Source organism: Peromyscus maniculatus, chromosome 18 (assembly GCF_049852395.1).
Source record: "Peromyscus maniculatus bairdii isolate BWxNUB_F1_BW_parent chromosome 18, HU_Pman_BW_mat_3.1, whole genome shotgun sequence".
NCBI classification, from domain to species: Eukaryota; Metazoa; Chordata; class Mammalia; order Rodentia; family Cricetidae; genus Peromyscus; species Peromyscus maniculatus.
Genome location: NC_134869.1, coordinates 53,433,530 through 53,577,708, shown reverse-complemented (window position 1 = coordinate 53,577,708; position 144,179 = coordinate 53,433,530). Strand labels below are relative to the sequence as shown.

The 144,179-nt window shown below is 39.1% G+C and overlaps 10 protein-coding genes across 11 annotated transcripts; 8 read left to right on the top strand and 2 right to left on the bottom strand.

Moving 5' to 3' along the window:
• Positions 1–8,729: 8,729 nt before the first annotated feature.
• Positions 8,730–9,722, bottom strand: LOC102906382 (olfactory receptor 6C3-like). The gene has a single exon (XM_006996153.3). It carries the CDS (start codon positions 9,666–9,668, stop codon positions 8,730–8,732), a length of 939 nt encoding a protein of 312 aa, XP_006996215.2. The 5' UTR covers positions 9,669–9,722.
• Positions 9,723–21,087: 11,365 nt separating this feature from the next.
• LOC102910739 (olfactory receptor 6C3-like) lies at positions 21,088–22,026 on the bottom strand. The gene has a single exon (XM_006996164.3). The coding sequence runs from the start codon at positions 22,024–22,026 to the stop codon at positions 21,088–21,090; it is 939 nt and encodes a 312-aa protein (XP_006996226.1).
• A 12,867-nt stretch (positions 22,027–34,893) lies between these two features.
• Positions 34,894–35,839, top strand: LOC102906078 (olfactory receptor 6C2-like). Its single transcript, XM_006996152.3, has one exon. The coding sequence runs from the start codon at positions 34,901–34,903 to the stop codon at positions 35,837–35,839; it is 939 nt and encodes a 312-aa protein (XP_006996214.1). The 5' UTR covers positions 34,894–34,900.
• An 11,802-nt stretch (positions 35,840–47,641) lies between these two features.
• Positions 47,642–48,790, top strand: LOC102905770 (olfactory receptor 6C2-like). The gene has a single exon (XM_006996151.3). It carries the CDS (start codon positions 47,823–47,825, stop codon positions 48,774–48,776), a length of 954 nt encoding a protein of 317 aa, XP_006996213.1. The 5' UTR covers positions 47,642–47,822; the 3' UTR covers positions 48,777–48,790.
• A 17,419-nt stretch (positions 48,791–66,209) lies between these two features.
• LOC102905457 (olfactory receptor 6C2-like) lies at positions 66,210–67,145 on the top strand. Its single transcript, XM_006996150.1, has one exon. It carries the CDS (start codon positions 66,210–66,212, stop codon positions 67,143–67,145), a length of 936 nt encoding a protein of 311 aa, XP_006996212.1.
• A 16,091-nt stretch (positions 67,146–83,236) lies between these two features.
• LOC102905141 (olfactory receptor 6C2-like) lies at positions 83,237–84,175 on the top strand. Its single transcript, XM_006996149.2, has one exon. The coding sequence runs from the start codon at positions 83,237–83,239 to the stop codon at positions 84,173–84,175; it is 939 nt and encodes a 312-aa protein (XP_006996211.2).
• An 8,781-nt stretch (positions 84,176–92,956) lies between these two features.
• Positions 92,957–100,304, top strand: LOC102904835 (olfactory receptor 6C2-like). The gene is made up of 2 exons (XM_076554409.1): positions 92,957–93,310; positions 97,388–100,304. Exon 2 carries the CDS (start codon positions 97,413–97,415, stop codon positions 98,349–98,351), a length of 939 nt encoding a protein of 312 aa, XP_076410524.1. The 5' UTR covers positions 92,957–93,310; positions 97,388–97,412; the 3' UTR covers positions 98,352–100,304.
• A 12,701-nt stretch (positions 100,305–113,005) lies between these two features.
• On the top strand, positions 113,006–114,323 carry LOC102904534 (olfactory receptor 2AP1). 2 transcript variants are annotated; one of them, XM_076554408.1, is made up of 2 exons: positions 113,006–113,923; positions 114,285–114,323. In XM_076554408.1, exons 1-2 carry the CDS (start codon positions 113,006–113,008, stop codon positions 114,321–114,323), a joined length of 957 nt encoding a protein of 318 aa, XP_076410523.1. The 2 variants fall into 2 exon arrangements, with proteins under 2 accessions (XP_076410523.1, XP_006996209.2); XM_006996147.2 differs by lacking the exon at positions 114,285–114,323 and having other exon boundaries at positions 113,006–113,935.
• A 14,238-nt stretch (positions 114,324–128,561) lies between these two features.
• LOC143269312 (olfactory receptor 6C4-like) lies at positions 128,562–129,506 on the top strand. The gene has a single exon (XM_076554401.1). It carries the CDS (start codon positions 128,562–128,564, stop codon positions 129,504–129,506), a length of 945 nt encoding a protein of 314 aa, XP_076410516.1.
• Positions 129,507–140,512: 11,006 nt separating this feature from the next.
• On the top strand, positions 140,513–141,451 carry LOC143269311 (olfactory receptor 6C4-like). Its single transcript, XM_076554400.1, has one exon. The coding sequence runs from the start codon at positions 140,513–140,515 to the stop codon at positions 141,449–141,451; it is 939 nt and encodes a 312-aa protein (XP_076410515.1).
• Positions 141,452–144,179: the final 2,728 nt, after the last annotated feature.

Genomic DNA, 144,179 nt, shown 5'->3' with positions numbered 1-144,179 from the left:
GATTGTATGTTAATAAATAAAGTTGCCCAGGGGTGAGAGCTATTAGAGCCATAGCAAGAGTGTGGCAGTGGTGGCACATGCCTTTAATCCCAGCACTTGGTAGAAGAGCTAGGTAGATCTCTGTGTGTTCAGGGATACAGCCAGCATGGGAGACATATGCCTTTAAGACCTGGGGGGCTGTACATACAGGCAGTGATGAGGCAGTCACATGTTTGGGTTTACAACCAATGAGAAGGCAGAACAAAAAGACTATGAAAAGACATACACACAGAAAATAGGTTTTTTTTTTAGAGAGCTAGGACCACTGCAGGAGGAAGGGTGAGATTTTAGCTCTGAGCTATGACCTCTTGGCTTTCTCTTTTACATTGGTTCTGTGTTTCTTATTTAATAAGACGGTTGGTTACATCTACACTTCTCTCTCTCTCTCCCCAATTGGACTCCTGGAGCTCCACCTGGGGCCTGGCCACGGATCTCTGCGTCTGCTTCCACCAGTCACTGCATGGGAGTTCTATCATGACAGTTAGGGTGTTTGGCCATCCGATCACCAGAGCAGGTTAGCTCAGGCACCCTCTCGACCATTGCCAGTAGTCTATAGTGAAGTCATCACTGTGGATTTCTGGGAACCTCTCTAACACTCTGCTTCTTCCTAATCCCATGGGGTCTTCATTTATCATGGTGTCTCTTTCCTTGTTCTCCCCCTCCGTTCTTGATCCAGCTGGGACCTCCCACTCCCCTAAGTTCTCTTTCCCCTAATCCTTGCCCTTCATTACACCCCCTCACGGCCAGTTTGCTCAAGTAGATCTCATCCATTCAGAGACCTATTCTTAACCTACCCTACCAACCATGCATTTATTTCAAATCTTTTGATGTTTCAAAATAAAATATACTATATTATATCAAATTGGTTTTATGTATTTACAAACACAACCACACACTCACTTATGGTTTTATGTACTTTATTATATCATATACACTATGTAAGTACAGATATTTTGAAATTTCATTACACAAAATATTGTTCAACATTCCTATCTTGCTTTTCAGTTAACACTGAGTAATAGATGTCATTTCTGGTCGTGTTATCTAGAAAAAAAAAGTTTCCTTTTGTAACATTTACATGGATTATCCAAGGATATTTATTCATAATTTATTAATTTTATTGTTGGTTAAGGTTAGAGCTAGATCCACATTTCATTCGCTAGTAGCATTCATTCTCTGCTAGCACACAACAGCATAACTTTAAATCATTTAAATATCTTTAAAAATTAGGATTGTACTTTAGCTTTGCAAAAATGCGTTCATGAAATCACAGCAGCTGTGGTTGACTACTCAAGACATTCACATGATGATGTTTGGAAAGCCTTATTGTACCTGAAGAGCCACAGGCTGATAATTTTTCTGGTATTAACACTCTCACTACTCCATTTTATGGAAGAGGTACTCACATCATGAGGGGCAGGGTAAGGTGAGCGTTCCTAAGTATGGGAGCCAGCTCTCCTATTAGGGGTGAGGCCAGCTTTCTCATGCCAAAGTCATCAGGTTCTCTTATCCTAGGACTTGGGAGGCTCAGGGTCAGCTCTCCTGGGGTGGGAGGGTCGCTCTCCTTGGGGAAGGGGTTATTCCAGGACAGTGAGGGTTGGGGCCAACTCAGCAGGTCCCTCATATTCAATATATGGTTCAATACATGGTTTTCATGGGCTCCTGAGGTGACACAGGCAACTGACACACAGACCCCAGCTGCTTCAGGATCACTGTACCAGAAGTAGTCAGCAGCAGCAGCTTAGAGCCAGATGTCACCATGGCCTCTGGAGAGGGGAGAGCAGCATGGGAACTCTGGCTTAAAGGAAATACAGGTTTAAAGATCAAAGGCTATTTCTCTGAGACACTGAGACAAAAGACTTGACCATCTCAATTTTATTCTATCTCTCTCTCTCTCTCTCTCTCTCTCTCTCTCTCTCTCTCTCTCTCTCTCTCTCTGTGTGTGTGTGTGTGTGTGTGTGTGTGTGTGTGTGTGTGTGTGTGTTGTTTTTGTTAATGGTTTTTAATGTTTATTATTGAAATCTCTACAGTAATGCAATTACCTTTTTAAATATCTAGGGTTTTTTTTTTCAACTTTGCTTTTGTGTACTCAATTGTCTTGTATGCCATTAAACAAAACTCAAAGTCACAAAAAATATTCTATGTTCAAATATTTACTTTTTTATGATGTTATACTTTTCTATTTTAGAAACTTAAAGTTATTCTAAATTAAAGTTAATACATCAAAAATACTATTCATGGTATAGGTAATATCTATATCAGCTCATAATCAGTTTGAGACATCCCATAATACATAACTAACGTTCAGGATAAGCAGTTTGGGGGGGTGGCTTTTGTTTTTTGGAGACATGGTTTCTCTATGCAGCCCTGGTTGCCCTGAAACTTACTCTGTAGACCAGGCTGGCCTTGAACTCATAGAGATCTGTCTGCCTCTGCCTCCCAGTGCTGGGATTAAAGGTGAGTGCCAGTACTGCCAGGTCAGGATAGACAACTTTTGTTAAGGCCTCACATTTAACCCTAGATGGCCTAAAACTCACCAGGCTAGCCCCAAACAAGAAATACACATGCCTCTACCACCCAAGTAATGGGATCAAAATCATGTGCCAACATATCGTATACAGGAAAAATATTTTGTTCCTGCTTTAAGGAAATATATATACATATATATACATATATATGCATATTTATATATTTATATTCATATATATAATAAAGAAATCTGTAACTTTTTTAAATATAGCAATATTCAAGTATTCCAGAGTCTGGCTCATCATGCAATGGTTCTTTTCAGAATTTCTACTGACCAGATTGAAAGAAAGACTCCTCAGAAGCTAATGAATAATTAAAGGATTTATTTTATTAGAATTTCTTTTCCCTATTTTTCAGGATTACTTTTACAAAAATCTCCTTGCAAATGAGTGTTAATTAATTTTAATAATGGTAATAATAACAATAATACCAGTGTATATAGAAACAAATCTTAGAAGAGAGACTACTACATCCAATTTCCTAAAAAAAATAATAAATAGTAACAGTGAAGAAATATATGGGCTTTGCTATTGGTTGCTCTGCACAAATTGATTGTAAGGCCCTATTGCTGAAGAAAACACACAAATAACTCATTGAACACAGAGAAGTCGAACTGGTGCCTAACTAGAGCCTTCACCCCTACTGACTACTGCTCAAGGGACTGGAAAGTACTCTGCATGCAACCAGAAGAGAAACTTAACAGATATAAACCCTTTGACCTCCTGGATGATGAGCTGGTGCAATGGTGGTACAATAATGCCAGAGTAACCAACCACTACCTGATTGGATTTAAGGCCCAACAACAAAATGGAACTCATGACTGACAGTGTCCAGGTGGCCAATAACCTGGACTAGATAGGCCTTGGACCTAGGGAAAGCCAAATACTATTGCTCTGCTAAATGAATGCAGCAATGTAATGACTCCTAATAAAGTTCTATTCCCATAGATCAGTGACTTGTTCAGCCATCATCAAAGAAGTTTCCACCTTCAGTATATGAGAACAAATACAGAGACACAACTGGATGGGCAGAGAGTGAGAGACCTTGGGACATTCAATCCCAAATGAAATGTCTCAAACAAACTTCCTTCCTCTGGCTCAGAGAAGCCTGCAGAAGAGGGGGTGGAAGGATTATAAGAGCCAGTGAGGATGGAAGACACCTGGGGAACAATACCTTCCAGACACAACAGGACTGACACATAAACTCACAGAGACATTGGCAGCATGCACAGGGCCTGAACAAGGCTAAGCCAGATAGAGTCTCAGCACTGAGAGGGGAAAGTGAACACGACCTCTCATCCCTAACCAAGAAGCTATCGCTACTTGACAACCACACACATAAGAAAAGTTAATTTTTTTCCAGTGGAGTCTCTTTGGGAATACAAACCACACTTAAGAGGAAGCCACATGACCTGCAGTTAAGGACCAACACAAAATGAACTCCATGATATTTTTGGAGATCTTTTGTCTCCTAATGCTTTGTCTGTTCACCTTTTACCTCACTGCTCTTTTGTTGAAGTAGTATGGTTTCCAATTTTGTGTTGTTATGGGTGTGTATGTATGGGTGTGTGTGTCTCTGTGGGTGTTTGTGTATCTGTGTGTCTCTGTGTGTGCATATGTGTGTATCTTGTGCTATTTCTTTGGTTTTTTTTCTGTTTGTTTTTCTCTATTGGATTTTTTATTTACTTGCCTGCTTGCTTTCTAAACAGAGAAAAAGAAGACCTAACGTTAGATGGATGGGGGAGAGGAGATGATCTGGGAGGAGACAAGAGAGGAAAAACACTTATCAGAATATAATTTATTAATTAATCAATTTTCATTAAAAATAAATAAAATATGTATATGAGCTTTGAATTGGGAAGACCAAGAATAAAAGTACAAATAAACATTAATGTGATTTCTAGTGTTGGGTGACTCACTTAATTTTGTCAATCTTCAATTCCTTTGTTGAAAATAGAATTATTACTTGAGAGATTTTGAAAATTAAAGAAAATTATATAAAAACAATTGTGCTTTATAAGTATGTAGCATTGAGGCTCCAAAAATGGCTGAAGTATTCTGTCATTTTTCTTTCAAACAGAATTAATTTTTAACTTGGGGAAGGGTGTTCACAGTGGTTGTAATAATACCTTTATTAAAACTACCATTGTAATCACTGTATTTTTATTATTACATTTTTATTTTTAAAACATTTTTTATTTTGATCATATTCTTTCCTTCCTCCAAGTCCTTTCAGCTCCTCTCCCCCTCCATACCCACCCAACTTTAAGTTCTTTCTTAAAAACAAACAAAAACTCAGTTTAACAACAGAAAAAAACAAAGCCAATAAAACACACACACACACACACACACACACACACACACACACCAAAAATATCCACCAAACTCTAACCAAATAAAATCACACACAAAAAAAAATAATAATAATAAGGTGGAATCCATCATATGTTGGTCAACTACTCCTGAATACAAAGCCTGTTCTAGATTGGTTAAAATACCCAGGGTCACTATTGGAGAAAACTGATTTTCCCTATCCAGCAGGTATAAAGGACAGTGTAGTGGTTAACCTTTATCATAGTGGCAAGGTTTTCATTCATTCTATTTCTAATATAATAAGATAAAAACTATCACATTGAAGTTGAACAAGATAAACCAACAGAATGAAAATAGCCCAAGAGAAGGAATCAGAAGCCCACTCATTCACACACTCAGGAATCCCATAAAATCACTAAAGTGGAAGCCATAAAATGTACTCAGAGGATCTGGTGCAGACTGTGAAGGCCCTGTGTGTGGTGCTTCAGTCTCTGTGGGTTTGTAGGAGCTTTGTTTATGTTGATTTAGAGGGACTTTTTCTTGGCGTCCTCCATACCCCCTGGTTTGTACACTCTTTCCACTTCCTCTTCCTCCAGTTGCCTGTACTCTGAGGAAAGAGATTGATGGAGACATCCCATGTAGGGAATGCATGTTCCAAGGTCTCTCACTCTCTGGGAAAAGTCTGGCTGTGGATCTCTGTGTTTGTTCTCATCTGCTGTAGGAGGAGGTTTTCTGATGATAGCTGAACAAGACAGTATTAGTCTATAAGTACAGCTAAATAGCACATAAGTCATTTTATCATTTTTTTAATTTTTCAAACAAGGATCATAAACCTTTACCTTTATTCTCATTTGTCCTTAAAATTTTTATTATTATTTACAAATGAAACATTATGCTTCAGAGAGATTGTATAATATGCATTAAATCATATAGCTAACAAATGTTAAATATAATCTAATATCACCTACAAATAAGTGTTTTCCCTTAAAAAACAGTCCTATACAGCCTCTATTTAAATAAACACAAACACAGAAAGTGTAATTTCTAACTTTTAATCAGTACAAAATTAGTTTTGTGTAGTATAACAAAATACAGCATGTAATATTTTAATACCACACTTCAAACTATAGTCTGGAATAATCTACTTAGGTTGAGTAAGTTGAGCTGTTAACTTCAAAATATAACTTTAAATATAAGAACTAAAGTGAAATTACACTCCAAGGATGGACATTGTCACTCCAGAAGATGTTGGTTGTTCAATGAAAACTCCAGTACCAGGCATCAGATATTTCCCTGTGATTTGTTGGCAAGGGTAGGTCCCAAAGTCTCCAAAACTACAAATGGTATTACCATTTCCCTTAGTTATCATAATAAACATTAAAATTCCAGTCCTGAAGACACCACACACACACACCTTGGATGCAAGAAATAGAGAAATCAGTCTCAGACCACTCAGGAAACTTTCTCCTTGCTACAAGCTTTGATCCTGCTGAGAAGTTCTGTACAGGCTGCTTGGGGACAAAGACATCAGTGATCTGACCCAGCACTAGACACTGCATACTGCCATATTATCCTGCTAGACAAGATGTGACCGCTGGTGCAATAGACAAGATCATTCTGGAGAACTAACCATTTAATGACCAGATTTGAGGCCCGTTCCTCAGGACAGAACACCATATTTGTTGCTGTAATCCTGCTCAAACAACCATGGAGGATGAGGTCATTAGTTTAAGTTATTTTAGATGGTCATGCTGTCAAACACCTTTTAAACAGTTATGTTTATACTCAAAAATCCTTTCTCTTCTCAGTCTTGGTTGGAGAGCTTCTTTTGCAAGTGAGCAGCAGTCAGTAGAGGTGTGCATAAGTTGTCAAAGTGTACCGAGTGACTGAGTGCTCAGCCTGGATGAGACATCTTTTATAGTCACCCTACACAAATGGCTCTGAGACCATCAAGAGAGAGGAGGTGGAAAGAACATAAGAAGCAGAAGATGGGAAGGATTGTTATGAATTCCATCTTCTGGACATGACATGTCCACCACACTCATGGTGTCACAGCAGCTGTGGTTCCCTGCACAAGACCTGTACTAGATCAAGCCAATCAAAATCCAGCACAGAGAAGGCAGGTGATCTCCACACCCCACCGACTGGCAGTGTACAGTTGGTGGAAGACAGAGATTCATTCTTTTTTGAGTGTGTGGCCTCTGGTAGGTTCCTCCGCTCCAGAAGGTGGCCTCACATCCATAACTATATGGGCAGCACTAAGTAGCTTATGAATGAAGAAAGAAGAGGAAAAAAGCTTGAGGTTGGGAGGGAGTGAGCTGGAAGGGAGACACTAGGGATAGATATATTTCATTGTAAACATGTATGACATTCTAAAACATAAAAAAAATAAATTAAGCTATTAGCTAAAGAATCAATGCAAAATCAGAATCTTCCACCATCTTCTATATTGATACGAGAATATATATTACTGCCAATTTTCATAGAATTTTACAACATCCAGAATGGCTGGAATAGTGACAATATCAGCTTATGACCATGATCTGATTCACAGAAAGTATTAGCATTTATAAAACCATTCCCCTTCTCACTGAAATGACTTTGGGTCTTTGTTTTACCATTTTATTGATAGTGTATATAGTAGTTTGATTGAAGAGATGGAAAAGAACAGCTTGTAAAAGGAAGAGTATCAGGCAGAAGGCATTTTTTTAATTATTTGACATATTTTTACATACATTTCTGTAGCTTAATGTATGATCTCTTCTCTTCCACCAGCTCAAGGGACTAATTTATTGTAATGAATTGCAGGAGACTGGACAAGCAGAAATGGCTCAGTGGTTAAGAGTGCTCACTGCACAATCAGGAGGAGCAAAGTTTGGGTATCAGTAGCCACATAAAATCTGAGCACAATCCCATGAATGCTTGTAACCCAGGAACTGAAGAGAACAGAAACAAGTGGGTCACTGTGGCTTGTTTGTGGTGAGCCTAGCTGAACTCCAGGTACAGTGAGAGATTCTGCCTCAAAGGAACAAGGCAAGAGTGATAGATAGGGACAGTTAGTACTGTCCTCTGACCTCCACACACACAGGCATGCACATTCATGTACAGAAACTTCTACATATGCACACCACTCCAAATATAAGCACCAAAAGGAATAGCCATGATATTAGCATGTAGGAATAGCCTATAGGATAACCTACACATGCAATGTAAACAATATAAAATATAATACACATTTGTATCAAAGTTAGAAAAGGAAGATTGAGAGATAGTGCCAAATGAAATGAAGAAGAAAATATTAATAAGCAAATAATACTAATTGTAAATGCACTTTACCATTAGCATCATATTTTTGGAGACAAAGATCATAGCCAAACACAGGTTAATATTCCACAACATGGATATCTATTAAATGTTCCATAACACTTTACAGTGATGCCACCTCCTCCAGGCTAGAATATTTCAATACAGATGAAATGCTAAACAGTACCTACACAGGTTTAATGGAAGACATAACATAGTTACTTTAAAATTAAAGAAAGTTTAAGGCCTGAAGAGATGGATCAGCAGTTAAAAGGGCATGCTATTCTTCTTAACTTCAATGGGGCAATTCCCAGTACCCATATGGTGGCTCATAATCATCTATAACTCTACTTCCAGGGGACCCAATGACCTCTTCTGGTCTCTGTGGGAACCAGGCTTCAACTTGGTACACAGAAACACATGCAAGCAAAACATCAATACACACAAAATATTTTTTAAGAAAGCTGAAACCAAATGAGCTCATAATACAAAGTTTCATCCCTCCTTTTTGAAGGGGTATAATGACATTCAAGCTAACCTGTATTTTCATTTGTCTCTATGAAACATTACTTTATTAATCAAATCTTTGAAGGCTTGTTTTACTTGTTGATTTCTCAATGTGTAAATAAAAGGGTTCAACATGGGAGCAATTGAAGTGTTGAGAACAGCCACACCTTTGGTCAGTGATGCCCTTTCATTGGCAGAAGGTTTGACATACATGAAAATGCAGCTTCCATAAGAAATGGAGATGACAATCATGTGAGAGGAACAGGTGGAGAAAGCCTTTTTCCTCTGACTGGCAGATGGAGACCTCAGAATGGTGCTGATGATGCAGATGTATGACAGGATCACTAGTGCCAGTGTGAACAGCAGAGTGAAGGAGGCAACATAAAGGCCAAATGCCTCTAAAAGCCTTGTATCTGAGCAGGACAGTTGTAAGATGGGGAAGTAGTCACAGCAGAAATGATCAATGACATTTGAACCACAAAAATCTAACTTGAGGAATAGCATGATTAATGGAAAGATGGTCAGAAATCCTACTAACCATGAGGCAAGTACAAGAATGGTGCAAACTTTCTGGTTCATGATGATGGTGTAATGCAGTGGTTTGCAGATGGCGACATAGCGATCATAAGACATAGCAGTTAGAAGAAAGAACTCAGAAACACCCATGGAAATGAAGAAAAATAACTGAGCCAAACAATTATTATAGGAAATGGTCTTGACTTTAGTAATTATTGACCCCAAAAATCTAGGGACTGAAACACTGGTGAACATAATTTCTAAGAAGGAGAAATTCTGGAGGAAGAAATACATAGGAGTCTTTAATTGAGCATGTAGCAAAGTAAGTGTGATGATGCTTAGGTTTCCACAGACACTTAATATATAAGCAATGAATAAAAAGGAAAAAATTATAACCTGAAGTTCTGGTGTGTCTGATATGCCCAAGAGCACAAACTCAGTAATCATAGAGTGGTTTCTCATACTGATTTATTGTCCACAAAATCTATTGATTAAAAAAATGAAGCATAAATTTAATGTAAGAGAATTGAAGTTTAAATATTGATATTACTATGTTCAAATAAATGAAGCAATATCTGCTCATTTCTATTAAGTAGAAAACCTCTTGTTAAGAGGAAACATATAGGTAGGTGTATAAAGCCCCGTTCAACCATTTTATGCAAGGCTCTACATACAGTCATAATTTCTATATGTGTAGGATACCACTGAGATATAGATTTGTGTAACAATATTTTAATAGTATTTTCATTTTTAATATGAAATACTGTCTTCTAGTTTCACATATTGTATGCTTTCAGGACTGAATATATAACATTTAATTTCAATTCTAATATTGTTTTCAATCTCTATAGTGTGTTGGTAGAAACTGAGCACCAAATCATTTTTATTAAACCCAAATGGTATCAGGGTTATTTTCAATCTTAATATATGTGTTGTTTAAAATGGCCAGTGAAACAAATGTGCTTACAAACACAGAAATGCACCTATATTTTCTTTATTATAAAAACAAATAAATTCTTTATTTGTGAGAATTCAAACATGGGACAAATACACTTTTAATCCCAGTATTCAGGGAGCAGAGGCAGGTGAATCTCTGAGTTCCAGGCCAGCCAAAGCTATACGGAGAGACCTAGTCTCAACAAATCAAAAGCAAAAAAAAAAAATCATGGGCCAAGGAAAATAATTTAAATAGATACAGGGGTCAATAATTTATTTCAATAAATTCTGAGACACACCATGTTAACATTTTCTTTTTACTAAGTTCACTTTGTGATTTTATCTTTAAACTTTTTTGAGGACAAAAAGGAACTCATACAGAAGATTTTTTTATCTCAAAGTATAATAGTGTATTCCTTCTCAAATAATCAGCAGAATAAACAAAATTTTCTATAGGATTTACTTTATCAAATCACAGAGCTCTGCACTGTAATCTTCTATCAGTCCTATTCTCTCCTGATACTTATCAGACAGCATAGAGTTTGTATTTAAGTTATCACCAAATGTGATGTACTACTTTCTAGACAGGGCAGTTTAGCAAAAGATCAGTACCTAAGCTGATAATGGGCATTATCCACCCTTTTCTATTTTAATCTTCTGGGTCTCCGTTTTTTTCTCTTTAGGAATATATATACCTGTTTCATCATTGTGTCATCAAAACTGACAGATAACTGTCATGTGGCTTACATGATAGTTAAAATATACCAAAATAGAAAATTAATAGTAATAAATATATTTAATAATTTGGTGGCCTTGCTTTTTCCAGTCTAGTAAAGCTTTCAATAATAGGTGAAAACGCATTTGTTCACAAATGTGAAACACACTGTTTAGTGCTTATGGTAATACCAGTCAAATATAAAACCTCACAGTGGTCAGCCATGACTTAAATTCTGCCATTTAAAACACAAACTTAAACATATTAATAATATTCTTCAGAAGATGTTTTCTTCATTCCGTTCCCTATTACCTCTGTGTAATACACAGAAAACTGCCATGTAAAAAAACATATATACTGACTTGCTTGTGAGATTGCTAAAAGTCTCACTTAGAAATAAAAATAAAACTGTCATTAATTTCTTTTGTCATTCTACAGAAACTGAGTATGTGATGATCTATGTCCAAACATACTATGGTCATCCTTACAATTATTTAAGAACATGGCACAACTGATACTGTTTTAAGATACTAGAAGGTTAAATGTTTTGAAGGTCTCTGGATAAGATAAAGATTGAAATCTAAACAAACAAAATTAAACCTTACCTTCTCTGGCCAGTGTATAAATCCCTGATACACTCAACTAAAGAACAGAAGACGCAAACAGAAGTTCAAGACATGCGTGTGGTGATGTTGTGACTCATCTTCCTTGAAAACCAAACAATATAGAGACAGAGGAGGGAAAGTGTACCAATCAACTGGTAGCTGCAATTCAACCTGGCTTCCCTTTGGTCAAGCAATTTTCCTAATAAATGCATGGACTCAGTGTATGCTCAGGAGATAATTCATTCTCAATTCATTTGGGATTAGTTAAACACAGGACTGAACTATTCTACAATGGGCTCCTCTTTGACAGTCTTACTAATATTTTACTAATTAGTAAATTCTGCCAGTGCAGAGCAGAATAGACAACTAATAAATAAATAAATGAATAATAAATAAATAAATAAATAAATAAATAAAAATAAAATTTTAATATCCTCAAAAGTTAGGATTACATCTTGTTTTTGTTTTCTATTTTTTTAATTCTAAGATTAACATGTGCTCAACAGTATGAGATCCAGAGCCACAAAAATGTACAAAGACCTATCCTTACCCTATCCTTTCATTTCCTTCAAATCTTTTGATTAGTCAAAAGAAGATATATTATATTATAACAAATCAAATTGTTTCTACATATTACACAAACACAATCACAGACTCAGTTATTGTATTATATTTTACATATTCTACAAATACAGACAAGATTCTACTACATAAAATGTTCTACAGCTTTCCTATCTTGTTTTTTTTTCAGTTAACATTGAGAAATGGATGTTATTCCTTGTCAAATTATCTAGAAAAAAATTCATCCATCTGTAACAATTGCATTGGATATCAAGGAGACGTGTACATAATTTATTAGTTCAATCATTGGTTGAGATTAGAATTTGATCCACACTTCATCACTAGTAACTCAGCCCACACAGAATAGCAGGAATAACTTAAAATTACTTAAATATCTCTAAAAATTAGGATTGTCCTTTAGCTTAGCAAAGGGCATTCGTGAAATTACAGCAGCTGTGGTTGACTACTCAGGACATTCACAAGATCATGGCTTGGGAGGCCTAGCTGTACCTGAGGAGCCACAGGCTGTTAATGGCTATTGGAGGATAGGGAGTCATTTTCTTCAATGGTGTAGCCCCTAGCATGTTGCCCATATTCTAGTAAATAACCCTCCATCCATGTTTGTATGAGTAGCCCTAATTAAACTCAATAGGTTATAAAAGAAATATGAAAGTGGGGGACTTATACTGAAAAGAAGAAGTTTGTTGAAAGAATGAGGGGGATAAGCAAGAATAACAGGAAGAATATCATCAAAATATAAATTACATAAATATATTAAACAGTTGGATAATAAATTAAGGGAGTGCAAGTTCTTTTTCTGGCTTTAAATATTCTTGGTTTTAAATATTCTCACTACTCCATTTTATGGAAGAGGTGTTCTCATCTTGTAAAATTTCATCTTTAAAATTTGGTTGCATTCAACTATGACACTGAATTTAGAGTTGTACTTTTACAAAGTCTTATCTATTATCTACATGCTCTAATTCTTCATAGATGTAGTGATATGCAGATAATTGCTTTCATCAGTGAATTTTGGTGGATGTACCAAAGAAATTTGTTCATTTCACCAATGTTTCAAATTTTTAAAAAAATCTTAGCTTTTATTTATCATGTATAACTGACATACAATAGCACAAAGTTAATATTCTCGTTCAAATATGAAATATTTCACAATCAATGTATACATTGTATACAAATAAATGAAATGGAAGAATGAGCATAGAAAATAAGACTAAAACACAAAAGAACAAACATTTAATCTTGTATTTAATCTCAGTATCAAGAACATGTGGTAGCATGATGTAAGACCTAGAGATTTTAACAACTTCATCACTAGAGTTGACCCTCTGGATCCCACATAGACTTTCTCTTGGGCTGATACCACTCACTGCCTGCAAATTTCTTGGCAGACATCATATGTTCCTATCCTCTCTATGCTAAGGGACTCCAACACTACCACCAACTACCTGGTTATTGATGACTACTCTTAAACAGAGCTACAATGAGAAGGAAAAAATGGGGCAGAAGTAAACACAAATATACAGTTTAAAGAGAAAAGGAGCACCAGGAAACAATATGGCAGCCAAAGCTTGTGAGGAGAGAGATAAAGAGATTAAGGGGATGCTTCATCTGCACAGGAATAAAGACTCCACCCATCTAAGCCTCCAATTTGCATAAGAAAAATGCCTGACAATTTTCTGATCCTAGAAAGGGAAGAAAAACTATAATAAATATAAGTCAAGGGGCACACGCTCCATGCCAGGATAGCTGCCAAACAGAGCCAATGAGGCCAGGCTGTGTGTAGCAGCAGAGTTCCTAAATAAAGGCCCTGAGAGACCTCTGTGTGGACTGTGGAAATGAAACCTGCATTGCATTGCAGACCCTAAGATGTTGGAGAGACAAGAACCATGGGATATCTGCCGAGGAAAGCTGCATACCAGGAGTGGAACCAGCCTAACAGAGAAATGTATGTTGCAGGTTCCAAAGCTGAAAGGGAAGAACTACGGAAACCTTTTGGCATTGGAGGTCAAACTACAGAATTTGGCACTTGCCCTGCTGGGTTTTGGTATTGTTTAGGTCCAATATTTCCTCACTGTGCCCCATTGTTCCACTTTGCAATGATAATGTATATTCTGTGTTGTTGTAGGTTAAAAGAACATAGCTTACTTTTCTTTTTATTTTATATGAGTTACAGTTAGGGAATTCTCCTGAGTTTCAGAACAGACTTTGGACTTTGGGATGTTATCAAAAGCTTTTTAGGTGCCTGACTTCAAAAAAACTTTCTTCCAGAGTCCAGGGAAGGTGCTACAAGTGGCAGAAACTATTTATCTATGAGTAAATCTACTTATCTGGGGGTATATCAATAAATCTACGCACACCATGCTCTTTCAGTCCACTTTATTGTTCTAAGTAAGCTTCAACTCTGCCTCTGATCTCTGTACTGTTCTCTCTTTTTTCTACTGCTTCTCTAAACCTACAGCTTCTTTTCAGCTCTTATTCTTAGCTCCTCTCTTGTCTGACTCCTTACATTTCCCCCAGGAGACTTCCTGTAATACTGAGAAAAGTTTCAAAATCCTCAAGGTCATAGCACATTCCTAGAATTGACAATAAGGAGCAGAGCCATTACCCTGGTAACATAAGGTCCAATGTCTCAAGTGTGGGAGGCCAGCTCCCACCTTTTAAAGGGTTCCTATGAGGAGGAGAGAGGAATAAGAAACGTTTAGATAGAAAGATAGTAGAGAGGAGACAGACAGAAACACAGGATAGCTTCAGGAGGACCTGGATCAAAATCCACCAGCCCCTTCTGTCTCTTCAAAGGGGCTTTTTATAACAATGCCAAGGGGCAGGGCAAAAGACCTCCCCCTTGCTAGATCAAAGCATGCCGCACAGCCAAGTGGCAGACCCTTCCACACACCTGGTAACCAGATATGTGGTCAAGTCATCCCATTATGAAGCCCTGATGGGTAAAGAAAGCTCAGTTCTCACTAGGAAACCTCTGTGGGTCTCCACACTCAGGAACAAAGGCAGAAGGCGCAGTATCCAGTGCCAAAATCTCTGAGACATAGCTTTTTATCAGCAGACTTGGCAAGCGAAGAATTGGCAGGCTTTTCTTAGCTTGTGTTAGTAGCCTTGGTGAATACCTGCAACTCTGACCTTGTGCATACTCTAAAGTTTTACATTTATCATCTATATACAAAGACCTTTAGTCTAGTTTGAACTTGATCTGAGATAAAAATGAGATAAATGTGTGCAGTTTGTGTTAGACTGAGGAGAAATTATTTTCTGTTGCTAGTCTGAGCAAAAGGAACAAAGCATGCTTTAAGTGTCTACAGTATCATGAGAAAATGGATCTGACTATAAAGCATATCCTAGTATATTTTCTATATATCAAAATTATACAACTAATATGGAGCCCCCATGGGACTAGACTAGGCCCTCTGGATACAGAAGTATGGCTTGAACTGTTTGGGGGGCACCCAGGCAAGGGATCAAGATCTGTCCCTGGTCTATAGGCAGGCATCTGGAACCCGATGCCTGTGGTGTGACACCTTCCACAGCCTTGGTGCAGTGGGAAGGGGCTTGGACCTGCCTAGGCTCAGTGTGCTGGCCTCTGCTGACTCCCTATGGGAGACCTCAATTTGGTGGATGTGGGGATGTGAGGTGGCTTGGGAAAGAGGGCTGGGGGGTGGGAGGAAGGAGAAGAGGGATCTGTGGATAGTATGAGGAGTAGAAAATTTCTTAATAAAGAAAAATAAGAGAAAAAAATATAGGGCTAAATGAAAAGTCATCTTCCTGACCACCCACAGATATATGTGCCCATAAGATTGAGATGTAATCATGAAGTTACATATATACATTACATGAAGATGCATGGTAATAGGGAGATATCATAGTGTAATTGCATAAGAAGTTTACAAGAAACAGCCAATTCATTCAAAGGCAGTAATTCCAAAATGCCTTGCGTGAGGGTTTCTCCACCAGAACCTTTGGTTCTGATAGGTTGACCTTTTGAATACTAGTTGTCACCGGCTGTATATTCCCATGGCCTTTTGCTACCAGCAGCTCTCAATATGATGTTTAAGTAATGTTGAGACCTTGAGAAACTACAGTGACTTTTGAGTTGGACTAAATGCATTTTCCATCACAATATGGCCACAGGCTTATGGGTAACAGGGAGTAGACTGTGGTAGTTTGCATGATATGCTCCATACTATTGGGCATTTGAGTAGTTGCTTCCCTGTTGATTCACTGTTTAGGTAATATAGGAAGTATGGTCTTGCTGGAGGAAATGTGTTACTGGAGGCAGGTTTTGAGATTTCCAATTCCATGAGCTGTTCCTAGCTCACTTTCTGCATCTTGTGTCTGGTTTAAAATGTGTGTCCTCAGCTTGGTACTTTGTCATGCTTCCCCACTGTGATGGTCATGGACTCGTATCCCTCTGGAAACATGAGCCCAAATAAACGCTTCTTTCTTTAAGTTAGTTTCCTTGATCGTGGTGATTTATCACAGCAATAGAAAGTAACTAAGATAGCTTCCCCACCCTCCACGCGAAAACGTTGACTGAGTGATCTTGTACAAGTCTTGTGCAGGCATAGCGCAGGCCAACTCAGATGTTGTGAGTTCAGGAATGCAATGGTTCTAGCTTGCCGAAAAGACATCTTTTCAGTCTAGTCTTTCCTGACCGAGTTCTGGGTTCATGAATTAACCACAAAGAAACTAATCTGATGAAACTGAGAGCAGTTCTCATCTGGTGGTAGAGAGGTACAAATTTATAAGGCAGTTTACTAATGACCATTTAGCAGAATAGCAGGGCCTATGAGCTGTGCACCCATGGGCTCTTGGTTAGATATACAGCGTGAGACATGCATTTACTTCTGTGGAGTGGCCCATAAATCCAATAAGAAGTGCTTGTTTATCCCCAGACCATTCATGCCACTATTGCGTCTATGATCATATCTTGCAACACTGATCATTGTTGTGGTTTACATGGATTACAGCTTTTTAAAACTTGTTATGACTTTTCCCAAGCAAACTACATAGTACCTTCTAGTACAATGAAAGCTAATTTAACTTATTTTATTAATTTTTATTGAAAATAGATATTTTTCATACAATATATTTAGATTATAGTTTTCCCTCCCCCAACTCTTCTCAGATCCTCCCTACTTCCTCACCAACCCTAACCTACACCCTTTTTTTCTTTCGTTAACATACAAACATGAATCTAAAAAAATAAATAATAATAAAAATATAAGATAAAATAAAAACAAACAAGCCAGAATATGACAAAACAAACAAGCAAATAGAACAAAAAGCTAAAAATAAAAAACATAAGAAACACATATAGATGGAGGGAAACACATGTTCACACATAGAAAAATGTTTAACATTCCTGGTTCCCCTAGTACTTATCTGTGAGTACAAGGACCTCTACAGGGCCTACCTGGTAGTGTGGACAGTGTGAGATCCCAGGAAAGAACTAATGATCCTTGATGGGAACCTATTTTCTTATTACTTATTTCATATTACTTATTTTTTCTATGGGGCCTGGGCATCTGGAATTAAGTTATTGATTGTGTCTTTTGATAAGACAAATCAACTGTACTCCCAAGTTGAAGCAGCAAACTGGGAACTTTCAGAAAGTTCAAAGGGATTAAAGCTGAAGAGAGCAGGTCACCAGAACCATGTGAGCAGGTAGAGAAAGGCCAGAGGATATCTAGTGGTCTGGGAAGTTTGGATAAGTCGCAAGGGGATGGGGCAGGGTAAAGTAAGCCTCTTATCATTGACCACACATACAGCTGCAGATAGTTCCAAGGTAGAGTAGTGGGCTGAGTAGCTTGGGTAGGTTCCCCAGGGGAAATAGCTGTGGGGAGCAGTTCTCTCACTGGGGTGAGCTATGTGGACTGGGTGCACAGAAAATATCCTGAGTCAAAGAGGGGGTGCACAGAAAATATCCTGAGTCAAAGAGGGGGTGCACAGAAAATATCCTGAGTCAAAGAGGGGGTGCACAGAAAATATCCTGAGTCAAAGAGGGGGTGCACAGAAAATATCCTGAGTGAAAGAGGGGTGCACAGAAAATATCCTGAGTCAAAGAGGGGGTGCACAGAAAATATCCTGAGTGAAAGAGGGCTAGAGCTAAGAGTAAAGTCATGTCTAGCCTCTTCCTAGGAGGCAACTGTGAGAGCTGGGTACTGCCTAGAAAACCAACAGTATGATAAGCCTTGAGTCCTAGTGAAGAAAAATGGGGTCATGCACAGCCTAGGGAAAAGAAACGAGAGGACCCTAACCAGAAGTACATCATGTTCAGCACCAGATCTGGGAAAGGCAAGCAGAATCATCTGCAGCCTAGGGAGGAGAAAAGAGAGGGTCCTACCAGTCTTTAAATGATCACTGAAAGACAGGCTAGTTCTCAGTGGCCCAGGTAGGAGAATAAAGAGGGACCAACCTGATACTGTGGGTAGTGTGGGATCCCAGAAAATACGGGTGGGGTCTTAGGTAGATGAGGGAGAAAAAGGTGAGGACCCTACCTGAAAGCATGGTGAGTTAGCATGGTATAGTAATTTGAACAAGAACTGTCCAAAGGATTGGGTATTTAAACATGGGGTCTCTAGCTGGTAGCACTGTCTGGAAGGTTTTGGAGGTGCAGCCTTACTGGAGGAAGTATGTCACTGTGGGCAGGTTTTGAGAGTATATGGCTTTGTCCTGCTTCCAGTTTGTACCCTGCTTCATGCATCTGGTAGAACATGTGAGCTCTCAGCTAACTGCTTAGGCCACGATGCCTGCCTGCTGCCATGCCTCCCAGCCATGCTGTGCTCTTTACTATCTGGAGCTAAGTTACTTTGGGTCATGGTGGTTTATGACAGCAACAGGAAAAGAAATTAATATGCGTCAGTCTGAGGAAGGACACACAAGATGTAGGGAGGCCTGGGGAGAGGAAAGAAGAATCTCTAAACAGGTCAATATGGAGTCCTGTTAAGAGCAGATCTTGGAAATCTAAAGGGGAGAAAGATGATGACTCTACCCGGAAAAGAAGCACAGTAGGTACACAATCCTAGGAAAGTAAGATGGAATCCTGAGTATACCCTAGGGAGATTAGGAGATAGATTCCTATCCAGTAACGTTGTCTGCACACAGCTCTGGGGGTGCCAGGTCTAGTCTTGGGCAGCCTAGGGAGCAGAAAGGAAAGTCATTTCATCACTTTGTTGTTCTCCCAGGTAGAGGTAGCTATCTATAATGGCTTCCATTTAAACATTCTGATCTCAATAACACTCACTCTACAGGTCATGGAACGGAATGTGGTGATTCTTTCAACTTTTGAGTATAACTATCCCAGTATTCTAGGACTCAGAAAATAATCACAAGATGAGTTTGGGGAACCACTGCACTATCTGTATTTTGGTCCTTGGATTAAAAATCCAAATAGATTACCTGAGCTTCATAAGCACTTACTTAACTGAAGACCATGAGGCTGTCTGTGGTCTCCAAGAATCAATGTCACTCCAGAGACAGAAATGAGCCCTGAAGAGCCTGATTGCTCCCTTTTTCCCAGTATACAGTTACCTAGTAAATGTCTATTAAGAAAGATGGGAGAGCAATTAATAGAAATATACAAGGGAAAGTGCCATGACCTGAACAGCTTACTATTGACTGGTGGGAGAAGGATAATTAGGATTTTCCCAGGGATGCTCCCATATTGGTGGTCCAATGCAGTTGGTGGTCCAATGCAGATAGATCAGCATTGAACACATATACATATATACACATAAACAATAAAAAATAGACTCATCATGTTATATATATATGTGTGTGTGTGTGTGTGTGTGTGTGTGTGTGTGTGTGTATGTATGTAACAAATATAACCAAAGAAAATGAGGCTAAAACTTAAGAGCGGTCATTGGAGTGGTTAGAGATAGAATAAGTAAGAGTAGCTGGAGGGAAGAAGGTAAGGAGAAGTGATATAGTTCCATTTCAGTTAAAAACACTAAGACATATTATGTTACATGTGCAGGCAAACATCCTAGTTATTGCAAATTTGCAGTGGTGTGGGCATGGAGAGATTGCTCAGTGGTTATGAATGCTTGATGCACAATCAGGAGGAGAGAGATTGACTATAAGTAGCCACATAAAATCTGAGCATAATTCCAGAAATGCATATAACCCAAGAACTGAAGAGTACATTAACAAGTGGGTCATTGGAGTTTGTTGATGGCAAGCCTAGTTGAACTCCAGGTTCAGTGAGAGACTCTGCCTCAAAGGTACAAGGCAAGAGTGATAAGGGGACACCCAGTCCTGGCCTCTGGCCTCCATACACACAGGAATGCACATTCACACCCATGTACACAAACTCCCAAACATGCACACCACCGCAAATAGATACACAAAATGAATAGCCATAATAGAAGGCACGCTAAATCTAAAGGAATATAATATAATACACATTTGTATCAAGGTTAGAAAAGATAGATTGAGAAACTGTGCCCAATGAAATGGAAAAGAAAATAATAACAAATAAATAACAGGTGTAAATGCATTTTACCATTAACATCATATTTTTGTTGACAGAGACAGGAACAAAAAAACAAGTTCTTATTCCACAATATTGATATCTATCAAATGTTCCATAACATTTTACACTGATTTAAATTTAAATCCCCAACTCTTTTAGGGTGTAATGTTTCAATGCAGATGAAATGCTAAACAATACCTACACAGGTTTAAAAGAAAACATAACATAGTAACTTTCAAATTTAAAAGAAATTTGAGGGACTAGAGAGATGGCTCCGGGTTTAAAAGCTCTTGATGTCGTTTCCAAGGACACTGGTGCAATTCCAAGTACCCACATGGTGGCCACAACCATCTGAAAATCTACTTCCAAGGGACCCAATGACCTCTTCTGGTCTCTGTGGGAACCCGGCTTGCAAAAGGTACACAGGTATACATACAGGCAAAACACCCATACACACAAAATACTTTGTTAGAAAGCTGAAACCAATGAGCTCATAATACAAAGTTTCATTCCTCCTATTTTGAAGAGGTATAATGACATTTGTGTTAACAAGTACTTTTATTTGTTTCCATAAAACATTACTTTATTAATCAACTCTTTGAAGGCTTGTTTTACTTGTTGATTTCTCAAAGTGTAAATAAAAGGGTTCAACATGGGAGCAATTGAAGTATTGAGAAGAGCCACACCTTTGGTCAGTGATGCTCTTTCATTGGCAGAAGGTTTGACATACATGAAAATGCAGCTTCCATAAGAGATGGAGATGACAATCATGTGAGAGGAACAGGTGGAGAAAGCCTTTTTCCTCTGACTGGCAGATGGGAACCTCAGAATGGTACTGATGATGAAGATGTATGACAGAATCACTAGTGCCAGTGTGAACAGCAGAGTTATAAAGGCAAAATAAAAGCCAATTGTCTCTAAAAACCATGTATCTGAGCATGACAGTTGTAAAATGGGGAAGTAGTCACAGCAGAAATGATCAATGACATTCGAACCACAAAAATCTAACTTGAGGAATAACATAAGCAATGGGAAGATGGTCAGAAATCCTCCCAGCCATGCAGTGAGAACAAGAAGAGTGCAAACTTTCTGGTTCATGATGATGGTGTAATGCAGTGGTTTGCAGATGGCGACATAGCGATCATAAGACATAGCAGTTAGAAGAAAGAACTCAGACACACCCATGGAAATGAAGAAAAATAACTGAGCCAAACAGTTGTTATAAGAGATTGTCTTGACTTTAGTAATTATTGACTCCAAAAATCTGGGGATGGAAACACTGGTGAATATAATTTCTAAGAAGGAGAAATTCCGGAGGAAAAAATACATAGGAGTCTTTAACTGAGCATGTAGCAAGGTAAGTGTGATGATGCTTAGGTTTCCACAGACACTTAATATGTAAGCAATGAATAAAAAGAAAAAAATTACAACCTGAAACTCTGGTGTGTCTGATATGCCCAAGAGCACAAACTCAGTAATCATAGAGTGGTTTCTCATACTGATTTATAGTCCATAGAATCTATTGATAAAATCAAAGTACATTTATATTTAATATGAGAATTAAAGTTTAAATGTTGATATTACTATATGCAGTGAAATGAAACAATATCTGCTCATTCCTATTAAACAGAAAACATCTTGTTGAAAGAAAATATATTTTTAAGTGAGTGTATAAAGCCCCCTTCAACAATTATACACAAAAACTCGACATATAGTCATAATTTCTGTATGTGTAGGATACCATTGAATTATAGATTTATGCCACAACATTTTAATGGTGTCTTCATTTTCAATATGAAACGCTGGTTTCTGGTTTCACATATCATATGCTTTCAGGACTGAATATATAATGTTTAATTTCAGTTCTAGTACTATTTCCAAACTTCTTTATTGGTAGAAACTGAGCACCCAATCATATTTACTAAACCTAAATGCTGTCATGGTTATTTCAAACTTAAAATGTGTTGTTTTAAAATAGCCAGAGAAACAAATGTGTTTGTGAACACAGAAATGAGACTAGATTTTCTTTTACTAGAAAAACACATAATTCTTAATTTGTGAGAATTCTAACAGGAGCAAGGAAAATAATTTAATCATAGTCAGAAGTAAATAATTACTTTATATGAATTCTGAGCATTTTAATATTTTCTTTTTACTAAATTCACTTTGTGATTTTTACCTTTAAACTTTCTTGGGGACAAAAACTAACTCATACTGAAGATTTTTTTATCTCAAAGTATAATAGTGCTTCTCAAAGAATCAATAGAATAAAGAAGATTTTCTATAGGATTTACTTTATCAAACCACAGAGCTCTACACTGTAATCTTCTATCAGTCCTATTCTCTCCTGATACTTAACAGACAACACAGAGTCTGTGTATAAGTTATCACCAAATGTGATGCACTACTTTCTAGGCAGGGAGTTCTGCAAGGAATTAGTACTGAAACTGATAATGGGCATTATCCACCTTTTTCTTTCTAGTCTTCAGAGTCTCAGAGTGTTTTCTCTTTTAGGAATATACATATCTTTTTCATCAGTATCTCATCAAAACTGAAAAGTAACTGTGTAGTTTACATGATAGTTAAAATATACTAAAATGTAAAATTAATAGCAATAAATATATTTAAGTGATAATTTGGGGATCCTTGCATTTTCCCAGTAAAGTAAATCTTTCAATGTTAGATAAAATTTCATTCCCTCACAAATGTGAAACATATTGGTTGGTGTATATGGTAATACCAATCGGATATAAAACCCTACAGTATATAGCCATGACTTAAATTTTGCCACTTAAAATACAAAATTAAACATATTAATATTCTCCAGAAGTTTTCTCATTCAAGTCACTCTTGACTCTGTTTATTACACTGAAGCCTGTCACATTAAAAACTCCATGCTGGCCGGGCGGTGGTGGCGCATGCCTTTAATCCCAGCACTTGGGAGGCAGAGGCAGGCAGATCTATGTGAGTTCGAGGCCAGCCTGGGCTACCAAGTGAGTTCCAGGAAAGGCGCAAAGCTACACAGAGAAACCCTGTCTCGAAAAAAAAAAAAAAAAAAAAAAAACTCCATGCTGAATTTCTTGTAAGATTGCTGACAGCCTCACTTAGAAATGAAAATAAATGTATCTTTAGTCTCTTTTATTGCTTCATAGAAAATGAGTGTGCTATAAAGCATATTATTGTCATTCTTGCAATTCTTTAAGAAAATGAAGCAACTGATACACTCTGAAGATACTCAAAAGTGAAACCTTTTGCAGGTCTCTGTATACAGTAAAGATTGAAATCTGCACAAACATAAATAAAGCCTTACCTTCTCTGGACAGTGTACAAATCCCTGATACACTCAACTAAAGAACAGAAGGATACAAACAGAAGTTCAAGACATGTATCTGTTGTGACTCATCTTTCTTGAAAACCGAACAGTATAGAGAGACAAAGAAAATACGTGTACCAATCAACTGATAACATTCAACCTGGCTTCCCTTTGGTCAAGCAATTTTCCTAATAAATGCATGGACTCAGTCTATGCTCAAGGGATAATTCATTCTCAATTCATTTGGGATTAAATAAACACAGGACTAAACTGCCCTACAATGGGCTCCTCTTTGACAGTCTTATTGATATTTTACTAATTAGTAAATTCTGCTAGTGCAAAGCAGAATAGGAAACTAAAAAAAAAAATTAATATCTCCAAAAGTCAGGATTCTATCTTGTCTTTGTTTTCTATGTTTTTAATTTCAAGATTGGTGTGTGCTCCACAATATGAGACCCAGAACCACAACAGGATAGAGACCTATCTTTACCCTACTCTTGCGTTTCCTTCAAATCTTTTGATTAGTCAAAAGACGATACACTATATTATACCAAATCAAATCATTTTAATGTATTACACAAACACACACTCAGATATCATGTGTTTTCTTTATACCTTATTATATTTTCCACATTTTACAAATACAGACAATTATGAGATTCTACTACACAAAATGTTCTGCAGCTTTCCTATCTTGTTTTTTCAGTTAACACTGAGTAATGAATGTCATTTTTTGTCAAGTTTTCTAGAAAAAAAATCCATTCTTTTATAACAATTACATGAGATACCCAAGGAGACTTATGCATAATTTATTAATTTGATTGTTAGGTGAGATTATGGTTGGGGCCAGATGTTGGCAGTGCACGCCTTTAAACCCAGCACTTGGGAGGCAGAGGCAGATGGATCTCTGTGAGTTCAAGGCCAGCCTGGTTTAAAGAGCTAGTTCCAGGACAGCTAGGGCTACACAGAGAAACCCCCCTAAAAAAAAAAGATTAGGGTTGGATCCATACTTCGTTCACTAATAACTCTCTGCCAGCATGAATAACTTAAACATTTAAATATCTTTTAAAAATTAGGATTGCGACTGGACCTGCCTGGACTGAGTCTACCAGGTTGATCACAGTCCTCAGGGGAGGCTTTGCCCTGAAGGAGGTGGGAATGGGGGATGTGTTGGGGGTAAGGGGAGGGGGGGAGGGGCGAGAACAGGGGAACCCATGGCTGATATGTAGAAATGAATGGTATTGTAAAATAAAATAAAAGGAAAAAATTAGGATTGCATTGCTGGTGGGAGTGCAAACTTGTACAGCCACTTTGGAAATCAGTATGGTGGTTTCTTAGAAAATTGGGACTCCATCTATCTCAATACTCAGCTATACAACCCTTGGGCATATATTTAAAGGATACTCAATCATTCCAAAAGGACACTTGCTCAACTATGTTCATAGAAGCTTCATTTGTAATAACCAGCACCCGAGAACAACCTATATGTCCCTCAACTGAAAAATGGATAGAGAAAATGTGGTACATTTATACAATAGAGTATTACTCAGTTGCTAAAAACAATGACATCATGAAATTTTCAGGCAAATGGATGGAACTTAAAAAAAAAAGAACTCTCAGCCACCTCTCCAGCACCATGTCTGCCTGCATGCCACCATGCTTCTTTCCATGTTGACAATGAACTAACCCTCTGAACTAGTAGCATTTTTTTCAGAGGATAGAACTTAACTGATTTTGGGGAGGATGGGAAGACGATACTCAAGTGCATACCCCACCCCTGGCCAGATCTGGGGGAGCAGATGCCACTATGATGAACAAATACATAATGGCGAGATGGGAAAATAGGGTATGTGGTGGAGAGGTGGGAGAGAAAGAGCAGAACAGTTTGTGAGCTGTGGAGAGAGCTGGAACTGGAAATGCTGTGGCAATGAGGAACAGGCCAATATGAGGAGCCTATGCTGCCACCTGAAGCCATGTTGAAGTCCTGAAGCCCTGTTGCCATAGCGGGATGGAGCAACTGATCTGACTGTTCTGTGATGCCACCTAGAGCCATGGTGATGTCTGAAGACCATGCTGCTGCTGGGGGTCATGCTGATCTGAGTAGCCTCTAAGGCTATGGGGATGTCCAGGCCTGGGCTGCCACTGAGGGCCATGTCTGGATCCGTGATCCTGCTGTAGCTAGGGTCATCAGTATTAATGTCAAATGGCCTGTGTTACCACCAAAGGCCAAGTGGATGTCCATGGTCTGGGCTGCTGCCTGTTATGTCGCAGTGGTTAGCTGGTCTTGCCCCTCGCTGGCCACACGAGAGCTGCCCTGGCCCCTTACCTGGAAAGCATGGGAGAGCTGGCCCCAAGGGCTTAAGCTCAGGAGAGCTGGTTTTGCCTCTCGTCAGACATACAGTGGCTTGGGCATGGGAGGGATGTCCCCACTGCTCCTTGCTGCCTATGGCAGATGGGAGAGCTAGCCCTGAGAGCAAGAGATCTGGCCCTGCCCCTCACCTGGGCAGTGTGGGAGAGCTGGCCCACCAAAGGCAGGCGAGGATAGTGAGCGGTCCCACCCCTCACTGGCTGTAGCACCTCAGTAGCACAGTAGAACTGGCCCTGGTGGTGTGGGCACAGGATAGCTACCCAGAGGGCATGAATGCAGGAGAGTTGGTCCGTCCCTTGCCTGGGCAGCGTGGGAGAGCTGTCCTCGGAGGTGTGAAAGCAGGTGAGCCAGTCCCACCCCTTGCTGGCTGCAGCACTCCAAAGAGCAGCCAGTACCTCGCCTGGGCAGCACAAGAGAGCTCGCCCCAGTGATGTGAGCATGGGAGCTGGCCCTGCCCCTTGCCTGCTGCAGGACTCGGGTGAGCTGGTTCTGCCCATCCTTGGGGCAGTGCTGGACAGCTGGTCCTGGTGACATGGGTGAGGGAGGAGTGCACACAGGAGAGCTGATCCTGCCCCCTGCCTGGGCAAAGCGGGAGAGCAGGCGCTGTGGCACAGGTGCAGGAGAATGGGAGGGCTGACCACCCAGGCCCAGACCCAGGGCTTTGAGGTGGCCCACCCCAACAACTACCCCATCTAAGAACTACCGGAGCATGTGAAGTGGCTGGTCCTGCAGAACCAAAGCTGCAGGAGCTCCGTGACACAGGGCAACAACAGGATATCTGAGAAGAGCCCTGGTGAGGATCCAGTATTGATAGCGTATCAAAAGCCAGACGCCTCGGACCTGCCCAATGACTCATTGCAGTGAACATTTGCAAGTAAAGCTGCTTGGGCCAAAGGGTGGAGTGCAGGGCACAATGTGACACACCGCAGCTCCCGTGGTGAGACGTTCGTTTGTTTGTTTTCCTTTGAGGGGAGGTTGCAAGGCAGAGGGTGGATATGGAGGGATGGAAGACGAGTAGGACTGGGGTGCATGATGTGAAATTCACAAAGAATCACTAAAAAATTAAATATATATTATGAAAAAATTAATAAATATTCAAATAAAACAAATAATAACACCCACTGGAGTAGATGTAGTAAAATGGAAACCCTTATTCATTGTTCCTGAGAGTGTCAGCTGGTACAGACATTTTAGAAATCACTGTGGAAGTTTCTCAAAAAAAAAAAAAAAAAAAACTAAAAATATAGAAATAAAACAATAAGAAAAGGCCTAACCAAAGGACTCCATATCCTATGATAGATAAATCTGCACATTTATGTTCACTGATGCTCTGTTCATAATAGCTAAGAAATGTAGTGAGCCTAGATGTTATCAAATGATGAATGAATGATGAAAATGCAGTCCACATACACAATAAACTTCTATTAATTACTAAGAAAAATGAAATTTTCAGGAAAACAGATGGAACTAGAAATATAACTGAGTGAAGCAACCCAGGACCAAAAAGACACACATTATATATTTTTTCTCACATAAGGATCTTAGCTCTTAATTTTTAGATTTCTGTATTTAAACTGGAGTGAGGGTCTCTACCAGCCAGAAAACAAGAAAGGAGTCATAGGCTGGAAGGGGAGGGTCTTATGGGAGAGAACAGCAAAACACAAGTAACATGAAAGTGCATAGTCCAACTATGTTCCTCGAGACTTTATTCGTAATAGCCAGAAACTGGAAACAACCAAGATGTCCCTCAACAAAAGAATGGAAAAAGAAAATGTGGTGCATTTACACAATGAAATATTGCTCAGCTGTTTAAAAATGGCATCGTGAAATTTGCAGGCAAATAGATGTAACAAGAAAAAATCAACCTGAGTGAGGTAACCCAGACCCAGAAAGACAAACATGGTATGCACTCACTTAGAAGTAGATATTAGCTGTTAAGTAAACGATAATCAAGAAACGATCTAAAATCCACAGACTCAGAAAGGTTAGGTAAAGAGCAGGGCTCTATGGGGTTGGGGGGTGGAGGTGAGGGACTCATGGATCTCCCTGGGAACAGGAAATAGAATGTATTTTGCAACTGGACTAGGGGTGAGTGGGGACAGGAGCAGGAAGGATCAGACAGGAGATGAGGAAAGGATGGAGGGAGAGAGTGTGGGAAGAGACAGATGGAATTAGGGGGCAGTCAGGAGAGGGGTGTGGAAACCTAGTGCAGTGGAAACTTCCTGAAATCTACAAGGGTGACTCCAATGAGAACTAGTAATGGAGGATATGGAGTCAGAGCTAGCCATCTTTTGTAGCCAGGCAAGGCTTCCAGTGGTGGGACTGGGTTGTGTTCAGTTGAGTTGTTAGCTGAGGGGGTCTCATGGAGATCCCTAAACCACACAGGCTGATGTGATGACAGAAGGTTGATTTCTATAAACTGACAGCAGGGCTCCATTGCCAAGGACATCCACACGACTCATTGAACATAGAGAGGCTGAGCTGGTATCTGCATGGAGTCTTCACCCCAACGTTCTAGTCTCTTTGGCACGGAAGATACTCTGCAAGCTATGGAAAGAGAAACCTGAACACCAACTCAGCCACAAAGCCCTCCACCTACAATCTGTCCTGCCTGCAAGATATGCTGAGGCAATGGTGTCTCAGAACTTGTGGGTATGTCCAACCAATGTCTGGTTTAACTCGAGACCCCCACTACAAGAGGGGAGCATGGCAGCATACAGACAGACATGGTGCTGGAGGCATAGCTGAGAGTCCTACATCTTGCAGGTAATGGGAAGTCAACTGGGACACTGGGAGGTATCCTGAGCATAGGAAACCTCAAAGCCTACCCCAACAGTGAAACACTTCCTCCAACAAGGCCATACCCACTCCAACAATGCCACATCTCCTAATAGTGCTACTCCCTATAAGATTATAGGGGTCAATTACATTCAAACTACCACAGCACTTAATTGTCTTTCAGTAATAGAATGAATACATTGCTCAATATTCTCCTAGCTTTTACAGTTTCTGTTGAGAAATTTGCTTCTAATTGTGATGAGTTTGCCTTTATGTGTGACTTGGTTTTCTCTCTTGTAGCTTTCATTATTTTTTGCTTATTATCTGTGTTTAGTGTTTTGACTGTAATATGATAAGAAGTTCTTTTCTGACCTTGTCTGTTTGGTGTTTAAATGTTTCCTGATTGGTGTTTAAATGTTACATTTAGAGATGTTTCTGCTATGATATTTTTTCAAGTACATTGTTTATGCCTTTAGCATGTTCTCCTTCTATTCCCATTATTGATAATGTTGAACATTTCATGGTGTCCTATAGAATTCATATGTTCTATTTATATTTTCTTATTATTGTATTTTTTTTAATCCTGGTGGACCTTTTTAAGGTCTCCTAGGTATAAGATGATATCTTGACAGGCCCAGTCTTATGCAGGTCTGGTTCTTGTACCTTGGATGGGGTGAAATAGATATCCTATTTAGAGCTGAGAGTTCAATAATCACTCAGTCTCAATATTTTGATGGTTATAAGTCTCTGCATTAACTACTGTCCAATTCAAAAGGGATAAGTGTAGCTATTACTGCCCTTTGAAGAAGCCTCTCTTTATAGCAAATGGAGACCATCACAGAAAACTGCAACAGGACACAATGCAAAGATAACAGATTGTAGGAAGCCCATCTCCAATGGATACATCCACATCACAGCTCTTGCATCTTGGGAACATCAAGGAAGATGGAGCAGAAAGAGTGTAAAAGTCAGAACAGAAGGATGTAAGCTGTCAAACAGTCTCTCCTAAAAATGTCTGAATATCTGCCTACACAAGATTGGAAAAAATGGCACTATTAATGGACATGTTCATGTAGAAGGGGGAAATTTTCATGGGGTCCCACCCATAGAGAAAGAACTGTAGGCAGCTAATGACTGCTGCAAAGAGAATTAGCCTCTTCCAGGGATGAGCCCCCCTTATTGGTTGTCCAATGTAGAATGATCAGCACTCAAACCATAAACACAAAAAAGAGACTCAGGAGGTTTATTTATACATATTTGTGCATATACATGCATACATCTATACATACATAACAATTGTAGCTGGAAGTTTTTCTGTGTCCTGCCCAGCCATGCAGTCCCTCAGCTGCTTATAAAATAATCACTCAGAAGCTTATATTAATTATAACTGCTCTGCCATTAGCTCAGGCTTATTACTGACTAACTCTTACATTTAAATTAACCCATAATTCTTATTATGTTTAGCCATGTGGCTTGGTACCTTTTCTCAGTTCACATCTTGCTTCCTCTGTGTCTGGCTGGCAACTCCTGCCTCAGCCTTCCTCTTCCCAGAATTCTCCTTATCTGCTTACCCCACCTATACTTCCTGCCTGGCTACTGGCCAATCAGTGTTTTATTTATCAACCAATCAGAGAAACACACATTTACAGGGTACAGAAAGACATTCCCCCATCAAACAATAATCAAAGAAAATGAGGCTATCAACTTGAAGGGGGACATGGGAGGGGTTCAAATGAGGGTAGCTGGGATGGACTAGAGGCAAGAAAGGAAAGGGGGAAATTATATAATTCCATTTCATTTAAAACCTTATTAAAAATAATTTGAGCCGGGCGGTGGTGGCGCACGCCTGTAATCCCAGCACTCGGGAGGCAGAGGCAGGTGGATCTCTGTGAGTTCGAGGCCAGCCTGGGCTACCAAGTGAGTTCCAGGAAAAGGCGCAAAGCTACACAGAGAAACCCTGTCTCGGAAAAAAAAAAATTACAACCATAAAAAATTTTAATTTACAATAAACAAAAATGTAAAATGTAGTGAAAGTACATGAGATTTTTTTTCACTCACATCCATCAATATTTTTTTCTTGGTGGGATAGGTTTTGAACTCTTCCCTCTTTGTGACATTTCATGTAGAGAACTGCATTGGTGCGGACAGACACCATTTGCAGTTCTGGTTCAAACCTGTGAAAAAGCAAATCTGGAATGTGTATTGCGCCAGTGGAGTTTAGACCACCCTTGGGAGTGAGTTTCCCTGACACCTGCACTGAGTTGAGCTGTGCGATTCAATTTCCTCTTGGATCATCTGTCTGTGTGAGCAGCTTGGTATAAGGAAATAACAGGGTTGGATCCTTGCTGTAGTTTCCTCCTGACCTTATTAGAGAACTTTGAGGGCAAGGCTGTCTCAGCCCTCAGACTCAATTTCGGTTCCCTCAGTCTTCCCCCCAAGTATATACAGCCATTGGTTCTGCCCAGCTTCAGGCTCTGCAGAACCTTTCCCCATATGGTGTTCAACTGTGCAAGTTGTTGTTGGGGGAGAGGGGGAGAGCCCTTCCTGTGTGTCCTGCCAACCTCACCCATTGGCCTTACAAGGGTTTGCCACCATCTCCCTGTCTCACATATCAATTCCCTTTCTATCTGTCTGTGAGGGTGTATAGGGCCATTGATCCAGTGGGCTCCAAACTCTGCTCTAGCTCTTCTCTCAGTGTTGGTGTGAACAGGGAGGAGAAAATACAAGCCATTGTCAGACAGTTCCTCCTGACCTTAACAGACTGAGTTCTGCTACAAAGTCCTTAACTCCCAGGCATCCCCACCATTTATGTATCCAGTCATCCAGCTAACTGTTAAGGGAAGCATTTCCTGGAGTTTGCCCTAACCTCCACCAAGCCGCCACTGGTGGCAGCTGGGCACTGTCCGAACTCCCTCCCATCTGTTTTCTAAAATAAAAAAAATCTCATCTGAGCTTGATAAATTCACTTACAACTATTGTTTCTTTCAGGAATAAAAATTGCTGTGTATTGATCACCCTGCCTGTTTTTTTTTTTAACCAAGTCAAATATGGTTTCTAAATGCCATTTTACCCAGAAGTCTTTCAGTGTTTTTTTAAGCAGTACTTATAAGCATGTTGATACAATTGTAGAACAAAATCTGAAATTGTCACCAGTTCATGTATTATGCATTTATTTGTGTATTATGTCTAAGTCTATAGATTAGTGTATAATCAGATTCTTCTTATTGGACTTCATCTAATAATATATCCTTCTGTCTCCAAAGACACCATCTCTAAAGAAGCAGAACTCGGCATACTTTTTTAACCCTGAAATTAGGTCACTCAGAAGAGTCATTAGTGAACGTATACCACTAGGGATTGTGTTTAATTAGCTAGTTGCATTTTTATTAACTAAGCAAATAGGAAGCTAGATGCAGCAAATGCTCATTGATCTAAGAGTAACAACCATAGTAAGTGGAGATGATTGCTGACATCCCATAGCCTTCATATCATGCAGTTTGTTTCTTTGTTTTTACAGGAAGGAGGCTAAAATAGCACAATAGGGAAGTCTAAGAAACACAATAAAGATGAATTCTGCCGAGGTGTTTATACAGCCTCAAGTAGTTATGAACTTGACAGTGGCAAAAGTGGCTATTAGTTGATATGAGAATCTTCATCTCAATTATCATTTTAATTTAGGAATTTTAAGACTTCAAATTTCAACAACCAATAAAATCTATGATTGACAGTCACAATGGTAAGCACAATCAATTTTCTTGTTTTTATTATATTTATTTTGTTTAATCTCAGTTTTTTATACCCTGAAAGAAAAAAATAACTCTTAAAATGGGAAATAAAATATGTGATAATTTCTATATTTAAAACATTCTATTTATAGAATATGGTTTCTTTGCATACATAAACATAATCTGGAGAGATTTATATGTGCAAGAATATGTTTGCACTTAAGTGTTAAACTCAGCAGGTGACACATGTCTGTAATCTCAGTACTAGGACGGCTCAAAAGAAGAAATAAATAAATGTTAAAATTTGACGGCTGTTGAGAAATCTATTACCTATATTGAGAACCTCACATGAAAAAAAAATAAGATGTGTGTGCATATAATTAAGTAAATACCTGGTCCCTCAAAGAATGACAAATTGGTGAACATTGAATTACCTCATTAGAAATCTCCATCCTCGTTTCATTTTGAAAATAGAATAAACAAAAATCAGTTAGCTACATTGATAGCATGACTAACAGCCAATGGCAGTGATACTGATTAAGCTTACTCTGTGTCACCATCTCTGTAGCACCTCTGAGACTAGAGGTAGAGTTGGAAGAAGGAATTTTTTTAGAATATCTGGGGAAAGGAAGGCAATTTCTCTTTTGTGACCTATGAAGATAAACAGAGCAAAATGTTGGTCTCTTTTAAGAGCCAAAGTATCCATTTGTGGTGAAGCATGTCTGCAATCCCAATAGGAGGCTGGGACAGGAGGACTGGAGTTTGAAGTCACCCTGGATTATGTAACAAGATCCTGTCTAAAAGCAATTTTAACTAAAAAAATTATAATCAAAAAAATATCTTTAACCATCAGTTCAAATTCATATAAAATATAGACCAAGCCAATATGGAAATGCTTTGCATCAGAAGTCCAAGGAAAAAGGAAAATATCTTTGTAGACATCTGATTGGAAAACATACAATAAATAAATATATTCAGAAGCATTTGTTAAACAGCCAGTTGCATATGGGATTTTCTCAGTTGTGCCAAGTGGTATAGCGTAAAAAGGTCCACATTCCAAGGTTCTTGAATGAGTGTCCTTCCTTGTGTATTAATAGTAGGGGGTAGTGTTCCCACGGGATTGCAAAGATGGGGGTTATCAATACCATATTTTAACACACAGGAATTGATGAAAATACTATGATTTTCTTAAGTAGAGGAGGATAAAGAAAACACCAATTTTTATAATTTTGTTAGTGGTCAAAAACAAAAATTCAAAGTGACTCTCACAACCTCATAATTTGTAGAAGAGCCATTGTTTCTAACTGAATATGTAAATGCTCATTGAAATTTAGTTAACACTGTTTATTTATGTAAATGTCCTCCACCATGTCACAATCTTTATTTTCTCCTAAGTCAGAATGGTCATTTTCCTTATTCTTTTCTTCAATGTTTTATCTTAAGGTTAAAACTGGTCTTTGTAGGAAAAGTAAATTGAAATGTGATATACACAGGGTAGAGAATCATTACAGGCAGGATCTTTGAAATTTATTTATCAGTGTATTTCATGAAAGAATGTATGTGTTCTCTGCATAATTATTTCATGTTCTAAAGCCTTCTGTGTCATGTACCGCCCTGAGTTGTTAAGTGATCACTAAGGGACAGAGAAACCCAATAAGGAGGCAGTATCAAGGGAACAACTAGGGAACTGTCTGTGTGTGTGTGCATGTGGTATGTGTGTGTGTGTGTGTGTGTGTGTGTGTGTGTGTGTGTGTGTGTACGTACATAGCTGAGTTGATGTATGTGCATGCACTGTACATTCATGATTGCTAAGTCTGGAAGTCTTTGGTGTGAAAACACACACTGCAGTAGACAAAATTTAAACGTTTTAACTATAGAGTTGGAACAAAGATCTGAAGTGATTATACTGTGCACAATGATCCCAAGTTGACTGACTTGTCTCAGCACTTTACAAAAGAGCACACGCTTGGAAAATGCATCATAAAATTCCAGGTAATTCTGATCATTCTTGAGCCAAAAGATATCATTGCTTCCCATAAAATAACAGAACCACGGGAGTTAGAAGTCCTTATGCATTTAAAGGGTAATGGTTTTTAAAGCTATAATCTGGAAGATTCAAAACTGTGAATCTATAACAAAATGTCTCTGAATGTTCTGTGCAGATCTAAGAGAAACCAGGAATCAGTAATGAGGAACCACACTGTCACGACTTTCATTTTACTGGGACTGACAGATGACCAGCAACTGCAAGTTCTTATCTTTATCTTTCTCTTCTTTACCTACTCACTGAGCATAACTGGAAATCTGGCCATCATCTCCCTCATCTTAGTGGATCCCCACCTCAAAACAGCCATGTACTATTTCCTTAAAAACTTTGCCTTCTTGGAGATTTCATTCACCTCTGCAAGCATTCCCAGATACTTGTATAACATAGCAACAGGTGACAAAATTATTACCTATAATGCCTGTGTCGGCCAAGTATTTTTTACTGATCTCTTTGGCGTAACTGAATTTTTCCTTCTAGCTGCCATGTCCTACGACCGCTATGTGGCCATCTGCAGGCCACTGCACTATGTGACTATCATGAATACCACAGTCTGCAGAAGACTTGTCTTTTGTTGTTGGGTAGCTGGCTTATTCATTTTAATTCCCCCACTGAGCCTTGGCCTAAACCTGGAGTTCTGTGACTCTAATATCATTGATCATTTTATCTGTGATGCTTCCCCTCTCCTAAAAATCTCTTGTTCGGACACTTGGTTCATGGAGCAGACAGTCCTCATCTGTGCTGTATTGACGCTCATTATAACCCTGGTGTGTGTTGTTCTGTCCTACATTTATATCATTAAGACAGTTCTCAGATTTCCTTCTGCCCAGCAAAGGAAAAAAGCCTTCTCTACCTGTTCTTCCCACATGATTGTGGTTTCCATCAGCTACGGCAGCTGCATCTTCATCTATATCAAGCCTTCAGCTAAGGAGGAGGTGGCCATCAACAAGGGTGTGACAGTTCTCACCACTTCCATTGCCCCTATGCTGAACCCCTTCATCTACACACTTAGGAACAGGCAGGTCAAGCAAGCCTTCTGTGACTCAATAAAAAGGATTGTAGTAGTATTTTCTAAGAAATGAGACAGGCTGAAACCTAATAAACATGAGTGGTAAACTTCCCAAACTTCTGGGTCAGGTTAACATTTTCTGGACACTTTTGCTCATTGTGGTCAACTGATAGTCCAGCACCCACAAACCCCTCTTAAAATCACATCCTTCTAGGTGTGTTAATAGCTTTCAGAAATCATAACTCCTGTTTCACTTGAAAATTAAGAATACCCAAAAATAATAAAACAAAACAATAGAGAAGTAATTGCCGAAAGATCTTTACATCTTCAGAAAAAAAAAAGTCCCAATTGTTTCTTCTAATCCAAAATTTTCAATCGATTTATTCACTAATTAATTTAATGGATAATAGTGTGTACTCTCTTTAAAGCAGGCACTATTTAGACCCTAAAAACAGAAGACACAAACCAAAAAAAAAAATCTACACCACCCTACATGTACTCTCAGAGATAGAAATGGGAACAAGCTAATGAGGTGATAACCAAAATGTTGCACATGTATAGCAGGGAAGACTCTTGACCATACGATAGGATGAGGTTCTATCATTTGTAATATAGGTGTGATAGAAATAATTGTGCTAAAATAAATCAGGCACATAGAGGCAAGTATCTCCCGCCTGTGTGGATTATAGGAGGGCTGATCTAAGAGAAGTTGAGAATAGAATGGTGTTTATTAGGACCAGAGGAAGAAAAGAATGCTGGGGAAGTTTAACTAAATTACAGATAGGTAGAAGTCAGACGTTCCAGTAAGTTATTGCATATACAATGACTGTATAGATAATGGTAGCCCACAATATAATTCAGAAAGCTTGAAAATAAATTCTAAATGATTTTATCATACAGAAATTATTAATGTTTAAAGAAACTAAATTTGTATCCTGATTCGGCTGATACATAGTGTGTTCTTGTATCAAGATATCATGTGATACCTCATGAATATGCACAGTTGTTGTATTAACATGTTTTAAAAATTAATATGTAATAAAATAACTTTAAGAAGAAAAGGCTTATGCTGAAGTAAACGTTTACCATGAAAGAGAATAAGAAGCCTTTTGATTTCATTAAATCTATCAAAAATACCCATATTTTAAATCTATGAAAAATGATCATATTCAAATTAACAACCAAAATCCTAAATGTTATATTTTTTCAAAAAAAAATTTTGAAGTTAAAAATAATAAATTGAAAATGGTTATTCCGAGAAAATGTTTTCGTGTTTTGAGACAGGGTCTCTCTATATAGGCCTGACTGTCCTGGAGCTAGCCTCAAACTCACAGAGATCCTCCTGTCTCTGTCTCCTGAGTGCTGTAATTAAAAGAATACACCACCACACCCAGCTAATCTGAGACATTTTCTAATTTCAAACAACACTTCCATCTGTACATACATATATTGAATTATACAAATGCATGCCAAAAAAAAAGAAGCAAAGAGTAAAATAAAAATGAATATATGGATGCTAAAAACTTAAGAAAATATCTTAAAGGAATATGCAAAGCTACAAGCAATAACATTGCCTTTCTAATACTTAATCAGCTATATATGGTTAAAAGCACAAAGTGTTCACCACAACTCATCCAAAAACAAAAATGAAGAAAAAAGAAAAAGGCATGCATATGACTCATGAAACCATTTCTCCACCCCAGTGTGCTCCAGGAATTTCCCATTGGCTTGCATGCCTACATAACATGTCCTTGTTTTCTTTAATATTTTTAGTTTATAATTAATCTAATTTTACATATCAGCCACGGATTCCCCTGTCCTCCCTCCTCCCCCCAGACTTCCCCCCCATCCACACTCTCCCATTCCTCCTCCAAGGCAAGTTCTCCCCAGGGGGGGTCAGCCCAGCCTGGTAGATTCAGTTGAGGCAGGTCCAGTCCCCTCTTCCCTGCACCAAGGCTGAGCAAAGTGTCTCAGCATAGGCCCTAGGTTCCAAAAAGCCAGCTCATGTCCTTGTTTTCAATCTCACAGTTATTAAACTACAGGTCACTACTGCAATGGACTGTTAACCCTGAAGGGAAAAACTGGCAAAATCTCATTCCTTTGAGTTTGAATAGTACTTGAACTGTCAAGTATCTTGAAAGTATGACTTTTTCAAATATAAAAAAGTTCAAATGTTTCTGATTCATTATTTATAAAAGAAAATTAAGAAGATAAATGCTTTCTACAAAGATGAATATGTCCAAGAGTTTGAAATCAATGATGAATGCATTGTGTTTATTTTAATGTAAATGTTTTTTACACTGTCTACTGCTCTAGATGAAAACTTAGCTCAAATTATCATGTTTGCATGCATCTATTATTTTATGTGTCATTTTTATTGGTTTTAAAACATATATTTAAAGTAACAACACAATGTTTTATATACGTAATGAAACAGGTACAACAGTCAAGTAATTTAAACTACCTATAATCTTAAAAAAAAATCCCCTTTTTTCTTTCAAGTAAAACCACCTAGGAGCTCATAAATGTTTCTGTATAAAATACAATAATATAAACCAAGCATGGTGGTACATGCCTGTAGTCCCAGCACTCTAAGAAGACTGAAGTAGCAAGATCAGGAGTTTGAGGTTACCCGGGCTACAGGGCAAGAACCTGTCTCAAAACTCTAACTAAAACTTTCTTTTAAAAAATCATTATTACTCAATGGGCCATGGTGGCACACACCTTTAAGCCCAGCACTTGGAAGGCAGAGGAAGGCAGATCTGAGTTCAAGGCCAGCCAGGTCTACAGAGCAAGTTCCAAGGCAGCGAGGGCTACATAGAGAAACCATATCTTTTTTCCCCTCTTTTTTTATTATTAAGAAATTTTCTATTCATTTTACATACCAACCACAGATCCCACTCCTCCCTATTCCCAACCCCCCCTCAGCCTTCCCTCCCAACCCTCCCCCTATTCCCACGTCCTCCAAGTCAAGGTCTCCCATGGAGGGAGTCAGCAGAGACTGGTACATTCAGTTGAGGCAGGTCCAAGCCCCTACCCTCTGCACCAAGGCTGCCCAAGGTGTCACACCTTAGGCACTAGGCTTCAAAAAGCCCACTCATGCACCAGAGATGGATCCTGATCCCCCTGCCTGTGGGTTCCCCAAACAATTCAAGCTAAACAACTGTCTCGCATATCCAGAGGGCTAGTCTAGTCCCATGGGGACTCCACAGCTATTGGTCCACAGTTCATGGGGAGAAACCCTATCTTTATGAGAAAAAAAAATATTAACTACAGTCTTTGTGGGGGACAGTAAAACAGAACATTTGTTCATTTTTTTTCCTGGAACCTTATTGCTTCCCTTCTTTTTATATTTTCCCTTTATTGAAAATAGATTCTCCCCGGGTGGTGGTGGCGCACGCCTTTAATCCCAGCACTCGGGAGGCAGAGCCAGGCGGATCTCTGTGGGTTCGAGGCGAGCCTGGACTGCCAAGTGAGTTCCAGAAAAGGCGCAAAGCTACACAGAGAAACCCTGTCTCGAAAAAATAAATAAATAAATAAAATAGATTCTTTTCTCACATACTATATCCTGATAATAGTTTCCCTTTCTCTCTACTCCTCAAAATTTTTCTCCCCTCCAGATCCACTCCCTTTCAGTCTTTCATTAGAAAAGAACATGCTTCTAAGAGATAACAGCCAAATATGACAAAATCAAATATAATAAGACAAAGCAAAAACCATCATATCGAAGTTGGACAAGGCAACCCAAAAGAAGGAAAAGTGATCCCAAGAGCAGGTACAAGAATCAGAGACCCACTCATTCTCACACTCAGGAGTCCCACAAAAATACTAGCTAAAAGCTATAATATATATGCAGAGGACCTGGTACAGACCCATATTAGTCCTGTGCTGGCTTCTTTAGGCTCTGTGAGTTCATAGGAGCTTTACTCAGTTGATTTAGAAGGCCTTGTTCTCTCTCTGCGTAATACCTGGCTGTGGGTCTCTGTATTTATTCCCATCTGCTGCAAAAGGAAGCTTCTCTGATGATGAGCATGGGAAAATAGGATTAGGAGTCATTTTATCACTACTTTTCTTTATTTTTTAAGACCAGTAATATTTGGTTTTACCCTAGGACTCTGGACTATCCAGTCTCTAGTTCTTGGTCATCCAAGCAGTGTCAGATATGGGTTCTATCTCATGAAGCAGGTCTTAAGTCAAATCAGACATTGGGTGGTCACTCCCACAACCTTTGTTCTACCATTGCCCTACCATATTTGGCAGACAAGACAGATTATAAGTCAAAGATTTTGTGGCTTGGTTGATGTTTGCATTTCTTTTTTGGTAGCCTACAGAGTACCTTCCTGCAACAAAGAGACTAGAATGTAGAAGTGAAAGCTACATGTAGGCACCAGCTCAACTTATCCATGTTCAATGAGTTGTGTGAGTGTTGTCCTCTGCAATCCCCACCCTCTGTCCCCCTGCTGTCAGCTTGTGGAGAGCAACCATGGTCTGGATTTCCATATGACTCCCTTGGCCAACCACCCAATTGAATACAACCTAGGCCTACTACTGGAAGCTTCATTTGGTAACAAGGGATGGCCAGTTGAAACTCCATATCCCCATTTTTAGGAAGCCTCATTAGGATCACCTTCATATATTTTAGCAAGTTTCCACTGCAGTAGGCTTCCATATTATCCCTCAAATGCACCTCAGTTCCAGCTGTCTCTTCCAGAATTCCTTCCCTCAACCTTATCTTCCCTCCCCATCGCCAACTGATCCTTCTGTTCCCATCTCCACTCATCCCCAATCCACCCATAAAATATTCTGCTTCCCCCTCCCAGAGAGATTCATGTGTCCTCCACGGACACTTCCTTTATTCCTAACCTATCTGGGTCTTTGGATTATAGCTTGGTTATCATTGACTTAATGGCTAACATCCACATATAAACAAATACATACCATATTTGTCTTTCTGGGTCTAGGTTACCTCACTCAGGATGATTTTTTCTAGTCCCATCCATTTGCCTGCAAATTTCACAATGTCATCTTTTAACAGCTGAGTAATTTACGCAATTACTCTATTGTGTAAATATGCCACAATTTTCTTTATCCATTCTTCTGTTGGGAGACATCTAGGTTGTTTCCAGTTTCTGGCTATTATGAATAGAGCAAGAATGAACATGGCTGAGCAAGAGTCCTTGTGGTATGATGGAGCTCCTCTGGGCATATGCCCAAGAATGGTATAGTGGAATCTTGAGCTAGACCAATTCCCAACTTTCTGAGGAATCATCATATTGATTTCCACGGTGGCTTGTACAAGTTTGTACTCCTACCAGCAATAGACAAGCTGGATGGAGTTTTACACCTGTAATTCCAGTACTCAGGACATTAAGATAAGAGGGTCAGAAGTTCAGTGTTCTCTTTTGCTATATGGCCAGTTGAAGAACAAAATGAGACACATGTGACCCTATCTCAAAAACAGGCAGTCATGAATACAAAAGTAAGTGGGGGATATATGTTGAAGAGTGGTGTAGCTGGGTTATATGGTGGATTTATTTCTAGCTTTGGAGGGACATCCACACTGATTTCCATAATGGCAGCACCAGTCTGCATCCCCACTACCAGTGAATAAGCATTCCATTTTCACCACATGCATACCAGAATTTCATGAAGTAACCCAGTCCCAGAAAGATGAACTATGTTTTCTTCCATTTGTGGATAGAATCTTCAGATATTCATGTTCCCTTTGGAATACCCTAGAAATCTGGATATTAGTAAGGGGAATATCAAGAGAGAGGAGACATAATAAAATGGTATAAAGGATTAAAGGGGGCATAATGGTACAGGACAAGCTTAATGGAGAAGAGGTAAGGGGAGGGTAGATATATAGGAAAGGATAACTAATACTAAAGTCATTCAAAGAAAGTCATATGAAAACTTACTACTGTGGAACCTTCTTAAAATACACACACACACACACACACACACTCCTCTTTTCTTTCTCGTGTGTGTGTGTGTGTGTGTGTGTGTGTGTGTGTAATTACCCTACAATGACACCACAGGATAACAAATAAAAAGCCCAGTGCCAAGAATGTGTTATCCCTTTGGGGTTGTTGACAAGTGAGACCCCACAGATCCACAAATATTACAGGCTATTGCTCATGTTCTTGGTTACCCCAAAAAATGTGATGGTGAGATCCTGTTGCCGAAGAAACCACACATTTGACTTATAATAGAAAAATCAAGCTGCTATACCCATGCAAGCTTCATCTCTGCTGGTTAGATTTTATAGTACAGGAATGAGCCATGCACTCTACTAGAGGAGAAATAGAATCACCAATCTTATCAAGCTCTGAGCTTGGCAAGCTTCAACAATGGCCACCCTGTCGACACATGCACACTGGTACAATGGTGGCACAAATGTCAAGGTAGTAACCAACTATTTTCTGATTGGATTAAGGCCCACAAGTCAAACCTATACCTGCCACTGTTGTCAGGACCAAAAAACCGGTAGGTAGACAAGTCATGGGCCATAGAGATCAATCTAATGCTATTATTTTACTAAGTTATCTTTCTGGTTGTAACTCTATTATGGCCTATTCTTTTTTTTTTTTTTTTGGTGGTAGATAAGTACGTAAAAATATATTTGGTAATGAAGTATAGAGTCCAGTGTAAAGCTTTACAGCTTCAGGATGGCTACTCTGACTACTTAGGTGTTCATTGAGAGGTACAGGCTTTAGCTCTGGTTAATTTTGATGCACGACTTTCTTATTTAAAAGTTCTTTTAAATAAGGTTTTAATAAATAAGTAACAGAACATAGTATTATACTGACTCTTAACAACTTGTTGTGATACTCATAGATTAGTGCATCAGTTGATCCTCATTGCACATGGATGGAAATTAATACAGAGACCCACAACTGATCGAAGTGTACATGATAAGAGGCTATGGAATGCTCAGACCCAAACAGGACACCTGTATCATACCCCCATTTTCCCAAGGCTGGTGATCATTTTGGAGGTAGAGATGGAAAGATTATAAGAGCCTTAGAGAGTGGATGACTACAAGGAAATGGTGTTTCCTGATGTATGAATTCAAAGCAGCTGATAGAGCACAAGACTTAGGCAGGCTCAGGCAGATAGAATTCCAACATGGAAAGTTAGTTTCCTTTAAGGGTTCAGCCCGTAGTGGGTTTACCACCCACCAGTGGAGGCCACACATTCAAGAGTATATGGGCAGCCCAAGTTGTATTTGATGGGTTTCAAAAAAAAAAAAAGACACAGAGTTGGATTGTAGATGTATCCAACCATCTTATTAAATAAGAAACACAGAACCAATGTAAAAGAGAAAGCCGAGAGGTCAGAGCTCAGAGGTAAAATCTCACCCTTCCTCCTGTGGTGATTCCAGCTTCCTGAAAGAGAGCTATTTCCCTGTGTGTACGTCGTTTCATAGTCATTCTGCCTTCTCAATGGTTGTAAACCCGAACACGTGACTGCCTCATCACTGTCTGAATGTACAGCCCCCCAGGTCTTAAAGGCATATGTCTCCAATGCTGGCTGTATCCCTGAACACACAGAGATCTATGGGGTTAAAGGCATGCACCACCACCGCCACACTCTGTCTATGGCTTTAATCGCTCTGACCCCCGAGCAACTTTATTTATTAACATACAATCAAAATCACATTTCAGTACAATTAGAATACCACCACATTGGATGGGTATGGAAGGGGAAGGATAAGGGGTGAATACAGTTGAAATATATTGTACAAAATTCTCAGAGAACTAATAAAAAATGAGACAAACTAAGAGTGGTTTAAAATATAAATGGATGTTGAAAAGTACATAGTATGCATTATAATACATCTCCTTGCTCAGTTTTGATAATAGCTTATGCAATTAAGTGAAAAAGGAAGTCATAACTGTAAATAGCGGATGTAATATTTCTACTCTTTAAGTTTTCTCAGCCAGAATATTAAAAGGAAACTCCCTTCAAGTTTGCCAGCGTGTTTGTTTTATCGCCTTAATGCCTGAGAAAAATAGTAGTTGCATTAACTTTAAAATCTCTCACCTTTGTTCATGGCGAGGGGAAAACCACATGAGACGCAGGCTGGTTCTTGACCATCTGAATGCTGTCTCTTGTGTCTCGGGCGGTACCTGTTGCTATGGCTGCATCTTTGTGTCTCTAAGGACACTGCCCCCACTGCAGCGTCTTTCAGGATTTTTTGCTCAAGTTCATTACAGAGACTCATTAGTGATGTCTGAGCATAGGTCACTGAGGACTCAGACCTTTATTTAGTTAGTTTCAGGTTTAGGAAACAAACCAGATGCAAATTGTAACCGTGAAAACCTATCCAGATAAATCATCATGTTAATGCATTGAAAAAAAAAAAAAGAGGACAACATTTGTGGTTATATTTTATTTTCAACCAAAATAAATCCAGAATGTATGTCTAGGACAGGATAAAAGGGAACCAAAGTCCTGACTAGAAGGTCTGTCCAGTGTGTTGGAGATGAAAAAATCTGGAGTGACTGGAGAGCCAGGTCTTCCCATAGCACGAGAGAGAAAGTGGGGATCAGTTCACTGACACTGGAAAGCGACACGTGAGCCTTTGCTGTTAGGTTCTCTGCAGCAAAACAGACTTCTGGACTCTTGGTGAAGAATCAGCTAAACCTACTGTTAGCTCTCAGAAGAGTAAGCACAGTGGCTACTTCATTCACCTTCATATTTGGTGATGATTTTCTCTGGTAAGCATATTCAAGCTGGCATACCAACTGTAATTATTTATATAAATTGTTACATAAAGATGCACAGATAGTTCTGGGTTGTGTTTTCAGGGTGCTGCTTTTCATCAGAACATAAATACATGTGAATTTACAGATGGCCAGTGCTGTGATTCACAGCCTCATTCTCCTGTTTAAAGGGAAAATATGCATGCATTAAAAATCACCCAGCATAGTAACTTATCCTGGTGTGAACAAAATTGGTTCTCTGGAAATTAAAAAAAAAAAATCTTTGGAAGATGCAATAGTTTTTTTTAAACTCTACCTCTTAAAAACTAGACTTGTTGCCTTAATGGAATAAATGAAGGTTATTTTGTAACCAGGGCCCTCACACAGCAGTACAGGAATATGCAAATCACCACAAACTGACTCCAGGAGTAAACACTAGGAGATATGGTTTGGCAACAGAAGAGAGGCTGAAAAGAGTGCATTCCCTTGATTAAAATCATTCAGTCTCTATAGTTCCTGGGAATGTCATAGATCTTCAAAAACCACCGTTGGCTCTCCTTCCCGTTGGTGACAGTAAACCTGCTCTCATCTCCTCCTGAGGGGATGTAGCCCTCATCTCTTGAGGCAGTGACTATTTCAAAGGCAAAAATGGCAATTGTTCACATAACATGCTATTTCGTTGGGAAAATGGAAACAAAATTGTTTTCTCTTAAGAGTAACTCAAACACTGGAGATGATCATTCAAAACTAAACTACACTTCGTTCAATGTGCTGATGAAACGAAGTGTCACTTGAGAAAAGTAATAGAGCAACTATTACTTTAAATCAAAAATTAGGAAGCCCTTAACTCTTATTTTCATATATCATTAAAATACCCATTGAAGAAGCATAAATGGAAAACAAGGGAAAATATTCATGTGTAGAAAATGGTAGTGAAAGCCTTAAGTAGAAACTAAAACGCTGACTCTTCCATGATGTAATTTTATGAATGGAAATCTGATAGGCTGTCAAGACAAGAAAAAAAACAGGCATGGTGGTGTACACCATTCATCACAGCACTAGGGAGACAGAAGCAGGGAGATCTCTGTGAGTTCAAGGCCAGCCTGGTCTATTGTATAGTGAGTTCCAGGCCAGTCAGGCATACATAATGAGACTCTGTGCTAAAATAGTTAATCGTGAAAAAAGGTATATTGAACATATTGAACTGTGGTGATTTGAGTGCTATTACTGTGACAAGGCCACACTGTACAGTTCAAGGAAAAGTTATGTAAAGTTCATTCATAGACAACATCCTGGTACACAAAGGTTCCAAATAAATGAAGCTTTTGTTCTTGAAGGTTACATATGTAAGAATTATGAAACTGTGCAAAAATGAAAACACACTTTACAGACATTTTAACAGTCTTAGAAAATAAAGAGATACATAACAGCACATAGGAAATTGTTTTAAAGTTTAGCATACGTTCGTGTTGTTTTTAACATAGGTGAAACTTAAATGATAACAGTTTACAAAACTAGAGAGTTCTTAACTGTTAACATAAGTGTAGTGTGGTCAGTTAAATGGACTTAAGTGCATTTATGGAGATGCAAAAGTATTTACTATATGTCACCATGTAGATATCATGTGAAAATTACATATTAAGGTATGTGAATTCCTTGACTTCTGACATGAATGTATTACTGACAGATGTCTCAAAAAAGCTAAAAAAAAAATGCCAGTAACAAAGTTATCATCACAGCTAATGCAGGGAGGAGATGCTACTCAGCATTTTGAACAGCATGGAAAGTAGTAATGATTTTATTCACTAGTAACTCTCTTGTTTCAAATACAAAAAGAAAATCTCAAAATCGAATAAAGAAAAATACAAAATTTTAAAAGTTACGATCAATGACAGGGCAAGTTAATGGCTCCCTCAGTAAAGTGCTTGCTATGAAAGCATAAGGACTCAAGAGCAGATTCCCAGAAACTACATAAAAAGCTGGTACTGTGGTGTATGCCCGTAATTCTTAGGAAGATCCCTGGAGTCCACTGGCCAGCTAGACTTGCCAAATCAGCAAGCCCCAGGTTCAATGAAAGACCTGGTCTCAGAAAATAAGATGGAGAGCAGTAGAAGAGGCTACCTGATGTGGACCTCTGGCCTCCAAATACATATGCATACAAAAAAACACATGAACACCTGCAAATGCACACACCTGTACACATGCACACACCATACGCACAAAAAAAGTTCAAATCAGTCACAAAACTGTTGGAAGATGAAGCCCAAAAAGAATATAATGCCCCTTTCAGTGTGTAAATCAGTGGTGTAGGTATGTATATACTGCTAACGTATTTCTTATACATTGATTACCAATCTAGAGCTGTGTTGGTTTGGGTTGCTATCATGGCTAAGAAAAATAGGACCATCCCTGATTTCAATAAGCTTGCTTTCTCAGAGAAAGTGTCCAAGTAGAATAATAGACATGGGAGTACAAATGAGCAATGTAGAAAATGGAGCATTACGTAACTTTCAGCAAAGCAACATTCAAACTAAACATCAAAAATAAGTAGTTACTCAGAACCAGTACATAGAAAGCACATGTAGTATTTTGAACTTGATGGTAGTGATAAGTTGTTAAAGTATTTTCCATACTTGATACACTGAAAGCATAAAGGACATATGTTTTCTTTTCTCAGCTTGGATCAAACATTTTTAATATGTAGTCAATTGTGTATCCTACTAAACAATGAGTATGGATTGCATGCTAATGGAAGAATATAAAAATGATCAGAGACATTATAGAGGAATGTAGAAATTTCAACTTAAAACAGAAAACATACATCATAAGTTCACAGTTAGTCATCACGACAAAAGAAAAGTTACAGTTAAAGCAACAGAGGCTGTTTGTGGAATCCAGATGAGCTGTTACATGTGTACATTTTATCAAGGACCAAACATTCTAGGAAAGGCATGATTGCATTTGAATGTGCACCTTTCAAACGCAGAAGAAATAGACATCTGAAGACAATAATTTTATTGAATCAGAACACATTGTGATTCAAATACAGGAAAATCCAATTAGATATATAGACTACAAACATAAAAATGAAGAATATGAATGCCATAACAGTCATTTAAGTTTATCTTTAAAATATAGCACAAACTGCCAAACCAATTGACTAAAGCAAATTATTGAATAGCTAAGCTCACGATAATATCAACAGTATCAGCTACCACTTGCAAAGAAACTACAGGTGAACAGGTTTACTATAAAAGTCTCTGTTTGCTGATATCTGGCTTTGCTACTTTTCAAGTAAGACATCTCTAAATTCTACATGAAGACTGAATGATTCAGTAGTCAGTGATGAAAAACAACACGATAACCACCTTCATTCTGTTGGGACTGACCGATGACCCTCAACTTCAGATTCCAATTTTTGTGCTTCTATTTTTTGCCTACATGTTGAGTATAACTGGGAATCTGACCATCATATGCCTCACTATATTGGATTCCCACCTTAAAACACCCATGTACTTTTTTCTTCAAAATTTCTCCATATTAGAAATTTCATTTACATCTGCTTGTATCCCTAGATATTTGTATAACATAGCAACAGGAGACAGGTCAATTACTTATAATATTTGTATCGTTCAAGTGTTTTTTACTGATGTTTTTGGAGTAATTGAATTTTTTCTTCTGGCCATTATGTCCTATGATCGCTATGTGGCCATCTGCAAACCCCTGCATTATGTAACCATCATGAGCAGCAAGGTGTGTCAGAAGCTTGTTCTCTGCTGCTGGATGACTGGCTTGTTAATCATACTCCCACCACTCACCCTGTTCCTAAATTTGAGATTCTGTGACTCAAATGTGATTGATTATTTCTTCTGTGATGCATCTCCTATCTTGAAGATTTCATGCTCAGACACTTGGCTCATGGAGCAGCTGGTGATTGTCTGTGCAGTGCTCACCTTCATTCTGACCCTCGTGTGTGTTGCTGTGTCCTACATACACATCATCAAGACCATTCTAAGATTCCCCTCTGCCCAGCAAAGGAAAAAGGCCTTTTCCACTTGTTCCTCTCACATGATTGTAGTTTCAATCACCTATGGAAGCTGTATTTTCATTTACATCAACCCTTCAGCAAAGGAATCTGTGGCTATCAGTAAAGGTGTGGCAGTTTTAATGACATCAGTTGCTCCCATGTTGAACCCATTCATTTATACTCTGAGAAATAAGCAAGTGAGACAAGCCTTCAGTGATTCCTTCAAAAAAATTGCCATGGTCTCAATGAAGAAAGAGAAAGTTCAAATATAGAAGTAAAATATTAATTAAGCATAAACCATTAAAGTCTTCATATGTTTTTCTCTTCTTGATTACATCTGTATTTGGGTGAGCCTTTTCAAGAAATGTTGAGAAAGGACCAGCAGAACACATGTGATATGAAAATAGGTGATGAGTGGTGTGAAGGAGGCTTAAGTGGGAATAGGGACTGGGGGTCAGAGGAGAGGAACTCTTGAGAGAATGGTTAATGACATTAATGATATGTAGAAAGCATTATGGAAACCCACTACTTAGTAGGCTAATTAAGAAATATTTTAAAGAAGTTTGAACACATGTACTCTGAGTGGATTATGCTGTTCCCAGAAGCTACAGGTTATGAAATGAAAATCCCAGTGCCAGGTATGGGATACCTCCCTATGTCTTTTTTATTTGGGAAACCCTAAAGATCTCCAAAACAGTATGGGCTATTGCCACTGCTCTTGATTACCCAACATAACTAGATGATATAATCTTATTTAAGACACCACACACTTTGGTTATAAGACACAGGATAAATCAACCTGGAACTAAGTTGGAAGCTTCATCCCTGCTGGCTAGCTTTCATTGTACCAGAAGATGCCATGCAGGGAACTAGGGAAGGAGGAAGCTAGCAATTTATTAACCAGTGAGCTTTCCAAGCTATAATAATATTGATATCCATACAAGATGTACTGGCTGATGCAACAGTGCCGTATATGCTACAGGGGTGGCCAATCACTTTCTAATTGAACTTGAGACCCTCCCTACTAGAAGAAATGCATTCCTAGTAATGTAAATGTGATAAGATTATGGCTGAAGAGATCATGGACCCTAGGTGGGGAACCTACTACTATCATTTTGCTAAATGGGCATGTCAAACTGGCTTCTAAATATTTGTGGTTTTCCCCATAAATGGTGCTATCTTCAAAACTGGTCAGAGTAGCTTTTCAAAGAGTCAAAGATTCATAATTGGTAAAAGTGTTGAAAATAAGTATCTGTTCAGTGATCGATCCTAAAGAAGACATTTATCACCACTATATGAGGCTCAGAAAACATCAAAGAAAAGATAATAGAAAAAAATCAAGGCTAGAATGAAGAGAGTTGTGAAATACTGTCTTCTGGGCATGACATAGTGGTTGCAACTCATGAACTCACAGCAGCTGTGGTTACCTACACCCAATAGAGATCATCAGCATTCCAGCAGGGATGTGGGAAGAATATATGATAACCCACCCTTTATTATTGAAGAGTTATTGATAGCTACTGGTTATTGAGGCAGGAGGAATCATTTTTGTTCAGGGGTTAAGCCACTAGTAAATTGTCCATTACCCAGAAAATAATCCCACACCCATGAACATGTAAGTTACCTTAATTAAACTCAGTGAGTTATGAAGAACTAGAAGGAGGGGAAGGAGGAAAAAGAAGGGGGAAAGAAAGGAAAGTGAGAAAGACATGAAAGAAGGAGGAGAACGTGTTGGGAAGAAGAAGTGTTCCAGAAGAGTGGAGAGCAGAGAAGAATTGGAAGCTGGGAAGGCCACTCATTGGTAAAATGCTTATGAGTATCAGAGTTTAGGCCCCAGAACCCACATAAATGCAGGGTGGGCATGGAGGCTTACTTGCAATTCCAGCCTCACAGGGTGAAGACAGAGGGTTCCCCAGAGCTAGCTGCTATGGAGACTATCACATCAATGAGCTTCTGGCTTTGACTGAGAGACCTAGACTCAATGAATAAGGTAGAGGAACAAACAAGAATGATTTCTAACACTAACCTCTGGCCTAAACACACACACACACACACACACACACACACACACACACACACACACGAGAAAGAAAAGAGGAGATTTCAACATGAATATGTCCAAAATACATTATATACATACATCAACTTGCCAATAAAATTTTACTTTTAAAAAAGCTTTTTGTGCCCAAACACACTCTGCCACATTAATTTATTCTTTTAATCTCCCTGCAACATTTTTCAGAACAAATTCCCAATCAGAACAATCATATTTTTCTAGTTAATCAAATCCTGATTTTATTTCTAATTTACCAATCTAAAGTTAAAAACAAAGTAAGAAATAAGACAAATTTAATCACAATAATGAAACAAAATAACTTATGCTAAATTTCTTGGATTTCTGAGAAAATAAATTGGAACTCTCAATATATCTCCCAGCTCAAATGATGCTGGATAGTTTAATGGATTAAGTTTAAAATGTTTTGAGTAACTAGGTCATGACAGTCAAACCGAAACAAAATTATAATATCCATAATATCAATACCTAGATTATGATCATCCCAAACCCAGATGCCTAGATGCCAGCATAAAAATACAATCAATAACAGCCAGGACAATATCTCTCCACTAGAGCCCAGCAACCCTACTGTTCCTGAGAATTGAAATATAGCTGAAGTACAAGAAAAGGACTTCAAAATAGCTATTATGAATAAATTCAAGGACATTAAAAAGAATTATCAGTGAATCCATTAATGAAACCTATGAAAACAAACAGTGGGATTAAATTAAGAAAACAGGTCAGGACACAAAAGTAGAAATGGGATAACTAAAGAAAACCCAAAGTGAGGTAAAAATTGAAATGAAAAATTTGGGGAGTGAAACGGGAATCTCAGAGGCAAACCTCACCAACAGAATAGAAGAGTTGGAAGAGAGAATCTCAAGCATTGATGATAAGATAGAAGAAACAGGTACCTCAGCCAAAGAAAAGGTTAAATTTCAGAAAATCCAGGCAAAAATTTCCAAGAAATCTGAGGCACTATAAAAAGACCAGAGGAGGCTGGAGAGATGGCTCAGCGTTTAAGAGCACTGACTGCTCTTCCAAAGGTCCTGAGTTCAATTCCCAGCAACCACATGGTGGCTCACAACCATCTCAAAGGGGATCTGATGCCCTCTTTTGGCATATAAGTATACATGCAAATAGAGCACTATATACATAAAATACATACATAAATAAATCTTAAAAAAAAAAAAAAAAGACCAGAGGAATAGAGGAAGAAAAAAAACCCAGGTTAAAGGCACAGAAAATATTTTCAACAGAACAATAGAAGAAAATGTCCCTAACCTAAAAAAGAAGATGCCTATCAAGGTACAAGAAGCATACAGAACACCAAATAAACTAGACCAGAAAAGAAATTTCCCATAACATATAATAATCCAAACACTAAACATACAAAACAAAAAAAGATGAAAAAAGCTAAAAGGGAAAAACATCAAGTAACATATGAACAGACTTATTAGACTAACACCTGGTTTCTCAATGGTGACTCTAAAAGCCAGAAGGGCCTGAATGGATGTTCTTCAAACTCTGCAGCCACAGACACCAGCCCAAACTACTATGCCCAGTAAAACATAGAGTCACAACAGATGGAGGAGGACATTCCACAATAAAACCAGATTTCAGCAGTATTTATCTACAAGTACAGCTCCACAGAGGGCATAGAAGGAAGTTTTCTTCAATGGAGTCCCACTGAGGACACAATCCACTCTTCAAGGCAAACCCCATACCCAGCAGCAGATGGCCAACACAAAATGAACTCAATGGTATTTTTGGAAGTTCCTTTGTTTCATAATGCTTTGTCAGGGCTATCTCATACTAGAAGACCATACATTCCATCCCTAGGGCATCTGAGATTCATCTGAGAGGGAATGAGTCACTCTAACCTCTGGCCTTCCTGTTGAACAAGAATAACAATCATTTAATATGCTGACAGAATATTTGATCCATTCCATTCATTTCCCCATATCCAGTTTCAACCTCAATAATCAGTGATATGCCTGGGTCACACAGAAGATGAATGGCTTAGATTGTGAGAAATCTCCATGCTGGCTAGAATACTTTGCATTTGTATACAGGTTCCCTTTTGTCTACATTCTCGTCAGCATTCATTATTTCTTTTCTTAATAGTTGCCATTCTGTCTGGGGTCAGATGAAATCTGAATATTTCTAATTTACACTTCTGTAGAAGCTAGTCAGGCTGAGTATTTTTTCACATGTTTATTTTCTATTTGTATTTTATCTTTTGAGAACCACCTTCTAATGGACTTGCATTAGTCCATTTATTGGTTGGAGTGGATATTTTTATTTAATTTTTTAATGTTTGTATACTGCAGAAACACATCATCTGTAAACTATATAGCTAGCAAAGACTTTCTCCCAATTCATAGGATCTCTCTTTTAGCAATTGTTTTCTTTGTTGTGCAAAAAGCCCTTTAACTTCAAAAAACCCCGTTTGTAAATTGTTGACATTATTTCCTGGATGACTGGAGTCCCATTCAGAAAGTCCTTGCCTGTGCCTCTATCTTCGGGTGTTTTGCTGAGGACCACAAAGCTGAGTTTGATAACCTGACTGGAGATACAGGAGATTAAGAAAGACAAACTCAAATCAGAAGTGTAGTTGGGAACAGGTGAGCTGTGTGCTCAGGTGAAGGCTTAGCGCCCCTCAAATACTCAGTGTGTCTCTTACATATAGGGAAAACCAGGGGATAGCCAGCCAATCCTAGTCAAGGATCTCAGCATGGCAGCATGTGACCCTGCATTCCGGCTGAGGAAACTGCTGGGAGCCTTCTGCAAGGCCTGCTCTCTTGTTAAAGTCAGCTGTTTCCAGGAATCCAAACAATGAGAGAGAAAAGGAATTCTGCGGGGGGTGGGGCGTGGGGGGGGGCATTGAGACCATAATGGGAAGAGGTGCAGAGATGACGGTTGGGAGCCCATGAACTAAAGACTAGTGGCTGTGGAGCCCCATGGGACTGGACTAGGCCCTCTGGATATGGAAGATGGTTGTTTGGGGGGGGGGGGGCACCCAGGCAGGGGGATCGGGATCTGTCCCTGGTGCACGGACAGGATGTTGGGAGCCTGGTGTCTGTGGTGTGAGGCCTTGCACAGCCTTGGTGCAGTGGGGAGGGGCTTGGACCTGCCTAGGCTCAGTGTGAGGGGCTCTGCTGACTCCCCATGGGAGACCTTAATTTGGGGGATGTGGGGATGTGGGGTGGCTTGGGAGGGAGTGTTGGAGGAGTGGGAGGGGGAAGAGGGGGATCTAAAGTGAGTATATGTCGAGTGAGAAGAAAATTTCTTAATAAAGAAAAAAATAAAGTCAGCTCTTACTCAATGCCCTGCTTCAGCAAACATCCCAGTCTCGGGCATGAAGAAAGCCATGGAGAAGGCAGTGGCATTCATTCCCTTGGCCCTGAGCCCTCTTTGATATGACTTCACTCATGTAGAGAATGTGCAGTCACATGGGGCGTGCATTTGCTCCCTACAGTATTTTCAGCTTTCTTTTTTTTTTTTTTTTTTTTTTTGTCTAAAAGTTTCAGAAGTCTTCCATTAATAAGGTCCATTTAGAATTGACTTTTGTGCAGAGTGAGAGGTATAGGAACCTTATATCATTCTTGTACATGTGTGTCATGAGTATCCTATTCCAGAAACATGGGTGAGTATATATATATGTGTCAGTTCACAAAGCACAATTATTTAAATGGCAGCAATTTGCCAGATAATTACCCCCTGCCTACCTTGATCAAATTGAACAAGGGTTCTTTTGTTCCAATCACACAGTAAATATGTGTGTGTGACTGTGTGTGTGTGTGTGTGTGTGTGTGTGTGTGTGTGTGGCATTTACAGAATGCATACAAGTTAAAGAGACGGGGGTACGTTCAAACACTTTCAGACTTGGGTTGGGATAAAGTGTTGATGATGAGCAAGTAGGAGTCAGACAAATCCCTAGGAAAACAGAGAAGAAAAAGATGCTCTAAGTGGGTCAATGTACTGTTCACTTAAACATGCAAGGTAACCAACTTACTAGTTCTTCTCCCTAAGACAATTTTTTTTTATTTTTTTTTACTTATAAACTGTATGGCCATGGCAGGCTGCTTGCTATCTGTTCTTATATCATTTTTATTATTATTTTATTTTATTTTACAATATAATTCAGTTCTACATATCAGCCATGGATTCCCTTGTTCTCCCCCCTTCTGCTCCCCTCCCCTTCCCCCCAGCCCACCTCCCATTTCCACCTCCTCCAGGGCAAAGCCTCCCCCAAGGACTGAGATCAACCTGGTAGACTCAGTCCAGGCAGGTCCAGTCCCCTCCTCCCAGACTGAGCCAAATGTCCCTGCATAAGTCCAAGGTTTCAAACAGCCAACTCATGCACTGAGCCCAGGACCCGGTACCACTGCCTGGATGCCTCCCAAACAGATCAAGCCAATCAACTGTCTCACCTATTCAGAGGGCCTGATCCATTTGGGGGCCCCTCAGCCTTTGGTTCATAGTTCACGTGTTTCCATTCGTTTGGCTATTTGTCCCTGTGCTTTATCCAACCTTGGTCTCAACAATTCTCACTCATATAAACCCTCCTCTTTCTCGATAATTGGACTCTCAGAGCTCCACCCGAGGCCTAGCCGTGGATCTCTGCATCCAGATCCCTCAGTCATTGGATGGGATTTCTAGCATGACAATTAGGGTGTTTGGCCATCCCATCACCAGAGTAGGTCAGTTCAGGCTGTCTCTCAACCATTGTCAGTAGTCTATTGTGGGGGTATCTTTGTGGATTTCTGTGGGCCTCTCTAGCACTTTGCTTCTTCCTATTCTCATGTGGTCTTCATTTACCATGATCTCCTATTCCTTGTTCTCCCTCTCTGTTCTTGATTCAGCTGGGATCTCCTGCTCCCGCAAGCTCTCTTTCCCTAGACCCTCGCCCTTCATTGCTCCCACTCATGTCCTGGCTGTTCATGTAGATCTCATCCATTTCTCCATCATTGGGCGATCCCCATGTCCTACTTGGGGTCCTGTTTTCCAGGTAGCCTCCCTGGTGATGTGAGTAGCAGTCCAGTCATCCTTGTTCCTCATCTAGTATCCTCCTATGAGTAAGTACATACCATGTTTGTCTTCTGAGTCTGGGTTACCTCACTCAGAATGATTTTTTTCTGGATCCATCCATTTGTCTGCAAACCTCATGATGTCATTGTTTTTCTCTGCTGAGTAGTATTCCATTGTGTATGTGTACCACATTTTATTTACCCATTCTTCAGTTGAAGGGCATCTAGGTTGTTTCCAGGTTCTGGCTATTACAAACAATGCTACTATGAACATAGCTGAGCAAGTGCCCTTGTGGTATGATTGAGCATTCCTTGGGTATATGCCCAAGAGTGGATCTTGGGGGAGATTGATTCCCAATTTTCTAAGAAAGTGTCATATTGATTTCCAAAGTGGTTGTACAAGCTTGCATTCCCACAGCAGTGGAGGCGAGTTCCCCTAGCTCCACATCCTCTCCAGCATAAGCTGTTTTCAGTGTTTTTGATCTTAGCCATTCTGACAGGCGTAAGGTGGTATCTCAGAGTTGTTTTGATTTGCATTTCCCTGATAATTAGGGATATCTTAAATTAACCCATTTCTATAAATCTATACCTTACCAAGTTGCTGGTGGCTTACTGGTATCTTACATCATGCTTCTCCTCGTGGTGGCTGGCAGCATCTCCCTTGTTGCTGGAAGTGTTTCTCTCCAGGCTCCACCAAGGCCCGCAATCCCACAATCCACGTATAAAATAATCACTCAGACGCTTATATCACTTATAAACTGTATGGCCGTGGCAGGCTTCTTGCTAACTGTTCTTTTATCTTAAATTAACCCATTTTTATAAATCTATACCTTGCCACGTGGCTGGTGGCTTACCAGCGTCTTCACATGCTGCTTCTCTTGGTGGTGGCTGCAGTGTCTCTCCCCTCAGCCTTCTGCTTCCCCCAATTCTCCTCTCTCCTTGTCCCACCTACTTCCTGCCTGGCAACCTACTTCCTGCCTGGTCACTGGCCATCAGTGTTTTATTTATATATAGAGCAATATCCACAGCACTCCCTGCCTCAGTCTTCCACCTCCCAGAATTCTCCTCCTCCTTGTCCTTCCTACACTATCCTTCCTACCTGGCTACTGGCCAATCAGTGTTTTATTTATCAATCAATCATAGCAACATATATTTACAGCATATAGGACATCCCACAGCATTTCCCCTTTTCTGTTTTTTCAGAAAGGAAGATTTTAACTTTAACATAATAAAATTACATACAACAAAATTTTTGGTGATTTTTTTTCTTGATGGAGGAAACCGTTAGGGTGGAGCTTTCAAAGCACCCACAGAGGACTATTGTGGTAGGAATAAATTAGCTTCCCTGGCTTTGTCTGAATTATCCAGTTTCCTGCTATAGCCCAAGCCAACCAATTCCAAGAGAGAAAAAAATTCATCTCATTTTTCAAACATATAAAAACCCTGACCCTCCAAGCAGACTTGGACACCATCTTTGGGTCCCCTTTTCCAACCTGGGAAGTCAATTTTTCTTTTGGCTTTGCTCTGTCTTTGTCTGTTGGCCTGTCTGTCTGTCCTTCCATCCACACCTCACCTGTCCCCATGTATATATGTTTGTGTCTGTGTGTGTATGTCTGTGTGTGTATATATCTGTCTGTGTGTGTGTGAGTGAGTGAGTGTGAGTGAGTGTGTGTGTGTGTGTGTGTGTGTGTTCAATAAAATCTGATTGAGTGCTGTGACCTTGCTTTTCTTGACTTTTGTTTTCTATAAATCAATAGCAGAGGGTGGAATAGTGGCTCAGCAGTTAAGAACACTCTCTGTTCTTGAAGAGGATGCAGGTTTTGTTCCCAGCACCCGCATGGTGGCTGACAGCTGTCTGAAGTTCCAATTCCAGGGGACCAGGAGCCCGCTTCTAATCTCAAAGGGCACTAGGTATGTGTGTGTGTGTGTTACTCACACACATAAGCAAGTAGAACACTCGTACACATAAAATAAAAATAAAATTTGCCTGCAAACCTCATGCTTTCATTGTTTTTCTCTGCTGAGTAGTATTCCATTGTGTATATGTGCCACAATTTATTTATCCATTCTTCAGTTGAAGGGCATCTAGGTTGTTTCCATGTTCTGGCTGTTACAAACAATGCTGATACAAACATAGCTAGGAACAAATAGCCAAACGAATGGAAACACATGAACTATGAACCAAAGGCTGAGGGGCCCCCAACTGGATGGATCAGGCCCTCTGAATAGGTGAGACAGTTGATTGGCTTGATCTATTTGGGAGGCATCTAGGCAGTGGTCCCAGGTCCTGGGCTCGTTGCATGAGTTAGCTGTTTGAAACCTGGGACTTATGCAGGGATGCTTGGCTCACTCTGGGAGGAGGGGACTGGACCTGCCTGGACTGAGTCTACCAGGTTGATCTCGGTCCTCGGGGGAGGCTTTGCTCTGGAGGAGGTGGAAATGGGGGGGTGGGCTGGGGGGAAGGGGAGGGGGGCAGGAAGGGAGAGAACAAGGGAATATGTGGCTGTTATGTAGAACTGAATAGTATTGTAAAATAAAATAAAATAAAAAGTAAAAAAAAAAAAGTAAAATTTATATTGACCTCCATGAAGAATGACAGAAGAGGGACAAATAACACTAAGGTTGTTGAATAAAGCCTCAAAAAATTATATTATTTTATATTTGCCCAAAATTATACACAATACATATAAATGTACATATATGCACACGTATATAAATACATGCATATATGCATGCATATATATTTTGTGTGTGTGTGTGTATATATATATATATATATACATACTTAACTTTGTGTATATATAGATATGCCACTTGAGCTAACAATTCTCCCCGCAAGAACTGTACACTATACACTAACAGAAAACCCAGTACCAGTCATAAACTTTTCAAGGGATTGGTCAGAGTCAGCCAAGTGACTCTCAAAACAATATAAGCTATTGCTGTTGTTATTGGTTGCCTCTCAGATTGTGGAATTCTTTGTTGCTGAAGATACCTCACACTTAGGACACAGGACTTGGATTATTTGAGCTGGGTCTAACATAAAAATCTCCTTTAGTTTCCATAGTACCAGAAAGCACCTCATAAGATTCCAAGGGAGAGAAGCAATTAATAGTCTTACCCTACTGTGACATCTAGGAGCCACAACAATGACCAGCATGACAAAACAGAATTAAAGGCGCAATAGTGGCACTCACATTTGGTGGTGAGCAACACCTGTTGTATAAATGGACCTAAGGCACATCCAACAGAGGGAAATCATGCCTGTTACTAGAAACATATCAACTTATATGGGCTAGTGACATCTTAGAAGAGCTTAGAAGTGACTCTATACCACAACTTTGCTAGAAAGCAGAAGCCCTAACTGCATACTAAATCTTATCTTTATTCCCACAGATAAGTGTAGCTCTCACCCTTCATCAAAAAAGCTTCTCTCTACAGCAAACGGAAACTGTTATTACACACACACACACACACACACACACACACACACACACCTGGACACAGTGTGGAGAGACCTCAGCCCCAATGGATACATTTGCAGCACAGCTCTTGCACCTATGGCTTAGGGAGCATTGTGGAAGAGAGAACAGAAAGATTTTTAGAGCCAGAATACCAGGAGGTTGGCTGTGAGACTGTCTCTCCTAGAAATGGCCAAATACCTAACCAATGATGATATCAAAAGACATGCCAATGCAGAAGCAGGAAAAAAAACTCACAGGGTCTCACCCCTACACAAAGAACTGCAGGCAACTAATGACTGCTGAGAGAGAAAAAAATAACTTCTTCCAGGGATGAGCCCCATAACTGGTTATCCATTGCAAACTTGTCAGCCCTGAAACCATATACACACAAACAACAAAAATGTACTCAACATACTGTATTTATATATTTGAGCATACATACATATGTATGTATGTGTGTGTGTGTGTGTGTGTGTGTGTGTGTGGTGTATAACAATAATAATCAAAGAAAAAACATCTTTCAATTTTAGAGTGATGGGGAACATGAGAGGGATTGGAGAGATAGGACATGGGAGGAACTAGAGGGAGAAAAGGGAAAGTGATGAAATTATATTTTAATTAAAAATATATTTTAAAATTATGCTTTAATAATATATTTAATATACAAAAAATAAAATTAAGGAAAACAACTTAAGAAATAAAATATAAAAAAAAAAGTCAGCAGAGAAAAAGAATCCATTCTGAAAACCTTAGGTGACATCACACTAAAGTTATCAATAAGAGAAGGAACCAGGCAAGTGCTAGGATGGAGCTGCTACTGTAGTTGCTGGAGTCAAGGATTGACAGCGCAGCTGCAGCATCCAGCCATGAGGCTGAACTGCAGTCCAGGAGCAGCAAACAGCCAGCTCAAAGCACAGGTCCCCACAAGGCCACAGCCGCCGATGCCAGCAGTCAAGCAGGCCACATCAGCAGCAGGGTACAGAGCCCAGGCAGAGCTCCAGGGACAATCATGGGGTCCTCTGTTATTCTTGACCTAGACACCAGGTGTCAGGTAATAGGTTGGTACGAGCCCATGCCTCTGCAGTGTTAGGTGTCTGTCACTTTATTGCATCCAGGCAAGAGAGTTATGCTACTTCCCCAGTCTGGTATGTCTGGTAATCTCTTGGGCCTGGTTTCTCTGGTATGATTTTTATATACCAATGTGTCCCTAAAGATTCAATCCACCCCCAACAAACTTATAGAATGCTTCCTTTCTATTTCCAAGAATAAATCACTCATCAGGCTGTGCCGTATGGGTGGTACCTAGAAGTGTATGGATCCATAAATGGAGTTTAAAGATGCTTTTAATGAGTCTCCTAGGGCAAGGTACGGCATGAAAAACTGTTTCACACACTATGGAGTGCAGGGGAGTGTACAGCCTGATCTCATCATGGTGTCTATCCAGTTTTGCCAACTATTTGTTGAAGAGGTTATCTTTTCTCCAGTGGATGTTTGTGGTAAAGTCCCATGAGCCCTTCTCCCACCCTGACTGTGGGCAGGGACAGTCTTGTGATGGCCCAGTGCAAGTAACTACTGTGAGTTCATGATTGCAATGATTGTGTGGTGCCTAGAGGGTGACATTTTACAGCCTTTCTCCCTATCTAGTACATTCTTTTCACCCCTTTACCTGCACTATGTCAGGAGTATTTTGGTCCTGTTAAATGTATTTACAAATGTGGATATGTGTGCACGATCTAAGTTGTGACATTAACTACAAAATTAGTAGAAGTAATTAGCCCCAAAATTGTGATTAATCACACATTTTCCTGCCATGATTTCTGAATTTTTCTTTCTTTCAATTATAATTTTAAGACAAAAGTAAACCAAGTCCTGATGATCTTATACCCACCCCAGGAGATGTGGAACACATGTAGGAAGGGCAGTGTGTCCTTCTGGGCTTCAACACTATGTCAGCCTGAAGTCACTGCAACTGTTGTATCTCTCTCTCTAAGGACATTGTCCTCACTGCTACATTTTTTGGGATTTTTGCCAAGTTCATTACATGGAAAATTCATTAGCAGATCTTAAAATTGGGTCACCAAGGTCCCTTGTGGCTATTTTACTTCAGCTTTGACAAATAAAACAAACAATTACCCTGTTGGCATACAAACCTTCTCACCCATGCATGAGAATCAAAATATATGCTCTTCCAAAACCAGAGAAAGCTCTTAATATCAAAAAGACAAAAAGAAAAAGAATCCCATATTATGTTCAAACCCAGAGCATTTTAAAGTTGGTGGAATCCCTAAAATACGTGTCGAGGGCACTATGTTGGAGTTGAGACTCCCAGCAGACAAAATCATTGCTGTGTCCTAAGGTGAGTAGAGGTGTCTGAGAGCCAGAAATTCAAACACAAGACTTTGCTAGCAAGATCTACCCAGAGTCCAGTGCAAGAAATCTGTTGCTAGTATCCAATGAAAGTTATGATCAGCTCTCCAAAGAGTGAGTATGACTTCCTAGTCGTACTTATATTTCTTTATGAAAGATTAGAAAAACAATGTTTCAGAGAAGCACATTTGATATACATTTATCAATTATGTATACACTATTATGAAGTATTGTAAAAGAAGCTTAAATTAGAGTTGTCCCTTTGTAGAAATCATAAATTCAGTAAACACCTTAGTCAGTCACATAGTGAATAATGAGCATTCACTTCAAAGTGAAAATGGCATCTGTTCATGTGAAAATAATCTCTGTGATTGGTCACCTAAAAGGTAATATACTGAATACCTCTACAGTTAACAGGGTTTTTTTTTAATCTTTCAAATACATAGACAAAAAATAATATGGCTCAGCTCCAATAATTTTTTTCAAACTTTGTCTCTTAGCATTTCAGAGAAAAGGAGAGTATCCAGGATTAAAAGCAAAGATAGGTATTTTAGAACAAGGGATTCCATTCTGAGTGGCCGGAATTGTGAGTCTATAGACTGAGCTAAATGCCAAAGTACAAGAGACTTGGCAGGAGGCTGGGTTTGTTTCAGAGACAATCTTCCAGACCCTCCAGACTTTGTCTACTTTTCCCTGCAATCCCTGGGAATGTCATAGAATACTAGAAATCTCGGGAACTTCCTTCCTCTACGATGCTGACTATAGATTTGAGGCTTTATTGGATGTTATATACACTGGGTAGCTAAACTTGCTCTCAATTCTAAGGGAAGGAAACTTGAAAGTTCTTTTTTCATTTTTGTTTTTGTTTGTTTGTTGGTTGGTTGGTTGGTTGGTTGGTTTGGTTCTTTTGTTCCATTTTGTTAGTTTGTTTGTTCTTGAGACAAATATTTCTATATAGCCTTGGCTGTCCTGGAACTCACTATGTATACCAGGCTAGCCTCAAACTCAGAGAGATTTACCTGTCTCTGCCTCCCAAGCTTTGGGATTAAAGACATGCATTACCATGCTCAGTTGGAAAAAAAAACTGCTCACATTACAGTCTATTTGAGACTTACAGTGGATGTTCTTTCTACTCATTTATATAAGCAAATCTCAGACATTACACATGCTGACTCAGGATTAAAAATATTTCAGATTATAATGTAATTGATTGCTGAAAGAATAAACATGAGGTCCTTAAACACAAATTTGTCACTGGAAGAATGATTGAAAGAGTAAAAATGATAACAGGGAGGAAAAGATGCTATCATTGAATCATTTGGTTGGGGTGTTATGATTAAACTAGGTAGTGTCAAATAGATATCAAAAGTATTCATGAGATATTTTAAAGTCAATTGTAAAAGTTCTGTGTATAATTCTTATATTTCTATATTATTTATAGTATCTAGTTACATTTTCAGAAAGAAAATGTAGAAATGATATAGAATATTAGCTACTTTGTTATTTCATTTTACATTATTTTTCTATACCAAACCAAATTTTCAGCTATATAAATTATCCATATGATAAGATAAATGGGAAGTATTATTATTTCTAGTTGATTTAAGATACATAAAAATAACAGTTGATTGTACTTTAAATTTTTGTTCTAGCAGCCTGTAAGAGAAGACACTGAAGCATGTTGCCCCTCTGAGGACACTATGTAACTGATGAGTGTAAGGTTTAAATATGAAAAAATATTTACGTGTGTGTGTGTGTGTGTGTGTGTGTGTGTGTGTGTGTGTGTGTGTATGTGTACAATTTGCCAACTAAACCAGACTATCTGGCCAGCAAGTCCCAGTGATCTGTCTGCCTCTACCTCCCCAGCACTGGGATAACAAGCATTCACCACCAAGTCTAGAATTTTTTTAACGTTGGTTTTAGGATTGAACACAGGCTCTCATGGTACTTTACCAACTGCACTATCTCCCCAGCCTCATTCACTTTAGAACCTGTGTTACAAAAGATCTTCCAGTTCTTAATTACAGATTTTTAAAAGTTGCATCAGTAGTCTAGCTCCTAGAATTACAAACATTAGATTTTCTTACCAAAGAGATTGTTCCTAACATTACACTTCTGAAAATGAAATGATAAGATACAGGAGCACAGTGAAGGAAATATCAACCAGATGTGTGATAACAGAAGAATCTGCTGAGGAGACACTTACTCTATAGTTATAATAGAAAACACTATAAATTCATAGGGCTGCCTATGAAGACACTTGGCAACATTTCTCACAAGACTACTTCTCAACTGTACCTTCATGTTCAATTTTGTATGATTACTAATTTTTTATAGTTACAAGTGAACAGAAACTGTGGTTTACTTTGAAAAGTGTGAGAGCACTACCACTGGATCCTTTATAGTTATTCATAGTAATTATTTTAAAAAGCCATCAAAAGGTCATGTAATCACATGTAATCACAGTCATATAATAACATCATTTTTTACACTCTCAAACTAAAGGAATTTGGGTGGTATCATATTATTTGAGACCCTTTATGTACACTGTAATATAAAATTACATAAAATATTCTCAAAGCAATAGAATTTTTTTAAAAACAATCTGTCACATGTTAGAGTCACAAAACTTGAAGCTAATGGTACAGAAAAAAAATGGTTTTCTTATAGAAAGGTGTCACTTACAATTGCAGTAAAGTAAATATATTCCTAGACTCTAATGTTCCCAAATTGTTCAGGGTGAGTTTAACACCTTGATGAAACATTTGGTGTCTGTGAGCAGACAAGGGTGGGATTCAGAGGAGGTGAGTAAATTTCTGAGGAGGTTATCACTGTATCTTAAAGTGATCTATGGAGATTATTCCCTGTGTGACTCTATCTTTCTTACTTCCAGTTCCCATGAAAACCAAGATCCTGGCTAAAGACACTTTTCTGAGACAGAGACAAATATGAGAATTTGACTTGTGAGTGGAGTTGACTTTGTGCTTATCTTAGTAGTAATGGATTTTTTAATTAGTTGTATTTATTTTCTGTTGGGGGACACAAATGTGCCACAGTGTATATGTGGGTGTCTGAGCACAACTTGCAGGAGTCAGTTCTCTCCTTGCATCATGTAATCCTGGGATCAAACTCAGGTCATCAGACTCACACTAGGCACATTTACCAGCTGAACCACCTTGCCAGCCCAGAAAGGAATATTTTCATCAGTCAGCATGTTAAATCCAGTCTTGCATCTGTTTCATTGGAGTCTTCCAGGAAAATCTTTCATTATTTGGTGTGTAAGAAAAATAACAAGCCCTAAAACCACTGACCAAAAATGTTTAAATTGTGTATTTTATAACTAAGCTGTGATAAAGGAGAGTATAACACTGCAAAGGAGCTATTGACCCAAACCCAATATTGCAAAGTTGACCTATTAATTTATGGTATGTGTGTGATGTTTGTGCATATGAGCGTGTATGAGTGTGGGGGGTCATGCTTGTGTAAGCATCTACGTGTAAAGGCCAGAGGGTGGTGTTAGGTGGCGATCTTCTCCAAACACTCTCAACATTTTTTTCTGAAACAGAGTCTGTCATGGAACCTATCCTTCACTGGTTCACCTAAGCTGGCTGGTCAGTGAGCCTCAAGGATCCCCCTGCCTCCACCTCCCCATCTCTGGGATTACAGGTATGGACCACCAGACCCAGTCTTTTTCATATGGGTCAAAAGGATTTCTGGAAATAAACAATACTTAGGCTGAAAACCAATGAGATATTGGTATCCTTGGGTTCAATTCAATGACTCTTAAAGAAAGATGTAGCAGAAAATGGTCGTGATTGGAGGAGACAGTGCTTCCAACATGTGCTTTCTTTAAAGTGATTACTTGAGACCTGGGATAGCATGTAGCATTCAAGTTCAGTGCCTAGCTTTATTAGAAGGAACACATGAGAAGAAGAAAAGAAAACCGAGTCTATGGAATAAAATTTATGTGTGTTGAACATGGGGCATGTGTGTCTGTATATAATCTGAATTTCTAAAGAGAGATCACTGCTATATATACATAGAAGGATTATCATATACAGAATCTACTTGAAAGGGCTGAGATTTAGCCCAGGGATAGAATGCTTGCCTAGCATGCACAGGCCCCTGGGTCTATTGCCAATACTACAAAAATTAAAAAGTCACAAGTTAAATTCCACTTAAAAATCATAAAACTTGCTGCATATAGTTACCACAAACCACACCAAGTACACCCAAAATAAGCAAATAATTTTTATACAGGGTAGACTTAAAATTATAATTGGTGGTAGATTTTAGAGATGCTCTATAGAAACTCAAAGTCATCTGTTCTATGGATGTGTTTTGCTAAGGATAAAGGTGCAAACAAGATAGGAAGCTTTTATGAACTTTAATTTCAACTTCAAAACAGAAAAAAATGTGCACAGAAACAAATTAAGTCTTAATACTGAATGTATCATCAATGAGAACCAGTTCAAAATTAGACAAAAATTTAAAATACATTTGAATAATGGAACACAGAGGTAGAGAATCTTAAATTATTATATTGTAACTGTTAAATTGATTTGTAAGAAATATCACTTCAAATATTATAAAACACAGAAACTTATAAGCTTGAAAGAATAGTGGAAATATTAATTACCAAAACAAAGAAGACATTTCATATGAACCAGCTACTTGTTTGAGTTTACTTCTCATGGTTAATAACTATGGAACTGTAGCCTTCATATATTCTGATAGAATACTTCATCTTTTTTCATGAGACCAGATAAAAATCAGGAGTCAGCTATGAGGAACCATACAGTAACAACATTCATTCTCCTGGGACTTACAGAGGACCCACAAATTCAAAGTCTGCTTTTGATTTTTCTACTTTTTACCTACCTGTTGAATGTAACTGGCAATTTGGCAATTATCTTACTTACATTAACGGATCCTCACCTTAAAACACCGATGTACTTTTTCCTGCAAAACTTTTCCCTCTTAGAAATCTTGTTCACATCAGCTTGTATTCCTAGATACTTGTATAGCCTGTCAACGGGTGACAAGATTATTACCTATGGTGCCTGTGCCAGTCAAGCATTTTTCACTGACCTTTTTGGAGTAACTGAATTTTTTCTCCTGGCCACCATGTCCTATGACCGCTATGTGGCCATCTGTAAACCCCTGCACTACACCACCATCATGAGCAACACTGCCTGCAGAAGACTCCTTCTTTGCTGCTGGGTGACTGGGCTTTTCATCATACTCCCACCCTTTAGCCTGAGCCAAAATCTGCAATTCTGTGATTCTAATGTCATTGATAGCTTTCTTTGTGATGTGTCTCCCTTCCTGAAGATTTCTTGCTCAGACACGTGGGTCATTGAGCAGATGGTTATAGGCTGTGCTGTGTTGACCTTCATCACAACCCTTTTTTGTGTTGTTCTTTCCTATGTCTACATAATCAAGACGATTATAAGGTTTCCTTCTGCCCAGCAAAGGAAAAAGGCCTTTTCTACCTGTTCTTCCCACATGATTGTGGTTTCCATCACTTATGGCAGCTGCATCTTCATCTATGTCAAGCCATCAGCAAAGGATTCAGTGGCCACCAACAAGGGTGTAATAGTGCTAACCACTTCCATTGCTCCCATGTTGAACCCTTTCATTTACACCTTGAGGAACAAGCAAGTCAAACAGGCCTTCAATGATTCAATCAAAAAAATTGCCTTAGAATGCCAAAATTGATGGTTCAAGCTTTCATAAGATGTTGATGGGCTAAGCCCTCTCTAGCCATGGAAACACACTATATTGTACAATGAATGCATACTAATAATTAAAAAGTATAAACCAATAAAAATTTTTAATTCAGTATGTGACTATTAGTAAAATATTACATTTATAAGAATAAAGTAATAATTTTATTATTCTATCCATAAGTATCCACAGCTAACTCCTTGACTCATTAAAAATACATTCATGATTTTAACCATGTTAAATAATCAAAATAATACACAAAAAAACAATAACCTTGCCCTCATGTAGCAAGATTTCATAGGATAAATGTATGACTAAAATGTCAAACTATAGTATTATCACTGTTAAGAGTTATATGACCAACTTTAAGTGAAAAGCAACAAAGTAAGCTGCTTGTGAAAATTAAGATATATATTATTACTCAAGAAGAAACTGCTAAAATCACCTCCAAAAAGACACAGATGTCTTGTTATACATCAAATAATCAAAAATACTTAGAGTCAAACTAGTGATATTTAAACACATACATCCTGTAAGCACAACTAAAGTGGATTTTTACCCAGATTATCAGATTATTGAATAGAAATTATACTGATGTTCAAGAAAATAAAAAAATACACATCTGAATGAAATAATAAATTTCAGGATTTAGAAACCAAATTCAATAAAGAGACAGGAACATTGTAGATAAAACAAGCTAAAATGAAGATGAATTACAAAACTCAATATCTCAATTAGAGAAGTCAAGGGAAACCTTTACAAACCTCTATATTTATAGAATTAATCAAGCAGACAAAATATAAGGACTTGAAGAAAAAATAGAGTATATATATCAAATAAGCCAAGAATATGATTTTTTTTAAGATCACAGGAAAGGAACATATAAGAAATGTGAGGCACCACCAGCAAAAGACAAAATATTTGAAGTGTAGGCATAAACTTCATGAGGACAAAGAATTCCATGACTGTGGCATAGACCAGATCTTCCACAAAATTATAGAAGAAAATTTCCCCAAACTAAAGACACACCCACAGAGATAGATTTTATAAAATAACAGAACCTCAACTAGACAAAACCAGAAGAGAAATTCCCTAAAGTATATCATAGACAAAACACCAAATACACAGAACAAATAAAAATATTGAAGGCTACAAAAGGAAAAACCACAAGTCACATAAAAGGGAAAATCTATCAGAATAACAGCTGATATGTCAACGGAAACTCTAAAAGCCAGAAGAGCCTGGAGCAATGCACTACAAGTTCTCAAAGACTGTGACTACCAACCTAGGCTATTGTAGCCAGGAAAACTATTTGTCATACTTGAAGGGGAAAGAAAAAACTTTCCATGATACAAACAGACTAAAAATATCCACATCCAAGAAAAAAAAATGATAAAGAGAATCCTGGAAGCAATACTTTGAACTGAAGAGAAAACTAAATGCAGTCAAAACAAATGAAGCTATAATTAATTAAATGGAAAGCACAGCAAAGAATACAACCGCAAAAAAAATGACAAAAATAAACACACATTTTTCACTAATAAATTTAAATATTACTAGCTTCAACTTGCCAATCAAAAGACACAGACGAACTGAATGGATTAAGAAACAATATCTTTCTATTGTCTACAAGAAACTCATCTTAACTTTAAAGATAAGCACAACCTTAACATGAAAAGATAGAAAAGCACAGTCCAAGCAATTGTATTAGGAAGCAATCAAGTATTGCCATCCTAATATCTGACAAAATAGACTTCAAACTAAAACTAATCAGTAGAGACTAAAAAGGGCACTTCATTCTAATCAAGAGGTTATTAATCATACACCAAACTCTGATGTGCCAAGTTTCATAAAAAGTGTATAATGGAATCAAAGACACAGATTAACACAAGCTCAATAATAATAGATGACTTCTGCACCCCACTTTTTCCAATAGATAGTTCAGCTGGACAAAAAAATAAATAGAAAGCTCAGAATTAAATGGCATCTTACATCAAATGGACCTAACACTTATCTACAGAATATTCCACCAGAATACCAAAGAAAATATATCTACTCAGCAGCTCTTGGAAGTTTCTCTAAAATAGACCACTTGCTGATACACAAACCTTAACAAATAAAGAAAAATTGAAATAATTCCATGTATCCTATCATGATCATAATGTAACAGAACTTAAAATTGACAGCAAACAAAACCTTACAAAGTTATTATTTGCATTTCCTTGATGACTAAGGATGCTGAACATTTAAGTGCTTCTCAGTCATTTGAATTTTCACTTTTGTGAATTATCTGTTTAGATCTGTACCCCACTTTTAAATGGGTTATTTGCTTTCTTGATATCCAATTTTTTGAGTTCTTTATTTTTGGGTATTCACCCTTTATTGGATATGGAGATAGTAAAATTTTTTTCCCATTCTGTATCTTGCCTCTTTGTCTAAATAATGATGTCCATTGCCATACAAAAACTTTTCAGTTTCATGAGATCCCATTTATTAGTTGTTGTTCTTAGGGTCTGTGCTATTGATGTTCTGTTCAGAAAGTCTTTTCCTGTGCCAATGAGCTCAGGAACATTCCTCACTTTCTCTTCTATCAGATTCTACTTTAAGATTTCATCTTACACCAGTCTGAATGGCCAAGATCAATAAAGTAAATGACAGCTCATGCTCTCGAGGATGTGGAGTAAGGAGTTGCTGGTAGGAACTATCCCCAAAGGCTCATGTATTTGAACATTTATTAATGCTATCTGAGGAGATTGTAAAACTTTTATATCATGGAGCTTTGCTAGAAGTACAAAAGTCACTGGAGGCCCAGTCTTGAGAGTTTACAGCATCACTTCACTTCCAATTCACTCTCTCTGTCCCAGGTTTGTGATCTCTCTGCTTCCTACTCCAGACTCTCCTTCTGCAACTATAAGTCAAAATGAACTTTCTTCTATAAGTCACAAAGGTCATGGTGTCTTTAACTCTCAACAAGAAATAACTTATACACTACTCAAAGAAATCTATTAATTACTATCAAAACCACCATAGCATTCTTACAAGTCTAAACTTTAAATGGAACCAGGATGTTTATACTAAGCAATGTGAAAAATCAAATCTGATTCTATCTTTATAATCTCATTATACTAACAAGATGTATCAATCAAAACTAGATGGAACAGGCATAAAAATACATAGATTAGTGCACAAAATGAAAACTCAAGAGACAAAAGCATATGTACATATATAGTCAATCAATATTGACCAAAGTACCAGGAATGTACAATGGTGAAAGAATTGTCTCCAATAAATGTTGCCTTTGAAACTGGATTTCCATATGCAAGAGAATAAAATTAGACCCTCCCTCCTGGTTTGGTTTTTATTGCTCTGATAAAAACCATGATCAAAAGCCACTTGTGGAGGAAAGAATATATATTGACTTGCACTTCCCTATCATTACCCATCATTGAGTTGAGCCAAGGCAGAAACTCAAGGCAAGACAGGAACCTGGAAGCAGGAACTGAAGCAGAAGCCACGATGAAATGCTGTTTACTGGCTTGCTTCCCATGGCTTGATCAGCTTGTGTTCTTATACAACCCAGGACCACTTCTCCAAGTGATACAACCCACAATGGGTTGGGCCCTCCCACATCAATCATTAATCAAGGAAATGCCCCGCAGACATGCTCCCAGAATCTGGTGGAGGCAATTTCTCAATTGGGATTCTCTCTTCTCAGATATGTCTAGGTTTGTGTCAAGTTGACAAAAACTAACCATCAAGGGCTTCAAAATGGCTTAGTGGTTAACATCACTAGATGTCAGAGGACCCAGGTTTGATTTCTAAAACCCCACATGGTGGCTTGCACTGTAGGGGACCTGCCCCCACCTTTTTCCCCAAGGATGCTCTTGAGGAGAGAGGGATAAGAGATTTAGATAGGATAGAGGGGAGAGAAAAAGATAGAAACACAGGATAGCCTCAGGAGGGCTCTCTCCTTCTTTAAACTCAAGCATGTTGTTAAAAGGAAAATGCAAACTCCCTGTATCATGCCAGAAGAAAAGAGCCATCTTCTGCTATAGGACAGGACAAAAGCCAAATTAATTAAGGGACTATTCTATTACTAATCTCAACTCTTTGATTCTATTTTGATTCTTTAAACTTTTCTTAAAGTATGCACTTTATATCAAAATTTATAAGATTAATATATATATATACATAGATATGTATACATTTTAAACTTTGTTAAGATATGAATGGTCATATAGAGTACTAATTCTAGAAAAAAGGCTTCAATTAGCTGCATATATATGTTTTTGTGTTCGAGTCTCATCAGTTTTCTGCAGGAAATCACGGCCAGGTCTAACATCAACTGAAATCTCCAGGAAGAAGATGGGGCCCCACAACAACAACAATTCCACGTGGACAATAATAATATCACTAAGCTGACAAACATCATCTACAGATCAGCTTTGGACTACAAAGTGCTCAGAGCAATTTTGAGAGGGCTAGCTGAGATGATCCAGTTTCAAAGACTACTTGAATAAGGACTTGAGATAAACCCCGAACTTTGGCATTATACACAGACTGGATAACAAAGGATGTAGTTACCTTTCCTAGAATTTGACAATTAACCTAAAATTTTTCTTTTCAGGATAAAGATTCCTTCACCCATACCCAGCAGGAAGCAATTTTAAGAATATGACACCCACATTCCCAAAGAGGTGGTGTGGGGTAGGTGGTTTTTTGGTCTTATAATGGGTTTTGGGTCTGGGATAATTTTCATTGTTTATGGGGGTTGGTTATAAGTTGTTGTTAAGGGTTAGGAAAAGGGCTAATCAAAGGAAATTAGATTTAAAGTTCTTGTATTAAAAAAAAGACAATTACTAGTTTTAAATACTTTACATTGGATTGGATTGTTTTATATTACATACATATTATATACATATTTAAATTGATATTGTTAGAAAATGCTATATGTATATTTCTAATTGTACTTATACCATTCATTTAACAATGTAATGCAATTTTTCTGATCTTTGAATGTTATCATTACCAACTATTAGGATAAAAAGAAATGAAAGTTAGTAGTTAGACATTACAATAGAACTTGTAGTCATATTAGGTATGTTTTCAAGATTGAGCAAATATATTTTATATAGGTCATCTTCAAACCCTTCAGAGATCTACAGAATATGGCATTAAAATGTTTTAATAACTTAGAAAATTTTTCTTTTTTGTTATGACTATGAGACATGTCGGCTCCTGGCAGTACCAATCTACTTCAGAGAGAATATGGGAATTGAAGAAACTGCATGTGGAGTTAACTTTCACTGTGGCAAAAGTTAGCCACTGGACAACAAAGTATCCTCAAATCAACTGCTGACAACAGGACAAAATGGACAGACAGGACACGAAACAAAGGACTACTGATTCTTGCCAAAACAAGTGTGGATATGGCTTTATCAAAATGCATCTTCTGAGGCCAGGACCATATGGCAGTATCCCTGAAGTGGCCTTTGCAATCCGGAAAAGGTACAGTGTCCTTTTCTTCTAAGGCAGCTGAACAGGCAGTGGGCCGATGGCTTCTGTTGTGCAATGGAACAGCAGCTGAAACAGTTATTCTTGAAGAGTAACTAAGCTCACACCTCTCAATAGCAGACTGGCATTTAATAGAAGAATATGGAGAAGAACAGGATGCTGAGATGAAGCCACACACACACATAGCCAAGAAGAATGGACAGCTGAATTTAAAAAAAAACATCAACAATTTCCAGAATTTAAAATCCTGAATCATGACAGGACACTAGTGGAATTCAGGTGTTTTTTGGTACATGAACTGCTCTTACCCAATGTGAGGTCAAACTATTGACATTATGTACATCCTACTTCACAAATGAGTCTGTCAGATAGGATAAGCCTATAGGCTGAAGATGATGCCCCAACACTGTGGAGAAACCTCAGGTGACTGTCTAGGCAGCTGGCTGTTTCTATCACCTCACAATTTTTTGGAAGTTGATTGCATATACTTCCTGTTTTTATTTTTTATTAGGTAATATTATTTCCTTCTTGGGTCTCTGAGGGAGTTGAAGATTACTTAGTTATAGTTGAAGATTAGTTAGGATAGAAAGTGAATTAGTACATTTTGGACTTACCAAAATAGGATAGATAATGGAATTATTTTCTCTGAATTTGTCAAATACAAATGGACTACACATTGTTTAGGTATTTATTACTTGTATATATTGTATATAGTTATTGTACTTTTGTATATAGTTTTTCTTATGTTAGTTATAACCTTTTTCCTTTTTTCTTTTTATTAAAATAGAAAAGGGGAAATATGGTGATACTTTATTTGTACTGAAATGTGATTTGTATGTTAATAAATAAAGTTGCCCAGGGGTCAGAGCTATTAGCAAGCCATAGCGAAAGCTGGGCGGTGGTGGTGCATGCCTTTAATCCCGGCACTTGGTAGGCAGAGCTAGGTAAGTCTCTGTGTGTTCAGGGATACAGCCAGCATTGGAGACACACGCCTTTAATCACAATACCAACTACAGAAGACCTGGAGGTCTGTACAGACAGGCAGTGACTAGGAGGTCATGTGGTTGGGTTTACAACCAATGAGAAGGCAGAACAGAAACTCTATTAAAAAAAAAAAAAAGACAGACACAGGAAGTAGGTCTCTTTCGGAGAGGTATAGCAACAGTGAAGGGTAAGGTTTTTAGCTCTTAGCTATTGCTCTGACCTCTTGGTTTTCATCTCTGTATTGGCTCTGTTTTTCTTATTAATAAGACGGTTGGTTATATCTACAGAGGTTAGCTGTGGCTTTTTCTGTCTCTCTGATCTTCCAGTGTTTACCCCAATACCTGGCTCAGGTTTGATTTTACTAATAAGAACTTTTAAGTTTCATGCTACACTAACAGGTACACAAAAAACACTTATCTTCATGAACTAGCAGGGAAATTCAAACCTAAGCAACAATGGAATATCATCTCACAATTATATCTGATAAAACAATAATAGCAAGTGGTGAAGGAGATATAGAAAGAAGGAAACTATTTTTTTAGTCTTTTAAAATTTTATTTGTTTATTATTTTTTATTTTATAATTTAATTTAATTTTACATATCAGCCACGGATTCCCTTGTTCTCCCACCTCCTGCCCTCCTCCACCTTCCCCCCAGCCCACCACCCATTCCCAAGTTGATTAGCTTGATCTGTTTGGGAGGAATCCAGGCAGTGGGATTGGGTCCTGTGCTCAGCGCATGAGTTGCCTGTTTGAAACCTGGGGCTTATACAGGGACACTTGGCTCAGCCTGGGAGGAGGGGACTGGACCTGCCTAGACTGAATCTACCAGGTTGAAGGAAACTATTATAAATAGTGGGGAGTGTAAATTTGCTCAGGTTTATGGGAAATTATATAGAATTTCTACAAAAGTTAAAAATAGAACTACCCTATGAACTCCCACCCTAGACAAATATCCAGAGGTGTTGCTCAAAATCTAAATTGGCCTTATTCAGGGGGAAGACGGGGGGTTGGGGTGGGGGGAAACAAGGGAATCTGTGGCTGATATGTAGAATTAAATTATATTGTAAAATAAAATAAAATTTAAAAAAACAGAGCCAGAGCCAGCCGGGCGGTGGTGGTGCACGCCTTTAATCCCAGCACTCGGGAGGCAGAGCCAGGCGGATCTCTGTGAGTTCGAGGCCAGCCTGGGCTACCAATTGAGTTCCAGGAAAGGCACAAAGCTACACAGAGAAACCCTGTCTCGAAAAACCAAAAAAAAAAAAAATAAATAAATAAATAAATAAATAAATAAACAGAGCCAGATATTGGGGTAAATGCCAAAAGATCAAAGAGACAAAGGAACAAGCTACTGCCACATCTTACCTCTAGGACTCCTCAGCCTAAAAAGCCTTCAGTTCTTGTCTCCTCATGCCTTATATGCCTTTCTCCACCCAGCCATCACTTTCTTCCTCGTGCTGGGATTAATGGCCTGCATGCTTCCCAAATACTGGTCTTAAAGGTGTGAAATCTCAAGTGCTACTATTAAAGGTGTGTGTGCCCCAAGCAAAGGCATGAGATCTCAAGTGCTAGGATTAAAGGTGTGTGTCACCACTGTCTGGCTCTGTTTCTCTCCTAGATTGAATCCATCTCATGTAGTCCAGGGTGGCTTTGAACTCACAGAGATCCAGATGGATCTCTGCCTCCTGAGTGCTAGGATTAAAGGTGTGTGCCACCACTGCCTGGTCTCTATGTTTAATCTAGTGGCTTGTTCTGTTCTCTGATCTTCAGGCAAATTTTGTTAGGGTACACAATATATCAATACACAGAGGAATAAGATCAGTATCTCAAAGAGATATCTGCACATCCATGTTCCTTCACTATTAGCTATAACAGCCAAGATAAGGAAACAACTTAGATTATCCATTAGTGAATGATTAGATATAGGAAATGTCTTGGATAGATTAGAGAAGTGATGATAAATAATTGATAGATACATAGACAGATAATAGATAGATGATAGATGATGGTTACAGATGATAGATAGATAGATAGATAGATAGATAGATAGATAGATAGATAGATGATAGATGATGATATAGATAAATGACAGATATAGATGATCGATAGTAGATAGATATATGACAGATAGACAGGATAGATAGATATAGATAGATGATTGATTGGTCAATAGATGATAGATAATATAGATAGATACATTGATAGATAGATAGATAGATAGATAGATGACAGGTAGATAGATAGATGATAAAGATAGATATAGATTGATAAATAGACAGACATACAGACAGATAGATAAATGATAGATAGATAGATGATAGATAGATAGATAGATAGATAGATGATAGATAGATAGATAGATAGATAGATAGATAGATAGATAGATAGATAGATGATAGATAGATGACAGGTAGATAGATAGATGATAAAGATAGATATAGATTGATAGATATACAGACAGATAAATGATAGGTGATAGATAGATACATAGATAGATAGATACATAGATACATAGATAGATAGACACATAGATAGCTAGATACATAGATACATAGATAGATAGATACATAGATAGATACATAGATAGATGATAGATAGATAGATAGATAGATAGATAGATAGATAGATAGATAGATGATAGATAGAAATAATATTCTGCCTTTTATAAAAGAAATTCTGATTTTTTTCTTTTTTTCTTTTTTTTTTTAAAGATGTATTTATTTATTATGTATATAGTATTCTGTCTGCATGTATCCCTGCAGGCCAGAAGAGGGCACCAGATCTCACTACAGACAGTTGTGAGCCACCATGTGGTTGCTGGGAATTGAACTCAGGACCTCTGGAAGATCAAGCTGTGCTCTTAACCTCTGAGCCATCTCTCCAGCCCCAATTCTGATATTTTTGACAGCATGAACTGAACAAACCTGAAAGATAACACACTAAGTTAAATAAGCAAGATATTCTCACCCTTAGATGAAGAGCTATGGGCAATCTTAATGGCTGATGAGAGAATGAATATCAGTTTTTACAAGGGATGAGCCCCCTGATAGGTTATCCAATCCCAAGTGGTCATCCCTAAACACATGTACATATATAGATTCAGTAGGTCGTGTGTGTGTATGTATGTGTGTGTGTGTGTTCATGTCTACTATTGTTACTTATCTAACAGTAATACAATATAGAGTCTTAAGATCAACATCAGTATCTTCTTCAATAACCCTCCACCTTATTTTATGAGACAAATCTCATTGAGCCAGGAACTCATCACTTGATCTGCACAGCAAGCCCAGGGCTCCTTCTATCCTCATTTCCCCAACTCAGACAGGCATGTGCCATCACTCCTGGCTTTTTATGTGGGTGCTGAGGATCTGAACTAGGGTCCTTGTGCTTGTACAGCAAGCTCTTTACGTGCTGAGTCATCACCCCAGCACAAGAACTGTGTTTGTTAAGAAATTAAAACTATCCTAAGTGATATGAGTGTAAGAGTTTTGAAATACATGAAACAAAAACTGATAAAGCCACAAGAATAACTGTTGTCAGAAATTTCAACACATTTTGTTAACAATTAATTAAATCAATATCCAAAAATTCAATAAGTAGATAGAATTAAGCAATACCCTCCATCAACAGGATCCAGCTGAATAATTTATAGAACACTTCAACCAAATGAGAGCAGCATTGTTCTAAAGTCCACAGAGAATTACCATGATAGACAATATCTGAAGGTCTGTAACAAGCCTTGACAAATTTGGAAGAATTATAATTATATAAAGCATGTTTTCTGATCAAATGGAATTAAACAAGTCAGTTTAAAAAGATTTATGACATGAAATCAGAAGTGGGACTATTTGGAGGAGGAGGAGACCAGTAGGATGAGGGAGGGAGACAAGAGGGAGTGATGAGCGGCAAAGTACAATGACACACATGTGTGAAACATCATAAAGAAATGCAGTATTTATACTCTTACCAAAACTACTTAGTAAGTTTCTAGGAAAAAAAAATGGATTTCTGTAAAGGGTATTTAGAAGATCATCAGAATTTGTAGAGCAAAAATGTGAAATGCAGCTAAAGTAGCCTTTATCAGAGATGTGTATGACTCTACAACATGATGATTAAAATAATTATAGAGATGTTATTAGTCTTGATCTTAGTCACACAGTCATGCCGTCGATAAGGAAGATGGACAGTGTTCTATCTGAACACTTTACTACAATCAATAAAATTAACATTCAGTAACTTTGGATCAAATCAGACAAAAAATGTGATTCAGAAAATTGTCAGTTTCAGCCATAACCCATTAAAATACTCTTCAATTTTTTGCTCAATAAGGAAGTATCTCATTTTTTCTTTTTACAGCCTATCCCTTTCTCCAGAAAAAAAAATTCGAACAACATCTTCCAAATGCAGGAAGTCAGGAGTGATATGACATAGTTTGGTCATGTGAAAACTGTCAGCGGAGCAGTGCTGAGTAAACTGAGGGGACAGTAGAGATGTCTCCTTCGTTGAGGGCAGCAGGAGCATGCCTATAGGCAGCTGCTTTATTCTTTAACACAAAGACCAAGGTAAGAAGCAAAGAAACAGCCAAAGAAAATAAACTTTATTCATCTTCACTGTGTAGTAATAGGTCAGGGCAAATACCATGATGCTGATCAATTTTAATCTCGGGATTTGGAAAGAAAAAACTCTGTGGCTTTAAATATCTAAAGTCGTTTTGTTGCTTATCTAAAAAATACAAACAGTAAGGGATATTATGAAAATTCAATCCAGGTATCATGGGGGAACCACAACGTTTGAAGTCTCAATGTTGATGAGCCTCTGAAGTACTGGGGGAAAGCCAAAATGTGGTTTGCCAAGGAAATGAAATCTTTGAATTAAAGTAAACTGTCATCTTCCATCAGAGCTGTAAGGCATTATTACTGGTCAGTTCTCTGCTTTTTAATATTTAAATCTATAAAACAAGGATTTTTCTTTACTTTATTTGAGAGTAAATATTTCATTTTGTGTTAGATTTGTGTCAAATATAAATTATATATAATATACACTGGGCATGGTAGAGCATGCCTCCAATCCCAAGCACTCAGAGATAGAGGCAGAATCAGAAGTTTGAGGTTATCCTTAGCTACACAGTAAGAAGATAATCCTAAGAGAAATATGTACTCAATGGAGAAACCCAAACAGAAGTCAGATGACATTAAACCACTCTCAGTGTCTCAGAGGACATTGTCCCTTTGCTCTACAAATTTTCACAGTGTTGATTACATCACCATCAACCTGTTAGTAACTTCTGAAATTGAGTCACTGAGGACTGTTTTGTTGTTCATGCAGTCACTCTGTGTGTGCTGGTAACAATATAAAACAATCGTTGCTGTTACAGAAATTACAGGGAAGCCTGTCTCTGCTCCCTCCCCACCCCCAGTCCTAGAATGAGCGTCTAGGGTTGCTAAAACATTGGATGAGCATCTCTGACAGGCTAGGACTTACCCTGTTACTTAAGACCACTCATTCTTTGAACAGAGAGAGTGCTGAGAAATCTAGTGTAAGTTGTAATTTTAGATGTGGCAAGAGGGAAGGGAACTAAGACTGATCTCATTAGAGAAGGAGCAATGAAAATCTAGCTTAAAACTGTCCATTGCCAGGAGAGAGAAAGTGTTGCATGTTTATGTGAAGACTGAAGTGAGTGGTGATGTGATGAACTGTGATTGGGGACAGAAAGCCTCCTCACCAGCTCCTGCTCCACAGACTGTGCTTCTCTCAAGGACCTCTGATGAACAGCCATCAAAAAGCAAGTGTGAGTTGTTGTGATATACTTTTCCATATTCTCAGAAATAAAGGCAGAGAGCAAACAGATTTAAAATTTAGAACTCATTTCATTGCAACTGATACTTCAGAAAAGCGGGGGCGGGGAAGCAGTCAGCAATCATTTCTGATAAACTGTTAGTCTGAGCAAACGCAAAGCTGGAATTTTCCTGCAGTGGCCTTCTCCTAACTATAAGGACCAGTTGATAAGACAGTTAGGACTTAATAGAAATATAAAAACTATGGGGAAATACTCACTACCTCCCAAAAAATCTACTATTGTCAAAGAATCCAAACAGTACCCATGTAAAAAATAATATTCGAAGACTCCCATCCCCAGCAAGTACTAATATCATTTTATCCCTTTGTGGGGGGAGATGCAGCATTCCAACTCTTCTAGAGCCTAAACAATCATACTTACATTTATAATTAAGATAAAAATACCTCAAATATATTTTAAAACTCAATAAGTAGAGAATCTGAGAAGGAAAGAAACTGAGTCTTAAATGTTCTTAGAACTCCCACACTAACAATGTGGTGTTGCATGGGTTAAACCCCTGGGAAATGTCTTTAATGTTAGTTGAAACAACATTTACATGGGCGAGGCAAAGGTTGTTATTCGTTGAATGAAATTGTTTCAAGATACATTTGATCCCAACTACAAAAATAAATAACTCTCCATCTCTCAGGAAATTTTTTTTCTAGCCTAACATAGACCACAGGCATGCTTGCTAGTATATAAAGTGAAGTCAAAGTATCCACTACCACAATACTTAACAGCACTGTCAGAAGTAGTGTCGGCTGAACAAGCATCGTGCATTAAAACACAAGTCCTGAAATCTGACACATTACTATGCCAAACACATTAAATGTTAAACTAATCATTATAAAATACCTCTGTGGTCATGACCAGAGGCCATTCCTAGGAAATAGAGGAATAAAAGTCCTGATAGGAAGGAAGGTATGCTGTAGGGGAAGGGGCTGGAATGAGCGTGCCAAAGGCCGTTGTAAAGTTTTTAAGCATCGTACAATTAAATGGAGATAAAAGGGGAAGAAGGAAAGGCAACAGGAAAGAAAATTAGAAAGAAATCTGATCTAGCCCTGTGCTCAGTCTGTCAGTCTCGCTCAAGCAAGTACATAGCAAGATGCTCTCTCCCTTAGTCAAGGAGAGGGGTACTCTTCCCTGTCCCAAAATCATGTCTATGAACAGTGAGTACCGTACCTTGCTAACTAGGATTTTGGTGACAGTGTTGGTTGCCAAATATGGTAGAAGATCAGTCTGAATGAATGGAAGAAATTATGAATGGCTACCAGGATAACGAAGAGCAAGTTTCAAGACACACTCATGGAATCACCCTACCCTAAATCCAAACTAAGATTGTTTGCTGCAATCTTGTGTTGCTATGACATGGAAAATGAAATATTATCTGCCACTGTCATAGCCTGCAAGATCCTTTTGGGAATAACTTGTTCCTAATCTCAGTGTTATGCTCTGTAAATAACAGATGCTTGTTAAGAATTTAGATGAGTGAATAAATGTTGTATATTTATTTGAACAATAAGAAAAATAAGAAATCTACAGAATCTTTGATGCTCAGCTGGGAAGGCACACATTTGGTACAACTGGGGTGGATGTTTTAAAACATAAGAAATTAATTTTTTCCACTAATAAAGTTTGTATGGTTTATCAATAAGCCCTTGAATTAACCTAAAAGTGCTCATTGGATATTTAATTCCTACCAATAATACAAAGAAAACTATAAATTAGTGTATTATTTATTATGAACTACTGTTATTCTTATGAGAATGAATTCATCACATTTTCTTGTTATGGAATAGAATTAACTATGTAAAGATGTGTTGCATTTGTTTATGATGAATTTGTTTAACTATGTAAAGATGTGTTTCTGTTTCACCTTGCCTACCTAAGGCACCTGACGGATCTAATAAAAAGCTGATAATAAAAAGCTGCCAATAGCTAAGCAGTGAAGAAATTAGGTGGGGCTGGCCGGCAGAGAGAAGAGGGGAGCCAGACAGACAGACAGACAGACAGATGGGGGCGAGACAGATGGAGGAAGCAGGAAAGCAGGATGGACAGTATATAGATGAGATAAACAAGACTCAGGGTAGCACATAGATTACTAGAGATGGATCAATTTAAGTTAAAGGGGGGAAAACTAGCTAGAAACAAGCCTAAAGCTAAGGCCGAGCATTCATAATTAATAATAAATCTCTGTGTCATGATTTGGGAGCTGGCAGTCCAAGAAAGCCTGCTACATTTTCTTTTACAGAGTGGACATCTGAGAAAAAAAGCTGCTTAAAAACAAATTTCAATAAAGGTTAAGTATTGACATAAAGAAAAGGAGATATGACTGAACCAATATTATACTTACATTCCTGAAAAATATAAATTTGAGTAGAGAAACACTTGGACTGCTTGGAAGTGCTAAAATGGACAGTGATGAATGCCAAAGAGAAAGGTATGGTGTTTTTGTCATTTGTTTACAAAGACTGGTTTATATGAGCCCAGGGCTCCTATATGTTTGGTTGATTAAGGTAGGTAGGTAGGTAGGCAGGCAGGCAGGCAGATAGATGGATGGGAGATTATAGATAGATACATGATAGATGATACATACATACATACATACATACATACATATGATAGAGAGATGATAGATGATGATGGTGATAGATGATAGATAGATAGATAGATAGATAGATAGATAGATAGATAGATAGATAGATAGATAGATAGATGATAGATAGATATGATAGATGATAGATAGATGGGTGGATGGTAGATACATAGATACATAGATAAAGATAGATACATACATACATACATACATACATACATACATAGATGATAGCTTAACAAAAATCTGAAAATAGCAAAAAAGATTAGAAAATGGTTGGTGGGGTAGTGGGAAGAATGATCTAAGGAGGGAAACAAAAGAATAGGTATGACTAAAAGGTCAGGGCTATCAGGTGGATAATACTGCAGACCACCCTTCTAGCTCCACCCTTTACCTAAAGCATTACAATAGGACTACATCAGGTTTATGTTCAAATTCTAGAACATGTTGTCTTACATATTCACCACTTCAGAGATCTCAAAAAACTTTCTACCTAAAAAGTCCCAAAACTGACTAAAGAAATGCTTTCTATTGCCAAATACAGGAATGATAAACCAAAAGCATAACATTGTATTTTACTTTTAATCTCCTTTTTTAGGATTAATCTGAAATTCAAATAACAAAGTTGCCATTTTAAAATGAAATGCTACTGTTAAAATTAATGACAACAACATAAGATGATCGACTTAAAATCCCAATTAGTAGAAGTTTCTTGGTTTGAGAAATAGAGCATTGCAGGGTGGTGGGAATGAAGAAAATTTTAAAAAGATAAAAGGGAAGTAAACAGCTCCAGAGTTGTCTTTTAGGAGGATTAAGGAACAGTCTATGCCTTGAGACAATGGAGCTAAGAAATTGTATGCTATGCATACAAATGATTTATGTTTTGTTTGGTTTTTAGTTGGCATCGTTAGAAATGTTAGAATGTAGAAATGTCAGAGAATTATAGACATAAGATCAATACAGATATTTACATGGAAGCCACCAATTAGGACACCAATAGTATAGCTGTATTAACAAATTGATTGTCAAGTGAAAACAATTGTGTGCATATTGGCTCCCTGGCTGGGATGCCTTTACTCAGGTTACACCACCAGCTTCTTCTAACACTTCTCCCTTCAGGACCCAACACTCATGACTTGGCAAAAGACAGGGATGAGAAATCGTACGACAATAACAACATTCATCCTGCTGGGATTGACAGATGACCCGAAACTACAAGTTCTAATTTTTGTATTTTTGTTTCTCACATACATGTTGAGCGTGGCCGGGAACCTCACCATTATCACTCTCACTCTTTTAGATCCTCATCTTAAAACACCCATGTATTTTTTCCTCCGAAATTTTTCTTTCTTAGAAGTCTCATTCACCACTGTCTGCATCCCCAGATTCCTGCACATGATGGCTACAGGAGATAATACTGTGACTTACAATGCTTGTGCTACTCAGTTGTTTTTCGTTGTCCTCTTTGGAGCAACAGAGTTTTTCCTCCTCGCTGCCATGTCCTATGACCGCTATGTGGCCATCTGCAAGCCCCTGCACTACACCACCATCATGAACAACCGAGTGTGCACAGTTCTCGTCCTGTCCTGTTGGTGTGCTGGCCTGTTGATCATCCTCCCGCCTCTTGGCATAGGCCTCCAGCTGGAGTTCTGTGACTCCAATGTGATCGATCATTTTGGCTGTGATGCCTCTCCCATTCTACAGATAACCTGCTCAGACACAGTGTTCATAGAGAAAATTGTCTTGGCTTTTGCCATACTGACACTCATTATTACTCTAGTGTGTGTTGTTCTGTCCTACACATACATAATCAAGACCATTTTAAAGTTCCCTTCTGCCCAACAAAGGAAAAAAGCCTTTTCCACTTGCTCCTCCCATATGATTGTGGTTTCTATCACCTATGGCAGCTGCATTTTCATCTACATTAAACCTTCAGCTAAGGAAGGGGTGGCTATCAATAAGGTTGTGTCTGTGCTCACAACATCCGTCGCCCCATTGCTTAACCCATTCATTTATACACTTCGAAACAAACAAGTGAAAGAAGCTTTCAAAGACACAGTAAAACGAATTGTGTTTCTCACAAAGAAGTAAGTTTTCTAGGCTAACCCGAATTTAAATCTAAGTAACCACGAGCAGCATTCACTAACTTGACAATGTGTGTCCTCCTATGACATAGATTCATTGAGGTAATTTTTCCCTAAGAACAGTTTCCTCTTATAATCCAAAAATGAAAAATCATGTAAATTGCTTCACCTTCTTTTAAGTCTATTTTACTTAGAATTGTTCCTTCAATTATTGCATTCTTCAAAGATTAGATTACATAAATTCCCAATGCCATACAGTAGACATACAAATAATAAGAGTTGTGTCTCTGGTCGTCTGGCCTTCTCAAGATGTGGGATCTAAATAGCCATGTCTCACTCACTAAATCATGTCTCACTTCTTGGGAATACTTTAATCTCTATCCTGACTCATCAAGAATAACTAAAGACTCTCTTTTAAAGACCTATACCACATTTCAATAGGATCAAAGTTCCAAGGCAAGGAGTAACAACTTTCAGCTGTTGATATTTCACTGGTTTGTCTCATAACACACATGAAGGGGTGCTGGCAGGCCTGCCGCTGCTGAAGGACACCTGTGCACCCTTCTCTTTAAGACCAAGCATCTTTCCCTCCTGTCTTGTTATCTCATCTTCTATAACAAGCTGGCCACGATCAAAGAACTGAAGTTCAGCTCATCTCTCAGCTGCTAACTCAGGCATTTTAGGGATGGTTGATCTGGTGCTATCAGTATATCAGTATCCAAGTTCATGTGTATCTGTGTGATATGCTCCTCTGAAGAGCCCCACTGTGCAAGGTAGTGTTCTAAATCTAAATACCTTAATTAAAAGCAAAAGTAAATGAGACTATTCAGTTAGATTTGTTGAAAATTTATAAAGAAGGATGGAGTCGGGAACTGAACACGCCTTTGAGATGGACCTGACATTTGAACTTTCTTGGTGACAAAGACAGGTGTTATTGAATATGTGAGAAGGAAGATGAAAGATCAAGGTAATTTCTTAAATATGTGTGAAGATTGCATGTATTAGTGATTGACTCTGAGTCACCAATAATGCATTGGTGCCACATTAAGGAAAGAAATAAAAGCACTTTCCCTTGATGTCATTTAAGCAAGAACAAAACCAAATTTGAACTCCCTACATCATGCTCTCTGTATCTTCCATTTGTATGTCAGTTGCATTAGTCTGCATCTGTGTCTGCATCAGTATCTGTCTCTGTGTGTGTCTGTCTGTCTGCGTGGTTGTACCTGTGTGTTTCTTTCTGTGTGTGTGTATGTCTATGTATGTCTATGTGATTCTCTCTCTCCTCCTCTTCCTCCTCCTCCTGTGTGTGTGTATGTATGTGTGTAAGAGAGAAAGATGAGCTATGTGTTCTTGTATGTGTCATGTGTGTCTGTCTGTCTGTCCCCAACAGAGGGCTTCACTCTGACTATATTGAACAGCACAGAAACATCACATTGGGGAGGAATAGAATACTTTACAGAAAACTTTTAACAGAGTTTTAAAGGGATTAAGTCACTGGCTCTGTCTGATCCCAACCAATACAGATAACAAGCGTTGTTTATCAACCAATATCCATAAATGGCTGCTTTCAACCTTTACAGTAGGTTTCAGGAAGTTGTGTACAACTCATGTTTGTTGTTTTCAGCAAATGATACACATGCATTATCTGGGTCAAGAGCATTGGAGAATACATAGCTTAAGATTGCAGCTATGCATTAGCTAGGGTGGTAAAAGTCAGTCATGTGGAAAATCCAAGGCAAGTAAGGTTGGTTCTTACATTGTTCTCTTACAGGCAGTTTAATCAAACAGTTTGAGTACACAGTAGGAGAGCAGTCTTAAGTCTTTAGCCACTTCAAGGTATATTGTTAACTCTAGCTGTGAAGTCCCACAACAGTACCAGTCTCTTAGGATGGAAGAGGCATTTTCAGAATATTGCATCATCACAGATATGTGCAAAGTGGTATATGAAAAAAAAAATGTTATGTTCCCGTCTTTAATTCCTGGAGCTTGTGCCTTGTGTAAGTATTTTCTGTGATGGAATACTCATATTTTAAATTTTTTTTCTGGGTAAATAGTGAAAATCATGGATGTGTTTGGGGAGGTGGTTCGAGAACCAGTAAACATCATAAAAGTAGCTCAGATCAAATTATTGAAATGTTATAAAGTGATAAAGTCTTCTCATTGTTTGTATGTTTTGTAATTGTAAAAATAAAGCTTTGTGCCTTCATAGAGTGTGCACAGCTATTATTTATTCCTACCAAACATCCTTTAATTGCTCAAGTATTTTCTAAATAAGGTCATGGACATATTAAAGGTATAATCCTCTTTTATACTACAAAAATATTCAAAGAAAATAAGATTGTTCTCCAAAAAAATTTCTTCTTTTCATATTTAAAATTTCTAAAATATTGACAAAACATAACTAATGTCCTCAGGCTTCCTTTTGATAATTAAGCACACATCTGCAGGATCTGCATATTTAGTTAGCAGCTGTGTTAATGATTACACCTGAAGTGTGAATGCTTAGCAAGCAGTGTTTAAAAATGGTTGATCTCCTTATTTGCTTTGGACAACAGTGTAAGCTAAGAATATTCTAAAGAATCTTATAGCCAGGCATGCAGTCTCAGCACTGTGGTTACAGAGGCAAGAAGGTCAGGAGTTCCAGGCTGGGCTAGTTAGCAAATTCATCCTAGGCTACACAGCAAGTTCATGACCATCCTGAGCACAGAGACCTTCAAAACACAAAAGGAAAAAATTTTAAGATTTTTTTTTAATCCTGTCCAACCGCCATTCAAGAACCAAGTATATTTAGATGTGATAAATGTTTGAAATTAATTAGGTTCAGAAAAGGCAACCATCTACATGTGTTCTAGAAAATGGGGCATTCTCCTCTTGATCACCTACTCAATAAGAGGAAATGCAAATCAGGCCACATTGTGCTGTCTTTAGCACAGAGCACTCATGGGCAGGGATAGATACAGAACATCAATAACTAAGGTCACTGTTACATCAAATCCAGTCACGACTGAAACCGTACCAAGTTTAATAAACCAAAATATTCAGAACTTTGTAGTGTTAACTTTTACATAAAGATTAGAATTTCATATTGAAATAGCTAATTTTTCCATGCATATCTCCAAAGGTATGTGTCTATGCCACTCTGATATTAACTCTTCCTTCTATACCCCCTCAGAATTACCAGTTTCTTCCAACAAAAAGTTTTTCTGCTACTGGCAACTAAGGATTGCTGAGAATGAGAGAAACAGTCTTCCTCAGAGAAGAGCATACTAATTGGTTATCAATATGAAATGATCATCCCTGAAAACATGCATATATGTAACATTGTACAGACTGGGAAGATTATAGTTAGGAATATCTATGTATATACATATATACATGTAACAGCAATTAATGAAGAAAGAGGCCATGAATTTGAAAAAGGGAGAATGATGTAATTATAATCTCAAAAATAAAAGAATATTGCTTAAACAATAATTTTTTTCTTGAAAGGGTATATCCATGGGGAAAGAAAACCTTCTCACTCATGTGTCATATTCCTGTCAAGTCTGTTAGAGTATTAACCTAAAGTCCTAATCTCCCCGTTAGTCTGTTGAAAGCTGCCTAAAGATATACTGCTTCTGTAGATTTCCCCATCATGATCTTGATGCCCCTAGCTCATAGAATCCCTCTTTCCTCTCTTTGACTAGACTCCCGGAGCTCTACAGAGACAACCAAACCAAGCTAGTGGGAACTCATGAACTTTAGACCAACACCTGTGGAGCCTTTATTGGACAGGACTAGGCCCTCTGCATAAGCGAGAAAGTTGTGTAGCTTGGTCTGTTTAACGGGACCCTGGCAATAGGATCAGGATCTACCCCTGATGCATGAGCTGGCTTTTTGGGGCCCAGCACCTTTTTCTTCTGCACAGCTTCAAAGAAACCCATTGCCTGTGATGTCCCAGGGAGATTCCCTGTTTCTCAGATGGGAGACTCAGAAGCACTGCTGTCCATCCTCAGCCCCACATCTACTACCTGCCTGTGATCCAGGACTCTGGGGCCTCCAGCATCAGCAGCTGTGGTCAACCTCTGATTAACACCCAGTTTCTCAATGAAGATTAGTGGAGAATTTTGTTTCTTTTCTGAAAACCTCAGGATTATGCAGCACTATAGTGGGACACCTTGCACAACCTTGATGCAGCAGGGAGGGGCTTGGTCCTGCCTCAACTGAATGTACCAGGCTCTGCTGACTCCCCATGGGAGGCCTTACCTTGGGAGGAGGGGATAGGGGGTAGGTTGAGGGGGAAAGGTGAGGGAGAGTGGGAGGATGGGTGAGAGGGGGATCTGTGATTGGTATGTAAAATGAATAAAAAATTTCTTAATGAAAAAAGAAAAAGAGGGAAACACTATTTTAAAAAGATATCCTGCTTCTAATTTTTTCTCAATATTATTCTTCCTAATACATGGGGTTTATCATCCTTAAATATTATTTTCTTAAACTCTTCCAAAACCTTCTAGCTTCCAAGTTTTAAAAGTTCACTAATTGATCAGAAGTTGATCTTCAGATTTCCTGCCACAATGTATTTAAAACAGCACTTTACCTCTGTGGGCTTCTTCTCCAGAACCTCAGACAAACCAATTGTGGATCATCCTACAAAATATCTGACCAAGACTCCTCAAAGCTATCAAGATCATTGAAAGTGAGAAAAGAGAATAGAGAAGTCTACTGGGTAAAAGCTTTTAAAAATCTGAATAAATGACGGATTTATTTAACAATAACTTATCAGTGCTGGTTGATTAGTTACAAAAAAACACATCAAAATAATATAAGGTGTCATTAGTAGGAGAAATTGAGCATGTGGCATGTGGTAAGACTCCTCTGTATTATTGTCTCAATTGCTCTGTAATCTAAAACTCCTTCTTAAATGTTTTATTGAAAATATATTTTTTCATTCAATACTCTGATTATAGATTCCCCCAACCAGAATTCCCCACCTCACTTCCCATCCAAATCACACCCTTTGTTTCTCTTTCTCGTTAAAAATGGGCATTTAAAAAATAATAACATAAACTAATGCCGGGCGGTGGTGGCGCACGCCTTTAATCCCAGCACTCGGGAGGCAGAGGCAGGCGGATCTCTGTGAGTTCGAGGCCAGCCTGGTCTCCAAAGCGAGTTCCAGGAAAGGCGCAAAGCTACACAGAGAAACCCTGTCTCGAAAAACCAAAAAAAAAAAAAAAAAAAAAAAAAAAAAAAAAAAAAAAAAATAATAACATAAACTAAAACAAAACCAAACTGGAACAGGATAAAAACAGACAAGTAAAAGAACCAAATAAAAAGCACAAGAAACACCCGCAGATGCAGAGGCCCACACCTTTGCACAGACGGAAATCCCATAGAAACACAAAGCCATAAAACCATAATGCAGATGCAGTTTTAAAGGGGTCTGGTCAAGAGAAATATAATTCTTCGGTTGTATAACTACTTTGCTAATAAAGTCCTGTGGCTTTCTATATAATTTGAAGACATCTTAAAGATACCTTTGGTACTAGAATACCAGCGTGTCTGAAATGTCATATGAAGATCATTACTTTGTATAATTGATTCATGCTAATAAAGAAACAATCTCTTTTGCAGGCCACTCAATGCCAGGATGACATCCAACCCCATTGCTCCCTCCCTGATGGTCTTCTCTCCAGCCTGCTAATGACCTATGCTCAATGCTCCCCTTGCAATTTCCACAGTAGTCTCTGTGGGATGCCTTCTCTTAAATACCTACTTAATCTTTGTTCTTTAAGATTGCAACAAAGAGTTATTATTAAACCCCAGTATCAAGGCCCCTAGGGAACATATTGTTTGCTAGCACAATTGATCCCATAGTGCCTATTCTGAAGACAGGGGGGGAAAATGTTACTTTGGATATTTAAAAAATCTCCAAAAATGTAATATGCATTCTGTTCTAATAATCACCTCCCCCAAGAACAGAGAGAACCCTAAAAATTCTCTGGCATGTCATTCACAGGTTACTGAATATTTGAAAATTTGTTTGGCATTTTGCTCTATAGCACAGAAAATGTAAAAGGAGGAAATTTCCCCAAGGCAATGAGACAATCACCGAGATGTACAATTGTAGGTTAACAGCAGCACAGGTGACACACTGAAGTGCCACATGAATGGCTAACCTCGTAAGTATTCTCCAGGCAGAAAGGAAATCCAGATGGCATTTGTGTTCTCCACACAAATGTGTGCCAAGCACTATTCTAAGAAATGGGAATGGAAATAATAGCATGGCCACAACACAGCACATTTGTTGAATAAGTGGATTGATGTGACTGCAAAAAACAGGCATAGAAACAAACATAAGCTGATACCCAATGTGTCTCTCACAATAACAGACATACTGTAACAGAAATATTCCATGTCTTTAACTCTCACAGTGCGATATAAACTCTATCGTGACCATGTGTATTGACATCTGGCATCCACTATACTCTACTGACTTTGTTATGTTAATCAGGTTCATGGGGAAGGTACTCATTAATAAATTATTCCCTTGGCTAGATTAGCAAGAAGGTTTATCCACAAAAAGAATCAAACTATATACTGGTCCTTTTTTGGAGAGATATACAGTTAATTTTTATTCCTCAATTCTTGCCATTGTAAGTCCAGAATAACCTTTTAGAAGTACCACATGTGCTTTTATGTACACAAATGTTTCTGCCTTTTAATTCTGTGAAGAGAGAATATTTTTATTTCATAAATAAGTTTAAATCAAGATGTTACTTCAGAGCTGGAGAGATGACTCAGAGTATAAATGCTGCCTGCCAATCCTGACAACCTAATTTTAATCCTCGGGCCCATACTGCACAAAGAGAGAACGGACTCTCTGAGTTGTGCTCTAAATTCCACATGCTCTTTTTTCTCTTTTTAACATTCGTTCATTCATTCAGTTAGTTAGTTGGTAGTTAGTTGTCTATTTATTTTATCTATGTATTGATATGTGTGAGTGGGGGATACCATCAAGCACTAGCCTATTGCATGTTTTTCAGACTTTCCAGACAATCAGGAAGTAATTGAAAGTACCTCCCTGATAACTGAGCCAAACTTGTCTAGTGCCAACTGCCACATTGGTCTCTTCAATAATTCTGCCAGTCAGTCAGATGACTCAGTGGGAATAAAGAAAAACTCGCTGCTTCCTGACCTCCCTCTGTGTCTCACAGGTTTCTTCTCATTTTTGGTGTTGACAGGGAGAGGGCCTGATGGTGGTATCTTCATGGCCCATGTAGACACTATTTTCACACTTTAGTTCACTAAGTCAGAATTGTTCTTTGACATACTGAACAAAATACCCATGCTCCTAAGACCATCCCTCATCCAACTGTGAAACAGACTTCACATCCACTCACAAAGACATTGCTCCAATAACCAACACCTTTCACCCCTGAATCATAATCTCTCATTTCTCTAACAACTGGCCCCTTGTACTCGTGTGTAAATAAGGTATTCCATTTTAGAGAGTGGGGAGAGGACTTAGTGGTACAGTGCTTAACATGTAAACATAAAATCGGGGTTCAGATCCTCAGAACCCAGGGGGGCCTGCAGGACCTCAAATTCCAGCCTTGGATGACAGAAACAAAGGATCCCCAGAACAAGGTAGTCACTAGTCATATGGACAAGCTCTGATTTTAAATGAGAGAACTTGCCTCAATGAATAGGGTAAAAATGCAGTAGAATATGAATGAACCTCAAACCTTCACATGCATGCACACAAGTATATATGTGCATACATACACATGTGCCCACATGTATGCAAACATGGCACACATGCATCTCACACACACAGGAAAAATTAATACCAATAATCTGGAGTTGGAGGCATGAGAATTAAGACTTCAAGACCAGTTCTAGGCTATATAGCAAAGCAAAGGGTGAGGGGCTGGAAAACAATCCAACTCAGAAAATCAGTGCTGGAATTTTGAATAAAAAATATCCAATTGTTAAATTATCCTTTTTTCTGTCAAAAGAATGATGACCAACCTTGGATTTGTGTCAGTGATGCAAAAGCGGGTTAATATTAGTAAATCTTTGTGTACCTATGCTATCAACACATTTAGAAAAGGGGGAAGCTATATATTTGTTGACTATAACAAATTTATTTATCAGGTTTGATAACTTACTAGGTGCAAATTTTTAATAAAACTGGCATTAACAGTAACTCTTCACAAAATATGAATGAATTCATCTTGAACTGTCATGTCAACCCAAATCTTGGCTCTTTTCCACCCCGCCTATAGGTTAGGAAGTAAATCAGTTTAGCAGTGAGTGCTCAGATCCCTAAGAACTTCTAATAATGAGTCAAATGAATAGCAAAACATGCCTCAGGTTGAGGAGTCCAGAAGTGAGGAAAAACATTCAAGTGTGATAGCTTTTTTCTAACGATGTCTCACAAGTCCAGCATCTGTCAGGGAATCTCTAAGAGGTTTCTTTGAACTCCATTGAAGAGTCCCTCAAGCAGTAAGAAGAAAAGTGAAAGAAACTCCCTGTGTGCTTCTCATCTGACACACTGTCTTGCACATGATCTATCTCTGATTCTATTGTTGCATCTTTCTCCAAGGACTCTGTTCCAAATAATAGCTGTTTAAATTGTTTCCTCCTAAACTTCATTTTACTATATTGCTAATTAGTGACTATATTGCTAATTAATTTTTAAAACCAGGGATCCCGAGGGCCTTTTGTTTGTTTAGTCAGTTGATCCCTAAACTCCTATGGAAGACCAACAGATAAAATTTATACCTTACCTGTTAGTATGAAATTTACAGGGAAAGCTATTTTCCTGTGTAAAGGTCAAAGACATTGATTTTTGCCCAAACCAAAGTGATTTTCTCACCATCATCAAGGACTTAAATTCTTTCAACGCTACAGAAATAAATGAGCATTTTTCCAGAAACAAAGTCAGAAAACATCCTTTACTTGGTGACTTTTAATGTTTATTGAAAGCAAAGGACATCTGAAGAAGACCTGGAAAATTGTAGAAACCTGAGAGCTTGCTACCTATTTACCGACGTGCTAGTGAGTGATGCATTGCTAGTGAGTGAAGTTCCTGGGTGCATTAAAAGCACTGTGGTAATGTTGCAGCTAAAAAATGCCTGCTTTGTGGAAGCCATGAACAGTGAGTATGGTTTGCTTAGACATGTTCATTGTTTATCATCCAGAACCCAAGTAATTCAAAGTTGTGGAACAAAAATCATTGACTTGTTTCAGAAATCCAGGTCCTAAAATAATGGCTAACAACATTTCTTGACAGGAGTAGCTCTCTATGTATCAGTAAGATGTCACTCTATTCTCTAACAAGTGAAATATGGGTTCTAATAAGACTTTGGAAAGATGCTTTTGGAGGGGGGTTTCAAAGGTAAGATAGCACATTTTTAGGAAGATAATATAGTTTCTCATATATGAAATCTTAGGAAAGATCCCATTCTCTCAATATAGCAAAAATGTCTCCTTAATGTTTACTTCTTGTTATACAACATGAATACCTACCACCAAAATAATTCCCTCTATTTCATAATCAGTACCACAAGCCATACCTGAGAGAAGAAAATGTTCTGTTAGTAAGATAACACAATAAATCAATGAACTATGTGGCACAAATTTATCTATTATACTCCAAATGTGACTAGGACACTAGGAGTGTTTATTTTTGAAAAGACAGAAATTATAATATTATGGATGCACTAGACTTATGCCGAGCTTAGGCTTTTGAGGACCAATATGTAGGTTCTTGTGCCTAGATCAGAAGACAAGGAAAGGTAACCAGTAAGCTTCTCAACTTCAGCATTTGGTCTAGTGTGGTAATTTCCTCAGCAATCTACAGTACGTAGGCAGGAAGCAGCTTACATTCCAACCACGTACTACACTTGAGTCAGATTCTTTTCTATAATTCCAGGGTCAGAGGGCTCTGTAGTATGACCTGATCTCATGTTGACATAGGCACTATTTTTCCTCTCTGCAAAAAAAAGGGGAGGGTATATATTTCCCTAATTTCAGGAAGAAATATATCTCAATATCACTGTGAAAATACCCTGAAACACATGTTAAACCATTCACATTCCAAAATAATTGAGGACCCCTGGCATATTCCTGTTCTATCCTAGGAACAAAAGAAATAGGAAATATTTCAGTTGTTCAGTTTATTATTATTATTATTATTATTATTATTATTATTATTATTATTATAACAGCCATCACTGTACAATGATCCTTAGCTCAAAAATAAGAAACCCTGCACAGTCATTCATTTATTCCTTAATGGCTACTTGATAAACATCCCAACATCCCAACTAAGGCAATGTTGATCACTTCTCAAAAAATAAACAGGAAAAGTCAATCAATCAATCAAACAGTTGAGTAAGCAGTGTTTTATAAAGGTCTTGTGTGGAATTTCTGTAGCCAACTGCTTGGCTTCACTTCCTGCTTTACTACAAACAATGATATAAAGCAGTATGTCGGGACTCAGATTCCTCATCTATAAAACAATGATATAAAGCAGTATGTCGGGACCCAGATTCCTCATCTATAAAACAATGATTAGCTGGTGTTGAAAATTAAATGACATAATCTAACAGCATCCGACTTTTAGTAGCCACCTTCTCAAGGTAGCAGTCATTACTATTCCTTGGAGAGATTTATAAATTAGAGTTTGTTGAGTATAGCAAACAAATATTCCATGGTCTCCCTCAGAAACCTGTTCTTATTATGTTAAATGGCTCAATATTCTTAGGATGGGTGGTATAAGTGCAGTTATTAGTCTTTAAAATATTAAATGAACTTGTCCCTAGATCTCCTATAATTCTTCTTAATAGGTAAGTAGAAACCAGGAAAAAAGTTAAGAAAAACATTCCTACATTTTTCCTAGTGTAGGCTATTCCATGTAAAGGACCTGAGCAAACTCAGAGAAGACTCAAGAACCATGTTTCGAGCGGGTTCGGATACACTCCTTCAGAGAAAAAAGATGGAAGAGATAAACAAAGCTGGGTTCCTCACTTCTGGACCACTTCTGCCACTTCACTCTTAAACTCAAATAGCATTATTTATTTTTAATTTTAATTTTATTGTAAGTGTTAGGAGTGTTTTTCCTGCATGTATGCATATCTAGTGCCCACAAAAGCTAGAAGAAAGTATTGGATCCCCTGATCTGGATCTGGAGTTAGAGACAGTTGGAAGCTTGTGAGTACTGAGAATCAAAGCTGTGTCTTCTGGAAGAGCATCCTTTGCTCTTAACTGCTGAGCCATCTCTCTAGCCCTTCAAATTATCTAGCCCTTTAAAATTATTAATTTTATTATTCTTACATAGAGATAAAATTTTCTTCTTAATTATAGATAAAATAATATAATACAACTTAGAGGGATTGTGACTAAAATGATTATCTTTCTGACTCCTAAAAGTTATCTCAATATACTGAGAAGAATTAAAATTAAAATTTTAAGTCTTAAATGTCAAAGGACTGATAATACAACTTCTTGTACTTTGCATGTAATCAATCAACTTTGAAGGGCAAATGGTCTGGTCTCATTCCCTCAATCATGTCCTAGGTGTCTGTTATGCTCAAGGCAATAATCTTTCCTGGATTCTCAATTGTTTATAAAAAAAACAGTCATGATCTATATTCTCACTGGCTTCACTATAGAGGATGAAAAGAAAAGGTAAATGGGTATATACCTAAAATTATAGTAAGTATCCTAGCGTAAACAAACAGAGCAGTGTTTCTATAACAGTGTAAGTAATTAGAACATAGATAGTTCTCCAGGAGGATATTTTGACAAGGTCTTACTTAAACTGAAACCTTCGAAATAAGATTTATTCATGATAGAATACAAGCAGAGCATTTTGGAGAAAAAGGGAAAAAATCTGTAAAGATCCTTCAGTGAAGAGAACCTTAATGTCTTCAAAGAACTGAAAACTAACACAGCTAGACAAACAAAAGATGAACTGCAAGCTTTACACAGTAACGTGATCATGAAGGACCTGTAAACCAAGGAGAGATGCTTGAATTCCATTCCATGGGAAAGAGAATTCCACTGAGTAGAAGAATGGATCTCATGATGGGTGTGTATGAGTATGAAAAAGTGTGAATATGTGTTTGTGAACATAAGTGTTGAATGTATGTGTGTATATGAGTGCAAGTACATGTTTGAGAATGTGTGAATGTGTGTGTGTGTATGTGTGTGTGTGTGTGTGTGTGTGTGTGTGTGTGTGAGAGAGAGAGAGAGAGAGAGAGAGAGAGAGAGAGAGAGAGAGAGAGAAAGATCTCACAGAGCAGCCCAGACCAACTTTGAACTTGATTCTTCTGCTTTATCCTTCCAAAGACTGTATAAAGGGCATGTATAACCATGCTGGGCTCATGTATTGTTTTAAAAGAATACTCTTAGCCCGGCGTTAGTGGCGCATGCCTTTAATCCCAGCACTCGGGAGGCAGAGCCAGGCGGATCTCTGTGAGTTCGAGGCCAGCCTGGGCTACCAAGTGAGCTCCAGGAAAGGCGCAAAGCTACACAGAGAAACCCTGTCTCGAAAAACCAAAAAAAAAAAAAAAAAAAAAAAAAAAAAAAAAGAATACTCTAGAGATGTCTTTAGCATAGAATGGCAAGCTGTGTCCTTTAGAAAGGGAAGAACACATAAGGTAATTAGTAGACAATGTGGTTGACATTGAGGAACAGAGGTTGAAAGCACAATTTTAACTTCACCACCCTAACGTAAAACTGGGATTATGACCACACCGAGAGCTGTTAGTTTCATGACATTACAAACAATGCACACTAAAGATAGTGCTTTTCTATTCATTAACCCTGGAAATTTCCAGGCAGCTGTTAACCAAAGAATGTCCCAGCTCTTTAATATTTAAAAAATAAAATATTGTATCAGTACAGTAGTAAGAAACTATAAGAGCTGTCTGGCTGGTTCTCAGTGAAATTATCAACAGTATTAGTCTAAGTAGCATTAACTGCTAGTTATCTAAATCACATTAACTTCTAGTTACCACTTTATTAACAAGTAATAAGAGAGGGGAGGTGGAGGGGGAACAAGAGGAGTGGAAGGAGGAGAAGCTATGTTCAGGGTATACTGCTTGAGAGAAGAAAAAATAATTTTTAATTATATCTTGCCTTCAGCTAATGTTTGTGTCTTTCCTCAATGCTCCATCATGCTGGAAATCCTTATCCTCAACCTAATTTCTCTTATTTTTACAAACAGACCAGGCCACAGTCAGGAATCAGTGATGAAAAATTATACGGCAATAACTACATTCATCCTGGTAGGACTAACTGACGATGCAAATCTTCAAATTCTGCTTTTCATCTTTTTGCTTTTAACCTATTTATTGAGTGTGGTTGGGAACCTGACCATCATCACTCTCACACTGGTGGATTGCCACCTTAAAACACCCATGTACTTTTTCCTCCGAAATTTCTCCATTTTGGAAGTCTCATTCACAACTGTCTGCATTCCCAGATTCCTCTACACAATGGCATCTGGGGACAATACTGTCACCTATAATGCATGTGCCACTCAACTATTTTTTGTTGTTGTCTTGGGTGTGACTGAGTTTTTCCTGCTGACAGCTATGTCCTATGACCGCTATGTGGCCATCTGCAAACCTCTGCACTACACCACCATCATGAACAGCAGGGTCTGCATCAAGTTCCTTATTGGCTGTTATTTAATTGCTCTAATCATTGTCATCCCACCTTTCGGCATGGGCTTTGAACTTGAGTTCTGCAACTCCAATGTCATAGACCACTTTGGCTGTGACGCTGCTCCCATCCTGAAGATTACCTGCTCCAACACAGAGTTACTAGAGCGGTTTGTCTTGATCTTGGCTGTGCTGACACTCCTGTTCACATTAATGTGTGTAGTGATGTCTTACACATACATCATTAGGACAATCCTCAGATTCCCATCTGCCCAGCAAAGGAAAAAGGCTTTCTCTACTTGTTCTTCTCATATAATTGTTGTTTCCATCACTTACGGCAGCTGCATTTTCATCTATATTAAACCATCTGCAAAAGAAGGGGTGGCTGTAAACAAGGTTGTGTCAGTGCTCACCACTTCAGTTGCTCCAGTCATGAATCCCTTCATCTACACTCTGAGGAATAAGCAAGTGGTTCAAGCTTTCAAAGACATGATCAAGAGGATGGCCTCTATCACAAAGAGCTAAAGGACCCCTGTGACGGTTAATATTGCTAACGTGACAGGATCTAGAATGGCCTAGGATCTAGCATGCCTGTGAGGGATTATAGAATAGGTTAATGATGGTGGGAAGACCCGCTTTAACTGTGAGCAGCCCTACTCCCTGAGCTGGGCTCCTGGACTGAATACAACAGAGAAAGAGAGCTGAGCCTGAGCCTTCTTCACGTCTTGCGTTCTGACAGAGGATACAATACGACCAGCTGCCTCACGCTCCAGTCACCACCCATGTCTTAATGGACCATACTCTCAAAATGTCAGCGAAAATCAACCCTTCCTCTCTTTAGTTTCTTTTGTCTGATATGTTGTCACAGAAATGAGAAGAAATAACTGATGTGGAGATTTTTAACTAAGAATCAGAGCTATTGCTGTGATTAGCTCAACTATTTTGTTGTTAGGCCATTCAGGACAAATGTGCTAGAAAGTAGAGCCTGGTGAGACATTCCGGTTGTAGTGTGAAAGGATCAGAAGGCTAAGAGAAGTGTGGACAGTGGAGGCTCAGCTCATTAGGTTTTAGAAGGGAATAAGAACTCTGTCAAGGACTTAGCAAGGGGCTGTTCATATGATATGCTGGCAAAGAATCTGACTGCATTCTGCCCATGTGCCAGGAAACTTAATAGGGTTGAATTTAAAGATAATAGACTAATTTGGTTGGCAGAAGATATTTCAAGACAAGCTAGCACTTAGACTGTATTACTGCTCGGTGAATTTATCCAAATCAACAGGTGAGAAAGAGCAAATAGAATCAGATAGTAATACCTTACTTCTGAAGACTTCACACACTTTGGATGCATGATACAGAGAAATAAATCTGGATGCATAATCTATGCTGCATAGCTTTCACCATGTTGGAAGGTACTTTGCAGGCCATTGGGGAGGAAAAAAATTCATCAGTCTGTTAACTTGCATGATACAAGGTCAACCTGCCAGACAAGATGTGGCTGTAGTGAAATAGTGCTATAATTGTTATTGGGGCAAACAACTGATTTCTGATTGGATTTAAGGCATATTCTGAAGGAGGGAGTTCATGCATGGTACTATGGTCCTAGTCACAGGTCCATGGCTAGAGAGGTCATAAGCCCTAGGGAGGAACCTACTGCTTCTGTTTTGCTAAATGGACATGTTGCCAATCTGTCTTGTAAATATTTATGATTATACCAGTGTACTGGTATCATCTTCAGCCTTGGTCAGAAATTCTTATTTTTTCAGTGAATGTGGAGACTCAAGAGCTGGTCAAGGTCCTGAGACTAGGTGACTGTTTGGTGCTCAGCCTTCAATGGAATATCCATATCACCTTTTCCAATACTCGTGGAACATCGTGGAATAGCAGTTAGGAAGAATGTAAGAGCCAAATGACAGGAATGGGGGCATGAAATGCTTTTAGGCACAACATGGCCCTGCACTTAGGAATCTGCAGAAGTTTCAGTTACCAGCACAGGACAGAGCAGGACCTGTCACCATTCAGTTACAGATGGGAGAAGGGCTCATGGGCCAAGTTCCTCCTCTGTGATCTATTAGCCGTTGATGGCTGCGAGGGGAGAGTAAGCCATCTTCAGAAGTGTAGACAGTAATGAATATAGCCATGATCTGGTGGGTAGCTCCACACCCATGCCCATGTGAGTGGCCCTGGTGAAGCTCAATGAGTCACAAGACAAAGACACATGATACTGGGAAGGAGACATGGTCAGAGAAGGGGTTGAATAGGACAGGTGAGGTGGTGAATGGGACTGGATTGCTTTACAAGTGTAGAACTGTCAAAGAATAAATTAACAGTTTGGGTGAGGGAAAAAGCACAAGGTGCTAAAAGTATAATAACCAAAGGAAAAGAGGCTATCAAGTGGAAAGGTGGAGGGACATGGGAGGGACTTAAAGGAGCAGCTGGGAGGGACTGGAGGAGGGAGTGTGATGTAATTCTATCTCAACTAAAAACATATTAAAAATAAAATACTTGTTTAAAAAGAGGCTCTCTTACAATTAGAGAGAAACTTTCTCTAGAAACAGTGGGAAAGATCCCCTTAAAATAAAACCTTACCCATCAAAGTTTTCAATTCGTGAAAATACAATTTATTTGAAAAGAGAGCCTTAACTGAGGAGTTCCCTGTTTAAAAACAATCACCTCAGGAAGTTTTGTGCTACAGTAAGTGTGGAAGGCACAGAGGTCTGTGCTCCAAGGGACCAGGCTCCATCTGGAGCTGGCAGCACAATCTGACAGTGTCACACATGTGACACTGGTTTTACAAGTACAAAAGATGTAAAATTGAGGGGCTCATAGCAACTTGTCTCATGGTTCCAGAAAGCTGCAAAGGTTAGACAGTGTAAAGCAGGGTTGGAGTCTGTGTAAGGAGGCCATGGAAAGCCATTCCACGGAATAATGAAAGTAAAACCTAATTTTCAATGGAGACCTCAAAATGCCAGAGATTCCAAGACCATGGGACATCTACCACGGAAAGCTACCAACATGCAGTAGAACAGGCCTAAAAAAAAAGGCTGTGTGTGCTTTAGGAGACAGAACTGGAGATACAGGAATGTCTAAACCTTCTGGAGCTCAGATGACCATTACAAGTCCCAGAAGTCCAACCCAGACCTGAACTATTGGTGTTTGCCCTGACCGGTTTAATTCTTGCCTGATTTTCCTTGCTATACCCTGTTCCTCACTTTGGAATGAGAATGTTTGTTCTGTGCCACTGTATATTGTAACTATAAGACTTGTTTTTATTTTATAGGGGCTTACAGTTAAGATATTGCCTTGAGTATCAAAATAGACTTGGACTTTCTACTTTTAAACAGTGACAGAACTATTAAAGAACACGAGGAATTTTGAAATTGGAGTGAAGGCATTTTTCATTATGAATTGGCCATGACCCTATGGAGGAAAGGAGGGGAAGGTTGTGACTTAAAAGTGAAATGTTAGTGTATCAAGTTGACAAGGGGTGGTTGTGATTTTGTGGATATTGTCAATTTCACATCATATAGAATTGCCCAGGAGACAAGTTTCTGGGCATGCCTGTGAGGGGGTTATATATTAGGTTAATAGTGGTGGGAAGACCCACCTTAACTATAAGCAGCACTATTCCCTGGGCTGGAGTCCTGGGCTGAATAAAAATGAAAAAGCATTCTAAACACAAGTATTCATTACTCTTTGCTTCTTGACTGCAAATGCAATGTGACTGATCGTCAGAAGCCCCTGATACCATGTACTCCCTGCCATGATGGGCTGTACTCTCAAACTGTAAGCCAAAATAAACCCTTCCTTCCATAACTCTCTTTTTTTTAATTATATACTTTATTATAACATTGAAAAAATTATAGCAAAAGTCATATTTTATGTTCCATTAATCATTACTTTTCTTTTTTTTTAGTAAATTTATTTTACAACATCATTCAGTTCAACATAATAGCCACAGATTCCCCTGTTCTCCCACTCTCGCCCCCTCCTCCTCCCCCCACCCCACCCCCTATTCCCACCTCCTCTAGATCAAGGTCTCCCCCGAGGACCGGGATCAACCTGGTAGACTCAGTCCCGCCAGGTCCAGTCCCCCCCTCCCAGACCGAGCCGAGCCAAGCGTCCCTGCATAGGTCCCAGGATTCAAACAGCCAACTCATGCAACGAGCCCAGGACCCAGCACCAACACACAGCTGCCTCCCAAACAGATCAAGCCAAATGACTGTCTCACCCGTTCAGGGGGCCTGATCCAGTTGGGGGCCCCTCAGCCTTTGGTTCATAGATCCTGTGCTTCCATTCATTTGGTTATTTGTCCCTGTGCTTTATCCAACCTTGGCTTCAACAATTCTCGCTCATATAAACCCTCTTCTTTCTCACTAATTAGACTCCCAGTGCTCCACCAGGGGCCCAGCCGTGGATGTCTGCATCCAGATTCCTCAGACCTTCCTTGGATGGGGTTTATGGCACAACTAACAGGGTGTCTGGCCATCCCATCACCAGAGTAGGTCAGTTCCTGCCGTCTCTCGACCATTGCCAGCAGTCTTTTGTGGGGGTATCTTTGTGGATCTCCGTGGGCCTCCCTAGCTCTCTGCTTCCTCCCCTTCTCATGTGGTCTTCATTTACCATGGTCTCCTATTCCTTGTTCTTCCTCTCTTTTCTTGATCCAGCTAGGATCTCCCACTCTTTTTCCCTCGACCGACGCCCTTCATTGTTCCCACTCATGACCAGGCTGTTCATGTAGATCTCATCCATTTGGGGTCCCGTTTTCCAGGTAGCCTCACTGGTGATGTGAGTAGCAGTCCAGTCATCCTTGTTCCACATCTAGCATCTTCCTATGAGTGAGTACATACCATATTTGTCTTTCTGAGTCTGGGTCACCTCACTCAGGATGATTTTTTCTAGATCGATCCATTTGTCTGCAAACCGTATGATGTCATTGTTTTTCTCTGCTGAGTAGTATTCCATTGTGTATATGTGCCACAATTTCTTTATCCATTCTTCAGTTGAAGGGCATCTAGGTTGTTTCCAGGTTTTGGCTATTACAAACAATGCTGATATGAACATAGCTGAGCAAGTGCTCTTGTGGTATGATTGAGCATTTCTTGGGTATATGCCCAGGAGTGGTATAGCTGGATCTTGGGGGAAATTGATTCCCAATTTTCTAAGAAAGCGCCATATTGATTTCCAAAGTGGTTGTACAAGCTTGCATTCCCACCAGCAGTGGAGGAGAGTTCCCCTAGTTCCACAACCTCTCCAGCATAAAGTGTCTTCAGTGTTTTTGATCTTAGCCACTCTGACAGGCGTAAGGTGGTATCTCAGAGTTGTTTTGATTTGCATTTCCCTGATGATTAGGGATGTTGAGCACTTCCTAAATATAACACCAGTAGCGCAGACACTGAGACAAACAATCAATCAATGGGACCTCTTGAAACTGAGAAGCTTTTGTAGAGCAAAGGATATGGTCAACAAGGCAAAGCGACAGCCTACAGAATGGGAAAAGATCTTCACCAACCCCACAGGTGACAGAGGACTGATATCCAGAATATATAAGGAACTCAAGAAATTAGACATCAAAACGACCAACAGTCCAATTGAGAAATTGGCTTTAGAACTAAACAGAGAATTCTCAACAGAGGAAACCCAAATGGCTGAAAGATATTTAAGGAATTGGCATAACTCTCTTTTATTGTTTGATAATTTCATACACGCAGATAATGTGTTTTGATCAAATCTGTGCCCAAACCCTGCCTTCCAAATCTTCCCCTATCTCCCCTACCACCATTTTGCACTTCCAGCTTCATATGCTCTCTTTTTTTAAACACACTGAGTACATTTACTGCTACCTTTATGGGCAAGGGTGTGGGACCATCTCCTGGAGCATGGGTAGCCTCTGAGGGCTCATCTCTGGAGAAAATGAACTCTTCTTACCCCTGTAGCAATCAGTTGCCAATAGCTCCTCAGTCAGGGGTGGGACTCCATGAGCCCTTCTCCCATCCAAGCTAGGATTTGGCATGGCTTGATCTTGTGCAGGTCTTATGTATGCAGTCTGAGTTCATGTATGCAACCCCATCGTAATGTCTGGCAAATGCTATTTTGCTGCTGGTGTATACTCCTTCTGGGTCTTACAGTCTTCCTGCTCTGCCCCTTTTGTGATTGTCCCTGAGCCTTGCGGGGAGGTGGTATGATATAGATGTCTCATTTATAGCTGAACAGTCTACAGTCTTATTCTCTGGCCAATGAGTTCTAGATCTCTGCATTAATAGCTATCAACTGCCCAAAGAAGCTTCTCTGGTAAGAGCTGAGAGATGTACAATTAGTATGGGTATAAAGATAAGAACTTAAAGTACAGATTATTATGTTTGTTTAGGAGATAATAGTATCAGGTACACACACACACACACACACACACACACACACACACACACACACACACACACACCTATGGCCTATGACCTAACCAGCCAAAGTTTTTTGGCCCAGTTAATGGCACCAGGCATGAGTTGAGTTGAGACTTGTAGAATAGGCCTGAAATCTAATCAAAAAGTGTTTCTTTACTCTCATAACATTTGTACCACTATTGCGCCAATGGGAATATCTTGTCAAAACAAGCATTTTTGTAGTTCACAGTGCTCAGAGATGGATAAGACAATTGATGAATTGTCTTCCATGGTAACATGCATAGAACCATCCAACACTGTGAGACCTAACCAATAGAGGCAAAGTGTCCAAGTCAGTACCTGCTTGATGTCCCCAGGTCCTATTATTTAAGTACATGGTATCTTCTGCAAGGGTTTTACCATCAAGTTTTAGAAAGTAATCAAGGGCAATGGCAACAGCCTGTAATGCTTCAGGGATTCTGTGGAACCCACTGACTCAGAAGATGAGACCAGACCTGGCACTAGGCTTTTTATTTGAGGCATTGTCCACCTTACAGGGTAACTCTAATTAAACACCTTCTTATATATGTATATATATTTAGAAGTTTTTGTAATAGTAAGTTTTCATATGGTATTTTCAAGAGTCTTTAGTGTTAATTAGTTATCCTGCTCTGTGGTGATATATTGTGTACCCTATTAAAATTTGCCTGAAGACCAGAGGACAGAACAAGCCACTAGATTAAATATAGAAGCCAGACAGTGGTGGCACATACCTTTAATCTTAGCACTCGAGAAGCGAGATCCGCCTGGATCTCTGAGTTCAAAGCCACCCCGGACTACATGAGATTGATTCAGTCTAGGGGACAAATAGAGCCAGGCAGTGGTGGCACACACCTATAATCCCAGTACTTGAGAAGCACACACACCTTTAATGGCTGGGCGAAGAAAGGTATATAAGGCGTGAGGAGATAGGAACTAGAAGCCTTTTCAGCTGAGGAAGCTCATTCAGCTAGAGGCCTATCAGCTGAGGCTTTTCAGGCTGAGGAGTCCTAGAGGTAAGACATGGCAGTGGCTTGTTCCTTTGTCTCTCTGATCTTCAGGCAAATTTTATTAGGGTACACAATATGTCACCACATCACTCCATACACCTTCCTGTTGAAATCTGAACTGAAGTGGGGACTCAGGATGTTGGAAATTGGAACATCATGGAGCATTCACTGAGGAAAGCTGCAAGCATGTAGTGGAACAGACTTGAGAGAAAGGTTATATATGTCCTTCTGGTCGTAAGATGCTAGAAAGATGCAAGAGTGATAGTAGCTCTCCCATCCCCCACCCTATTAAACCCTTTCTGTTCCATTATTTTCTTCTTTCCTATGCATAGCTTCTTCATTTTATACCCACTCCCTTGAAATCTCTCCCCAAGGTCCCTTACTGATTTCCTGTTTTCTGTGGATACTTCAATTTAAACACACATATCTAAAGATTCAAATCTTTCATCTATGTAGGAGAGAGAACATGTAGAGAACATATTTCCAGCCCCATTATTTTCTATCTAAAGCCCACTATCAATCCAACATTTTTGCTTAGTTTAATCATAGAAATAAATATACAGCTTATATATCTGCTATTACTCATGGGACCAAAATATGTAGACACCGTGAAGTCACTATGATATTGATGCTCATGTAGTCCTCATACACTGGATTCTACATCTTGATTTGGATCTCAAATGTTCCAAGAACATTATCAATGATTATTTATATCTGCAGAAATGATTCTGTGAGGATTCTATATAATGAAACATTGTTCTATATCTTCCACTTCTCAGGAATGTTTAAATATAGACTGAAATTTTCCTCTAATTCTATTTGCTTTAAAATTTGTACAATCTTTTTGTAAAAGCCCTAAGTGTATAAATAAGATCCCATATTTCTTTTTTTAATAATTTATTCAACTTTATTTTATATACATTAGTGTGAATGTGTCAGATTCCCTGGAGCTAGAGTTACAGACAATTGTGAGCTGCCATGTGGGTGCTGGGAATTGAACTCAGGTCCACTGGAAGAGCAGTCAGGGCTCTTAACTACTGAATCATCTCTCCAGCCCCAAGACTTTGTATTTTTATCATCTGTGTATCTATGTCTTTGTGTATCTGTTGCTTCTTTTGGAATGTCGAGAATTTGTGTGGTTGATAAAATACAAATGGCAACTTATATTTGCATCGTATTTCTTTTATCCAAATTATCCACTGAAATGATCTTGTAACCACTTCCTGGATATTTATAAATATTTCTAAACATTTGTTCTGAAAAACTCATTATCATTCACAAGATTCATCATCAAATAAGCAATACCAGTACCAGCGCCATTTCACCTTCTTACCTTTGCCTCTTTCCTTTGCCATCTCTCTCACTGCTCATGGTTTTCAGAAAGCTTGGGTTATATTCTGGCTTTTACTAACACCAACTCAGAAAAATCTTTTCGTTATCTGTCCTCACCTGGACTTCAGATACTAAACTTCTGAACAAGGTGAAATAAGAGAGTAAAGGAAATGCCTAACCCCAAAACTAGGGCCGTGAAACACACCCAAGGCTTCAAGAAACCTGCTGCCCATGGAATTCTGGAAAGCAGTCAAGGCCCAGTGTGTGCCCTGGACACAGAGGAGGCACAAACGAGCAGTCTGACTTAACTCTCTCTCTTACAACATTCAAAGAAATAGTTTATACAGGAAGGCAGTTTCTGTGTCTAGCAAAGCCATGCCCTCCACCCCCACCACCCTACTCTCAACTATTAAAAAAAATGCACCCTCAGATACCAAGCTATAGGCCTTGGGGACGCCAATCTCTCAGACCAATAAAAGTCTTCTATCCTCTCATTTTCCTCCACTAACTCATTTCTTACAGAGAGCTCCAGAAAATGGGCAACAACATTCCAACAATATTTGAGGAGTTATCCTAAGCTGGTTTGTAAGATCAAGCAATTGGGCCATATGGGTAGAGACATAACATTCTAAGCTACCCAAAACATGAGGGAAAATCCAGTTTAGCCAGCCTATCATCTGGTTAAGAGATCATCCCTCGGGAAGGCAGATCCACCCAAAGTAATGCTGAAGAGTTGGGTGGAATAATTATCCCTTTAATAAAATAACTTTTCCTCTATGCAGCAACAGTGAAGCCGCTGTGAGGTTCTGCTGGATCTGCTCTTATTCCTGAATCCTGACTCAGAAAAGCATAACTTTCCCTTTTTCTTTTCAATTTTTTCCTAATTCAGACGTAAGTTCTCCCTAACTTTGTGCTTCCTCACTCTTTCCCTGAATATCCCTCCCCAGTGCAGCTGATTATCTGCCATGCAACTGCCCAGTTCACATGCCTAACTCACAAAAGCATGGCTTTCTCTCTTCCTTTTTTCCATATCCCTTTTATGGGCAGCTGCCAAGGTTTACATTTTGCCTGACCTGAAATTTTTCTTTTAAACTCTAATAAAATTGTCTTCAAGCTTTTTTTTCCAGAAAGAAAAAAGGAAGGAAAGAGGGAGGGAGGGAGGGAGGGAGGGAGGGAGGGAGGGAGGGAGGGAAGGAGGGAGGGGGAAAAAAGATTGGTCCATAATGAATAAGAAGTCATGGTACTCCTGGTGTCAGAATTAAAGAATTAAGAACTTGGTTTCAACTCTTGTTTAGGAAAATAGATGTTTTTGGTGGAGAAGGCAGGGGGCTGTGCCTGATAGGTTCTTAAACAAATAATGACCATGTGGCTTGACCAGACATCTTGGCTGGTAACTGACCTCATCAAGATGGAAGCAGCCATATAACTTGATGAAAACAACCATCTTTGCTAATGTTATAAAGAAAGCAAATGCCATGTGACTTCACCACCATCTTGGTTAATATGACCACACGGCATAAGCAACTGTGGCAGCTCCCTTAAAAATCCCAGTCCTACTGAACCTTCTGCCTGCCTTTGTATCTCTTTTTTATTCGATTAAAGAAGTAAAGGCCTCCAAGATTATTTATCATTTTATTTTCCTTAGACTAAGGAGGCAACAGCAGGCCTCTAAGATGGTTTATTTTATTTTATTTTCCCTAGTCTAAGAAGGCCTCCAAGGTACTTTGGATAAGGGTGGATTTTTATTTGTATGATGATTTTTGTACAGAAAGTGAAAAAACAACCAGTGAGGATAAAACTATGAACAAAGTTTATGGAAAATAGGACTTAGGAACAACGTATGTTTGATGATTAAGGTCTATAAATTCCTAAGATTATAAAAATCTATCAGGCTAACAGAAACTGACTTAAAGATGTATTTCTAACCATTTACATCTTTGCTAATTTGGTTTAACTTTAGCCATTTGGAGAACCTGAATCATATAAAAAAAAAACCCTGTGGTATTTCATAAAAGTATACTATGAAAGCATCAGGGATAGAAAATATAATACATATACACAGTGAAATTTTTTTCAAGCTGTGAAGAAAAATGAAACTGTGACATTTGTTGGAAAGTTAATGCAATAGAAAGTCATTGTGCTAGGCAAAATAAGACAGACTCGGAAAAACAAATAACACATTTTCTCTCACATGCAAAATATAGACTTTTACTGTGCCTACATAGTACGTACGTATGTACGTGTGTGTAGGTCATGAAAGCTGAAATGGGAACATGTCAGAAGAGGAAGCAATCTTAAGGAAGATAGGTGGGTGGGGAAGAAAACATAAAGGAACTTATGTGACATAGAAGAGAAAATTGTGGGGAAGAATGATACTAGGAGGAAGGGGCAGGAAGGAAGGAAAAGGCATGAGAAGAAGATGAATAAGAAAAAAGTATAATGACAAAATATGTATGGAAATTCCATAGTAAAAAAACATCACTCTGCATGCTAAAAAAAAACCACTAGAATCAAATGGCATAATTTTTAAAAGAAAAAAGACAAAATTGATTACTGTGTTACATTTTGCTTGACCACATTCTCTCTCTTGGTCTCACTGTTCTTCTAAGAATTGAATGACACTCTGTGTGGGATGGCATTTATATAGTGAATATTTTGCTCTGTGCAAATCTGGTGTTTATTAACAAATAATCAAATAAACTAGATAAATTCATTGTTGGCGAGTTGTCCTTAGGTGGCTATAATGTATACACACATCTTAAGACCCTCTCTATCTTAAACTGGAGATTTGCAAGTATTTTCTTAGAAGTGGCTCAAGAGCCAGTGTGCATCTCTACCCTCTACTTTGAGTGATACTTTTGTCTGTTTTATGTTCCTGCATGTTCCCTCAAAAAAATGAAAACTGCTGTTTACTGCCTTTAGCCAAGAGTCTACATGTGGCTAATGAAAAACAGGCTACTGGTGTTTAGAAAATATGGCTTTTTAAGACCTTCATGACCTTAAAATCTTCTACCTAATCTGCTTCTCCACAGCCAGGACCAGCTGTGACAACACACTGGGAAATTAAAATCTCATGACTCCATACTTTTCCTCTTCTCCACAACCATTGCCCTCTGGCTTCCTTCAGCAACCCAACAGCCAGCCTTCAATGTAGACTCTCTGGACTTTCTCCCCTCAATTATGTGTGTAAAAGCTTGTTCCCTATGTTACCAACAAAGAACATTCATTAGTCTCTTCCAAATCACAATTCCCAGGGCTGCCCGAACTTCTTCACTCAATTGATCCCCAGTGCATGTTCTCAGTTCAGCAGATATAGCCTGTACCATTCCGAGCAAAGCATCATCTGGGGCTAAGAGGGTTCACAGTCTGCCTTCTGAGGCCATCAGCTCCATGTACTCCAGACTAGGAAAATTCAGGACTGCTTTTCTCCTCAAAGTCCTTCCAATTATTGACCCTGTTTTTAAAAGATAGGATGTTCAGACACTTGGTTTCTGCTTCAGTCTGAATGAGTTAGAGAACAGAGATCAGGTCCCTACTATACTGAGAAGAGATGGGAAGGCAGACGGCTACTTCTTATGAAGAGGAGCCTTAGAAGGTCACAGGTTTCTGTAACATGGACAGAGTGATGGCAGCAAATGGAGAAGATGCAATACAACTTACATCATTTTCTAATTATGTAGCTTGTAAGTTTTATCTACCTTTAGATAAAATTCCTACTGTAATCTTTTAGATAGGTAAGAAAATGTGTTTCATATTCATACCTTCAGTGACATTGCTTTTCAAACAGTTGCAGGTGTGAATGCTCAGACTTTTCCTCAAGATTCCTGGTTGGTAACTAAAAGATCAAGAGTATTCACTGTGTATGTTTTTATTGTGTGTGCATGTGTGGATGTTTTCCTTGTAGGAATATCTGTGTACCACTCATGTGCCTGGTGGTTCTGGAGGAAAGGGCATCAGATACCCTGGAACTGGAGGTACAGATGGTTGTGAGCATCTGTGTGGGTGCTGGAAATCAAACCTAGATCCTCTTGGAAAAGCAGCCAGTGCTTTTAACCTCTGAGCCATCTCTCCAACCCCACATGTAACTTTTCTTGACCCTTTATTTCAACTATGGATTGCAATCCACTAAAAGGCCATGATATCAATTTAGTGGGTTGAAAGCAACATTTAGGGGAAAAAAGTAAAGTACAATAAAATAAAGTTGAAAATTTATAACATGTACAGCAAAAGTGTCCTGTAAAACCTTAAGTTTTATTTGCATTTATATACAGAATGTAAAAATAATCCTGTTCAAATATGCTTGAAAGCTACTATCTTTTGGATATTTATAAAAACTGTAACTAGGAAATGTCCTAAATAAAGCAATAAGAATATTCCCAGATAATGTGATTCTTAATCACATGAGCTCACAAATAAGGAGTCCTGAAATGCACATGAAGTGTCACATATAGATTCTCTTTAAAGACCTTGTATCAGCTCATACTGGTGACACACACTGTACTTGAAATGAGGAGGCAGAGCAATCAGAAGTTCAAGGCCATCCTTGGCTATACATGTTGATGTCATCCTGGGCTACATGAGACCTTGCCTCAATAAAAGCAGAGAGAGAAAGAAACTTAGGTCATGGCTTCATTTGATTTCCTGTAAAAATCCACACATTTACATATACAAAATGTTTTATATGTGATCTAATGTATTATCAGAGAAAGCAAATCTAATCTAGAAATTAATGAGTCCCTGCTTTTAAACGCCTGCTTTAAAAAATTCTTTTTTTTTTTTTAACTTTTTTTTTTTGTTTGTTTGTTTGGTTTTTTTTTTTTTTTTTTCTTTTTTTTCGAGACAGGGTTTCTCTGTGTAGCTTTGCGCCTTTCCTGGAACTCACTTGGTAGCCCAGGCTGGCCTCGAACTCACAAAGATCCGCCTGCCTCTGCCTCCCGAGTGCTGGGATTAAAGGCGTGCGCCACCACCGCCCGGCTAAAAAATTCTTAAGTTCCTAAAATTCCTCCAAATGTTAATAGACTCTTCTCATCCTTGCAGGAAAGTAAAACTCTAGATCTAAAGATTGCAAATGCATTTGAATGATGCATACAGTCTCTTGTTCTAAAACTAATACTTTATTGACCCCCCAGCAGGCACATGGGACCTTTTAAATCACAGAGTGGCATATTGCCAATGTGCTGATCTGACTGACTGCCCAGTGTGACTACTAATGGGCAGACACATTCAAAGAAGATTTGGAGTATTTTGAGTAGAAGTGAAAACATGAAGAAAATTAAAAGAGTTAAATAGGGGAAACATGAGAGGTTACTGTAAACAATGAAGGATTACAGGAAAACGATAAACAGAAAAGAGGAGTCTGGACTAGAACCTGTCAATCAAAAAAGGAAGATAGGCAATGGTACTGGGTCAACCACACTCGAGGGTAGCGCCCACATTTAGGAGTAGATGAACAACACAAATGGAACTTCATGGGGTGTGTGTGTGTGTGTGTGTGTGTGTGTGTGTGTATGTGTGTGTGTGTGTGTTTGGGGGACAATGGGATTTCTTTGAAGAGAAAGAAAGAACATGAAGTTGGGGTGGGTAATGAGGTAGGAGAAGATCTAAGAAGGGTTGAGGTAGAATACAGAGTATGATCAAAATATATTGTATTAAATTCTCAAAAAAATAAATGGAAACATTTTAAAAGAAAGTAAGGAACGCAATACTGGGGATAATAAATTTGTGTCTCTTCTGAAAGGATGCAGCAGCCTGAGGCATCTGCTAATCAACTGATAATATACAGCCATTTCTTGCTGGAAGGAAGAGGGGGTTATAAGGGTCTGGAGGGTCAGAGAATTACAAGACTTACAAGGCCCCACTCTGGGCTTGTTAAACAGTAAACAATTGCTGGAGGAGAGACAACCCCAGCAGAGATGTCTGTAAGCTGCTGGGGCATCTCCAGAGATAAAGCTTGCACGGGCCGTTACCCGTGTCCAGATGGGCTTTTCTGTGATGTGGCTGCCTCTGAGTCATCAATGCTCCCATAAGTAATACCTTAGTTCTCCAAGCTAGACTCGAGTGGAGCCATTTCTTTGGTCTGTTATCAATATTCCCTCTGGGATGAATAGATGTTTGGTCACATCTCCTCAAGAAAAGTCACCCCACAACTGATCACACAGACTTATTGGTTATTGTTTGCGAGGAAGATATTTATTTTATGCAGGCTCTGAAGAGAGAGCTCTACATGAGGAAATTCAAGAAATTTCCTACATAGGATAGAAATGGAAGTAGGGAGGACTTCACAGCAAGCAAGCCACTGGTCTGGGAAAGCTCATGGTCCACTTCATTTGGTTTTCTGCAGGTTCCTCCTGGCCACGTCAGAACACCTCTGACTTTCTCACCCTGATTACTCTTTTTCTCCATGACGCTCAAGTTGTTTTCAACAATGAAAAATAAAACCACATTGACTGAATTCATCCTTCTAGGTCTCACAGATGTCCCTGGACTTCAGGTGGCAGTTTTCACTTTTCTTCTCCTTGCCTACTTATTCAGCATCATTGGAAACCTGGCTATCCTCTTTCTCACCTTATTGGACTCCCAACTTCACACTCCCATGTATTTCTTTCTCCGGAACTTCTCCTTCTTAGAAATTTCTTTCACAAACATCTTCATTCCCAGGGTCCTGTTCAGCATTACGACAGGGAAGAAAAGTATCAGCTTTGCTGGCTGCTTCACTCAGTACTTCTTTGCCATCTTCCTTGGAGCCACAGAGTTTTATCTTCTGGCTGCTATGTCGTACGATCGCTATGTGGCTATATGCAAACCCCTGCACTACATGACAATCATGAGCAGCAGACTCTGCACCCAGCTAGTTCTCTGCTCTTGGCTGGCTGGGTTAATGGTCATTATCCCTCCAATCACATTGATGAGTCAGCAGGACTTCTGTGCCTCCAACAGGTTAAATCATTATTTCTGCGACTTTGAGCCTCTCCGAGAACTCTCCTGTTCTGACACCAGCCTCGTAGGGAAGGTTGTCTTTCTTGTGGCATCTGTGACGCTGGTGGTGACTCTGGTGCTGGTAATTCTCTCCTACACATTCATCATCAAAACAATTTTAAAGCTCCCTTCTTCCCAGCAAAGGGCAAAGGCCTTTTCTACTTGTTCTTCCCACATGATTGTCATCTCCCTCTCTTACGGGAGCTGCTTTTTCATTTATGTTAAGCCTTCAACAAAGGAAGGGGGCACATTCAATAAAGGAGTAGCCCTGCTCATCACTTCAGTGGCCCCTTTGTTGAACCCCTTCATTTATACCCTGAGGAACCAGCAAGTGAAGCAAGCATTCAAAGATACAGTCAAAAAGCTTGTGAATCTCTAATGAATTTAAGAATTGAACTCTTAATGTGTACCAAGCTCTCTCACACTTACTAGGCACCCAATTAAGAGATCAAATCCAGGTCAGGCGGTGGTGGCACACACCTTTAATCTCAGCTTGCAAGAGGCAGAGGCAGTCGAATCTCTGTGAGTTCAAGGCCAGCCTGGGCTACAGAGTGAGTTCCAGGACAGGCTCCAAAGCTACACAGAGAAACCCTGTCTCAAAAAAAAGAGAGAGAGAAAGAGAGAGAGAGAGAGAAAGAGATCAAATCTGCTTCTGTGAAAAGACAAAGAAAAATTCAACCTGTTAGGTGTTACTATAAAGATCTAAATAAGATTTTAAAACTGAAAAGCAATTGAGTTACTCAACTGAGCTACTCAGTCTAAGTTAAAACCAATAAATGTCACCATGAGGGATGACATTTAAACTGAGTTCTAACAAGTAGGAATAAGACAAGAACAAAATAGAAAAGAGAAATTAAGAACAAAGGGATATTTTGGATTGGCACACAAAATTTCCATCCAAGAGGGGCTGGAGAGATGGCTCAGAGGTTAAGAGCACTGACTGCTCTTCCAGAGGTCCTGAGTTCAATTCCCAGCAACCACATGGTGGCTCATAACCATCTGTAATGAGATCTGGCGCCCTCTTCTGTATACATAATAAATAAAATCTTTAAAAAAAAAAAAAAAAAAAAAAAAAAAAAAAAAAAAAAAAAAAAATTTCCATCCAAGAAACTGAAAAAAAACTCATTAATTTCACTCAAAGCAAATTCAATTAAAAAAATAATGAGAATTATGATTTTAATTTGAAAATAAATTAAAACCTCATTTAAAATAAATTAAATGTCTATAGTGTTCAGGCATCTGAACTTGGATCAGATCTATGAATTTAGCAATTACTATCATATAGAATCTACATCGTGGATAATTGAATGTGTAGAATAAAGGAAATTGCAAAGAAAAACACTCTTTGGTAGAAAACCTCAAACATTAAATGCTAAGGATCATCCAAATTTAAAGAGTGGAAGAAGCAAAGGGAATAATTAGAAAAGCAATAGAAATTCATAGGGAGAGTAGATAGGTGTGGTGGTGCATGCCTTTGTTCTCAGGAAGCACAGGCAGATTGATCTCTCTAAGTTCAAAGCCAGCCTAGCCTACACAGTGAGTTCCAGACAAGCCAAAGCAACAAAGTGAGACTCTGTCTCAATCAAAAAATAAATAAAAACAAAGACTAACATGTAGAAATTATTGGGAAGAGATCTCAAGAAACATAATTCGTGCTGTGCAGTGGTGGTACACACCTTTAATCCCAGCACTTGGGAGGCAGAGACAGGAGGATCTCTGAGTTTGAGACCAATCTGGGCTATAGAGCGAGTTCCAAGACAGCCAGGGCTACACAGAGAAACCCTGTCTTGTGGAGGGAAAAAAGATTAAAAAAAAAAAAGAAAAAGAAAGAAACATAGGTTGCTGGCAATGTAAAATGTTACAGAGAGTAAGTAACATGAAAAAGTATGGGAATCAACAGTCATGATTTTATTGTTGATCTTAGCCGTCTTCAAATGTGGAAATTGGAAGTAGAGTAAAAAGTCAGACTGCAATGTGTTACTGACGAGTGGGAACTACAAAGTAAGAGAAGGATTAAACGGACCTTCAAAATAGATGGATAAAACAAGCAACAACCAGTTTATGCTTCCCACTATCCCTTTGCCTTCTCATTCTCAACACACCATAATTATGGCTGTACACTTAAGGTATGTATCACACCTGACCTGTAAGGCTCAGGAATGCAAGAATAATCTGGTTTTTTTTTTTTTAAATCATAATTTCATCCCCAATGCCAAGCAATGATAGAGATCTAATGAAAAGCTGTTGAGGTCATAAACAATGTATTATCAGATGGACTGATAAATGAACAAATGAATTATGGACCTCAAAAAATAGAATTTAAGTAAAGAGCTTGATCGTTTAGGGATTTATATTCTGGCAATAATGAATGAGCTTCATATGGACTTCTTAGGTCTGCCTGGAAATTCTGTCCTGTTTTACAGGTAGAGATAGTGATGCTCAGACGGTGAAATAGGCTGTGTATGATCACACAGAGTCCAATTCCAGCTCCTCTTGGTGCCAAAGCCCATCCAGCCATTCCAACTGGTTTAACCATCATTCCTTTCAATGTTTCTAAGTGTTGTGTTGCTGGCTTTTGGTCTATCTCCCTCTTCTCTGTGTGCTCAGAAAATTTTGTCAGAAAGAAAACTTTACAGTGTGTGGTGGTTTGAAAGAAAATGCCCCCCTTAGTCCCATGGGGAGTGCACTATTGGAGGTGTGGCCTTGTTGGAGGAATTGGTCACTGGAGGCTGCCTTTGAAGTCTCAGATACTCAAGCCAGGCCCAGTGTGGCTCTCTCTCTTTATGCTGCCGGCCTATCCAGATGTAGAGCTCGCAGCTCCTTCTCCAGCACCATGTCTGCTTGCACACTGCCATGATGATAATGGACTAAACCTCTGAACTGTAAACCAGCCCCAGTGAAATGTTTCCTTTATAAGAGTTGCCATGGTCATGGTCTCTTCACAGCAATAAAATCTTAAATAAGACACAGTGTAAAACTTCTTAGAAAATTGGAAGTAAAGTCCATATTACTTCACCCTTTGGTTCTTGATGCCTCTGAAGATGTTTCTTTCATGGTGGCCTATTCCTGCAGTCCTAGAACTCAGGAAGTAGTTGCAGAAAGATTACAAGTCCCAGGCCAGCATGAGCTACATAGTGGGTAATGGTGGTTCCTTATTTTATTTTCTTTGCTAAAACATTCAAGAATAAAGGGTGTATGCATTAAATATCCAGTAGGAAGGGTTGGTATCAATTGTGACTGACTCAGTCGAAATATTTATTGAATTCAACTATTAGTGAACAAGTCTATGCAAAATAAAGATGAAAAGAAATTCTAGAACTTTTCATACGTTCACATAACATTATTCTTCCCACATAGACATTTGTTGCAATGAGGTTTTCTGACCTCCCATTTGTGAAGTCCCTGGTGTCATGGACCTAATTCCTTACCAAATACACATGTAGTCACTATGTAACATCACCAGAAACCAAATGGACCAAAACTGTGCCCATCTGGTGAACACTGTGGACATTTAACACAATAATGTCACTGGTCCATATCTGAAAACTGTCCCAACATTTTAGAACAGAGCCTTGTTATAGGACCCATGCCCTTAGGTGTGTCTTCTTTCTTCCCAGTCACCTCTCCTTTTTATTGACCCTTGGATTTAAAATCTATATTTAAGTGCCTGTAAGCAAAGCCCAACTCTGCTTCATACTGGATTGACCTGAAATCCTTTTCTGCATCAAAGATGAGGATCCAGTTTTACCTGAATTAAGGTCCCCAAAATACTAAGGGACCCCCTCAGGCTTCTGCAGATGACAGTGTGGAGCTGTACCACAGCCACTGAACATAGGGTCAGGAATTGACTTATTCTTAATATGACTTTTGTTTCTCAGACCAGTATTATCATCCAGCCAAAAAAACTGAATGCCATATTTACCATTCTGTTAACTTCATGATACTTTTTAGATTTACTTATTTGATTTTATGAGTGTATTATTGCCTGTATTATGTGCACCACATGAGTGTCTGGTGCCCACAGAAGCCAGAACTCTTTGTTTTTAAAGTTATATTTTAAAATTAACTTAATAACTAGTGGTTTTTCAATTGGCATGTTTATCTTTTCAAATAATCAGCTCTTCATTTAATTAATTCTTTGGACCAGTTTCTTTCTCTTTTTTCTGCCTTTCTGCCTTTCTTTTTCATTTCTGTTTCAATAATTTCTGCCCTGACATTTTTATTATTTCTTCCCATCTACTGTTGTGGAGTTCGGTTTGTTCTTGTTTTCCAAAACCATAGCATGTATCATTTATTTGTTTGAAATCACTTGAAATTTTTTTAGTACTTACTACTGTAACCTTTCCTCTTAGGACTTCATTGTGTTCTATCATGTCTTCATTGTGTGTTCTTTTTTCTCCATGAGTTTGTGCACTTTCTATTGCTATTAATATCCCCCTTTATTTCACTATGGTCAGATAGAATATAGGGTGGAACTTTAAGTACTTCATATTTGTTGAGACTTACTTTGTATACTAGTATTTGAGCAAATTTTGAGAAAGTCCCATGGGCTGCTTATTTGTATTCTATAGTGAGTAGAATGTTCTATAGATATCTGTTAGATACATTTAAATTATAAGGGCAGTTCTACTATATGTGTCTCCCCATGGGAGGCCTTGCCTTCTTGTGGGGAGGGAAGTAGTGGGGAGGCCTCAGGGAGGCTGGGGGGCAGGAGGAGGAAAGAGGGAGATCTTTGGTGTGTAAAATGAATTTAAAAAGTTCTTTAAAAAAAATTACAAGGGCATTTAAGCCCAATACTTCTGTATTTTGTCCAGACTACCTGTCTATTGGTGAAAATAGGGTATTGAAGTCATCCACAATCACTGTGTTGTGATTGATTTCTGACTTAACATCTACTAGTAGCTAGAGCATGAAAAATGGGTGTGCCTGCATTTGGGGTATATATATTTAAATTGCAATAGCCTCTTGGTATATTGTTCCATTACTGAGTATAAAGTGACCTTCTTTGTCTTCTGACTATTTTTGGCTTGAAGTCTACTTTGTGGGTGTTAGGATTTCTACTAATGCTTGATTTTTAGTTCCATTTGCTTGGATATCATTTTCCACCCTTATACCCTGTGATGGTAGGTAACTTGACTACATACAATTTTCCAACCCAAAGTCCATATGTAACTCTAAATTCCTGAGAAAGATATCAAAATTCATAAAGTTTGTCTCCAGGCTATGCCTAGCACATGTTCTTCTGGTCTAGTTCCTTATTCTCTGGTTTTCTCAAAATGGGAAGTATGACCTTAGAGGAGCTGACCCATGATGTTTACTATAAAACATCTCAAAATGAAGTGTGAGCTTAGAGGAGTTGACCCATGATGTCTACTATAAAACAATCTCTTTCTAGTCACCTGGGTCAAGAATTACCAACAAATAAATGTTCCCCCAATGCTCTATAGTAGATTACACAAGCCCTTCTTCCTTATCATACTGTTCTTGTTTTTTTATTCCCTCTGTTGTCTTTTTCGATTCCTACTGTCATAGTGTAAGACATGTTGTTGTCCTCCAGTCATCTCTCAGAATTACGTCTCTCTAAAGAGTTCTGTACAATCTAATTATGTATCATGTCAGCTTTCTCAAATGTTTGTGTTTGGCATATTTGTCCATTAGTTTCCCTGTCTAAAGTCAAATAGGAGTTGGAGGAAAATCTCGTACACAAGTTAAAAACAGATTGCTTATCAATAAGCAGCCTCAAATCACAATATTTCTCACACCAAGTGGAAACTGACGTTGCTGTTATATACAAGCTCTTGGCCAAAGACAAGAACTGATGTCCCCAAGGCTTTGTGCCTATCCACCAATCAATCTGAATACCCTCTCGCCAAGGGAACATTCAGCTGCTGTCAGGAGAGTCACATGGCAATTACTTCCATGGAGAAATCTAGAGACTGGGGCTGTATGGATTTTTTAAATGTTAAAAATGATTGGTCAGGAATGCCCGTGAGTACATGGAAGGACAGTTACTACATTTTATGGAGGAAATAGAAGAAACGGGATCTCTAATCTCCTATCACAAGAACATTATCAAGGTACAAAATACTGTTAGGAAAGAGGAGGAACTGCAGGAAGAGGAGTTACAAGCCTGGCCATTGCTCATATTCCTTGACCAAGGTGTGAGATCACCACAGCAACAGAAAGCAAAAGCATTATGTCCAACACACAATAAGCTGCTCAGAGAACATCTTATTTCCTATTTCCTATTTCCTATTATTTTGTATCCTATTATTATTTTTAATCATTATGTTGCTGTCATTTCCTTAAGGCTTTTATACTTTGATAATTATCATTTCATACACATACATAATGGATTTTGGCCCTTTTCACCTCCCATTGCTCTCTCTCAACACCCTCCCTCAGCCACTGGAACGCTTTGTCTTCCCAATAAATCCTCCCACTTTCTTGTGTGTGTGTTGTGTTGTTGTTGTTGATGATAGGTGATATTGTTGTTGTTTAGTTTGGTTGATTGTTTTGGTTTAATTTGTTTTCCTCTTTTTGTTTCCAACTGAATTTAATTAGGGCTTTTTATTTTTCATTTTTCAAGCAAGTCTTGATTATTCCTATGAGCATGGATGATCCTGCTGCTGTCTTGCCCCTCACCATAGTTAAGCCCCAACTCAGAAGCTTTCCACCTTTCTCCATAAAGCCTTGGGTCATGCCCTAGGTATATCCCCCTATTGAACCCCATATTGGGCTGAAAAACTTCCATCCTGTGAATACAAGGGGTCCACCAGGTCATCAAAGTGACAAACTATATCTGAAGTAGCCAATGAGAGATCAGAATCCAAGGAGAGAAGTGGGGATTCAGATTCCTCACCACCCAAGCTTGGTATATGGAGTGTCTTGGCCTCTGTCAGGAAAGAGTGCAAAGGCCCAGTGATTATCAGATGATTGTCATTTCCTCTGGGAAACTCCATCTTCACACAACCACTACCAGAGTCTCAGGGCCCTCATTGTTCCCACCACCTCACTGGGCTAATTAGGGCTTCTTGCATGAGCCTAGGTAGAGTAATATTTGCAGGAACATGAGCATCTTGTCAGTGGCCATACCAGGAAAGAAAATGACGCATCTGCCCCCATCTGTTGATGTCTTCTTGAGAGATTCCTCAGAGCCTCTCTGAACGTTTTCCCCACTCTCCTATTAAAAGTTCAATTTAAAGGTTCTTGATTAATAAAGTTCATTAGCACAGTCTAGATGTGGGGTCTCATGAGATTTTTACTTCTTTCCTCAACTGACGTGGCTGAGGTCTCCTCTGAATTAAGTAGTTTAAATATACTTTTGAGATGAGCTCTAGTGAAATACCTGATAGTCTAAGTTATTCAGAGGGCTGAGACAAGACCGCTTGAGTCCAAGGAAACCAGTCTAGGCAAAATAGCAAGACTGTTTCAAACAAACAAGCAAAAGAATACGACCACTGCACTAAAAATGCTCACATCTACTAATCAGAGATTAAGCACATAATCAGGCTCAGACCAATTAGAACAGAGAAAATGAGGCTTTGAAGACGTACCGCTTACTCATAACTTAGTAAGTCACACTCCAGAGGACTGCTTGAAGGCCAGGTAGCAGTAAATTAACACATTTAAATTAACATGAAAAGAAGTGACAAATGAATGCTAAGTTGATATGCAGAAAGAAGGGTAGACTTTTCCTATTAAATTTTCTTAAATTTGTGAATTGTTGTGAACAATTATTACACTAACAAGCAGTGATGGAGAAGTAGGCAATTTAAGGTTATGCCATTTTCCATCCATTCCTGGCTCCCAAGTCGTGATGTTTCTCATGGACGTTCATGGTTTCATCACACAGAATTTGCCCTGAAGGCCAAAGGTATGTATATTCTCAGTTTATAGTTATATTAACATTACTTTTTGTGATGTAAATGTGATGTAAATCATGAAGTCGTACCTCTTTTTATTAAAAAACATGCTTGTTTCACAACATTGAAACAATACAAAACAAAAGTGACTACAGCTAATGCTTTCTGCTTTCATAACTAAATGACTTTGTTAACAGCAGTGTATCAGATACATCTTTCCAAGTAAGTTCACATAAACCTCTTCCATTCTTTTTTTTTTTAAGATTTATTTATTAGGTATACAGAAGAGGGTGCCAGATCTCATTACAGATGGTTGTGAGCCACCATGTGGTTGCTGGGACTTGAACTCAGGACCTCTGGAGGAGCAGTCGGTGCTCTTAACCTCTGAACCATCTCTCTAGCCCCCATTCTTTTTTTTTAAGTGATATATTTCATTTAGTAATTCAGATATAGCAAAAGTGTTATATTGATGGAAGTTCAAGTTGTTCCCAACTGTTAGCCAGGCATGATGATGTAAGTCTAGTTCTTAAATACTTTGGAGGCTAATATAGGAGGGGGCAGTTAAGGCCAGCCTGGGGTACACAGCAAGATTCTGGCTCAATTTTTTTCAACTTCTATCATTTACAAACCTAACACAAATGTCTTTATAAAATTACTGGTGCATAATTGTCCAGGATTATATGTAATGTGCACATGGCGCTTCAAATGATAACATGGAGCTATTTACAAAAATAATAATAATAATTACAAGGATATGCAGAGCTTAGAACTTCAAGAAGACTGGACTTGTTCCATGTGTCTTATTAATTATACATTCTTGGGGACAACAAAAAATGGGTCCCTGAAATTTCAGTAAGCTCAGGAATGAGTCATAGAGTCTCCTTATTGCAGAAATCTTAAAAGCCAAAACAACATAAAGTACAAAGATTTTTGATATCTAAGGCTCCTGAGTAGAACACTAACCTTTCTGTGAAAGAGTGATATGACCAGTGACCTGGGGCACCTTTCCTGATTCCATGCCAAGACTATGTCTACATGAGAAGGAAGGGCATAACACCCAACAAGGAGGGTTAGTGGATATGAGATGAAGTCCCAGACACTGAGAGCACTTACCTGTCAGTGAGGAGAACGTAGACCCCTCCTGAAATCATTTGATTTCTTTCCTTCACTAACAGATCACTCAGTGTCCTGAAAACTAAAGACAAGGGATAACTGTATAACAAAATAAGCTTTATACAGTCTTTCTAGTCAATTTCCAATGCTGTGTTGAATAGAACTGATTTTTCCCCATGTCTCCTCTGTTCATCTGTTCCTCTCACACAATGCATTCTTTCCTGTGTTCTCATAAATGAAATTGTCCTTGCTCCACATGGAATACTCTTTAGACGATATCTGTCATGCTGTCTGTGTTTCCATGAATTCCTTTAATTTGTGTTTGTCTTGAAATATTCTTATTCACCCATCAATTTTTAGAGAGAATTTTTCTAAGTATAGCAATATTAGTTAATAATTATTTACTTCCAGGGCTTGAAATACATCATTCTATATTTTCCAGGCTTTTAGAAAAAGAGATCGGATGCTACCCTGTTTCTGCCTTTGTATGTGAGTCAGACTTTTGTCTTTTACAGCTTTTGGTAGCATTTCTTTACTTTTTATGTTGGCATCTTCACTATAACACCTATGGGAAGGTTCTTCTCTGGTCATGTGTATGTAAGGTTCTAAACACCGTGTTTAGATGCCCACTTTTTCTACTTTCCTCTCTAGGTTTGGAAATTTTCTGCTATAATTTTATTGAGCAAAATATCTGTGCCTTCTAACTTTGTATCAGCTACCTCTACCACCTCAATGGATCCTTAGCTTTCAGATCTTGAATTCTCAGAATTCTTGGAAGTTTGAATCACATTCATTAATTTTTTTCTTTTTATATGTCTGAATATATTATCATCCTCCATCCTTGAAATTCATCTTTCTACATGATCTTTTTATAATGCTTTCTGCTATGATTTTATTTGATTAATTATTTCATTTTTAAAATTCCTATTTAGTTCTTCCTCAGTGTCTCAATTTCCTTGCTCAGTTTCTCCTCTGTGATGTCGAATTTCTCCTCTAAGTTACTGACCATTTCTTTCACTTTGGTAATCTTCTTGTCTGGGTTCTGAATTGATTCCCTTACTTTGTTGATAGGCTTATTTGTGTTATCTATATTGTCATTGATCCTTTTTAAAATGGACTCTGGATTCTCTCTCTGAACTTTCAGTTATCTGTGTCTTTGTTTTCCATTACCGGGGAGTGGTGAGGCTGTGGGTGTGCCATGGTGGGCATAGTGTGCTCTTGTCTCATGTTTTCTGTGTTTCCTTGTCTGTTATACATTGGTTGGGATGGATATGTCTTATAGATTTAATTTTTTTATTAAATTTTCCCACTCTTTGGTTTGTTTGTTTTGTATGTTAGTCTTTCTGGGGAGTTTCCCTGCTGCTATTTGGGAAAGAGATGGGTACAGCTGCCCCTCATGATTTGCCAGCAATCCTGGCATTGACATGAAGATGGGCACACTTGTGCATCTCACTTGTGTCCACAATCAGGGTCAAGACAGTAGTATTGAAATACTAGTTGGGGAAAATGTCACTTACAGATTTTATTAGTGCTAAGCATATCAATTTTTAAGTGACAAAATTATAGGATATGAGAAAGAGAGGCATGGGGGAAGGGATGAGTGATAAGGAGAGCATATGGATTAGATGTATAGTAGGCAGTAGAGAAACTATTGTAGAAATATGGTTTTGTGTGTGCAGGAACAGTAGAGATAATCATGAAAATGTTTTCAAGTGAAATGGAAGTCATAACGCACTAGCTTAATAAAGTACAATAATAAATAATAAAGTAGTAATAAAATACAAAATGCTAAAAACACTAAACTACAAAGTGAAAAACCATGACATAGGAGCTGTTCTGCCCTTGCCATCCCTTTTAAATGGGATGATACAGTCTTTCCCTCCCCTTGGATTGCCACTTGTGTCTTCTCCATAGGTGATGAGGAGGACTCCGAGCCTCTAGTCCAGATAAGCAAGCAAGTCACTGTCTTGCCCCTGGTGAGCGAGGAATGGCACGTGGGAGAGGCTTTTCTATGAGGATGTGGAGGACACATTTTAGAACCTCCGTGTGTTCCAGGTTCCACAGCACACTTCCAGGGGGCCTATGGAGGCCACCCTGACAATGACAGAGGACAGAGAGTCGTTTTCTCTGGCCAGCCACTTTCTGCTATGTACTGCTCACCCTGCCTCAGTTTACTCTCGTGTTACCTTTCAATAATGGAGAGAGAGTGAGTGAGGTGTGTGTGTGTGTGTGTGTGTGTGTGTGTGTGTGTGTGTGTGTCCTGGTGCTGTACATAAGAACGGTTCATTGATTGGCAGTGACAGTTAACACTGGTCAATGGAGTGGTTGTGGTAGCCAGGATGGCAACACCAGGGACTACCATAGTATAACCTGTCAGGCAGCCAGGTCCATTCAAAGGTAAGTTCACTGATGTGCAGCTAATGCTGGTCAGCAAGTCGAGGCAATCATCATTTTAACTACTAAACATTTGACATCTCCATCCAGCACTTTACCTGTCTCAGTAACTCTGATTCCAGTAGTTGAGGAGTTATGCTCTTCTGAGGGAATTGTGTTGTCCTCCTTTTTCATGATCCTTGTGTTTCTGTGTTGCAGTTAGCACACCTCTTAGCTCAGATATCTCTTCATTTTTTTGATATCTATTCATTTTGAGAATAACATTCTATATTGATATTTTTATGGTCATTGGTGATGTATTGGGTTTGATGTCACTGTTATAAGAGCCTAGTTTTTTTTCCTCCTATTTATTCTCTTTCCCCGCCAGCCCCACCTATCCTTTCTCTTGCCTAGCTACTGGCTGTTCAGCTCTTTAGCAGACCAATCAAGCGCCTTAAACAGGCAAGGTGAGACAAATGCAGCACATCTTCACATAATTAAACAAATGCAGCATAAACAAAAGTAGCACACCTTTACACAGTTAAAGTCATATTCTGCAGCGTAAACAAATGAACCACATCTTTTTCCGGTTAAAATAATATTCCGCAACACAGTCCCTAGCATCACACAGTGATGGTGGGAGAAAACTCCTGTGACAGTGACATCAAACCCAACACATCACCAATGATCATAGAACATCAACATAGAATGCTATCACTTTAAAATATCATTAGGTTAGAATTATGTGGAGTAGGGCCAGTGAGGCGGCCCAGAGGGTAAAGGTGATTTCTGTGTAAGCCTGAATACCTGAATTTAATTCCAGGAACCCACATGAAAGTGGAAGGAGAGAACCAATTCCACAAAGACATCTTCTGACCTCTACATATACACCATGACATGCAGAGCCATGGACACATATCATGCATGCATACTATAATAAAAATAAATTTACAAAGTTTTAGCTATTGGGGATAAATGCAAAAATAATAAATGATTGATAAAGAAAGGAGCCAGAGAAAAGGCTAAAATAATGGGAAAACAAATAAATGGTAAGTGAAAGGAGTGGAGAAGAATGTTATGGGGGGAGAGGAAAAGAACATGAGATTAGAAAAGGAAGAGGAAAAGAACATGAGATTAGAAAAAAAAATTAAAACAAAAAAAAAAAGATGTGATTGCTCCATAATTAAATAGTTTGGAAACCAAATTAGATAAATGTAAGAAGGGAAACTGCTTTAAAATATATGGGTTTTTTAAAGTAGTAAGTGCTACTAAAAGTATAATAGAAAGTGAGAAAAAGAGTAAACACAGGAAGCAAAAAAGAAGACCACCCAGCAATGAAAAGCATATGAACACAATTAGATGAGTATTTGAAGGGAAATAAGATATAAAAAACATATTTTTAAATGCAACGATGTAAAGACACTACAAAAAAATATAATAAAGAGAAAGGGGGCGTCACAACAGTCAAGAAATAAAGAAAAGAATGAAGTGTTAAATACCTTCTTTCTGTGTCCTCAAAAGTGGAAGACTGTCAGCTCTAAACATGCGAGGAGAACCGCTTGCGGGTTTCTGTCTTTCCTGTGAGTTGTGCTGCTGATTCCCCGTCGGTATGTGGTACGTGAAGTCCACCAGGGCTGACCTTGCTCTCATGTATTTCCTTCTTTGCATACCTGGAGTCTCTGCCGGTCATGCTCAGCTTTGCAGCCCGTGAGCTGGGCAGAATCTTTCACACTCCCAAAACGCCCCAGATTACGCCTCCTGGGATGCCTGATGTTCTAGCCCAGGTGCCTTTAATTGTGTTGGGACGCAGCCTGCGTACAGAGATCTGCACCAGGGAAGAGGCTGCCTTTGTCTACTTGTCCGTGTTCCTCTAGAACGTCAGAGTTTGGAAGTTCTACAGCAGTTAAGATGGCTCCAGAAGTTGATCCACCTGCTGAGCTCAGACCCAGGCAGTGTCAGACTCCAGACTGTCAAATTCAGCTAAGATCTGCTCTCTCTCTTAGGGTAGGGTTATTCATTTCACTGTCTGAGACACGCCTCCTGCAATCTGCCCAGCACCTGGTCCCCCTGCTCTCCAGCAGGTTCAATTCATGCTCTCTGATTTCTGGCGATTCTAGGTTCTCAGACACCTACTGCAGCTCAGTTCTGAGTAGTAGGTTTTCTCTAAAACTGCCATCCTTGCACTGCCCTCTAAGTCATACAGAATGGCCAAATGGGATCCCTCCCCCTTGATGGCCCATATGCCCGAGTAATCATCATCACATCAGAACATACAACTGGATTCGAGGCTGTTGAGGGCTGTGAGCTAATCCTGGGGTCAAGACTGCAGAGTATTTTCATCAGAGCCTATCTGACTTACCTTTTGGGTGAGAATATGCTCCCCTGCCCCTGCCCCTGCCCCTGCCCAGTGTCGTGGAGCCTCCAGGATGGAGCTTCATTCATCCAGTGAGGTCTTTCTCATGCATTGACAGTCTTTTTCTTCACACATTACAGAAATCCTATCACTAACATGGCCAATTTCCAAAGCTCTTCATCCTTTTCTCCTGAAGGGTATATTGATTTCTTATTCTGACTCTTCTCCTCCACTGGGCACATGCCTCTTATCTTATCCAGAAGTCTTCTGGCAGAAATATCGTAAAGAAAAACATGGTAAATGAGGAGGATTATGTCAAATATATATTATTGACTAAATGTATGTCTACTGAAACTCTTAAGTGAGGCTTGCACCTTTTGTCTTAAATGGCCTTTTCTAGCCACAATAAAATCACATACTTACCAATAAATATAAATACAAAAAAAAAGTCAGAGCAAGTAATCTAACAGGAGATTCATTATCTGTTCCTCTGGTGATGCCATCTAGGATGGAAGAAATGGGACCTGACAGAACGAAGACGCCCAGAAGTCAATAAGCAGAAAAGACAGTGATATCGATAATGATGGACCACAAATTCCAAAACTCAGATGGAAGGTGGGGACTCTTCAGTTACCATAATTTTAATGAAATTGTTTGACTCCTAAAGATTCTTCAACTGTGAGTTAACCTCATTTCTTCTCCCACTGAAGCCAAGCAAGTGATGTAAAAAGGACATCATTGCAGAATTAATCGACATAATAAAAGAGCAAAAGTACAGGGATGCTCCGGGCATGTGCTCACTGGCGCCCTCACCAGGCTCTGATGAATAATACCAATCCAACACTGCACAAATGGCCCTGGTTAAGCTAAATGAATCAGTCAAGGACAAAACCAAGGTCATGGAAAGGGACAGGTCAGGAAGAAGGGTGGGTGATAAGGGTGGAAGGGATATAAAAGAGGGTGGGGGAGAGACAGTAACCAGAATGTATTATAAATAAGAGTGACATTGTCAAAAAATTAATTAATTGTTTTTAAGTAGAGGCGTATTCAAAAACAGAAAATAATTTAGGTATGTGTTTACAAGGAAAGCATGCAGAAATCATAAAAAGTCACCATAGAAATTATAAGTGGGCACCAGGCTAGCAAGATGACTCCAGGGACCTGACAGGGAGAAACTTGCTGCAATTCTAAATGATAATAATAATAATAATAATAATAATAATAATAATAATAATAACTTAAATATTCTAGACTTCTGTCCTATCACTGATTTAACTCCTCTGTGTGTTCACAGACAGCCAATGTTAGGTGTTAAAAATCAGACTTTAACTGAATTCATCCTGCTGGGACTCACAGATGCACCAGAGCTTCAAATCTGTGTTTTCCTATTCCTCCTCCTCACATACATTCTCAGCATTATGGGAAATCTCACCATCATCATCCTCACACTGCTGGATTCCCACCTCCAGACACCCATGTACTTCTTCCTCAGGAACTTCTCCTTCCTGGAAATCTCCTTCACATCCACTTTTACTCCTCGAATGCTCGTCAGCATCTCTACAGGAATTAAGACCATCAGCTTTGCTGGCTGCTTCACTCAGTACTTCTTTGCCATCTTTTTAGGAGCCACTGAATTCTGCCTTCTGACTGCCATGTCCTATGACCGCTATGTGGCCATCTGCAAACCCCTGCACTACACCACCATCATGAGCAATAGGGTCTGCACCCTGCTGGTCCTCTGCTCTTGGCTGAGTGGCTTCCTAGTCATCTTATTCCCAATCATCATGACCAGTCAGCTGGATTTCTGTGCATCCAATGTGCTCAATCATTATTACTGTGACTATGGGCCCCTCATAGAAATAGCTTGCTCAGACACAAGGCTGCTGGAACGCTTTGACTTTCTCTTAGCAGTGGTGACCTTGATAGTCACCCTGGTGCTGGTGATTCTCTCCTACACTCGCATCATCAGGACCATTCTGAAGATCCCTTCTGCACAGCAGAGGAAGAAGGCCTTTTCCACATGTTCCTCCCACATGGTTGTCATCTCCCTCTCTTATGGAAGCTGCATCTTCATGTACATAAAGCCTTCAGCAACAGAAGGAGTGGCCTTCAATAAGGGTGTGGCTGTGCTCAATACCTCAGTAGCCCCTTTACTGAACCCATTCATTTACACTCTAAGGAATAAGCAAGTAAAACAAGCTTTCAATGATGTGGTCAGAAAAATAATGCATCTTTATTCCTTTTAGTGGCCTCAAAATAAATGGAAATGTTGGGTGATATTCAGGCTATGCCTCCTCTTTGTTGAAGTGATTTCTCAGGGAAGCTTGGTGTGAGCTGGTGTCAGCAGTCTATTTCAAACTAATTCAAGACTTTCTGCTATCTACCTTTAAAGAATGAAAGAGGCAGAAAAATTATCTTGGCAGACTCTAAACAGAATACACTACTTAAAACTCTTTTGCTTATTCAAAACAACTCTGAGAGACCTTCTTATACCTGTCAGAATGGCTAAGATCAAAAACACTGATGACAGCTTATGTTGGAGAGGATGCAGAGTAAGAAGAACACTCCTCCACTGCTGGTAGGAGTGCAAACTATAGCCGCTCTGGAAATCAGTGTGGTGGTTCATCAGAAAATTGGTAACCAATCTACCTCAGGACCCAGCGATGCCAGTCTTAGGCATATACCCAAAGGATGCTCAATCATACCACATGGACATTTGCTCAACTATGTTCATAGCAGATTTATTCATAAAAGCCAGAACCTGGAAACAACCTAGATGACCCTCAGTTAAAGAATGGATGAAAAAAAATGTGGTATATTTACACAATGGAGTATTACTCAGTTGTAAAAAAAAAAAATGACATCATGAAACTTGAGGCAAATGGATGGAACTAGAGAAAATCATCTTGAGTGAGGTGACCCAGACTCAGAAGGACAAACATAGTATGTACTCACTCATAAGTGGATAGTAGATGTAAAGCAAAGGATAACCAGGCTACAATCCACAGCCCTAGAGAAACTAGGTAACAAGGAAGACCCTAAGAGGGACGTATGGATCGCCCTGGGAAGGAGAAATAGATGATATCTCCTGAGAAAACTGGGGTTGAGGAGGGAGTTTGAGGGGAGGGGAGGGGTGATGGGAACATGAGGGATCAGGATGGTCTAGTTGGGGGAAGTACAGAGAAGGAGAGCAATGAAAGAGATATTTTGATAGAGGGAGCCATTATGGGGTTAGGGAGAAACCTGGTGCCAGGGAAACTCCCAAGAATACACGAGGATGACCCCAGCTAGGACTCCTAGCAATAGTGGAGAGGGTGCCTGAACTGGCCATCTCCTGTAATCAGATTGGTGGCTTCCCTAATTGCCACCATAGAGCCTTCACCCAGTAGCCGATGGAAGCAGATACAGAGATTCTGGTCTGTATAGTGAATTCCAAGCCAGCCAGGGCTACATAGTGGGAAAAAAATACAAATAATATGGACAACCACAGATGTGAATTTCCTGCTAGTTTCCAACAGACACAGTATTTGCCTCTTTATGCTGCTTTGCTCCTACAACCTGAACCTGGTGGTCAGATGTGTAAATATAAGTCTTTGTGGTGACATTCTAAACGTTCGTGCTCATGTCAGATGAACTGGAGAGGAAGGAAGTGTCATCAGCATAAACCACGGCATTCCCTGGGCATGCCAGCCACCTTGTTGTGCACATGTACATCACAGACGCTCACACAACCGTTGTCTGAGCAGTGACAAGAAACTAAGTCCGGGAAAGGTCTATATAAACAGTCCGCGGGCACTTGCAGAAGTTTTCCAGGTTCTATACCAAAAACATTCACATTGCCAGAGGGGCTTCCTGTGGCCAGATGCTAAGAACCAGAAGAAAAGGTTGAAGTCCAGGCATCCACAGGTCCTGCATTCATAGGTATCCATTTGCAGTTTTCTACAGCCCAGAGACGAATATGAGAGTGAAGCTGCCCGACACCATTGTAAGTCAAGTCTCCCATTACGCCATCCCCAGACTGGTCCTCTAGGAATGTGAGCATTAAATTGTGGATTTGCAGGTCAGTGGATAGAACTAAAAAAAAAAAAAATTACACTGAGTGAGGTGACTCAGACCCAGAAAGAGAAACTCTGGATATTTTCTCTTGTGCCTTCAAATCCCTCGATGTCTGTGTTTAACCCAGAGCCTCTGTGGAAGTCGTATTGCTGGGGACTGACCATTAGAGGGGAATGAAACATCTTAAGGGAGTGGAGATAGTAGAACCCTGTAGGTATAAAGGAGACCAATGGGCAGTGCTAAATGAGGTGGAGAATGTTAGGGTAAGGCAGAGCAGAGGTGGCGGCAAGGATAAGTAACACTAAGCATATTTGGGAAAGCCACATAGAAGCCTACTGTTTATAAACTTTTAAAAAAAAAAAAAAGAATGAAATATATATATGGCAGTTGTTGGCTGCTGGGGAGGAAGAGTCAATTCTCTTCAAGGTGGTAGGCCCCTGGTAGGATGACTGTGGCGCATTGGATAGCCTCACACTCATGTGCCTATGGCCAGCTGACTGAACTCAGGGCATTATAAAACAGAAAAGAGGTCATGGAGTTGGAAGGGGGGTGTGGAGGGATGGGGTCCAGGAGAATTTGGAAAAGAAAGTGGAAGAAGAATATGATAGAACTGTTAGGTTCAAAACAGTCCTCCACAATGGCAGTGCTGGTGACAAAGTTCTAAACATAAGGACTTTGGCCAGGTAAACAAAAGGATTATTATTGGGTAAACAGAGGCCAAATGGCTTCCCTTAAACCACCAGGAATCTCCCTTAATCCTGCCTACTCAACTACCTCAGGCAAGGTCATCTGGTTCCCAGTCAATCTGAAAATTCCTTATCAAATTCAAAGACACACACCCCCCAACTGTCATACAAAATCCACCGCTTTTCCACCGTTTTACTCTCCTCTCTGCCCCCCACCCCTGACCCCACCCTGAGAGACAACCTTGGCAGTGTGAACCCCAATATACCTTTCTTTCTTCCCATGGAGTGGTCCAGTTGGGTGGTTTCCCTGTGCCCTCACTTACAAGAATGTAGTGTATACATGTACAAAATTCTCAAATAACGCATGAAAGGTACCTTATCACAAAGAGAAATACACTTACAAATAAGCATACAAGGTTTTGGAAAGAAATACAACACTTCCCTGACACTCTTCAAAGCATTCCACATACATGCATACGTTCAGTGTGTGTGAAGCAGGCTCTGTTCTCGTGCCCCACTGGGCAGGTGAGGCAAACCAGCAGAGAGGAGAGGGGTGATTGGCTAAAAGCTACACATATGTACATTCCCATTCCATCCGTTGTTTTTTTTTTTTTAGCGAACTCTGACTAATACAGATTGTGGTACCAGGTGTGGTTCTTTCTGGAGAAACAAATTTGTAGGGATGAATAAGACCACTACCAGAGTTTAAAGTTAAATTTGAAGCAATCTTTAATTAAATATTGGCCAGGTGGATGTGCTGTGGGATAATGCTCTTGTACACTGGTTTAATAAATCCCTCAAATTGGTTTAATAAAGCACTGATTGGCCAGTAACCAGGCAGAAAGTATAGTCTCCAAGCAGACTAGGAGAATTCTGGGAAGAGGAAGGGTCAAGTGAGGAGTTGCCAGCCAGACACAGAGGAAGCAAGATGACAAGGCAGGACTGAGAAAAGGTACCAAGCCACATGGCTAAATATAGATAAGAATTATGGGTTAATTTAAGTGTAAGAGCTAGTCAGTAATAAGCCTGAGCTAATGGCTGAGCAATTATAATTAATACAAGCTTCTGAGTAATTATTTTATAAACGGCTGTGGGACTGTGGGAAGGGGGTACCAGGCAGGACAAGAGACCATCTGGCTACATGGATGGGCTCTGGCAAGGTCCATACCCGGATTCCCAGAAAATGGCCCTGAGTCACATTTTGCAAGAGCTTAAGAAGCAAAACCCATAATTTACCACATTTCCCACAAGGTCCAATCAGGGGCAAGTTACATCCTGATGTATCTCCTGCTTATGAACCTCCTACCCACATGTGATCAAATACAACTGGTGTAGTTGGGTCCAGCAAACTTGTTTAAGAGAATGAAAACATGTGGCTTGTTGTGTCCCATAACCAATAGCCTCCAGCACTTCAGGAACTATCTGTCCTTGGGCAAGGAGAGTGCAGGTCACAGGCATTTTTGTTTCATGGATCTCTGAGGCATAGTAATTAAAACTTAAAACATAGCTTTGGCTCTCACATTAGGAGTCCTTGAATGTCTTACTGTGGTAATAATAAGTCGTGGTATTTCCGGAAATGAAATAGATTTGAAGCCTACCATATTTTTATTCTATCTGTACAAGCAGAAAAATCGTTGAACAAATGAAAGGGGCATTATGTTGGATCGTGGTAAGAGGGAATCTTGGCCTGTGAACCAGTTTCTAGACTTGAGCCATTCTGCATACCCAGAACCCGTTGAATGAAGGGAAGGCTAGGTCCCCCTTGAGGAAGGACCTTGCTAAAATACCTAACAGTTTTACGGTTAGGCTTCCTCTCATCCTTTTCTAGAGGGATCTGTGGCCTTTTACAAAGGCCACCATACACTAGGGGAAAGGAAACAATCAGACTTTCTATGGTCTGTTGGGTACTGATTCTGAATTGATGCTAGTTCCAAAAGACCCCAAGAAGCCTTAAAGCCCTCAGTTAAAGTAGAGGCTTATGGAGGCCATCATGGAGTTTTGGCAAAAGTGCATCTAACAGTAAGTCCAATTGGTCCCCCAGTCTCACCCTATAGTTATTTCCCTAACTCCAGGATGTATAATTGGGGTAGATACACTCAGAAGTTGGTAGAATTTCCCACATTGATTCCCTGACCTGTGGAGTGGGGCCATTATGGTTGGAAAGGCCAAATGGAAGGTATTGGAGTTGCCTCTACCAGGGAAAATAGTGAACCAAAAAGCAATATGTTCAGAAGTACTTAGACCTTGAAGAAATCATTGTAGAAAACAGTGATCATTTTCTGTTATCTACAGAGTTGTTTTCTGAAGGAGCTTTACAGCCTTTGCATGACTTTGGTCACAACATGGTCCTGGCACACCTGGAGTGTCTTGCAGTATTGGGTACTGCAAACAGTACATAATAAGGACAAAAGCTGCAGGGAGGTGATGTTTTCCTTCAGAAAACACAGATTAAATCAGGGGCCTTTGTGTAAAAATCAGTAAATACACCTTCGCACCGCTGTTCAGGGTTCATTTCATAGAAACGGTTCCTCCCAGCTGCCAGAGAGACTAAATTACCTCTTGGAGTGACCCTCTTTCTTTGATTGACCCTCACAACACAGAACATGCAATAAATGACTCCTAATGATCTACTGCTCTACTCAGAGATAAGGTCCTTATCTGCCATCATCAGAGAGGCTTTCTCCTGCTGCAGATGGAAAGAAATACAGAGACCCACAGCCAGACATTGTAGTGAGGATTCAAATTGGCTTTAGTAATAAAAACCAGAGTAAATGCTGAAAGATCAGAGAAGCAAAGCAGCCAGCTACTAGAGAGACTTCTTTACCTCTGCTGAATCCTCAGACCGAAAGGGCACCAAACGGTTGGCAAGAATTTCCACATAAAACCTGACAAAGCTTAAAAAATATTCTAAACACACAAAAACGGAGTCAAATGCAGTTTCTTGGTAACTGTCTTTTCTCCAGTAGCCTCTGTGTGTTGGCAGTGATAAGAAGCACAGCTTCTTGCATCCCTCTTAGGATCCTCCTTGTTTGCTAACTTCTCTGGAGCTGTGGGCTGCAGTCTGATTATCCTTTGCTTTACATCTAGTATCCTCCTATGAGTGAGTACATACCATGTTTGTCCTTCTGAGTCTGGATGACCTCACCCAGGATGATATTTTCTAGTTCCATCCAATTGCCTGCAAACCTCATGATGTCATTGTTTTTCATTGCTGAGTAGTACTCCATTGTGTGCAAGGATCACCCTGGGAAGGGGAAATATATGAGATCTCCATGAGTAAACTAGGGATGGGGGTGGGGTGGGGGCAATGGAGGGCAGGGGGTGGGGGAAGAGAACATAGAGAATGGGATGGTCGAGCTGGAACAGGGATGGCGTGGGAGAGCAAGGAAAGAGATACCATGATAGAGGGAGACATCATGGGGATAGGGACAAACAGGGTGCTAGTGGAGTTCCCAGAAACCCACAAGGGTCTGTCCCTAGTGCATGAGTGGGCTATTTGGAGCCCAGTGCCTATGGTGGGACACTTTACACAGCCTTGGTTCAGTGGGAGGGACTTCGACCTGCCTCAACTGAATGTACCAGGCTCTGCTGGCTTTCCAAGGGAGGCCTTGCCTTGGAGTTGCAAATGGGGGGTCAGTTGGGGGGAAAGCTGGGGAGCAGAGGAGGGAGGAGACAGGGTTTGGGTTGGTATGTAAAATGAATAGAAAATTTCTTAACAATAAAAAGAGTAGATTATTAAATCTTCTTTAATCCAAAAGAAAAACAACTGTTAATCTTACATATTTTACATCAGTATGGATTTTAGCTTATTGATACAAATTAAAAGTTAACTTTGTTATACTGTATGCATATTTCTGCTCTTGTTTAGGATATTATGTTTACACAGCTCATTTAAAAATGTAATATATAATTAAGAAATATGGATTACAGGATCTATCCCTGGTGCATGAGCTGGCTTTCTGGATCCCATTACCTATGGTTGGACACCTTGCTCACCTATGATAAAGCAGGGAGGGGCTTGGTCCTACTTCACCTGAAGGTACCAAGCTTAGCTGTCCTCCATGGGAGAACTTACCCTGTTGGAGGAAGGGATGAGGAGTCGGGGGATAAGGCAGGGGGAGAAGGAGGAGGGATGAGAAGGGGATCTATGGTTGGTATGTAAAATGAACAAAAAAGTGTTAAAAAAGAAGTATGGATTAATAGTAATCTATAATAGCAAACTTATAGTCATGTTAGATGTGTTTTTTAAGGTCATACAGAGATATATTTCAGATAGATAGACAATCTTCAAACACTTCAAAGACCTACAGAATATGGCAATTAAAATGATTTAAGAACTTCAACTTTTCTTGACAGTGAGACACATCTTCTCCTGACAGCACCATTACTTCAAAAAAGATGATGGGCATCGAAGAAACTCCATATGGAGTTTGCTTTATTATTGGAAAAGCAAGTCATGTGGGCAAAGAAAGTGCCCTTGCCTCAATTGCTGACAGTATGCTGTACAAATTGGATGAGCAGGACACAAAACAAAGTGACTGCAGAACTTTGCCAAAGAAGGTGAGAGAGTCCTTCAAAAATCCTGCTTCATAGATAAGTCTGTCAGATATGCTAGGCCTGTAGGCCGAAGATGGATGATCCAACATTACAGAGGAACTTTGGGTGACTGTCCAGGCAGCCAGCTATTTCTGACATTTCTCACATTTTTTGGAAGTCACTTGCTTGCACTTCCTGCTTACTCAGGTAATACTATTTCATTCTCGGGTCTTTGATGGAGTTGAAGACTAGATAGTTATAGTGTTTCTTTAGTTATAATAAAAGATAAATTAGATATAAAACTTTAGACTCACCAAGATAAGAGAAATAAGTATTTTCTCTTATTTTGTCATATGCAAATTGATTAGATAGTGTTACTGTAATTCTTAATAAATGTTTTTGTTGTATATAATCTTACTATGTTAAAGTTAAAACCTTCCTTTTTAATTAGACAAAAAGGGGGAAATGCTGTGGAATAATCCTCTTGTAAACGGTAAAGATTTGTCACTCAAACTGATTTAATAAATCACTGATTGCCAGTAGCTGGGTAGAAAGTTAGGCAGGAAAGCCAAACTGAGAATCCTGGGAAGGAGAGCAGAGTCAAAGAGTCACCAGCCAGACACAGAGGAAGCAAGATAAGGATGCCACACTGAGAAAAGGTACCAAACCAAGTGACTAACTATATAAGAATTATGGGTTAATTTAAGAGTAAGAGCTAGTTAATAATAAGCCTACACTACCAGATGAGCATTTATAAGTAATATAAAGCCTCCGAGTTAATTATTTGGGAAGCAGCTGCTGGGTATTTGGGAACAGGCAGGCAGGAGAGAAACTTCCACATACAAGACATTACACACAGAGAAAGAGAACTTAGAACACACAGCTCTAAATGTGATGTCTCCATCAAATGTCTCCCCTCAAGAGCTCAGGGAATGCCATGGAAGAGGATCCAGGAGTCGGGGAGACAGAGTTGATGGAGGACACGATGAGAACAAGGCCCTCTAAGACAGCTGAGCAAAGTTCATATGAACTCAGATGACTGGAGCAGCAGAGGTCCTGTGTGGGTCTGAACAGGCCCCCTGCATATATACTATAGCTTTCAGTTTAATACTTTTATGGGACTCCTGAATGTGAGAATGAGTGAGTCTCTGCTTGTGCCTTCTCTTGTGGGTCTTTTATTTTTCAGTTGACTTGTCCAACCGCAATATGATGGTTTTTGCTTATTATATTTTGTTTTGTTATGTTTTGTTGTTCTCTCTTAGAAGCCTGTTATTTTATAATGAAAGACAGAAAGGGAGTGGATACGGATGAGAGATGGGGAGGGTAAAAACTGAGAGAAGTAGAGGGCGGGGAAACTGTATTCAGATTATACTTTTTGAGAAAAGAGTCTATGTTTAATGAAGGCAGAAAATGTAAAAAAAAAAAACCCACTTCTTCAAGATTCCATATAGAATGACAATCAGCTAAGACATTAAGACTCAAGAACTGAACAACTATTGGATTCTTGGCCTTACTTTTGGGAGGCAGCCATTGTTGGTCCAGTCTAACAACAACCCTTAAGCCACTCTAGTAAATCCACTATATGTGTGTGTTGGGGGGTATGTGTAAGCCACGTATATACACACACAACAATAACAACAAAAACAACAACACTATCAGTTCTGTTTTCTTAGAGAAACCTGGGTAAAACGCTTCACTTTCTCCCAATTCCACAATTATTGCTTCAGTTCCCACAAGGCTATTACTCTGACTCATACATGGAGGCAGCTTCCTCATGGGTCTGTTTGGAGCATCTTCCCTAGTTACCTGTTAGATTTAATTCCCAGTACTATTTTTGAGAGAGGCTAATTAGCATTTTCTGGGCCTGAGTCTCATGGCAATCGCTTATCCTCCAATGGTCTCTGCTGAGTAAATTAAACAAGAAGTACATTATTTAATCTGATATAAAGTTGAAAAGACGCTCATGACCACCCCTTCAGACAAAATACAAGAAGTGACACTCTCAAGAGTTCACTGTTCCTGCATCCTGTTGTTTTCAATAGGCAGCCTCTTCGGGAATTACAGGTGGAGTCTGTGTGGACCAATGAAAGGGGCAGTAAGTTAAAGATGAGGAGATCTAGAATCTTTCTTTCGGACAACCTCCCCAGAAGCCTGTACCTGTGCTTTGTGAGAAAGGAGTGCACATGTTTTGTCAGATAGGAATGTTCCATTGGGTTACAAATTCCATCTACATCTGATGTCTCCATTCTGACTCACAGCACCAAGAATCCAGAAGCCTGAGTCTGTGCTTTGTGAGAAATCAGGGAACAGGTTAGTATTAAAAACTAAGTTTTGGCCAGGCAGTGGTGGTGCACGTCTTTAATCCCAGCACTCGGGAGGCAGAGCCAGGCAGATCTCTGTGAGTTCAAGGCCAGCATGGTCTACAGAGCCAGTTCCAGGACAGGTCCCAAAGCTACACAGAGTAACCCTGTCTCCAAAAAAAAGTAAGTTTTAGTATTAGTTACTATTCCAACATCCATCCTCATCCACCCTCTCCATTCTGACTCACCCCACTTAAGACCCAGAGGCAAATCCCTCAGTACCTTTCCTGTGTTAAAAAGTGAGTATGTTCACCCTTTCTTGGGTCTGAAGACATCTGAATAAGAATGTTTTCTACTACGCTTTCTGCAACTTTGTTTTTAGTAAAGAACACATTTTGACCTGTTTTGAACATTTTTAATAGTCAAGGTAACCATGAAGTAAAAAGAAAAGTCTTCTGTCCTTTACACAAAAGAACAACTCTGGGCAACTTGGATTTTTCCAAATGCTAGTCTGTGCACACAAAGATAGAATCACACTGTGTGGTGGGGGGGACAGCTTGCTATTTTGATGATATATTATAGTCATATCTAAGTCACAAAATATAAATTTCTCATATTATTCCACCATAGAAACAATTATTTTTTCATTTACCTACTCATTTAATTTTATTGTTTACAATATTTTATTAATAGAAGGATGAAATGAAAATATGTGCACATTGACCCGTGTGTGCTTGTGCTGAATCCATTAGATTCTGAATCCATTCATATCTGATTATATATGAATAAGAAGCTTTGAAAGATAAAGCAGAGAAATTCTCCAAAAACAGAATACTAATGAACAGAAAGTGTTCCAGAAACCCAACTACCATAGAAAACCTTTACAAAGTCTCCTCTAACGGAGTGAGCAAACACTGAAAGAGCCTGTGGGAGAGCTCGGAAACCCTTCCTAAGAATATTGAAAATCTTGAATAAAAATCCCATTACAGTAAAGCAAAAAAAAGGAAAGAGAAAGAAACAGAGACAGAGAGACAGAGAGAGACAAAGAGAGAAAGAAAGAAAGAAAGAAAAGAAAGAGAGAGAGAGAGAGATTCATACAGAACTCAGTATTTGAAGGGTTTTTTTTTTTTAGCTATGTCCTATGCACAAAACCTAAAACACATAAAGAGGGGCGCGAGAACGACAGAGAGAGATGGGAAAATGGAGAGAGAATGGGACTCCATCCTTCCCTGTGCCTTGGGTTCTTAGCAAACAGAGATTAAAGCAGAACAGAATATACAGAATACAGCAGGTGGCGAATGTGTTGGAGATGGCAGCAATAGAGTGGATCATCAAGACACTAAGGCTGGGGAGAGGTGGGAGGTGCTGCTACATCCTCTGAGATTTGAAGTAAGAATAAGGCATAAAAACTAAAATTGAAGAAGATGCACCCAGGAAAGCCCAGGTGGGCATGGCACTGCTCTCATCCAAGACATAGGACACACATTTTAAAAGAGACTTTGTGAAGGGCAAGTTTCAAACAAGCAGACATGGTGTTTGGATGATGCAGAACAGTTGAATTTCCTAAAAACAAACTTTCAGGAAGACTCTGAGGCTTCGTCGCTGCACTGCTAAGCTCAGTTCACCTCCGTCACCCACTTCTCTCTTTCTCAACTTCACAGGGTATCAAAGGAGATGATGAAAAATCAGACTTTCAGTGATTTCATTCTCCTGGGACTCACAGATGCACCAGAGCTTCAAATCTGTGTTTTCCTATTCCTCCTCCTCACATACATTCTCAGCATTATGGGAAATCTCACCATCATCATCCTCACACTGCTGGATTCCCACCTCCAGACACCCATGTACTTCTTCCTCAGAAACTTCTCCTTCCTGGAAATCTCCTTCACATCCACTTTTACTCCTCGAATGCTCGTCAGCATCTCTACAGGAATTAAGACCATCAGCTTTGCTGGCTGCTTCACTCAGTACTTCTTTGCCATCTTCTTTGGAGCCACTGAGTTTTACCTTCTGACTGCCATGTCCTATGACCGCTATGTGGCCATCTGCAAACCCCTACACTACACCACCATCATGAGCAACAGGGTCTGCACCCTGCTGGTCCTCTGCTCTTGGCTGAGTGGCTTCCTAGTCATCTTATTCCCAATCATCATGACCAGTCAGCTGGACTTCTGTGCATCCAATGTGCTCAATCATTATTACTGTGACTATGGGCCCCTCATAGAAATAGCTTGCTCAGACACAAGGCTGCTGGAACTCTTTGATTTTGTCTTAGCAGTGGTGACCTTGATAGTCACCCTGGTGCTGGTGATTCTCTCCTACACTCGCATCATCAGGACCATTCTGAAGATCCCTTCTGCACAGCAGAGGAAGAAGGCCTTTTCCACATGTTCCTCCCACATGGTTGTCATCTCCCTCTCTTATGGAAGCTGCATCTTCATGTACATAAAGCCTTCAGCAACAGAAGGAGTTGCCTTCAATAAGGGTGTGGCTGTGCTCAATAACTCAGTTGCCCCTTTACTGAACCCGTTCATTTATACTCTAAGGAATAAGCAAGTAAAACAAGCTTTCAATGATGTGGTCAGAAAAATAATGCATCTTTATTCGTATTAGTGGCCTCAAAATAAAAGGAAATGTTGGTTGACATCCAGGCTATGCCTCCTCTTTGTTGAAGTGAATTCTCAGGAAAGCTTGGTGTGAGCTGGTGTCCAAAGTCTGTTTCAAACCAGTTCAAGAATTTCTGTTATCTACCTTTAAAGAATGAAAGAGGGGGGCTGGAGAGATGGCCCAGAGGTTAAGAGCACTGGCTGCTCTTACAGAAGTCCTGAGTTCAATTTCCAGCAACCACGTGGTGGCTCAGAACCACCTGTAATGATATCTAGTTCCCTCTTCTGGCTGCAGGTATACATGCAGGCAGAACACTGTGTATATAATAAATAAATAAATAAATATTTTTTATAAAAAGGAATGAAAGAATGAGGTATTGTATTCCCCCAAATATTGTGCGTGCTAATAAACTTATCTGGGGTCAGAGACAGAGCAGCCATACTATTAAACATAAAGGATAGGCAGTGGTAGCACCTTTAATCCTAGCATTCCAGAGGCAGAAATCCATGTGTTCAAGGATACAGACAGGCATGGTGACTCATCATGCCTTTAATCCCAAAAAGCAAGCCTTTAATCCCAGGGAGTGGTGGTAGAAAGCAGAAAGGTATATAAGGTGTGAGGACCAGAAACTAGAAGCATTTGGCTGGTTAAGCATTTGGCCTGGTTAAGCATTTTGGCCTGGTTAAGAATTTGGCTGGTTAAGCATTCAGGCTTTTAAGCAGCAATTCAGCTGAGACCCATTCTGGATGAGGACTCAGAGGTCTCCAGTCTGAGGAAATAAGACCAGCTGAGGATCCAGTGAGGTGAGGTAGCTGTAGCTTGTTCTGGCTCTCTGATCTTCCAGTGTTCACCCCAATAACTGGCCTCAGGTTTGATTTTTTTAATAAGAACATTTAAGATTCATGATACAAAAGAGGCAGAAAAATTATCTTGGCAGACTGTATACAGAATACAACTAGCTAAAATTCTTTTGCTTGTCAGAAATTGGAGGATCAGCCTAATGACTGCACCTCTATTATTTCAATCATCATCTCTTAACTCCTCAATTGATAATTATCAAAAATGCAAACATACTGTGTCAGAAATTGCTACCTCTTTCTCAGAAGAGATTATTATACTATGCAGAATATTCTTTTCTAGATCACTTTTCTTTGGGCTTTAAACAATTGCTTTCTAGAGTTTCTTACTCTGATAATTCTTAAGATTGCCTCTCTGGCTAAGGCAATTGCTCCGCAGATAAAATGCTTGCTTTGAAAATTTGAACCTGTGTTCAGATCCCAGCACTTCTGTACTAGCTGGGCACAATGGCTTACACTGTAACCCTAACATGCAAGAAAGGGCCAAAGATAAGCTGATTCCAAATATTCACTGGTCAATGGCCTGAAAGGTAAACCTCAGGTTCAGTGAGAAATCCTGTCTCAAATAATAAGTTGACAAGCCATTGAGGAAAGACACCAAATGTCAATATCTGGCCTCCACACCCTCACATATTGGCAAGTATACACACACAGAGAGAGAGAGAGAGAGACAGAGAGAGACAGAGAGAGAGAGAGAGAGAGACAGAGACAGAGAGAGACAGAGACAGAGACAGAGAGAGAGAGCCCAATTTTTTAAGAAATCTCTTCAAATCTTGCAAAGTCATTTCCTATTATATAGCAATGGATTTCATGAGTACTCCCAAGAACATTTCTAACTGTTCCTGAGAACAAAATAAAAACTGTTATGATGGAATTATCTAGACTCTTTTTAAAAGAAGACTCAGAAAAAGAAAATTACCGGCAATCTTGGCCGTAATAGAAATCTACTAAGTGACCATGAAGTAAGGGCATGCCTGAGATTTAAAGAACACATAAAAAATGATTTCTGGAGAGACTAGGATGAGTATTTAGGGCGCGTTGCCATGTTCTACTATATCCACAATACCCTGCATTCAAAGACTCTTGAATGCTTCTTTGACCTTGCCAATCATTGTAGTCATAGCAGCCTGAGTTCCTGTACACACAGAGCCATCTGAGTTCTAATAGGTCAGTTCCTATTGTCTCCATGACCACTCCTCCTACTATTATTCTTTGTAAATGAAAACCATCACTGAATCATAGTGGTTCTGGTGCCTTCTCAAAATTATCAACCTCACATCCTGGGTAGATGTAGGGCCTCATAAGGGACAAATATTTTAGTCCAAACTATGTGGCCAAAGCTGCCAAATTCTGATGCTTACTGAAGCTAGAACATAGCCCCCTTGTTCAACTACATCTTCAACAACTTTCTGTTTTTCGTGTTTTCCTTCACTGCCTAAGCTTGGCTGTCCTGGAACTCGCTCTCTAGACCAGGCTGGCCTCAAACTCAGTTATCTACCAGTCTCTGCCTCTGGAATGCAGGGATTAAAGGCATGCACCACCACACCTGTCTATGATCCTTTCGTTAATTCCTTTACAAAAGTTGGAAATGTAGCAGTGTGGGATCTTGTCCTGAGGTCACTGCTCCCTTTATTCCATTTCTTTTTTTTTTTTAATTTCTCCAATAGTTTTATTTATATAGAACAATATCCACAGCACTTCCCCTTTTCTTCTTTTTTTAAAAAAGGAAGGTTTTAACTTTAACATGGTAAAAGTACATACAACAAAACAATTATCGAGCAAGAATTACAGTTACAATATTAAAGAAGATGTCCTATCTATCTTATATTTGTGAGTTTAAGGTTTTATATGTAATTTTTCTTTTATCATAACTGAGG

Bases quoted from the DNA above. Each gene is read 5' to 3' on its own strand.
- LOC143269311 (XM_076554400.1), top strand. From the start codon at position 140,513: ATGATGAAAAATCAGACTTTCAGTGATTTCATTCTCCTGGGACTCACA.
- LOC143269312 (XM_076554401.1), top strand. From the start codon at position 128,562: ATGTTAGGTGTTAAAAATCAGACTTTAACTGAATTCATCCTGCTGGGA.
- LOC102906382 (XM_006996153.3), bottom strand. From the start codon at position 9,668: ATGAGAAACCACTCTATGATTACTGAGTTTGTGCTCTTGGGCATATCA.
- LOC102905457 (XM_006996150.1), top strand. From the start codon at position 66,210: ATGAGGAACCATACAGTAACAACATTCATTCTCCTGGGACTTACAGAG.
- LOC102904534 (XM_076554408.1), top strand. From the start codon at position 113,006: ATGAAAAATAAAACCACATTGACTGAATTCATCCTTCTAGGTCTCACA. The intron at 113,924-114,284 runs GTGAATCTCTAA...AAAACTGAAAAG, and splicing joins AAGATACAGTCAAAAAGCTT to CAATTGAGTTACTCAACTGA.
- LOC102904835 (XM_076554409.1), top strand. From the start codon at position 97,413: ATGAAAAATTATACGGCAATAACTACATTCATCCTGGTAGGACTAACT.
- LOC102910739 (XM_006996164.3), bottom strand. From the start codon at position 22,026: ATGAGAAACCACTCTATGATTACTGAGTTTGTGCTCTTGGGCATATCA.
- LOC102905770 (XM_006996151.3), top strand. From the start codon at position 47,823: ATGAAAAACAACACGATAACCACCTTCATTCTGTTGGGACTGACCGAT.
- LOC102905141 (XM_006996149.2), top strand. From the start codon at position 83,237: ATGAGAAATCGTACGACAATAACAACATTCATCCTGCTGGGATTGACA.
- LOC102906078 (XM_006996152.3), top strand. From the start codon at position 34,901: ATGAGGAACCACACTGTCACGACTTTCATTTTACTGGGACTGACAGAT.